The sequence below is a fragment of the Quercus robur genome, chromosome 3 (assembly GCF_932294415.1).
Source record: "Quercus robur chromosome 3, dhQueRobu3.1, whole genome shotgun sequence".
Classification (NCBI taxonomy): Eukaryota; Viridiplantae; Streptophyta; class Magnoliopsida; order Fagales; family Fagaceae; genus Quercus; species Quercus robur.
In genome coordinates, this window is record NC_065536.1 from 26,496,942 (window position 1) to 26,605,679 (window position 108,738).

Sequence of the window (108,738 nt, forward strand, 5' to 3'; positions counted from 1 at the left end):
AATTTCCAGAATACCCCTGAAACCTAAAAAATGATCAAAATACACTCAAACCTATAAAGTGATGAAATTGCCCCTAAACCTTTGAAATGATCCAAATAAACCCAAAACCTCAAAAATAGCCACAAACAACCTGAAACCTCTAAAATTACCAAAAATACCCTAAAACCCCTAAAACGACCAAAATACCTCTAAACCTATAAAACGACCAAAATACCCCTCAAAATATCTAAAATGACCAATATACCACTAATCCTATAAGATGAACAAAATACACCCAAAACCTCTAAAATTACCAAAATAGGGGTCTAGGGGGTATTTTGATAATTTGTTATGTTTAGGGAGTATTTTGGTCATCCCTTATTTTTAGGGGGGATTTTGGTAATTTTTTAGGTTTAGGGTGTATTTTTATCGACTTACAAGTTTAAGGGGCATTTTTGTCATTTCATAGTTTTGGGGGTATTTTGGTCGTTTTCTAGGTTTCGAGGATATTTTGGTCATTTTAAGGTTTCGGGGTTATTTTGGTCATTTTAAGGTTTAGGGGTTATTTTGGTCATATATAGGTTTCAGGGGTACTTTGGTCATTTTTTAAGTTTCAGGGGGTATTTCAGTTAATTTGTAGGCTTTTAGGGTACTTCAATCATTTTTTAGGCTTTGAGGGTATTTTGATCATTTTTAAGTTTCTAGGTTATTTTGGTCAATTTTCAGGCTTTGGGGTTATTTTGGCCATTTTTAAGATTTCAGGTGTATTTCGATCATTTTTAGATTTCTAGGTTATTTTGGTAAATTTTCAAGCTTCGGGGTTATTTTGGCCATTTTTAAGGTTTCAGAGGTATTTTGGTCATTTTTAGATTTTGGGGTTATTTTGGTTAATTTTTAGGTTTCGAGGTTATTTTGGCCAATTTTTTGGTTTCGGAGGTATTTTGGACATTTTTTAGGGTTTTGGGGGGTATTTCGGTCATTTTTTTGGTTTCAACGGTATTTTGATCATTTTTTGGGTTTCATGGGTATTTTCATCATTTTTTATGTTTCGGGGGTATTTTGGTAAATTTTTTTGGTTTTGGGGGTATTTTGGTCATTTTTTGGTTTTGGGTTTATTTTGGTCATTTTATGGGTTTTGGGGGTATTTTGGTAATTTTTAGGTTTCAGTGGTATTTTGGTCATTTTTTAGGTTTCAGGGGTATTTTGGTTATTTTGTAGGTTTCGTGGTTATTTTGGTAATTTTGAGGTTTTGGGGTATTTTGGTCATTTTTGAAGATTTTAGAGTATTTTGGTCATTTACACTTTAGGGGCATTTTGGTAATTTTGATAATTGGATAGTTGGGTGGGTTGGGGTTTACCCATAATAATTGGGTTGGGTTGGGTTGGGTTTGGGTTAAAAGCAATTAGTTAAATGTGTTTTGATGGGTAAATAAGTTTTATATACCCAACCTAATTAAAATATTAAATTATATTTTAATATTGTTGGTCCTCGAGTCTCATCTTACATTTTTTTTAGCTATTACATTATATTTTACTGATTTTTAGTGAGGAATTATATTTTATTAATTTGAAGTATTAAATTAAAATATATTAAATTAGTTTGAAGTATTAAATTAAATTAAATTTTGTTAAATTGAATTATTAAAAAATATTTTTATTAATTAATATATTTTATTTTATTAATTTGTACTGTTAAATTATATTTTATTAATTTGAAGTATTATATTCAATCTTATTAATCAAGAAAATATTAAATATTACTATTTATAATTTGAACTATTTATATTACTATTAATCAAGAAAATGGTAATGGAAAGACCTATCCCAACGCTTTTAAAAGAATTGGAATAGGGTCCACCTATTCCAATGCTTCAAAATGCGCTGGTATAGGCCTCTCTCCATAAGGGAATGGACTCGTCCCAGCTTTTTTGAAAGTGCTGGAATAGGGTCCACCTATTCCAGTGCTTCCAAAAGCGTCAGAATAGGATCACTCATTCCCTTATGGGGATAGACCTGTCAGAGCGCTTTTGAAAACACTAGAATAGGGTCCACGTATTCCAGCGCTTCCAAAAGCGCTGGGATAGGTCTCTCCAAAAGCGTTGGGATATGTCCCTCGTACCACTTAAAAATTTTCAAACTTCCTACTTATTTTTTTCACCTTCCCACCACTTTGGCCTCTCATTTTTGGTCTCCCACTTCTTTACTTCAGATGTTTTCCTCTCACCCACATTTTCTCTCCCTCTCCCTCTCCCTCTTCCTTAACCCACTTCCCCTCCTCCTCTCTTCTTCTTTACTCAAAACCTACCATTTATTTTCCAAAATTTCAAACACAAAAATACCAACCAAAACCACAAACCCTACCCAAAGCAAGGTAAGTCTCCCTAGCTCTCATTTCTATTTTGTAGCAATATTTGTATATATATTTGTTGTTAAATTTCTGGTTTTTTAGTTTTGATTTTTGTTGAAGTTTGGTTTAGGTTATGTGTATATTTTTGTGTAATTGTTGGTTGATTGTGTGGGTTTTAGTTTTGGTTTTGGTTACAGTTTAGTTGATTTTGTGGCTTTTTATTTTTGATTTTGGTTAAAGTTTGCTCTATTTTAGAGGAACTGTAAATGGCAGTAGTGCTAACAAAAATTTGCTCTATTTTGGAATTTAAATTTTAACCACTTGTGATAGTAGTGTCCATGGCTAATGGACCTGATTATCGAGCTAAAGTACTCTACTGTTCCATGAAAATGACAAACTTATTTAGCTTCCCTTAAAATTAAATTTCTTTCAGAATGGGATATTCTTGCAATGGACAAAAATGGTAGAGTTTCATCCAATGTAATTTTAAGTATATGTTGTTATAAACTGTATTGAAGATAGTCATACCTATAAAAAAAGGATTTTTAATTAGTGGATAGAATTTGGAGTGAATATGTTCATAGTACATACAATGGCATGAAAATATATCATAAACATGCTAGTAATGATGGAAACTCTTTAATGTTGATTTTTTTAATTATTATTTACTATCTGATTATGTGACCCATCAAGAATTTTATTAATTTTCCAACCTATATGACCTATATTTTAGATAAAGTAAGAACTTGTTACATTTTTTTATATGGCCCACAATATTATTTATTGTAGTATAGTTTTATTTGGAATAATTGTGCTTTGACTTTCGAGTAACATTATTTATTGTGTTCTATTTAGATTTTTGTAAATTAAGGATTGTTTGAAAATTATGAAAATGCATTTATCAATTAGTATTGAATAGTCATTGATGCATTTATCAACTTGCCATTTTTGTGTAGTGAATTTTCTACCAAAAATAATTAATAGCTAAAGTGTTAGTTTAGCTCTGTAATTTGGTGCTATATGCTATAGAAGTAGGTGCATCATTAACAACCCTATTCACATGGAAAAAGTTGAATATACCTAGAAATTTTCATTTATAAGGTCCAGTATATTGGTTGTAGTTAAGAGTCTTGTGTGGTATTTGATATAGAGCAGGTTCCAGATTAATGACTTTGCCAAGTTGTTTGTGTTGTTACTGAGCAAAAATTACTTGGAGGGATGAATTTCATTGCACGGTGGAGTACTACAAGTCCCCATTTCTTGTATTGCAGAGCCGCCCTCCTGCAAGAGCTCCACAAAAGGTGAGGACAACCTTGAAGTTGGATGAAATGGATTGGAACTCTGTGAAGTGGAGAGATGCAGATGTGTTGGTCTTAAACACTGGGAATTGGTGGAATTATGAGAAGACTATAAGAGGGTAATTAATTCTCCAAATTTTGTGTGTGTTTACTAGGGTCATTTTCATTTGGCATGAGTTCTTACCTTTATCTGTTTATTTTTTTCTAAATAAAAAATTTTTTATCAACAAAAAAATAAAATAAATAAACAACCATGACTAGGCTGGTTATGAAAATAATAATAAATTCATTGAAGGATCTATGGAAGTGGCAAAGAGGCAATTTCACTAGGTCCATTTCTATTGAATTTGCTTTCCATATAAGAGGTTGAAATGAAATCCATACCTAATCAAAAGTTGATAGTATACTATTTCAAGGCAACTAGTGACAAACTGTGCCATCAAATAGCCTCCTAATAGGATTATAGATATTTAGAACTGCTCCTGCTATACATGTCATAACAATGACCCCTGCTTGTAAGTTCAGAAATTTGGATAGTTGATGGCTTTTTGTGAAATGTCAAAGAATGTGAAAAAAAATTCTTGATTGTAAATTAATTTTAGGAAAATAGTAAGTTCAGAAAATATATGCTTAATGGCATAATTTCTAAGAGAAGCCTTTTTTTTTTGGGGTGGATCCGTGGGGGGGGTGGGTAGCTGTTTCTTGATTTCTTTTCATATTGTTTGCCCAACAGGTGGATGTTTATAATTGTGCACTTCATTTCTTCTTCCGGATTTTCTCTTCTTTTTTTTTTTTTTTTTTTTGATCTCTTAATTTAAGGTGCTATTGTTGAAAGAATTAAGATGCTTAGCTTATGGTAAACTAAAGTTTTGCTAGATAAGTAGGCCCTTTTAATTATGAGGTTTAGTTGAACATTGATGGTATGGGTGCTTGAACACCTATTAATGGTTGCTTGTATTGGATCTCCTTGACTTGTAATTCAATAAGAAATGGGGACCATACATCCTATCATCTTTAAATTAAAAGTGCAATGAGATTTGCCTTTATAAAAGAGTTCAAACAATTCCTACCGTTTTGATTAAAAAAAAAAAAAAAAGTTCAAACAATAAATTTTCTTATGTGACATTTGCACCAAATCCTTTCTATTTTTTTATTTTTATTTTTATTTTTTATGTTAGGTAGTTAGTATATGTATGTATTGATGCAAGACATATCCCTAAATCATGGGTTAGTTTTGAGTGTCATTAGAACCTATTAACCTCATGTTCATTATTCCTTTTTTCTTTTCTAGTTGGAGAAAAGATTAAAAGTCCATCTATTTGGTTCAGGGATTGTTACTTCCAAGAGGGTGCAGAGGTAAAGATGGATATGGTCAATCCAAGGTAAAACTACTAGTTTTAAAGACTTGAGGTAGGTCAAATTCTTTTAATTGGTCAGTATGTATTTCTGGCTGTGAACATCTTGTTTGGTTTTATTTTGATATTTATCCTAGCATTACTAAGTAACTCATGAACTACTACTTCCTCTCTATCATCATTCATTTTCAAATTTCTTATCTTTTACAATCTTTGTTTGTAGATTTTGTTCTCAAATATAAAAACTCGTTTGAGTATGGAAAAAAAAAATGTAGTTGTGATTTTATTTGCAATAAAACCAGTGATCATAGATTAGATTAAAACTAAAAACTAAGCTTTAATTGATATGCATAATTGACTACATATATGTATAAGTAAGTGAATGGCTAATTGTATTATGGTTATATACTAAGTACAAAGCAATATATGTGGCTATTAGGTGGTTAAGTTATTAGATATATAGTTGTTGGTGTTTTAATTAAGTACTTAAGATGTAATTAACCATTGGTGTTTTAAGTGTGGATTTAAATCTAAGCCAATCAAGGAGATCAAGGATTGATGTGGTTTAATAAAGGAAATTGTGAAATTGTAAGTCTATATATATATATATATATATATATATATCCTAGTAATCTACTTTCATTATTTCCCATTAATTTGATATTTATCCTAGCATTACTAAGTAGCTCATGAACTACTACTTCCTTTCTATCCTCATTCCTTTTCAACTTTCTCATCTTTTACAATATTTGTTTTTAGATTTTGTTCTCAAATATAAAAACTGGTTTGAGTATGGAAAAAAAAAATGTAGTTGTGATTTTATTTGCAATAAAACCAGGTTTCTAGTTTTTTTATTTATTTATATATTTTATTTGCATTATATATCCACGTTTAAGGAATGATAGAGGATTAGTCTTGCTACAATTTATGTTGTGTGAGTGCAACTCATTTTATGTGGAAGTCTATGTACTATGAACTTCCAAAGTCAATTTGCTCTTTATTTTGGAACTTAGCACAGGGATAAAATGAAATAATTTCTATGGTAGGTTTAAAGTGGGTTTATTCTATACGGTTTTTGTTTCAACCAAAGTTAAATTCTGGTTTCGGTGTTGTTTGTTTGCCCCTTGAAGCTTGGATGGTGGGAAAAATCTAAGTTGGGATTAATTCATTGAATAAAAAAGATTAAATCAATTATATGTTATATTGTTCATGGCTGATGTGGGCTCTATAATTTGGTCAACACTTCCTAGCCTAATATACTAAAAATAAAAACCACAAAAAAAAAAAAAAAAATATGATGATGATGATAATTATTATTCTCACTATAGACTTTTGTTGTTGAGGAAGTAAATTGATGCATCCTATTCATACCTTCTTTACTTTATCTTTATGCACTGGTTATCTTAGTAGTTTATAATTTAGACTTAGCTTTTGCAGGATTAGCAGCTTGTTGTAAGTTTGGGTTCCTCTTTTCATGAGGCGGGCAATGAGTTACTAAAGGATGAATAAAATCTGCTACATAAGCGGGTGGCTTGGATGGTGATATAAGGTGGTCTACTTTTTATTATTGGGAGTGTTGATTGTTATTTCTTTAAAATGTGTTCTTAGTTGGGTATAGATTGAATTTTTATTTTGTGCTTGTTTTATGACTTTCATGGAAAATATGATTTGTAAAAGTGGCCAAAAGGCCATTTGGCAATAATTGAGAAGCATGAGATACATACTTGTGTTTCCAAAAGCTATGCCCAAATGGTTGATCTCCTTGTAAGAATTAAAATTATATATTAGTAACATGCCAAAAAATAATCAAACTTAAATCATTTTGCATTTTAAAGTAGAAGTAAATGTGTTTCAACACCGTCGCTCTATTTTTCTAAATGTAATGACATTGTTGTTGGAAAAAAAATAATGGAAAACCAGTAGACATGACAAATAATAAATAATTTTTTTTTTCTTTTTTTTGTTGTTGTGTTGGACAAATAAGTAAATTATAAGATGCACCATATTTTAGGGTTAAATATATGGTGCTAGACCCCCAAGGACATTAGTTGTGGTTCAATTTGTCAAATCTAATAATTGCATGCTTATGCAAACAAGTTGTTGATCTTTGCATTCAGCAGTCCTATATTTGCTAATTTCCTCAGGCTTAGATCACCATTCTATCACCAAAATGGCATTAGGGTTTTCCAGGCAAACATGCACCATTTTTGGCATTAGAAAGTCTAAGAAATTGGATATGAAAGCTAAACGTTTTGACACTTCTGTGGTGGAATTTTCACATTTCTATTAACATAGAATTGTCAAAATTTGTTAGTAAAATGAGTCACAAACATGCACATCAAAAGCCTATAAATGTGATGTGTGATAAATTGATTAATACTAGGGAAGTTTGCTTTTATGTACTAGTTGAAGAGTGGTGTCACTTTTGCTAAGCAGTTTTTAGTTTGTTAATTATGAGTGACTTTATGAGTGAACTAAATAAGTTGGATAGGGCAACATGAGAGTGCCCAATTGAAGGAAATAAGTTTGAAAGATGTAGCTTATTTAATTGAACTTATTTAAGGGTTCGCTAATATAGAATATGATATCTAAAACATGTTTCTCATATAACTTTATGTATTGCTTGGGTCTTTTTAGGAGAGTTAGAGTTAAGGTTTGAACCTAATAGTTTTTAGACCCCTTAAAAACACAATTGGATTAACCTAGGTAATTAGCCAAGTTGTAACTTAGTCCAAATTCCAAATCTAGGTTATCACAATCAAATAATCATATCATGCAAAGCAGCGGAAAGATAAATAACACAATGATATGATCACCCAGGAAACCAAACCAGTAAAAACCTAGGGAGGATTTAACCTAGCTATCCTCAAGGTAAACCTGAATCCACTATGAAAGAATCGAAGTTGTTCAACAAGACTTAGACTGCTAACATCCTATTGCTACCCACCAGTAGAAACTTACTGACACGACCACGTGCAAGCTTCGAAACCACGGACTCCTTTTTTCTTGAATTCTTCAGCAAGTACAAGCACACCCGCTTGTGTTTCTTTAAGTTCTTATGGCAGCAACTGAACGATCATCAAGTTCTTGAACGAATCTCCTTCTTGATAATCCTAAGCTTGTGTAAAGGAAAGTTCCTCACAGATCTCACAAGAGATTTACACAAACAGCAATATGAGCAACACTAAAATGTGACTAGGGTTTGCCTTATATACCTAGGGCAAAAATACAAAACCCTAAACGTTTTAAATAAACTAAGGCTGAGTTGGAATTCTGCAGAAAATGCATTCTGCCCGAATTTCGATTGATCGAGCCTAAGCTTCGATCGATCGAACCAGGCCGAAATGCTATAATAAATATGCATCAACTTATATCCAACTTTATATAAATGAACCAACTTTGAGCAAGTCTAAACATGACTAAACATCTTGTTTTGATCATGTTTTGCCAACAATACACATTAGAGTTCTAAATAAATAAGATCCTAAGTTTTTAGAACCTAACAAACTCCCCCTTTGGCAATCCGTGACAAAACACAACTAAAAGCTCAAAGTTTACAAAGAAAAGCCCTTTACATAAAAATACTCATAAAAACAAATCCAATCCTAACTACTATCCATCAGTTGCAAGTGTAGACAGCAGCTCAGTTGAATCAACCTATATATTTCCTGAAACACTAAACAAAATGCATAACCGCATGTGTGACAAAAAAACAAAAACAATAAATCAACAAATATGCAAACTAACTCTCCCCCAGAGTTAGATACATCAAAATCAATGTTAACTCCCCCTAAACAGAACATTCTTGTATTTTCCACACATATTCCCACATTTCATCTAAATCTCCCCCTTTTTGTCACGAATTGACAAAGATAACTCAAACAAAGAGTAACAAAGGTCAAGAGAAAATAGACAATCAAAGAAACACAAAACAATTCAACTCTATAGAAAATAGAGACAACTCCCCCTATGAACAACAAATGTGAAAAACAAGCTTCTCCCCCTATAAACATAGGAAACACAAAACAAGTGTTAGGAAAAACAATTTTGGGGAAAATTTAGGAGGTGGGGAAAATAAAGACACATAAACCTAACTTAAAAAAAATAAGTTGATGATACAGATGAAGAAAAATATTCTTTCTGTCAATAGATGCAAGCTTGACACTATGTGACCCATAAACAGTTGCATGAGTAGAGAAAATATTTGCACATTGATTATCCATCATATCTCTTAAGAAAAATATTTTCTGTAGTTCACACATAAAAATAGCATATACAAAAAAGTACATAACTCAAAAATTAATCAATCAATTTTTAAATCAAGTTGAGTACCCAATTTAGCAAAGTGTATGCATGTTATGTGTGAAAATAATGAGAGATATGACTGCAAAATTGCAAGATGGATACAGAAAACAATGCAATGCATGTGAATCCTAAACATAAATGATACATGAAAAAAAATTTGGTCAAAAACTTAAAAACTAAAAAATTTTTAGTTTCAATCGATCGAGCATCGATCGAATGCCAATCGAGTCAAGCAGAAGCAAACCAAAATTTTTAATCGCAATTTCGATCGGTCGAGAAACAGCTTCGATCAATTGAAAATCTGGAAAAGTGAAATTTTGAAAAACAAAGCAAGTTAATGCAGAAACTCCTCAAAGTACATTGTTTTATGAATAAAATGCATGAGTATGAGATTAAAAGTTTTTCAAAAACACTAGAATTTAACCCAGATCTTCCAAAAACAAGATTTTCAACCAATTTGTCTCCAAAACTCAAATATTAAAGACATTTTGCATCAAAATCCAGGAACATGTAATCTTGGATGGCCACAACAAGAACACATATAATATAATATACCAAGTTTAGCAAAGTGTAACTTATGTAGTGTGTGCAACTAGCAAAAATTTGAAAAGCATGTGAGGTGATATGTAAATAAAAATCAATCACAATTTCTACGAAATTCATCACATAGAATTTGAAAGAGACTATCACCAAAAGATTTACACCATATAACTCTCACATCTCCTAGAAAATAAGTTTGCAATCATGTAAGTTTCTTGATTTGCCTCATATTGTACACACCAATTTCTATTTGATCAGAAACTTATTAAAATAGTCGGGATAATGTACACACCAATTTTATTTGTTTGATTTGACATTAAGTCCAATAATGTACACACCAATTTTAACATTTAAACCGAAGTTACACCTTATGTTCTTTTTGTGCATGTGCTACACTTTTTTTAGCACAAAATCTTATGATATGCATTAAGGTATTCATGATTGACTAGTAAACAGTGGTGAGATGGTTATTTATGTTTTTCTCAATTAGTTCAAGTCCGACAATCAAAAACATGTGACTTCAAGATCAAGACAAAGTGATCAAAAACTATAAACATCTCCCACACAACATGCACTACAAAGCTCAAACTACTAAAGTGCAATAAAAGAAGTTCATCCAAGCTAAACAAGGTACATAAACATGTTATGTAAAGATAATATGGTCAAACCTTGATTATAAATCGAAGATGTGAAATACAAAACACAAAAAATCGTTTTGGTTTTAAAAAATTTATGACCAAAAATAAAAAGCACACATTATGCTAAATGAACACTGCAAATGTAATGCATGACAGTGCTTAACTAAGCTATAGAGGGTACACAACCAAGAAATATTAATTTCTTAATTAACCCATGAGTACATGTACAAACTAGTACATACTCATACAAAATTATAAATAGCTTAGCACTTATATAATACATACTATTCAAGTTTCTTCACAATGTCAAGCATGTTCTAAATCAAGAGAGAGATATCATATCTCATGTAATCCTTAAGAAAAATAAATCTAGACACAAAATAAAATATTTTTGTCTTTTTGAAATTTTTCAATGTTTTTGGATTTTTTAAAAAAAAAAAAAAAAAAAAACTTAAAAAAAACAAAACAACCAAAAACAGAAACAAAACATGTTCACCAACAATTGAAAGAATTAAATCAGGGACAAGTCAGCAACACTCACCTTAGAGAATCTTTTCTCACCCATCTAGCACGAGTCTTCAACTTTGTAGGTGAAAATCCATGTGAAGCAGAGTGTATTTGAGGGATTACACCAATCTTCTGAGAAAGACTAAAATCTTGCAAATTCCTTTCGCAAGCCAACAAGCTCAAATTTTTCAAAAAAATATGAAACAATTTATATGGACTTATGGCAGGATAAATATCATCACAAATCCTAAACTGAAACACAGAATGCTTAAATTTCAGTTTATGATAATTAGAACGAATGTGACCGGAGACACCACAAAAGTGACAAACAGGAACAAATTTAGGAACATCAATATTCCTAAGAACAAATCTAGTCTCAGATTTTGGTTTTTGCCTCAACAAAGAGCAATTTGGTCTAATATGACCAACAACACCACAAAGGTAACAAGTAGCCACAAAAACAGATTTATTATGCTCTCTAACAGTAGGTTTAGACTTAAGTTTAGAAACTTCAACGTCTACATTAGAACTTTTACCTTTGTCTAACCTAGCAAAATATGTATTTTCTTTATTATTCCTCTTGAAAGTAGGGATATAAACTTTCTCAGTTTTAGGTTTAAGAGAAACAGAAACACTTCTGTTATCAACAGCAGGCTTGGTACTAGTTAAACTTTCAATTTTAGCTTTAGATTTAACTAACTATTGTTCCAAGCTTTTCATCTTCTCATCTTGAGAGGAAATTTGATTTCTCAAAAATTCATTCTTTTTATTAGATTCATCTAATCTAACAACCAATTCCTCTTTTTCAAGATTAGCCAATTTTAACTCTTCCTTGAATTTCTTAACAATTTTCATAGATTTCAATAATTCCTTATGAAGAGTTTCACAAGCATCAATAAAATCAACAGAAGTATGAGCAGAAACATGATTAGAAAGACACTTCAAATTATCCATGACAACAGGGGTCAAGGATCAGCTCTTAGATCGAAAGATCTAAAACAAAAGAGCAACCCGCTCTGATACCACTTGATAGTTTTTAGACCCCTTAAAAACACAATTGGATTAACCTAGGTAATTGGCCAAGTTGTTACTTAGTTCAAATTACAAATCTAGGTTATCACAATCAAACAATCATATCATACAAAGCAGCGGAAAGATGAATAACACAATGATATAATCACCTAGGAAACCAAACCGGTAAAAACCTGTGGAGGGTTTAACTTAACTATCCTCAAGGTAAACCTGAATCCACTATGAAAGAATCGAAGTTGTTCAACAGGACTTAGACCACTAACATCCTATTGCTACCCACCAGTAGAAACTTACTGACACGACCACGTGCAAACTCCGAAACCACGGACTCCTTCTTTCTTGGATTCTCCAGCAAGTACAAGCACACCTACTTGTGTTTCTTTAAGTTCTTATGGAAGCAACTGAACGATCATGAAGTTCTTGAACGAATCTCTTTCTTGATAATTCTAAACTTGTGTAAAGGAAAGCTCCTCACAGATCTCACAAGAGATTTACACAAACAGCAATATGAGCAACACTAAAACGTGAGTAGGGTTTGCCTTATATACCTAGGGCAAAAATACAAAACCCTAAATGTTTTAAATAAACTAGGGCTGAGTTGGAATTCTACTAAAAACATATTCTGCCCGAATTTCGATTGATCGAGCCTAAGTTTCAATCGATTAAACTAGGCCGAAATGCTATAATAAATCTGCATCAACTTAAATCCAACTTTACATAAATGAAATAACTTTGAGCAAGTCTAAACACGACTAAACATCTTGTTTTGATCATGGTTTGCTGAAGAGGATAAAATATGGCTTGACGGGCCTGACTTAATGGGCCTGACGGATCCGGGTCCTTGGGCCGACGAAGAGCTAGCCCAACTTGTGCCAAGGCCCATCGTGGATAGATACAGTAAAAACCCTGGATGAAGAGTACTTGTGGCCTACACCTGAATCATCCTAGAATCCCAAAGAAAATAGGAGTCCTAGCGCAAAAGGAATTCCGGAAGATACGTGCGCTGAAGGAAGATCTACTCTACAAGGAAAGATCTTGCTCACCATGTTTGGAACTATTCAAGTAGAGTCCTCTAAGGAAAAGATTTCAATGCCAAGGAAGAGGTGCCAGCCTTCTACTACTATAAAAGCCCCAATACTCTCACAAATCAAGGTACGCATAATTTAACCCCTTTAGCACTCTAGAGTTGTGAGAATAGTACTAACTTGACCATCGGAGGGTTTTTGCCCAGCACCACACCGATGCTCTCTGTTAGGTCTTCTCTTTTTGTTGTGCAAGTGCTATTTCGAGCGTGCGAGTATTGTGTGACCTATTGGTGATTTTTTCGGCATCATCAGTTGGCGTCGTCTGTGGGAAAGCGGTTCACGGATTGTAAGCCATATTATCGCTTCCCGGACAAAAGAGTTGCATGGTGCTCACTCACTCAATGGCAACCACTAACAACATTCAAGAAGAAGAACCACCCATGACCACACTCGAGAAACAGGTTAAAACTCTCGCTATTGCCGTGGAGCGCCTCACCAAACAAAATCGCAACCTGGAAGAGCAGCTAAACTAGAAAAACGCAGCGCCGAATAACCAAGGAGTGGATTAAGAAGAAACCAGCGCTGAAAGAAGGAATTAAGAGGGACCACAAGCCAGTAACGCCCCAAGCAAACCAGAGCGACAAAACGTGAGCCTTCCCTCCTCACAGATACGGCTATGCCACCTATTATCACGGAGATGCAGGCAATGAAGGAGCAGATGGAAGTTATGATAAACGCTCTCAAGGGACGAGTGTCCAGCGATCTTGATGACCTTGTTAGCCAAACTGACTCGCCATTCACCGCCTCCGTCAACTCCTTCCCCCTGCCGAGTAAGTTCCACATGCCACAGATAGATAGTTATGACAGGGTCAAGGACCCTCTAGATCACCTAGAGACCTTTAAGACCTTGATGCACCTTCAAGGAGTAGCAGATGCAATCATATATAGGGCCTTCCCTACAACGCTGAAGGGAGCGGCAAGAATTTGGTTCAGCAGGTTGGTGCCTAATTCCATCAGCACCTTTAAGGAGCTAAGCGCTCAATTTACTGCGCACTTCATCGGGAGACATAGGTACAAGAAGTCTACGGCTTACTTGATGAGCATCAAACAGCGAGAAGAGGAGACGCTGAGATCCTGCATATCCCGCTTCAATAAGGAGACACTCTCGATTAACGAAGCCCACGACAAGATACTTGTAGCAGCATTCACTAATGGGCTGAAGAAGGGTAAGTTTTTGTTCTCTTTGTACAAAAACGACCCGAAGACCATGTCAGAAGTGCTTTACAGGGCCACCAAGTATATGAACGCTGAAGACGCGCTACTGGCCCGAGAAGAAAGACCCAGGAAAAGAGAGAGGCAAGAAGACACACGGCAGGATCAAGGCCGGAAGAAGGTAAGGACGGGAGACCGAAGGGATGAAAGATGCCCTAAGCCCCTGGGAGGAAGATTCACAAGCTTCACTCCATTGACTGCCCCCATAGATCAAGTCCTAATGCAAATCAAGGACGAGGGGGCTCTGACGTTCCTTGGAAAGCTGAAAGGTGATCCCAACAAACGATCTAGAAATAAATATTGCCGCTTCCACCGTGACTATGGTCATGACACGGCCAACTACTATGACCTAAAGCAGCAGATTGAGTCCCTTATCAGATAAGGAAAACTGCAGAAGTTCGTCAGCAAGGAGAGAACGGATCCACCCCCACAAGACCAGCACCCTCGGCGGGAGAATGAGCGACCGAGACCCCCCGTAGGGGATATAAGGATGATAGTGGGAGGAATAGCTGTCGATGGGTCATCAAAAAAGGCTCGCAAAACCTACCTTAGGATGGTACAAAATGTTTAGCTGATGGGAACCGTACCAAAGATAGCGCAAAGAGAAGGCCCCATTATCGGATTCACAGAAGAAGATGCGCAACGTCTTCACCACCCACATGACGATGCGCTCGTCGTCAGCATACGGGTGTTGGTCGACAACGGCAGCTCAGCAGATATCCTATACTACCTAGCGTTCCAGCAGATGAGGATCGACAAAGAACAGTTGATTCCGACAAATGCCCCGCTCGTTGGTTTTGGAAGGAGCCGGGTATTCCCCCTGGGTGCGGTTACATTGTCTGTTGTAGTAGGCGATTACCCCCAGTAGATCATCAAGAACGTAACATTCCTAGTGGTCGATTACTCATCTACTTACAACGCTATCCTCGAACGACCCACGCTCAATTCATGGAAGGCTGTAACTTCAACCTACCACCTAATGATTAAGTTCCCTACCGACTATGGAGTGGGAGAGCTGCGCAGAAGTCAGGTGGCCGCACGTGAATACTATGTAGCCATGATGGAAATGGAGGATCAGGTCCAGGCCATGAATATAGAAGAGCACCGGATGGTGAAGGAGCCGGTAGAGAAACTTGAAGAGATACCCCTTGACAATTCTGATCCTGACCGAACGACCAAAATTGGAACCCTCGCTAATCCCGCAATCCTTCAAGAGCTCTTAACCTTTCTCAGAAGCAATCGAGACGTATTTGCCTGGAGCCATGAAGACATGCTAGGAATAGACCCTTCGGTCATGGTACACAGATTGAATGTGTCGCCCTCCTTTCCACACATCCGACGGAAGAAGCGAGTGTTCATCCCAGAGTGAGATCGGGCCATAGCGGAAGAAGTCCATAAGCTACAGGAGGCGAGCTTCATTAAGGAGGTTTATTACCCCGATTGGCTGGCAAACGTGGTGATGGCTAAGAAAGTTAGCGGGAAGTAGAGAATGTGTGTGGATTTCACTAACTTGAACAAAGCGTTCCCCAAGGACAGCTATCCTCTCCCGCGGGTCGACGTTCTTGTGGACTCTACGGCTCAGCATCAGCTATTAAGCTTCATGGACGCTTTCTCAGGTTACGACCAAATCCAAATGCACGAAGATGATCAGGAGAAAACTTCGTTCGTAACCAGCCAAGGCCTCTTCTGTTATAAGGTGATGCCGTTTGGCTTAAAAAATGCAGGCACAACGTATCAGAGGCTTATGAACAAGATGTTCGCGCAGCAAATCGAGAGAAATGTCGAAGTCTATGTTGATGACATGCTAGTAAAAAGCCGAAGGGAGGAAGATCACTTGGAAGACTTCAGAGAAACATTCAACACCCTTCGCTCCTACAATATGAAGCTCAATCCGAGAAAGTGTGCCTTCGAAGTGATGGTGGGAAAATTCCTAGGGTTTATAATGTCTCAAAGGGGGATTAAGGCCAACCGAGACAAGATCCGAGCCATAATGGAGATAGCGCCCCAAGAAATGTAAAGGAGGTACAAAGTCTCAATGGCAAAATAGCGGCATTAAATAGATTCATGTCAAGAGCAACAGACAAGTGCTTACTCTTCTTTCGCACATTAAAGAAATCTTTCGAGTGGACTGCCGAGTGTCAGCAAGCATTCGAGGAGTTAAAAGCTTATCTATCTTCCCCACCGTTGCTAAGTCCCTCGCAGCTAGGTGAAGAGGTTTTCCTCTACTTGGCCATCTCCCCCGTTGTCGTCAGTGCTGCCTTGATTAGAGAAAAGGATAGGGTGCAGAAGCCAGTATACTACGCCAGCCGGGCGCTTCACGAAGCTGAAGAAAGATACCCGCCCATGGAAAAACTCACTTTCGCATTAGTCACGGCAGCCCGTAAGCTTAAACCATACTTTCAAGCCCACACGATGATCGTCCTGACCGATAAACCCTTAAGATGGGCAATGAGTAGTCTTGAAGCCGCCGGTCGATTGGCACTATAGGCCATATAGCTGAGCGAGTTTGACATCCAATATCGACCATGAACCGCTATTAAGGGACAGATCATCGCAGACTTTATAGCAGAATTTTTGAGCGACGGGGGCGAGGGGGCAGATGAGGTTCCCCAGTGGAGCATACATACAGATGGATTATCCAACAAACAAGCTACAGGGGCCGGCATCGTACTACTATCGCCCGAGGGGGACATGGTTGAGTGTATGGTCCGTCCAGACTTCCCCACTACCAACAATGAGGCGGAATATGAAGCACTCGTGGCGAGGCTCGATCTTGCCAAAGTAGCAGGGGCTGAGAGCGTGATCATTTATTGCGACTCTCAGATCGCTACTCATCAAGTGAATGGAGACTATGAGTGCAAGAACGAGAGGATGCAGAGGTATCTTGATCAAGTAAGAAAAAGAGTAAGCGACTTGAAAGCAAAAGTCGTCCAGATCCCCAGAGGAGAAAATGAGCAAGCCGACCGCCTTGCCAAAGCCGCTTCAGGAGAACATATGATCACACCCGATAACGCACTCTCTTTTGTTCAATTCTATCCATTAATAGATCCCGACGATGTACAGGAGATCGACTTCGAGAGCAACTGGACCACACCACTGGTTTCATACTTAAAGAACGGTGTCCTACCTGACGAGAAGGAAGTCGCAAGAAAACTGAAGGTCTAGGCAACAAGATTCGTCTTGATAAAAGATGTTCTGTATAAAAGAGGTTTCTCCTATCCCTATCTGAGATGCTTAGGTGCGGAAGAAGCGGACTACGCCATGAGAGAAATCCACAAGGGTATCTACGGAAACCACTTAGGGGCACGACCGTTAGTACACAAGTTGATCCGAGTTGGATACTACTGGCCTACAATGCTAAAGGACACACAAGCTTATGTCAAGTCTTGCGACAAGTGTCAGAGGTTCAGCAACTTCATCAAGCAACCATCCAAAGAGTTAACCTCGATGACGACATCTTAGCCGTTCGCTCAATAGGAACTAGACATCATGGGCCTATTCCCAATAGCGGTCAGGCAGCTAAAGTTTCTGGTAGTTGGCATAGACTATTTCACTAAGTGGGTAGAAGCAGAGGCCTTAGCCACCATCACGGAGAAAAACATCTGAAATTTTTTCTAGAGAAATATCATATGCAGGTACGGGATACCTAGAGTACTGGTCTCTGACAACGGTAAGCAATTCGACAACAACGCGTTCAGAGATTTCTGTTCGGAGTTAGGGATCAAGAACCACTACTCGTCACCTGCGCACCCACAAGCTAATGGGCAGGTCGAAGTCACAAACCAGTCCTTGCTCAAAATAATCAAGACCCGGCTCGAGGGGGCAAAAGGTATCTGGCCAGACGAGTTACCAAGCATTCTGTGGGCATACCGGACTACAGCAAGAACACCCATTAGAGAAACGCCATTTCGTCTAGCATACAGAAGTGAAGTTGTCATTCCCGCAGAAATGGGGCTCGCAAGCTATCGGGTGGAGAACTATGACAAAGATGAGAATGAGAAGGCCATACGCCTTCAACTCGACCTGGTGGACAAAGTCAGAGCAGCAGCAGAGCAAAGGTTGGCGCGTTATCAGAATCTCATGGTGAAACACTACAACTCCAGCATCAGGCATAGAGACTTTCAAGTCGGTGATCTTGTACTGTGGAAGGTAATGGGCGCCACTAGAGATCCTTCGCAGGGGAAGCTCGGCCCCAATTGGGAAGGACCCTACAAGATTGCATCATGGCAGAGGAAGGGCACCTACAACCTGGAAATGTTGGATGGAAAAAAGCTACAGCACTCATGGAACGCGGAGCACCTACAAAAGTACTACCGATAGAAATAATATGAAGAACAGCAACGATCCCTAATTTCCCAGTTTATTTAATTTTTAAAGCTACAATTACTAGTTTTTCTTGAACAATTTTACTACAATCTTTATGTGCCTTTTTAAGCCCAAGGGGGCAGGTACTTTTTTCTACAAACGCATTTTCTTTTAAGAGGAATTTTCAGATACAACTATGGTTTTCTACGTGAATTTTTATTATGAAAGGATAGGTATAAACACAGGGTCCACAAAGTGGACGGATCATCCCAGGAGGATGAAAAATTTGAAGTTCGAAATGGACGGATATAAACCAATGTCCACAAAGTGGACGAATCATCTCAAGAGGATGAAAGATTTGAAGTCCGAAATGGACGGATGACGGATATAAACTAAAGGTCCACAAAGTGGATGGATCATCCCAGGAGGATGAAAAATTTGAAGTCCGAAATGGACAGATATAAATTAAAGGTCCACAAAGTGGACAGATCATCCTAGGAGGATGAAAGATTTGAAGTCCGAAATGAACGAATATAAACCAAAGTCCACAAAGTGGACGGATTATCCCAGGAGGATGAAAAGTTTGAAGTCCGAAATGGACGGATATAAACCAAAGTCCACAAAGTAGACGGATCATCCTAGGAGGATGAAAATTAGAAGTCCGAAATGGACGGATATAATCATGTCTACAAAGTGGACGGATCATCCCAGGAAGATGAAAATTTGAAGTCTAACCTGGACGGATATAGACCAAAGTCCACAAAGTAGACGGAGTATCTTTCTAAGATGAAAATTATAATCATGTTCAGAACAAGTGGACGGATAAAATCTAAACGCCCACAAACTTGACGGATCATAAAAGATTCTTCAGAACAAGTGAACAGATAAAATTTAAACGCCCACAAACCAGACAGATTGTAAAAGATTCTTCTAATCAAGTGGACGGATAAAACCTGAACGCCCTCAAACATGATGGATCGTAAAATATTCTTCAAAACAAAGAACGAACGAGTAGAAACAACGTCCTCAGGGTGGACGGGTCATCCAGAGGGTGAATTTTAAAAGAAAAACAATAAGTGGACGGATGCATTCAACAAGAAACAACAAAACTGAATAATATTAAGCCCTTAAAAGGAAATGTTTACATATTATCCACAACGGATGAAAATTTTTCTCCAAATATATTAAAAAATTATTGTCTAACTACAGCAACTGTTGGACTTAAGTATCAATCGTCTGCTCTACAACGTTGTTTGGGTGTGGGGCTGTATCGGCGACAGACTGATGGGCTTCCTCCAAAACGGGCTGTACTTGTGCATTCTAGGCTTGTGCTGACTCCCCATCGCCATGAACTTCGTCATCAGCAAAGAGGTCGTCAGTGTCCTCTGAGACGACGAGCATGACGGAAGTTTGAGCTTGGTCATCAACCTTGATGTTTGAAACGTCCAAGTTTGGGTAGGCTTTCTTAATTTGATGGATGGCATCATAGAAACCTTGAAGGAATAAGTCTCCTAGCTCTGAAATCAGGGTGTCGGAGTCACAGTACTCACGTATCGCAGCATCCTTAGCCTGACGGACCTCATCCTTCAGGTCTTGTATCTCCTTATCCTTACCTTTAAGGGCTTTCTTCGCCTCCTCCGTACTCTACTCAAGACCTTTTCTCGCCTTTTCTGAAAGTTCAAGCTTTTTCTCCATCTTGGGCTTCCAATTTCGCAGTTGGTTCAGCTCATCCTCCATCTGCTCTACCTTTGCCCGTACATGTTCCAAGATCGTCTCATGGCTGAGGGTGACGGGCTGGATTACCTGAGTAATTGCAAAAAGGCCCGTCTCCCCCATGGCCTCCGTAGAGTGATTCCCCAAGTCCTCGTAATCCTCAGACAAGATAATGGACAAAATCTACTCCAAGGCATGTTTAGAATCCTCCCGAAGGAGGACGGGTGGCTACTCTTGGTTGGTCGACGGACCCTTCATGAGGCCTTTGCAGACCCCGTGTTTCGTTGGGGTGGCCGTCTTCGCAGCCTAAGCCATAAGCCCTACGACGGGCTCCAAGGGGACTTTGGCCTTTTTTGCATGATGGTCCCCCTTAGGTAGCGGTTTCCTCTTTGCGGACGAGATGCTTGGGCCCGTTCTAGTGGGAGCCACGTTGCCTATTTCTTTTTTCTTTGTGGCCTTAGACCTGATCAATGCCCTCCTCTTATCATCGTCCAAATCTGAAAAGGAGGACGGGCAATGTTAGCTACCAAGATGAAAATAAAGACCGTTCGAATAAGAATAAATACAATAGACTTACGTCTTTGAATTTTTTCCTCGTACTTAACGACAGCTGGCGTTGGTTCTGGTCCGTCGCAATACTAGTGGATGGTATTAAGTGTAACAAATTTTGCCTAAGTCCTTTCTTCCGGCTGGGTCTTAGAAAAAAAAAATTCGAGGAAGCCAAACTCCTTAATATCAACTTGGGGGCGTCGTCTAACTGCGAAAAGAAAAAGAACGGTTAAAATTGTCAAGTAAGTTATTAGAAGAACGGTTAAAAAAAAAATTATATACTAGGACGGGTGCATACTGGACGGGCATGTGCTCCGTGTCCCCTGGGCGACACATCCAATCGTCACTTTCCAGGAAGAAGAAACGGCTCTTCCAATCCCTATTTGAGTCTAGTGTGTCGTAAATAACCTTCAACAACGGACTTCTGGGTATAAAACTATACATCCCCCTCGACCTGTCAATCTCATCTGGACGGTAGCAGTGAAGGAACTCTCTCACCGTCAGCCTTTTGGCATCGTCAGTCATGGCACCATACAGGACCTCCATTGCTATGAAGACCCTCCAGGCATTAGGGGAAACTTGGTTGACGGATAGTCCCAGGTATTTGAGGAGCTCACGGTGAAGGGAACTTAGCAGAAACCTAAGTCCCACCTTCAACATCTACTCATATACTCCGACACCCTCGACTCCATCGTAGTAGCATTTCTCGGACTTATAGGGCAAACGGATGGGGATGCTATCTGGGATTTGGTAGTTATCCCTAAATGTTTTGAAATGGTTTTCCTTGATGGTGGACACGAAGTTATTCACCGTCCATTCTAGTAGCATGATGAACTCCCTAAGTCCATCAGCACTTATGACGGATCCTACTATCTGTTTCTCACTGTCATCGGAAGCCTCTTCTTATTCAACCATCTCCATGTCCTCATTTGTTGAGGATAAGGAGGAGGTGGACGGACTCCTATCTTCACCTGGACTCTCTTGGTCTTTATGACCGGACGGATATACTTCCTCGTAATCCACCCCGTCATGGACAACTAATTGATTACTCGACGCACTAGACATTTCCTACACATGACGACAAAACCTAAGACTGACGGGTCTAGAAATTATAACGAGTGTATAAAATTTAGAAGAATCAATTAAAATAAAAGGGGGCAAAAGTATATTTGTAGGATTTATGGGAAGAAAACACTTACCGATCTTGTGAATGAACGGATGAAGTATGGCGATGACGGATGTAGCAACTAGACGGGGTTGTCTCTGACAGGTATGATGGGTACTCTTTGACAAGTGTGTTTTAGCTGAAAATGGAGAAATGAGAAAGGAAGACTCTGTTATTTATAAGGGAGGTTCACGGAAGACGAAGCGACGCTTCGATCCGAGATAAAATCCAATCAGAACGCGACGCGTGTCATGCTTCATAATGACTTCCTGACAGCTTGTCAGATGTTGGCGCAGTTCGCGGTCACACCGTCATCTCTTTAGCATTACTCCGTCGTCTCTTTAGCTTCACACCGTCATCCCTTTAAAGCCAAGCCGTTATCCCCCGAGCTCGGGATCGTCATCCCATGAGTCCTTCCACTCACCTACGACGGACCCATTGGGTGAAGGGGGCAACTGAAGAGGATAAAATATGGCTTGACGGGCCTGACTTAATGAGCCTGACGGATCCGGGTCCTTGGGCCGACGAAGAGCTAGCCCAACTTGCGCCAAGGCCCATCGTGGATAGATATAGTAAAAAACCTGGATGAAGAGTACTTGCGGCCTACACTTGAATCATCCTAGAATCCCAAAGAAAATAAAAGTCCTAGCGCAAAAGGAATTCCGGAAGATACGTGCGCCGAAGGAAGATCTACTCTACAAGGAAAGATCTTGCTCACCACGTTTGGAACTATTCAAGTAGAGTCCTATAAGGAAAATAATTCAACGCCAAGGAAGAGGTGCCAGCCTTCTACTACTATAAAAGCCCCAATACTTTCACAAATCAAGGTACGCATAATTTACCCCCTCTAGCACTCTAGAGTTGTGAGAATAGTACTAACTTGACCATCAGAGGGTTTTTGGCCGGCATCACATCGGTGCTCTCTGTTAGGTCTTCTCTTTTTGTTGTGCAAGTGCTATTTTAAGTGTGCGAGTACTGTGTGACCTATTGGTGATTTTTTCGGCATCATCATTTGCCAACAATACACATTAGAGTTCTAAATAAATAAGATCCTAAGTCTTTAGAACCTAATAGAACCTTTTCTCTACACTTTTTACCACACTAGTCTAAGTACCTTACTGCAATTCAAGGCTGTGTTTGGTGCCAGACCTGCTAATTATTTGGTCTGGACTATGTGGTGAAAGAACTTGATTTACTTAGTGGGGAGCTACTCTGACTTGCCTTTTATGGACCATTTGGAGGAAAATAAATTTGAGAGTTTTTGAAGGAATAGAATGTTTGAATGCTTAACTGAAATCTCAAATTTTGAGTGTGTTTTTATTGCTAATGTGGCACTTGGTAGTAATACTAGTGATATTGTGTCATTCAGCTACTAACTCTGTTGTTTAGTACACTAATCCATTGTGTGTTTCTTAATTCGTAGAATGGTGATGGTGATTCTACAGTGGATATCTAGTCTCCTGGTGCTCAACGCTTATCATTTGATGATACGCAGTGATACTTTGGGCACCTATTTTGGAGTAGTTACTATGACATTTTGATATTAATAATAAAGTTTCAAACTTTGATATATATATATATATATATATATACACATTATAGTTGGAAACTTTATTATAACATTCTAGACAATTAGAATGTATTCTTTTGTGTAGGAATTTGTACATAGTTGTTTAGAATGTATTATTTTGTTCATAACATTCTAGACACTTGAGATGTATTATTTTGTGTATAAAATTCTAGACATTTGGGATGTAATTATTGATATGGTGTAATTAAATATATTTAGTTTCTTGGTTTAATGTGGTATTGTATTTGCTATTGGACAATATGAATTGTGGTTCATTACAGTTGCTATAAAATAGGTATTGAAAAATATGTATTTTAGGTACATTACAGGTGCTAAAAAAATTAAAAAAAAAAAAAAAAAGGACCTATTCCAGCGCTTTTGAAGGCACTGGCATAGGCCTTTTAAATTATATTCATTCAAAACCTATACTAGCGTTTTTGAGAATGTTGGAATAGGTACAGCTTATGCCAATGCTTTCAAAAGTGCTGGTATAGGCCTTTTAAATTATATCCATTCAAGACTTATACCAGCGCTTTTGAGAACGCTAGAATAGGTGCTGCCTATGCCAACACTTTCAAAAGCACTGGTATAGGTCTTGAATAAATATAATTTAAAAGGCCTATACCAGCGCTTTCAAAAGCACTGGTATAGGGCGTATGACTTTCCCGGCGCTTTTGAAAAGCGCTGGTATAGGTCCGACGACCTATACCAACAATCCAAATGCGGCAGTTTAAAGCGCCAGGAAAAAAAAATGTCGGGATAAGAATTTTGACCCTATTCCAGCGCTTTTTGAGGCTATCCCAGCGGTTTTGAAAATGCTGGGATAGCCCCATTTTTTTGTAGTGTAAATTACTCACATTACAATAAATCTTCAAAGGTAACGGTAATATGTATTTTCATATATATAGAGTACTTAATAATATTTTCTCATAAATGTGTGCAATCTAGTCCTTATACAAAATAGATAGATAGATGGATGAATATATATATATATAGAGAGAGAGAGAGAGAGAGAGAGAGAGAGAGAGAGAGAGAGAGAGAGAGAGAGAGAGAGAGAGAGAGAGAGAGAGAGAGAGAGATGTTGGAAACTATTTACCAAATCCAAAATTGGAGCTAGTTCTTATACTCTATGTATAATGATATCTCAATTATTTTTGTGTAGTTTCGAGCCATTTGATCATACATTCAGCCATATGGACCTGACTGAAATTTTATAAGATTATATATATGCATATTATAAAAGAATGGATTGTGGCAACATGGTTGAAATTTCTTTGCAAATTACAATTGGACTAAATGCTAAAAGAAAGTTAGAGGCAATGGATACCTTCAAAGTATCTTGATATTTTTATTCTCATGTTTGACACTAAAGTATCTTGATATATATATATATATATAAAAGCTTCTGATACACATATACCAGTTACGCTCAAACTTGGTAGAAAATATGCATATATGAATGTGTATCATGTATATCATGTATATTTCCTTTTTGAAATTTGATGTCTAGTAGGAGATAATTTTGTTTATCATGTCTTCCCTTATGTTGTAAATGTCTATCAATTTTTATTGCATGGAAATATAAGTAGTGTGCCTTTTTATCGTTTTATAAAAAAAGTTTATTCTCAAAGTATATTTGAGATGACCGCTGTATATAAAACCAATTTTTTTGTATTTATTTTCAACCTTTATTTTGATCTAGAATGATTGATTTTCATTTGTTTTTAACTCATTGTAATATTGAAAAAAGTGAAGATATTTAACATTTGCTAACTATTTAGTGCATCGCATAAGTTAGCGACTAGTATGCATATAGGTTTATTGATATTTTTGTCTTGTTCAGATGATGTCAAGTATTCATAATACCTTTCCTGTTTTTGAAATCCCTCATTCAAAATAATTATAATAACATGAGAACATTCACATCAGTGGATGCAAAGTCTTGCATGATAAAAAAGTTACTCATTTGGCACATTTTGACCCAAAAAACACCCACATCAGTGGGTGTGAAATTGTGCATTTACAGTAACTGTGCATAATAAAAAAGTTACTCATTTGGCACATTTTGACCCAAAAAACACCCACATCAGTGGGTGTGAAATTGTGCATTTACAGTAACCGTGCATACTGTAGGTTCGTATAATAATAGTTTATTATTTTTTTTCTCTCTCATTGGTCAAATTCCTTCTCTTTCCCAATGCCACAACAACCCATTAGTAGAAGAAAAATGAAGAAAATTGAAGAAGAAAAAAGGAAGGGGAGAACCACCCCACCACCAACCAAGCACCACCCAGCCACCATTACAACCCAATCACCACCCCTCCAACCCATTTCAACAATTGATAATCCACCATAAAATCAACCCAAAATCAACAAAAAATCAAACCAATACATCAGAAAACCCAACTCAAAATCAAGAAAAACTAAAATCCACCAAATCCATAGGAAAGCCCAACTCAAAAACAACCCAAACCTGTCGAATTTGCCGTTGCTGTTGCTAGAGCTGCCGCCGGATCTTCTGTTGCTACTGTTGCCGCCGTTTGTGAGTGTTGGGTTTGAGATATGAGAGAGGAAGAGAGTTGAGGGAGGATTGGTGTGGATGTTAGATAAACTGAGAAACGGTGATGTTGATATACTAAGAAAGAGATGTACATTAAAGAAAGATGTAGATATTAATAAAATAATAATAATAAAAGAATAAAAAATATTATTTAAATAAATCAGAGTGTATAATAGATAAACTGATGTGGATGTTTTGGATAAGTGATATTGTAAAATAGAAAAAGTAGGTTTTTATGGTAAAATGGACGAAATATTTTAGAAGTACCAGTGTGGATGCTCTGATTATGATATTTACAAATCTTTTGTGCAGCATGATTTCTAGAAATATGTGTTAGACTATGCAAGAGTTCAAGTTAGTCCAAATTTTTTTAATATTAAAAAAAAAAAAAAAAAACGTAAGAATATATAGTGGAAGATAACTCCAAATTTTCATATTGTTCGACTTGATCAGATGATCATTTGTTAAACATGTTTTTTTGTTTCTTCTTTTTAAGTAACACAGTGCTTTGACCTATTAGCATTGAAATTAATCCCTAGGGTAGATGCAATCCCCTGCAAACCACTTAGAGCATTCTCATCAGGTGTGCCATATGCCAAATATTTGGCATTTGGCACACCAAACACCAAAAAATCCTTCTCATGAGGTGTTCTATATCCTATAAATTTTAGCACACGTGAACAGTACCGTTCTATTTTTAGAACAGTACGGACAGATGTTCTATAAAAAAATATTTTTTTATTCTATTTCTCTCTCTTCATTTATGACTCTTTCTTCTCTCTCTTTCTTTTTCTTCTTTCTTTCTCCGCCTAATTCATCTTCTCAGTTCACCTTTTTCCTTCTTTTTTTCTTCTTCTTTCTTTCTCCAGAACCTCCACCTCTCCCTTTTTCTTGCTTTTTTTTTTTCCCCTTTTTTCTTTTCTGTCACTTTCTCCGCACCTTCTCTATCTTTTTTTTTTCCCCCCTGTCACTCTCCTTCTCTGTCTTTTTTTTTCCTTTGCCTAGGCCATTGCCATTGAGATCGGCCGTCACTGTGGAGTTCAGCCTCGCCGTGGAGATCTCTGATTCTGATCTCCCTCTTTATTTTTTCCCTTCAGTTGTGGATTCCATGTGATTTTTGATTATGGGTGAGTTGGTTCTTTTTCAAGCTCTTTTTTTTGGGATAGTTTTGTGTTGATTTTGGAGAGTTTTTTAAAAGTAGTATTGGGTGGTGGTGGCGGCTGGTGGATTTTTGTTGGTGGTGGTGGGTTTTACCTGTGGGTGGTGGTGGTGGGCTGTGCTTGGGTATGGTGGTGGCGGGTTGTGCTGTGTATTAGTGTATGGTGGGGTTTTGTTGAGGTTTTTGGATTTGGAATTTGTTGGAGGATCGGTGATTGTGGTTGTAGCAGTGGTTGTTGTGGCGGTGGTTGTAGCGGTGGTTCTTGGTTCTTGGTTGGTGGTGACTGCCGGGACTGTGTTTTTGTATATTATTGGGTTTTGAGAAAATATATTATTTTAATGTGTAGTAAAAATTATTTTAATATATAGAATTGAAGTATAGAACATCTGATAAATGGTATGTTGTAAAATGATGTGCTAAAATGATAAAGTGGGTTTTTGGTGTGTTAAAATGACATTTTTTATGAGAGAGCTGATGGGAATGCTCTTATATGGCATCAAACCAGAACATTGAGGTCTAACTTTTCAGAAAAAAGTGATACTATGATATTACATAAATCTATATAATAATAATAATAATAATAATAATAGTAAGTGAAACTGAGAGAAAATCAAATTAGAATTTCAAATTAGAGTTTCAATTTTGTGCCATGTGTCCTAAATTATTTATTTTTAAAGAGTTTTATTTCTTAATTTTAGAATAAAATGTGAGACCACATTATAAATATATATTCAAATGAGTTATTAAGTACAAAAATCAAAGTGCCTAGAATAAATGAATCGTAAAAAAATAATAATAATAAAAAATACTTCACAATAATAAATAAATAAATAAATATGGACAATTTATATTTTATATCTAATAATATTCTTACAATTTTTTTTAAAGAGTTAAAAAAATATAAAAATGATTATCAATAATATTTAAATTATATATATATATATATGAATTATATTATACATCTTATTGTATATCTTTAAGTATATTCATACATATGCATAGGGTTACAAGCTAGTTTTATAACTTAATGTGACAATAAATATAATCAGTGAATTTCAACACCCCATCCTTTCTCTCCTAAAATTGCTCTCGACTCTCAACTGAAAATTCAACCAATTAACCTACTGTTTGGAGATGCTATTGTAGCTTGTAGGAAAAAGATCCTCTGTTTATATTTGGCTCCACAATGAAGTAAAACTCTTTCTATTTCCAGCCAAACGATAAGGGTCCTATTCCATATTAGATTTACATAAATATATGTTACTACAGCTTTGACCATCTATTTAAGTAATTCCTATCCCCACAAAAAATTTGATGTGCAAAACTTCAACATAATCGTTCTATAAGTGTCACTGTACCCATTCTTCTCAGCAATGTAGCTGCAATTCAACTTCATTGGAGGTGTACTATGAATAATAACTATACCAGAGCAAACCATTACAGCTGCACCGTCAATTCAGACAGTTTCATTGTTTTTGCATATCACACGGCAGAGATTAATGGGACATGACTATAGAGTCTATGCCTTCGCTAGCTAGGGAATTAAAGAGCCTACAAAGTAGGTTGAGAAATGAGAGTTGAATGAACTTCAATATCCATGGAAAAACTTGTTAGTTGAACCGTTTTCTACGGCAAAATTATTCTATATCAAGGATATTGGTGCAGAGTAGTTGGTATTATAAAACCTCATACAGCTCATTCATGCTTCATTTCAATCACAAATTACTTCATCTAGTGGTCCACAAGTTCTTAGGATAATTTTTATGGACCCCAATTCAAGCCTTGGTTTAATGTTCAAAATATATTCTGCCTTTATAATATCATAATTTTTACTGTCAAGCAGGTACCATCAAAAGTCTGACTGTCTTTATAATGCTACCAATTTGCTCGCAGAATCGGCAATTTACTAATGCTGTAAAGGTCGTTGGCCTAGCTAATAATCTTGCAACTTACAATTCAGTTTTAGAGCACATTAATTTTGATTTTAACCATGGATGGGATATTGGGATTTCTTATTTCTGCATGCATGTCCATTTATGTTGATCACATGGTAGTGCTAATGATCTATATTTATGTTTTTCTTTAATTGCCCTGTGAGATAAGTCCACATTAAAGGATAGATTTGGCTTAGATCCGATACACGAGTTTTAAAAAAACATGTGTTATTATTGCACCAGGTTCAGTGTATTAAAGGTATTGGAACCAAATTTTATTCTAAAAAAAAAGGGTTGAAGGTGTCATTTTCTTTCAATAATGCTTTTTTTTTCTTCGTTTTATAAATCTTATTATGTTGCTCTTCTTCTTTCTTTATCTTTCTTTTAGTTATTCATATATTTTATGTTCTAGATGACTTTATTTTTTTGATGAACCAACTTGTGAATGTGATATAGCAATATATTAAAAACCAAAATTTGATTGATCAATTAATTAGACTAGTGGACAAGTCATACAATCTTAGCGAGAGTTCAATGTACTGAAAGTACTGGACCCAAACTTTATTCTAGAAAAAGGGTTGATGGTGTCATTTTCTTTCAATAACGTTTTATTTTTTTTTCATTTTATAAATCTTATTATGCTGCCCTTCTTCTTTCTTTATCATTTTTTTTTTTTATTAAATCATATATTTCATGTTCTAGATGACTTTATCTTTTTGACAAACCAACTTGTAAATATGATATACTATATATTAAAAACCGAAATTTAATTCATCAATTAATTAGACTAGTGGACAAGTCATACAATCTTACTAAACGTAACCACACTGGTTTCTGATTCATGAATACTTCTACAATTATTGATTTATTGTATGACACAAATTTTTTTTTTTTGGAACGTATTTATTTTCGACATTGATTCTTTCCTGCAGACTTGTTTCTATCAGGAGTCGGGACTGCCCTTTTTCAGAAGCAACAAAGTAAATAAGGACTCCCTAAAATTTGCTTCACCAAATTTGTTATCACAAACATTTTTAGCATATTTATTTTCAACTTTTTAAAAAGGAGAGAATAATTTATACCAGCTGCTTTTTGGATAAGAAAAATATAATCAAATTACTAAATCGGCCAAATCTATGTTAATAGTTAATGTCTAAAGTTGTTCAACTTGATGAACTTGCCTCCACGTTTTCTTTTGGCTGTACACAGTTAGGTTTATTAAAATCTCATACCCATTGATATGCTTCTCACACTTGTGAAGATTAATTATGTTTATGCCTATAATCAGCTTCCAACGGTGTTAAATAAACAATAATTGCTACCAACTAAAATAGTGATTTTTTTTTTTTTGAGAGTACTAAAGTTGGTGACCGTCTGTCACAAAGAATTAAAGCCATGACGAAAATCTCTTCAAGACTCAGATTATATATCTATATGTAAATTTAATTTCTTCTACCCAAAAAAATGTAAATTTAATTGTAATCATCGAATTTTAAAAATAAATATAAAAAAGAGAGGACTGAAAATTTGGTGGGATATTATGGATGTTCTTTTATCACGTGAATTTTTTTTTTTTTTTTGGTTTGGTTTGGTGCGTTTACTACATGTCTTTTTTTTTTTTTTAAGAAAGAAAAATGGGGTGTTTATGGTTATATTAAACCTCCGGGCAAAACACACACGCTTAGGGATGTGATGCCCACCAACGGACTCCTGCTAGTAGCGGGAATCAAACTTGAGTGTGTTAGACAGAGCGAACGAACCATACCCAGCTGAGCCAACCCCTGTTGGCATTTACTACATGTCTTGTTCCTATATATATATATATATATATATATCATCCCGGTTATTATTTTTGCAGTAAAGTTAACAAATATATAATAAGTGGATGTTATATTAATGTTACAAAAAAGAGGAGGATGCCACATAATCTTTTTTTTTTTTTTGAAAGAGATGCTACATAATCTTGGGCCTTGTTACACAGTCGTATCAAATTTGTACCAAAACGTTTCTCAAAAAAAAAAAAAAAAATTTGTACCAAAACCTGCAACATGTGTCTATTTAATCAGCTGTCGTCCATGCAGCCCTCATCGGGTCCTGGTAGGTAGGACTAAATACAATGACTTTTAATCAGGGGCGGAGACAGAGGGGGGCACCTGTCCCCTTGACCCCACCCAAATATATAGTTGATTTAAAATAAAAATAAAAATAAAAACTATATTGTCCTATTAGAGTGGTTTTTTCTTTTTTGCCCTTCTGACGCGACAATAGTAAAACAAAGAAATATTTTTTCTGTATACAGACTGTACCATAACACGAAAAAATAAATAAAAAAACACATTTTCTATCTAAGAAAGTCTAGAAGCACAACAAAATTTCATAATATTATTATAATACTTGTGTTTTTAGTTGGGATGGATCTTAGAATAATTTATTTTGTTTTGTTTTGACTTACAATATACTAACACCTTAATTTATTGTAAAAATATAGCAAAAATGCAAAACTGACTTTTTAACTTTTACTATTTTTTATCTCAGTCCTTTAACTTTCAGTTTTGTCAATTCAGACCTCTAACTTTCAATTTTTGTCAATGCAAGATTCCGTTAAACTCTAGCTATGGGCTGTAGTCATTAAAACGACGTCATTTTTGCTTTTTTTTTTTAAAAAAAATCAGAATTAAAAGAAATAAAAAATAAAAAAAGAAAGCAAGAAAACATTTAAGGGGAACAACATATTGCAAGTGAATGGTATCACCACGCGATCCTAAAAGCTTTCAATCTCTCTGTTGCTGCATTCTGGTGGGATCTACAATTTGATGAACCACCTACCCAACAGCAAAAGTAATAAAGATGCTAAATAAATAAATAAAATTCAAAAACGTGTTCCCCTTAATTTTTTTTTTTACAAATTTTTTTTAATTCCGAAAAATTTAAAAAAAAAAAAAAAAAAGAAAGACAATGTCGATTTAGTGGCATTAACGGCGGCCCATAATTGGGGTTTAACGAAATTCTGTATTAACAAAAATTGAAAATTAAAAGACTAAATTGACAAAAATGAGAGTTAGAGAACTGAAAAAAAAAAAAAAAAAAATGAAAGTTAGAGAATAAATTTTACATTTTTACCTAAAAATATTGTGAAATTTTATGGTATTACTAAAACAATTACTCCAACTTTTATTAATTAGCCTGACATTGAAATAAATGCCCACCAACTCTCACCTTTATTTTTTAAGTTAAAGCTTCTGTGCACTTTGACCAATATTCAATGATTTTTTTTTTTTTTTTTTTTTTTTCACTTATCCAAATTCCTTTCTTCCACTTCAGGTACTGCCCGAGGAACTCAAATTTTACACAAAATAATAATAATAATAATAATAATATAATGTCTTATGTGGGACTAACACAAAATAATAATAATAATAATATAATGTCTTATGTGGTACTAAAACAGTAAAGCATCCTTTTTTTTTTCACCTGTCTTTTTTTTCTTCATATTTTCAAATTTTAAGTTTTTACCATAAATCTAAAATTTAAATAATTAGAAAAATATAGAATGAAAGTTGGAAATTTATTTTCTCAAATTATTACGTGCAATCAAATTAGATGTCTAAAATTTGTATATATAGATTAATCTCTTACTTTAATTATTAGTAACTATGAATTAGTTATTTTACAACTGTTTATTTATTTTACGGTTGTTTAAATTTTAATATATTTTTTATAACAATTATTATTATTTATAATTTTATTAGTAATATTGATTATTATTTTTATTTATTTTTTAATTATTGTTATTGTCTTTTGATCTTGCCCCCTAAAGTGAAATCCTGCCTCCGCCACTCTTTTAAGGTGTGACTAGGGATGAGTTATGAATACCTAGAAAGTTTTAAGGTGCACTGATTAAGAACATCTTAATCCGGTGTTAATTACTCTTGTATTGATCAATGTTTGGTTGAGTCACCATTTCCTGGACCTATCATGCATATTATTGGTATCCGAAATAAAAACACAATTTAGGTTTATTTCGTATTGGATACGTAACTTTGAGTTTTGACTGAATTTGACCTATTGAAAGTGCTTAACTTATAAACACAACCATGCTATCTCTAGCTATGAAGCAATGTCGTTACACACAATATACACTAGCAATGTTCAATGCTATTCTTACTCAGTTACGCAATGATTGATTTGAAAAGGCAGGTAAATTAAGCTTGGATTTAAAAAAAAAAAAAAAAAAAACCCACAAGAGATTTGACAACACTGTGATCAGTGATGACCTCACGGCATTGCCATGCACAACTACCTGTACTACCTTGCTTTTGTGATTATTGCCTTTACTGTGCCTTCATATACTCCAAACAACGAGAACCCCTACCTATATAAAGCTTATCCCTATTCTTGAATTCACATACCAACACCAGAGTTGATTGTGCACTGTGCAGTGCACACAAATAGAGCTACTTTTGTCTTTCTCATATATCATTTCCTTTGTTTTTCCTCTTCTACCTTCAATTCCATGGCTAGCTCATTGGTTTTTTGTTCATGGATCATTTTCATGGTCATGGCATTGGGAACTCTTAGTACTCAAACCGAGGCTGCTCGGGCTTTCTTCGTCTTTGGAGATTCACTGGTTGATAATGGCAACAACAACTACTTGGCAACCACTGCCCGAGCAGACTCTCCTCCTTATGGCATTGATTTCGCCCCCACCCATCGACCTACTGGCCGATTCTCTAATGGCTACAACATTCCAGATTTTATCAGTTGGGTTACATTCCTTTTTCTCATTATTTTTCATGCTAAAATTCCAACCTTCTATTCATTAATTTGTAATTGTTTATGAGTCTTGTACGATTGATTAACACACAAAAAAAAATGTACATTCAGGTCAGCAACTTGGCACGGACCTATTGTTACCATACTTGAGCCCACAGCTCACTGGACAAAAACTACTAGTTGGTGCAAACTTTGCTTCTGCTGGAATCGGAATTCTCAATGACACTGGAGTCCAGTTCGTAAGTCTAACATGTGTCTCAATTTATATTGCGAGACTCATTTCACGGTTAAGATTTTATTTCTTACAAATTGCCACATTTTAAATGCCACGACCTTGGATACATTTTTAGATTTGTTAAATTTAATCCGAATCATGCAAGGCTTAAATTAATATATGTTACCTCTTGCAGGTGAACATTATCAGAATGTTCAGACAATTTGAATACTTTGAAGAATATCAGCGACGACTAGCTGCTGAAATTGGAGCTGAGCAGGCAAAGCGACGTGTTAATGAAGCACTCGTCCTCATCACTGTTGGTGGCAATGACTTTGTTAACAACTACTACTTGGTGCCTTTCTCTGCCAGATCTCGCCAATACAATCTCCCGAATTATGTTACGTACCTCATTTCTGAGTACGAAAAACTTCTACAGGTAAATCCTATTTATTACCTTGGCTAGCTACCTTTCTGAATTTACATGCACAATTACACACAATGTGCTACGTGCAATACGTACCAATATATATGTATATTGTATAGTCTACATGTGTACTTAAAAAGGGTAACATGCCTAATCTTTTGTTTAGAGAAATAACCTATCATATCTTGATAAAGTTGCTAATTATTTGCTTCTAATCAATGTAATTAATTATTTAAAAGTGTCACAAAGACAAAAAAAAAAAAAAAAAAATACAAATACAAATACAAATAATTGAAACAATAAATTGTGATTAGCATAACATCATTTTCACTTAAACCACCATTAACATCACCACAGCAGATGCAAAATTTATTATGTCGTTAGACTTATCATTAATCATTAGATTTCTTATCAAGCTAAATGGCTTAAATTTTGAGTCAAAAAGCAGCCTGCCTTGTGGCCCAGAATTTATCAACTACATGTGCCATATGAGTTGTGTTACTTTTTTTTAAGCTAATATCACAAGTTAATGTGATTTCAGAAAATATATGATCTTGGAGCACGTAGGGTCCTTGTGACAGGAACTGGACCACTAGGTTGTGTTCCAGCAGAGCTTGCCATGCGAAGCACCAATGGTGGATGCTCAGCTGAACTGCAAAGAGCTGCCGCCTTGTACAACCCACAACTTGTTCAGATGGTTCGAGGTCTCAACAGCAAGATCGGTTCCAATGTTTTTATTGCTGCTAATACTGCATTGATGCACAATGATTTCATCAGTAATCCTCAAGCATATGGTATGTCTTTCCATTTAGGAAATGTTAACGAATGTCCTAAAAACATCAATTTAAGAAATATTTTTAGAAATTTTTTATAAAAAAAGAAAATCGCAACTGACTTTTTTTGACAACTTTTAATATTTTTATGAGAATAATACTAAAATTTTTCTAAAATGATCAATTAATAAATGTCTTAAGAATACTGGTCAAATTACTTTACATTGTTTTCAACCTTTATGATTATTTTTTTGGGAAGCAATTAATTTGAAAGGGAAAGAAAGTTAGGTGTAACATGCCTAATCTTAGTGAATTGACTGATTCACTAATGTGTTTTTTTTTGTGACATGCAAGTGTGGAATCTAATACACAACATGGTAGTTGGATTATTCACACAAAAACAAAAATTTTAATAAAAAGTGATCGATTTGCATTTATTAAAACTACCCTATTCAATTGGTATCTTAATGGAACAACCTACCCGATTATTTTTATGTTGGAACAACGTATACCCCTTTATGGGTATGTCTGTGACACCCCATTCAATAGTTTAGTTTGTGTTAGATTGGATGGTTTTAATTCGTCTTAGAAAGATATATGAATATATACAGCCTGGTCTGGTCCCTCACTTTTTCTTTATTCAACTTTTTTTTTTTTTTTTGGGTATAAATTTTAAACAATATTGATTCAAACTTCTGAAAAAGACTTGTCCTTAATTGTTGAAAATGAAATTGACCAGCATTGTTATTCCTGAACAGGATTTACCACATCCAAGATAGCATGTTGTGGGCAAGGACCCAATAATGGTCTGGGACTTTGCACAGTAGCATCAAACTTGTGCACAAACAGAGACCAATATGCATTTTGGGATCCATTCCATCCCTCTGAAAAGGCAAACAAGATAATAGTTCAACAAATCCTGAGTGGCTCTAACGAGATGATGTACCCCATGAATCTCAGCACCGCCTTGGCCTTGGACTCTATGACCATGACCTAATAAATTGTCTTGCTTGCATTGGAATACAGAATATGTTTTATAAGTTAGTAATTTACTATTATGTATTATTACAATTCAAGTTGTGTTGTACGTGATTCTCAAAAAAAAAAAAAGTTGTGTTGTACGTGTCATGGAATTTATTTCCAATGTAGCGTGATCTTCAAAAGTTAGTTTGAATAATTGGTTGATGAATAAGCATTAACCAGATTTTCAATCTGTTTAATAACAACATTGATTACAAAATCAATTTTCATTCAGACTCTCTCTCTCTTTCTCTGTCTCTCTCTCCTAGATTTGCTCAATTAATGTGATAGCTAATAATGGGTACAACAAGAGTAGGTGGTGGTATAACAATGGCTTGGCGGTAGGTTCCAATTGATGAAACTTGCCATGAACAATGATTAATGATATCATTGCTAAACCAAACAGATGTGCGATTTCTGCTTTCTTTTGAATTTTTGACCTCATATATACCAGTAAGGATTAAAGTTAGTTATAGAAAAAATCACCAATTTTACAACAATCAGCTCATTTTTAAAAGAGAAGTAGTGAGGTTAAATTATTCGGGAACAAAATTTAAACTAACATAATTGATACTTGTTGGTGCAAACACAATAATAACGGAAATAACACAAAGATAAACTGAATAATATTTCTAAATATTATTAATTTGAAAAGAAAGGAAAAAAAATATACAACACTATTTGGACTGAGACGCAGCATTCGCTCTCTTTAAGGAGATTCAAGAGGCTGATTTCTATTTTTAGCACTTCCTCCTTTCACCCCCTGTGTACATGTCTAACCCAATATTTGAATCAATTCATATTAGCCCAATAATCACCATAATTAAAAAGAATAAAATAATCTCTCTCATTTTCAATGTAGAAATAAACATTTTCATTTACTCATCATCTTCCATATTAATTCTCACATCTATACATTTATATGGTCATATAAATTCATTTTAATTAATTAATATTAAAATGCTCCAAACAATACTTAATTCAGGAACAAAACTAAAATTTTGAACAAAGTTTATTTAAAGACAAATATTTTAGTTTTTTTTTTTTTAAGAGATAATTACAATATGCTGCTAACCCCACAACTCGAACCCTTTCCCTCCTAAACCCCCCATGCACTAACAAAGATTTTAGTTTATAACTTAATTTATATATTCCTTTCTTTTATTGCTTATAAACGATTAAATGCCTACACGTTTTGTCACAAGAAGAAGAAAGTCAAAAAAAAAAAAAAAAAACAAAAATTTGGAGCTTTTTAATTGCTCTTTTTAATAAGTTTGTTTCAGAACCTACATTATCTGTCGGTAGTAAAAAATTGTCGCTTGTTCTAAAATCAGTTGTCATGATCATAATGAAGAGACACTACGTTGATAGGTATTAAAATTGGTAGGAAAGTAGTTTACTTAGTATTAATGATGACTTTGATGGGAAGACAGGAATCGGATGTACCAAACACTGAAGCCGATTGGAAAACAAAGATAAGAACTAGCATTTGGATCATTAATGCCGCTGCTATTATCGATCAAGGGTTGGTTAATGCTATGAAAACTTGTTTTAGAAATTCATAATTGTGATATGTTTAGTTTAGCACTAATCTTTTCTGTTCTAAAACATAAAAGCCAATCCCTTTCCACTTGAAAGAATGTGATGTATCGTATGTTAAGTAATTCTCAATTTGCTTTCGAAACAGGATTTAGTATTCAGTTGATACAAACAATACAAAACATAAAAGTCACTCCCTTGCCACTTCTAACAGAAGAGTGTGATGTATCGAATAATAAGAAAAGACTCCTCTCCATCTGCTTTTGAAACAGGAATTAATTTCCAATCGATACAAACAATATCTTGCGCTTCATTTTGACGTCTTGTTCATGGCAAGTTTCATCAAGTGGCACAAATAGGCCTTCTCTTGTTGTACCCATTATTAGCTAACCTAGGAGAGAGAGAGAGAGAGAGAGAGAGAGTACATACCAATTTTTAAAATTTGCATAAGTTACAAAATTAAAATGTTTTTATGTCTCTAGGAAAACCCCTTGCAAATTCTTCATGGTGAACAAGTCAGGTAAGAAATTGGGTATGGAGGTCTATAATGGATTACTATTCTTAAGAATCTTACTCATATAGGTCAGGCCAATCCCTTCTGATTCACATTAATTCTCACATAATAAAAAGAAAGAAACATGAACGTATTTTATAACATGTTTATAATCGTTCTTTCAATACAAATAACAAAGACACTTCAAGTAAAAAAACATATTTGGATAATACATTATTTTTAAGTTTAATGTCTAATAATTAAATTCAATAGTTCACTAGTTTAATAGTTCTACAAAAGAAGATAAGAAAAACAGAACGTCACAATTACAAATCTTAATTAACCCATTGACCAAATAATTAATTCATTTTAGGCCCATCTTTTGTGTAACATAGTGTGGTTCAGTAATTAAAACCAATGAAAAGTTTAATATTGGGTTCCAGTAATTATCAAAGTTGTGCTAACTGCTAATCTCATGCTAGATAAAAATGTTGGGTTTTATTTTTTGTACTTATATTTGGAGGAAAATTAGAATTCAAATTGATGAAGTTTATGAAATCCATGATATGATCAGATGTGCATTTCACAAAAAGCTTTTTTTTTTTTTTTTTTTTTTGCATATGCTTTAAAAAAAATGTATATATATATATAAATAAAATTATTTTTTTAAAATGCTAATTTTTATCTTTTCGTAACATATTTAGCATAAAAGCTATCAAAAACTGTGTTTTTTTTTGGTCACATATTTAGCAAATAAATTACCAAAAATACCATATTTCAAAGAAATTAGGATGTGCATGAGTATGTTACCTCACTGTATGATTAGAAGTGGTAAGAAGATGTATTCCCAACGAAATAAAGGTCGCAAGGGTTCAACTTCTGTAATGCACCTATTGGCTAGTTTGGATGGAGGGCTAATTTCCGGCCAAATCACTCTACTTCCATTCCATCCAAACTAGCCCTATGTGACATAACAAACACATAAAATTGACAAAATTCACTCATGTCACGTTAACAACATTACATTTGAGATAGTTGAAAACCCGTAGGTGATTATTTTGTCTTTTGTTTTTTTTTTTAGTCAAAGGTTTGTATTCATTACGTACTTTTAGAATTTGAAGAGACTATTAAAAATAGATAAATTTACCACCTCAAACTTTCAGAAAATAATGTGAACTTTTTTTCATAGCTATTGATATAACATATTGTAAACGATACATTAAAAACAAAAGAAAAAAAAAATGTTAATAATGAATACATGTAAAAATAATTTTATTTCAATTAAAACTTGTTACTTTTGGTAATGAAGTTGTGAAAAAATATTATTTCAACCTTGCTATTTGGAAAATTGTTATTTTGGGAGTAGGAAGATACATACTTGGCTGACACATGAGGGGAAAAAGAAGCAGCATTGGAGCCTACGGATTGGATAAGTGCTGGAATAAATTATTAATTCAACAATTTCTCGCATCTGGGTCTACATTTGTGATAATTAGTCATTTATCACCTTCACAAACAAAATTCTTGATGAACTCTGGTAATTTCCCATTTGTATGTGTTTAAACATTTGGACAGTGCATGTGGCAGTAGATTTAAATTATTTAATGGCATTTGATGTTCTTTAAAAAATCCGGTTGGAACTGTGCAAGCCATGAGCATTAGAACCTATACAAAATGAAAATGATGAATGGTTGCACTTTTAAGCCACACATTTTATTTGCAAGCCAGTTTTACTTAGCAAGTTTCATGTGAGCATTTACTTGCCCACCAGAAAGAACCCATACCCCTTGTACTTTCTGTGATATAAGTAATTATGATAGGGTTGCAAAATTCATTATTGTAAAGCCCAGTCGTAAATTGAAGAGCCTGAAAATTCAAATTTGCATAATATTGTTACATTTAAAAGAAACCCTACCAGTAAAGAGAGAAACAAGGAACCAGAAGATTGCTAGAAGGTACAATACTCACCTATTTAGTGGGGGTTTAATTTGCTTGTTGAACTGTTTCTCCTGCTACGTTAAGCTTTATATACGTATACAATCTGTTATCGACAACTATCTGAAGATTCTGAACATACCAACTTGTTAAATCAAGAACCAAGTTTTGTTTGTCCCTACTTTTGGAGAATAATTCCGTCATCTTATGTGTAACACTTCTATCTCACATCTCACATATATAGGAAAAATATTCTTACCCACTTATTAACATGCACTCTGTATACACAAATGTTCCCAATTTAACTAACAATATCCACATTTAACATATGAAATAGATGATGCGTACAGATTATATAAATTAACAAGAATGTGCAGTTAGTATAACCTTATAGATATCATTTGCTCATATGCATTTAATCTATGTGTAAAATACGCCTTTTATGTAAAATATGCCTTTATCATTTGCTCATATGCATAATATGTATGTAAAATGAAGACGTTGTATACTTCAAAAATAAATAAAAAAGAAAAGAGAACAATTGTACACTGAAATACACCCAAAAATTTAAGTGTAAGTAATATACTTAGATTTGGCAAATTAGACTTAGACTTACTTATCTGATCCAAACCAGAAGAAAAATACCCAACACACCCCAAGAATTTTTTACCTGGAATAAAAACAAACCAACCCAACCCGATTAATTTCTAGGTTAGGTCGGATCAACCCACGGGTCAACTGGGTTGACCCGTTTATTTAGGGAATTTTTTTTATATAAATAAAGTCAAACAAAATGGCCAAATGGGACAATTCACATCACAGTCACAAAGTGTGATTTCTTTGATACGCTAGCCTAATAGTTTAGTATGCCTAACCATTATTAAATTTGAAAAAAAAAAAAAACCTTAAAACTAAGGGGCTATTTGAATTTGCTATTTTCATAACTCATAACTCAAAAATGGTGAGACCCATGACTGAGAAGTCCGTTTGAATTTTGTTTCTAGTTTTTGTTTCCATTACTCAATTCTCTGATTTTTGAGTTATGAGTTATGGAAACTGAAAACACCTTTTGTTTCTAATTTTTGTTTCAATTACTCAATTCTCTGATTTTTAAGTTATAAGTTATGGAAACTGAAAACACATTTTAGGTGTTTTCAGTTTCCAATGGTATTTTCGTAATTAAACTCACAACTCTCTCACTAATCAACCGCAATGTTTGACTTTTGGGTTTTTTTTTTTTTTTTGAAACAAAGTTCAGCTGCATTTCTCTCACTGTTCAGCCGCATATCTTGACTTTTTAGTTTTTTTTTTTTTTGGAAACAAAAAGTAACGGCATAACTGAGTGATGAGTGCCATTTGGGTGGGTTTGGGGAAATCGGGGTATTTTAAGTGATGAGTGACGAAAATTGAGTGAGGAGTGATGAGTGATGACTAAAAAAAAATCCAAACAGCCCCTAAACCTCAACATTTGTAATGTCATTATCTTTGTTTCTGCTTCTCAATCTCACTCTTGGATCTCATCATATCAATTTTTACACGTTACTATCGCACACTTGACGTGGTCCATGACATTTAATATTTTTGTTCTTTTATAGTGATGATATTATTAGTAAACTTTAGATTTTGTAAAGTAAATTTAAAATTTTATGTATTATTTAAATTTTATTTTTGAGTATTTTGTTATTTGTTCTCTTATTTGTATTGACAAAAAAAAAAAAAAAAAAAAAAAAAAAAAAAAAAAAAAACCCAAATCCAATTCCAAATTAAAAATAGAAAAATAAAACCAAATCCAATGCCGAACTAAAAATAGAAACCTAATAAATACCAGTCTAATATATAGTAGATTTTCAGTTCTGAGAGTAGATAGTAGGAAATTAGCAAAGATATATGCTATCAGTTTTGGCAGTGCTTCAAGTCACACCGCAAACTTAGGTATATAGCATTCATTCCTTCTCACCGACTAATAGTACTGAGCATTTATTCTGCAAAAAAAAAAAAAAGCAAATTGGCTATACACTATAGAGTCAATGCATAATTTTTTATTTTTTATTTTGAGGGAAACAATGCATAATAATTATTATTTTTTAAGATAGTTTTCAACCTATAACGTCCACTCCTGATAATAACTTTTTATTATCAAACTAAGACACCAATCAGACCAAAACATTAATCAGTTTTTGACATAGGCAGGAATTGAATCCTAAATCTCTTATTCAACCATAAAAAAATTTACCAATTGAGTTAACTGGAACTCAATGCATAATAATTTAAGAGGTAAAATTTGCACATTTAACTTTAAAAATTATCCACATTAGTTCATACAAAATTTTACAAAATAGAATTTTATCTCTAGCCACAGTAATTATGTAAATAGACATAACTACTGTTTATGTGCATATATATCAATATTTTTTTCATTTATCTTTTTCTCTCTCACAAAGGAAAACCAATGGGGAAAAAAAGACATAAACAATAGTAAAAAATTAAATAAAAAATAAATATTCTATTGAATATAATGTAAAATAGATAATTTGATGTGATTGTGTAAAAAAAAAAAAAAAATTTATAATAAAATAGAAGAAATTTTTTGCAAGAACTAATGCGAATTCTTAAAATATATAAAATAAATAAATAAATAAATAAAGGACAATTTTTTTGGTAAAAGTGTTCAAAAGGGTCAATAATTCATTGTTCCAATTTGTCATGGGTTTGAGCGGTGAGAGTAAATTAGAGTGCAGCTCCATCCAACTAGCCCATCCCATTTATGCATATCACATGGCACAAGAGAAAAATGGCCTGGTAGCTTCTTCCTTTCATGACAATGTTTTAATTGAAAGCTAACCTAAAAGTTGACCTATGGGGTTTCTTTTTCTTCTTTTTTTTAATCAAAGGATTCAAAGCTTTCTATTAATTGTGGGGCTGACCCTACATCGTATCAATGAAATATTTAGTCACTAGCAGTAGAAAAAATTTCATTAAAATCTTTAATTAGTCCAAAATGGTTTAAACTAAATATTAATATTAAATCTAGATATCTGAATTTAGTGTTATATTATTTAATATTTAAAATGACTTGAGACTATAAACCCTATTTTCACAATGTTACACGAAAAAATAAATCGTTTTGAAATGAAATTCTCTTAACTTAGACCAAAAAAATGTTGCACAAAATTCCTAACTAATTTATACAATATAATTAATATCACTATCAACAAAAAGAGAAGAAGTAGTGATTCTTGCTTTTTGAAAGACACGGTAACCTTGAGTCGTACTGAGTTTTGGTTCAGGAATTTTCTTTTCCCTTTAAAGATCAGGGCTCACGTTTAGAATTTGATACGTTGATGTGAACCGGTCCTTATTGAACCTTCTCACATGCATGGATTATGGTTCATTCTGATCGATGTTGAAAGACTAGGATATTTCGGCGTTCTCCTTTTAGGATTAATTAACCATGCAATCTGGATTAAATGGATGGTGTACGTACTCTAAATTATATTTCCACTCAAAAATTAGTGATAGGAAATTTAGTCGCTATATATTTGATTGATTTTAACTCAATTTATGCCAACTTGATTAATTAATCAATTATACTGCTGAGTTCCAATTGGGTTAACTATGCATAGAACCATATTGCAAAGAGTAAGTGGCATAAAAATAAAAGACACATGCGATATGGTTACGAAATGAAACTTTGACAATAAAACCCTCTAGGGGTTTACCGATAACCACCCAACAAAAGAATTTACAATAATAAAATAAAAGTACATAATACAACAATATCCAGATCCTAGTATTGCTACTTACAGTAGGAATTACTAGACTCTGTGGCTTAAGATTTGATATGCACTATGGCATTAACAGCACCGTTAATGATGGTTCTTTGTTTGCTTCTAGAAAAACAGGTTGAATAGGTGGAGGCTAAAGGCTTTAGGCCCTCTTTTTTTTTTTTTTTTTTCCTCTAAATCCCTTAGAGTTTCTACCTCTACAACCTTATGAAAGGTTGTGCTTTTATTTAAGTTCTCTAATTAGGCTTACAAAACCCACTTTTACAACCACCATAATACAAATTGCATCATAGTAAAAAATAATCTGCAATTCTTTAATGATCAACTACTATGGAGCTTGCAGTTGATCTTGTCTCAATTAATCAAGGACGTGTTGAGCTTGATGTCTTTAATTGGTCGACTTGGACTTAAAAAAAAACACATTATAGACTTAACAAGACTCAAGGATTTGTTCATATTTTGCCAAAAATCAATCTATTGACCCTAACAATTGTTAATTCTTAAAAGTCCAAATGAAGTTGTTCATTTCGTGAGTTTTTGAGCGTTTCAAGAATTACAATTCTTATAAACATCTCAATTCTCAAAAGTTACGGGACTTTAATTTCCAATCAAAATAAAATTTTCACTTCTTTCCCTTAAAATAACTATACAAGTTAATTTTAGAAAATTAAATACTTATTTTTATCCAAATTTTTTTTTTCTTTTGAAATGCTAGATAGAAAAACAAAATATATTTATTAATTTTCAAGGTATTGGTTATTTAAAAATTTATCGATAATTATCAAAGTTATCAATTATTTAGTTACTAATGGCCAAGTTGTATAGGATTATCTTAAACACCAAAATTTATATTCTATAAATATAGTTTTGTTTAAAATGCAATACAAATTCAAATTGTAAGTTTAAAGTTTCAATAATATACAACTCTCATGATTCAATTCTTAGATTAGATTGTAAGTGAAATCATGCAAGAATTAAAGATTTTGAACCAAAAGCTGTCTTCAGCATATCTATATTTCATGACATTGATTAATTTCAAAGCTGGTAGAAACCGTTCCCCTAGCTAACACAATTATCACTGTCCTCCCTGCTTTATTTTTGGGGGTCCAATCCATACAATGTAACTAGAATCCACAAGCTATAAAACACCCTAGATCATCCCCAGTCTTACACCAACTACACGGAGTTCTTAGTACAAAGCAAAAAGCAGTTCTAAACAGTTACTCAAACCACAACAATGGAAGCCTCATCCACTTTCATTTCTTGGATGATTTTGGGTCTTGCATTAGCAATAGGAAACATTGTTCACACAACAGATGCCAGGGCTTTCTTCGTCTTTGGCGATTCACTTGTTGACAATGGCAACAACAATTACCTGGCTACAACTGCCCGTGCCGATTCACCTCCTTATGGCATTGATTATCCAACTCATCGTCCTACAGGGCGTTTCTCCAATGGCCTTAACATCCCTGACCTTATCAGTTGGGTTTCAATCTGCATTATTGCTTTAATAATTATCAAATCATTATTTGAAGTTACTCTCTAGTCTACTTTGTACGTGCATGACTATCAATATGTATATAAATATGTATTTAGTGAATTGCTTGCTTTTTTAGGTCAGCAGCTCGGCTCTGAGCCCACATTGCCATACTTGAGTCCTGAGCTCACAGGACAAAAGCTCCTTGTTGGTGCCAACTTTGCTTCAGCAGGCATTGGAATCCTCAATGACACTGGAATTCAGTTTGTAAGTGATCAATGGCCATCTTAAGTTTAACCAACAAGTTTAGGAACACACATTTTTTCTCCTTTTTATGATCATTGGCACAATCTGATATTATTAGTGTACGATAAAAGTAATGTCAACGATGCTAAACGTACCATGCGAATTTTCTCTAACACAATTAATTTTTCTAGTTTGCAACCACATAATTAATCTTTCTATAATTCGTTTGGATAATGCCTTTTATTTTAATGTCTCACTATTTTATAAAACTACTCCATATATGTCATGGTTCATGACAAATACTGAATTTCTAATACGTACATTAATTGTATCATATGCCTCTCCCGAACAATTAGTTTTTTTTTCTTTCAAAAACTTGAAAGCACTATCAAAATGCAAAGGCTAATCTAAGAAATGGCCTATATATAATTGTATTTTTTTTTTGCAGCTAAACATAATAAGAATGTATAGACAATTGGAATACTTTCAAGAATACCAGCAAAGAGTAAGTAATCTTATTGGAAGTGACCAAGCAAAGAGACTAGTGAAAGAAGCGCTTGTCCTCATCACTGTCGGTGGCAATGATTTTGTAAACAACTACTACTTGGTGCCCTTTTCTGCAAGGTCTCGCCAATACCGACTTCCGGATTATGTCAAGTATCTCATCTCAGAATACAAAAAACTTTTACAGGTAATTTACCATTAACTTTACTGTGCTTTTGTTTGGCTCTACATGCAATGCACCGCTAGCTAGTCTCGAAAAAGTAACCAATAAAATTAAAGATAGACAAAAAAAACATCTCCAAGTAGAGACATCTGGTTGCTCAGGCCAAAAGCAGTGTGCTTTTGTTTTCTGTTTTTCTTTCGTGCATGAACAATTAGACATTGGGGTGATACATTTTTTAGAGAAAATCAGTGTTGTCATACCTTAGCAGTTAGTGTATTAATAAAATAAAAATCATACGTCGAATAAAATTTTAATGATTTTAATTAAAATTGAATACTAAAATAGATAGTAAGTGTGAAATAACAAAAATTATTCTATATTATATATCTACCAAACGCCCAAAGATTGAGTTCTTTTCAAAAAAAAAAAAAAATATATATATATATATATATAATAAATTATTAAAATAATTTAAAATAAATAATGAAAATATCTTAAATTTTTTGACAATAAACTTTAATTGGGATAAAAAATTTGAGAGAAAATCTAAGTATGAAAAAAAAAAATGCACTAGTTACTAGTAAATACCAAATACATTTTCATTAGCCCCAAAAAAAGGCAAATTCACTTGCCAAATGATTAATGCTTCCTTCAATGTTTTTGATCTCATTGCAGAAGCTATATGATCTTGGAGCACGTAGGGTTCTTGTGACAGGTACCGGACCACTGGGTTGTGTTCCGGCAGAATTAGCCATGCGAAATACAAATGGTGGATGCTCAGCTGAACTCCAAAGAGCCGCTGCCTTGTATAACCCACAACTCAATCAAATGATACGAGATCTGAATAACAAAATTGGCAGAGATGTGTTCATTGCTGCTAATACACAACAAACGCACACTGACTTCATTTCTAACCCTCAAGCGTTTGGTATGTTGGGTTCAATGTCTAACTATTTATTTGCGTTGTCTTAATTATAACCACAAACAATAAAGTTAGGGACACAATAAAATTTCACAAATGACAGAATATTTTCCTATCTCAAAGAACATTTTCTATACAATGGATATTGTAGGATTATTTGTTGGTAAAAAAATAAGACATAACATGAGCATGTTGTGGTTGGGCAGGGTTTAGTTCATCAAGGATAGCTTGTTGTGGACAAGGACCTTACAACGGCATTGGACTATGCACATCACTCTCCAACTTGTGCCCCAACCGAGACTTGTATGCATTTTGGGATCCATTCCATCCATCTGAAAAGGCGAACAGAGTTATTGTTCAGCAGATCCTGACCGGCTCTACTGACTACATGAGCCCCATGAATCTCAGCACTATCATGGCCTTGGATAAAATATGACTCCATTAACTGAGAGTTATTGTTTTCCTATTGGAAATAATTTATTTCTTCACTATCATTAATCAATTGGCAAAAGTTTGTTTAGGTGTGTCATGGAACATGGGGTTTGATGTACTTAAATATGTTGTTTGATAAGTTATCAATGGAGAAATTCTTCTTGAATAATTGATATCTCTTGGTTGACATAAATTGTAAAGACTAGAATAAAACAATCTCAAAGGGCGATAGAAGATTCACGTGATTTGAGTGACCTTATACATATATGATATATCCAAAAGCAACAACAGAAAATAAGTGTCACTGTGGAAACTTTCACAAAACTAAAGCCTCAAATATACCCAATTGAGACCACATTAATGAATTTCCACCTTGGATTGAATTGGATCAATTGCTTGAATGAAACTCTTTTATCGCCTCTACCAAAACTCTAATTAAGGGCAATCACAACCGCTAACACTAATTGAGTGCAAAACAATGCTTTCTTAACACCACCTCCAAACGAAAAGAGTCCTAGTAATGCCTAAACTTGAGTACAAAAACAAAGTGATGCGTGTGATCAACATTGTATTTTTCTTGCACAAAAGGCCAGCTTTGAGCTTTTTTGACTAATTTTCCCTCAACTTTGAATAACTCGTTCACAGCTCTTCCTGCAGCCTCTATTTTGGGGGATTTTAGTGTCGTTGTAGAGCCCTTGAAATCTAATTTCTAATGAAATCATTTGGATTGATGATAAAAAGTTATGACCTGAAAAAGTTGGTACCTCATTAAAAAGTTTTCAGTTGATTTGGGCCTAATTTTCCTGATAGTGATAGGACATAAAAAGAGAGTGGGATTATGTGTTTCAATTCCTATTTTCTTATTTACAAAATTTTAATGTGGCAACCTATTATTGGAGAGTGTAAACAAGGGCTTTTAGAGCATCCACATCAGTTAATGTAAAATTTTTGTCAATTTTGTAAAAAAAAAACATATTTTTTCTATTTTACACATCTATTTTTACAAAACACCCACATTAGTTTGTCTATTCTATCATCTATTTTATTTAAATAATATTTTCCTCACTTTTTATTATTATTTATCAACTCTCCCTTTTTAACCCATCTGAAACTCTCTCTCTCTCTCTCTCTCTCTCTCTCTCTCTCTCTCTCTCTCTCTCTCCATTCACACCGCCGCCTCTATGATGAAGCTCACCTCTCCCTCTCCCCGTCTTGGTTGAAATCGCCTCCCCCTCTCTCCCTCACGATCACAAGCAACGATCCACATTGATCCACTAGCACCAATCCACGATCCACAAGCACCATTCCAATCAACCCAAGCACCAACCCACAACCACAAATGCTCTCCCTGTCTCTATTGGTGTGTCCGTTTGTGGGTGTGTTTAATTTTTGGTTGATTTTGTGGTGTGTCCATGTGTGGGTTTGTTTGATTTTGGTTGATATTATGGTGTGTCCATGTTGTGGTGGTGGTGTAGACGATGCTGGGTTGCGGAGGTGGTGGTGGTGGTTGGCGATGCTGGGTTGAGGTGATGTGGGTGGCAGTTCTAGGTCTATGTGGTTGGCGGTGCTAGGTTATTAGTTGCAGAGATTATGGGTTGAAGAGAGAGAGTCAGGGGAAGAGAGAGAATGAGAAGGCAAAGAAAAAAATATTAAAATAATATATAGAAAGCTACAATAACTGTGCATATATGCATGATTATTGTAGCACTTTTGGATATATACACACTTTTGCAAGCATTGATGCCGGTGTTTTTTTGGTTAAAATGTGTAAAATTAACCCTTTTTTCCATTTTGCAAGCTTTGATGCGATTGCTCTTACACCACATTCTTATTAAATTTAAACTCTTCAAACCCTAAAAGCTTAAACATAGAAATTCAATTTTCGTATTAATCTTTTCACCTTCATTTTGAGGCTTGGACTCCATCTTGGATTTGCTTGAATGAGGCTAGGTGTTGTTGAAAAGCTTGCAACATCAACTTTAAGGGTGAGCAATAACCACTCAATCTAACATAGGCCATCCAACCTGATCCAACCAAAAGTGTCCCGAGAAGTTTTGACCAAGTAGGCGGTGAAGCGTAAGATAAATTTGAACAATCTAACCCAAGCATAGTGTGCCTAAATGGTTATATGTCTTCTTCTTCTTTTATTTATTTATTTTTTTTTATTATTATTATTACTGATCTTTTTCACCATCATTGATCGATAAGCCCTAACAACCATCATCTCCTCTTCTATACTTTTCATTTTCTTCTTTCTTACCAAATCACACATCGTGAACAAGATCTTATCATGTATTTGACTATTCCTACCTTTTGTGCTTAACTATCTTTTGTCACTCATTTCGGTCAAATTCGTGATTATTTGTGTCCATCATCACTTGTTTTAACCAAAGTGACTGGTGCATTAAATTAGCTTTTTCAATGAAAATGACTACTGGTGTATCCATAGAAATGTAATATGACTATAGACACTCAATTTTGTACCCATTATTTAATATTGGGACATGACCAAAATGATCATTCTAAGTAACCAAAAAGTCATAATTGCATTTTCTTAAAAAAAAAAAAATCAGAATTGCATTTCATGCATTAAATTATTCATCTCATATCATAAAAATGATTTTGAGATTCTAATGATCCCGACGATATGCCCGGTTCTCAAATCAGACTGTTAGATTGAAAGATATCACAAGATCAAGTTTTCATGATCTGCATGCATTCAATTGGGTGATACTGATCACGTGTGATTAATTAAAATTAATTTTGATAAGTCAATAATTAAAATCAATTAAATAATTTATGTGATTGGTTGTTGATTTTGATTAAAAATAAGTTTGGTAGCATAGGAATAAAATGGATAATCTGATAATATCATAATTGTTTATCATTAGGCCTTTAGAGTAATTATCTTCTAAAGATTTAATTGTTTATCTTTCATATAATTATTTTCTAAAGATTTAATTATCAAGTTAAAATGGATTTTATTAGGAACACAAATTTTAAAAACGTCCAAATACAATTCCCAGCCTAGAAAATGCCAAAAAAAAAAAGAGTCCAAAATGAACTAGAAGACGAAATTGGGCCATGCAACGAGGAGTGCCAATCGGCACTTCCACAGTGCCAATTGGCATAGGTAGTGAATTAAGCCCAATGATTAACTCAGGTTTAGGCCTATCAAATTCAATTTTTTAGGGATAAAACCTGACCTAATTCATATCTGCTAATTTTCTAAGCAACTCTAGCTAACTTATTTTTTAAGCAAACACACCTCTATAAATAGAGGAGAAAACTCAGAATTCAGCACCCTCTTTTCCTTTACGTTAAAGAAATTCTGGAAGCTCTACTTTAGGAATTTCATTTTTGTAAGTGATACTATTTTAGATCTCAAAGAGGTTCATCTTCTTTGACCTCTAAAACACTCCCCTCTTGAAGAACATATTCATGCAGGTATTTTTTTACCTTGTTTCTTTCCTTCATAATTTCATTCTGTTCTTGTTTTCTTTTCATAAACATGCTCTTGTTTCTTTTGATTTTTTTATGAATGTGAGTTTTGTTTCTTTCATTATTCACCTAATCATGTTCTTAAATTGTTTTTTGCATACTCTCCCTCTATCATTTCTTTCAAATTCACATGCTTAGTTTAGGTTTAAACACATAAATTGATTGACATGCATAGATCTAGGGTTAAACTCCTTTTTAAAGTTTGTAGATCTGTAGGAAATTTATTATGAAAGCTTCATCCTTTTTTCCTTCTAATAAAAATCAGGTCTGTATTTTTCATTAAAATACATATCTGAATTTTTTCTTCAACAAAACCAGATCTGTATTTTTCATTAAAATACAGATCTGAATTAATTCTTTTAACAAAAACAGATCTGTATTTTTCATTGTTAACACAGATCTGAATTTTTTTCTTTTAAACAAAACCAGGTCTATATTTTTCATTAAAACACAGATCTGAATTTTTTTCATTTGAACAAAACTAGATCTGTATTTTTCATTAAAATACAAATTTGAATTTTTTATTTTTTTTAACAAAATCAAACCTATGTTTTTCATAAAAATTTACACTTTCATAAATAGATTTGTTTTCTCTCCATCTAAAATTATAAAAACTAGATCTGGAATTTTTTATAAAAAAATTCATTCTTTTCATCATAGAAACTCAGATCTAGATTTTTCACCAAGCAATCTCATCTTTGTTTCTCTTTTTATAAAACAAAGTTGCAGATCTAGGACTCTTAAATAGTAGATTAACCTTATATTTAGAATTTAACATGGCATTTGTTATATTTAAATAATATCATACAAAGGGTACTAAAATTATCATCTTAGAGTCTAGAAGACTGGACTTTTTCCAAGCCGAATGGGTGCCTAACACCTTCCCATATTGTAATCTAGCCCCCGAACTTTAGGTTTTTGGTTCGTAGAGTAGTGCTTTATTTTCTTTTGATAGATTGTAACTAGGAAATAAAGCCTTGTAACCCTTTTCTATCAAGTTGTATTCATTTAAATTAATGAGAATGTGTACTATTCAAGATATTTTGTACTCTTTTGTATGGTTTTCTTATTTTTCTTATAAAATAAGTGTCGACTCCATATAATCCCGAAAAGAAAGGCGCTGATGCCTAATCTCTTTTTGAGAGCCAAGTCTGGTCTCTCACAAAGACCGTTTTACCTTTACTTTGAGAATTTTAATGAAACAATTGATTCTTACACTATTTTTAAATGAGTCTGAAGTTGATAAGGATGTGATGTAAAACCCTTGGTTTATACCCTCCAAAAAAAAGCATGTTACATTAGATTTTCACAAACTCATGAATAGGGTCTACCACACACAATGCATTCTCCTTTATTTCAAAAATCAAACCCATCATCCCTACTACCGAAATTACAACCCGCTAAAGACACTCCAGCTTCAAGCTACTGGAGGCACTGTCGTAATCTGAAAAGAGATTCCCTCAACCATCGAAGAAGTTACTGTTTGCGTGGTGGTTAGCTTAATATAGAAAAAGATCAACCTTCATGGTCTTTACTTTGTAGCAGCTCTGTGACCCACGCACCTTTTATACACATCCTAAGTATTAGATCAAAGAAGAGAGGCAGAGAGTTATGGTTTGGTTTATATCAAAGAAAATAGGGATTGTTTTTAGGGAGAGAAATGAAGAAACGAGTTTGGGTCAAGAAATGAGGGTCTTGTGCATTTGTTGTAATCATTTTCAAATTCATCTTATTAAAAGATGGATGGAACCATTGAACTCATGCATATTCTTGTTGTCATTTCCTTTGTTCTTATGCTTTGAGTTTCTTTTAATTCACTCTAAAGTTTATTTGATAAAAGGAACTATATGAAGTTTAGGCGTAGGTGTGGTTAGTGATTCTGAAAGCAAAATTGGTTGTATAGGACGGTGAGCCATGATGGATGGTGGAGAGTTGGTGCAGCGACCCAACGTCAGCTTAAATGTAACGTGTAATTTTCTGTAAAAATTTGATGTGACAAAGTATTATTAGAGGGTATAAACATGGGATTTTACACAAAATTATTATTGAATTTAATCTCATCTTAAAAAGGCTTATTGATATTTTTTCAACTAAAAATAGACCCACCTTTTGATATAAGCAAACGTCATGGGTGTACAAAGTTTTGTTTCCTAGTTACAATCTAGAATTTGAAAATTACAAGAAAAAACATATTCTACTAAGCTTTGATCTAAGTTCGGAGTTTAGGTTATAAGATTGGAAATGTGTTAGGCACCCAACCCCTCTGGTGAAACTAGTTTTCTAGACTTTGGTGGCCAATGATCATATTATATCCTCCAAACAATTTATGTCATCTAATTAAAAATGTGTGATTGCAAAGAGATTGAAACAAGCATCGATAAGAATGATTAAATCCTATTCTAGGCATTCGCATAATTGAAATTGGAAAACATGGTAAATATATGTGCTATGTGTGATGAAATCTAATCTAAAAGCATATGAACATGTTATTTAAATTTTGTTTGTTTGTTTAGACCCTTGTACACTCAGGTTATTTAACCTAATTAATTAACCAAGTTGATACTTTGGTTTATTATTCAGATCTAGGTCAAACACAAACAATCATATCACTAAGTGTGGAAAAGTAAAGAAGACAAGTAATATAATGACCTAGGAAGACCAATGAAATAGTCCAAGTTCAAGATAAAAAAACCTGGAGAGGATTTAACCTAAACTATCCTCAAGACAACAAATTCACTATGATAGAATGGAAGTTTTACGATAGATTTTTCTCTAAATTTAAAGCTACCTCTTGTGGTACTTACTCACATAACCACACACAACTCCAAATCTACGGACTTTTCTATCTGAATTTGTCACACACAAATGCCCACGTTTGTAACTCTAAGATCCCACTCAAAGTTTTAAATCATCAGCTATGTATGATCTTGTAGCAACAACTTTAGATCTACTAATTCTAATAATATGTAGATGGAATTTTAGTAGTGACTTTGAAAGGAGAAGGCTACCTTTTAGATCTCAAAATAGCACATCCATAGTCTATTCAAAATGTGCTATAGGGTTTCCTTTAAATACTAGGAGAATTAGATTAGAAAGCCTAATCACTTAATGGGCTTAACGAGCTATTGGGCTTTAATTAATTTCTACAGATTCGTGTCTCGATTGGTCGAACCACAGTCTCGATTGGTCGAACTTGGCATGTTTCAAATTTCCTGAACTTACAGCTTCCTTATTCTTGTATTCTAACTTGCAGCACCTTAAGCATTGTCTAATATGCCCTATAGACTTAAAAATATATATCTAGACAAGTTTGTGTACACGGTTTGCTAATTATTTTAAATTTTTAGAACCTAACAAATTAAAACCCTAAACATGCAAAACTAAGAACAACCTAGATCTAACATGCTACCAACCAAGAACATGTGGAGAACTAGAAACTAAAGCATGCTTGAATCTAAAAAGCTAGGGCATAAATAAAAAGAGGAGGTTTAGAAACCTTTCATGCATGCATCAGTACTGCTAAGCACTCCAAGCAAGAAAGCTTATCAAAAGGGAGTTTCATGAATAGGAAGTTGGTAGCTCAAAACCAGGAGAACCAAACTATCCCTTCTAGTGAATGGAGACCAGGAAACCCAAGATACTCCCAAGATACTAAAGGCACATTCCTACTACTAACCATGAGAGAGAGAGAGAGATTTCAGGTTTTTCTATGAAATTTAAGGTGCTTTGAATTGTTGGTGGAGATGGGTATTTTAGGCAATGTGGGACTCAGGAAAATTAGGTTGAATGAAAAAGATAGGGGGAAAAGTTAAATTGAGTGGGGAGCAAGCTGAAGCAAAAGATGGAGATCTGGGGTTCTAGTTCAAGTCTCGATCAACGCTTGGTCTCATACCCTCATGGATCTTTTCCTTTTTTGTTTCAGTTTTGATCTAATTCCTTCCAAATTTCAACCTTTTTTTTCCTAGATTTTCTTAGCACTTAAGTTCAGAAAACTAATTCCAAAAAAGTTCAATAATTAATCAATTTTTACCAATTCTACAATGAATCAATAAATGTTTTGTCTTTGGATTAAATCGGGTGCATGCAACCTTTTGATAATCTATATCTTCAACCAATAATATTATGACACATCATTTAATTTAAATTATACAAAAAATAGGCCAATTAGAATTAAGAGATCATAATCACGTGTAATCAGGACTTAATTCATGCAAATGCACTTTACCGTTAAAATTTGTTTCTTTGATATTTTTCAATCTGGTTGTAAGACTATGGCTAATAAACTGTCAATTTGACCGTTATGACTTCAATATTTATATCATGAAATGTAATTGGATACTAAACAGTCAAAATTACAGTTCTTCCCTATGTTATGGAATGCAATGAGCTACATAGTGCAATACAAGTAAGGTTAAATGAGAGTTGCAAAATTGGGTATCTACAATTCTCATACAAGTGCAAACCCAAAGCACAAGAACAAAGGTGACAGCAGCAAGAATATGCATGAGTTCATTGGTTCCATCCATCTTTTGATAAAAAATTTGAATTTGAAAATGATTACAACAAATTCACAAGACCCTAATCTTTTGGCCCAAACCTATCTCTTCGTTTCTGTCCCATTACCTAAACCCTATTTACTTCAATATAAACCAAGCTCATAACCTCAAACCCTTTACCTCTCTTGGATCTAGCACTTAGGATGTGTATAGAAGGCATGTGGGTCATAGAACCACAAAGTGAAGGCAACAAAGGTTGATCTTTTTCCAGATCATGTTGACCACCATGCAAATAATAGCATCTATAGTCACTGGAGGCATCTTTTTCCAGATTACAACAATGCCCTTTCTTGCTTGGAGGTGGAGCATCTTTGGTAGGTTGCACACTTGGCAGTAGGGTTGATGGGTTTGATTTTCTAAAATAAAGGAGGCTGTATTGTATATGGTAGATCTTATTCATGAATTGTGAAAATCTGAAGTGACATGTTCTTTTTTGGAGGGTGTAAACCAAGGTTTTTACACCACATCCTTATTAAATTCAAGCTCTTTTAAGTTTAGTTATATACTTTATGCAAGTCTAGTTTTGCTTTTGGATAAGTCAAAAGTACATTAAAGGGATTAAAACTCGTTTAGTTGAAAATGACAAACATTTGGCGATTTTGCTAAAACGTTTTAAGGGGATCCTTAAAGTTGAAAACAACCATAAGGCTAAAGCTCTAAATTTGAACCTTTTAAGGGATGGAGAAAACTCTAGAGTATTCATGCTTTATAAATTGGATAAATGTTAGTTACAAAATTGGTTGTAACCTAATACTATAACCTTACTTAATAAAATAAACATTATTATATATTTTGAAAATCTAACAATTGAATTGCATGTTCTTAATGCTCTTAATACACATGTCAAATTTTGTGCCAATTAGATATTATTTACCATATAATCTATAAACTTATATTTTATGCATAATTTTAAACTACAAAAACTTGCAATTTAAAAAATTTATTGATGACATAGCTATTGACCATTAATTTTCTAGAAATTTTGCAAGTATGGAGGATATAAAAAGAAAATGTAATCCAATAGTGAATTTGTCAAAATTCACCTCCAATAAAAAGATATTGAGTAAGATTGTAATCTAAAACTACAACAAATTTTGTAACTAAATTTTTTCATCTAGATCGTTAAAGTGTTACTCATTGTAATTTGTCTAATATTCAATACGCTAAAGAGCTTTTAGAGCTCTACTATTAACACTCTACCATGGACACAACGGGGAGTCGCCATCTAGTTTTTACAATAGTCTAGCAACCATATATATAGCGTCCTCTTAAGAAATAACATTTTGATCTTACTACCAAAGATATGGGTTTGAAGTTAAAGTACGGTTTTGGGAAGGTGTTAGGCATCTAAAACCGCCCAACCCTAAGATTGGTTTCCCTTCATTGTGTCTTAAATCTTAACTCTATTAAAGGCATACTCAACATTGTATCTATACTCACACACACACTAACATACATCTAAACACACAACATGGCATCAATCATCCCTAACCATACACCTATCAAACAACCTAACATTCATCTAGCATGACACATCATCACATCACAAGCCCTAGCATACATCTAATCATGCATATCATCACATCACAAATCCTAGCGTACATATAATCATGGCATCTCTTAACATATTACATCATCCAAGGCAGCAACAAAACAAGGCGGAAAAGATAGGCATGACAAACAAACATAGACCATCACATGTATTCCAAACTTTTACACATGAAATTAAACATCAAACAAACATATTACATCATTAAAATGCATGTTCATACCAATGCATGACTTACCTCACTTACTTTATAGCAACTCAACACTTATGGCATTATGCATGGACATGTGAATGAATGACATGGTATTAAAAGCAAGAAACTTTAAGAGAAAGCCCTAATCTAGCATATCATAACAAACAAACATGTGAACAGAGAAGTATAAAGCTTAAAAGCATACAAAAAGGTTAAAGCAAAAGCATATGATGTGAAATCAAAGAAGGAACAAAAAGCAGAAAACTTGAATTAAGGTTTTTGGGTGCAAGTATGCGTGCACATACATAGACCTATGTACACAGGCTAGTTGTATGCGTACACATATTTTGAGCATACGTACGCATGTACGAAGCATATGCATGTAGGCACACCCTAAACCCTAACCCAGAAATAGAAACGCAGAAAAAACACTTGAAAACTTAAATTTAACAATCTAACATGCTTTTAAGACATACAAACACACAAACCTAGACTAAACAAACATACTAAAACATAAATCAAGTAAAGAAACAAAAAAAAAAAAAAAAAACACAGAATTAAAAGCAAAAATGAAAGAAAAAGTTTAAAAGAATACCTCAAAGCAAAAGCTCTTAGGCTTGATTTTTTATTGTTCCCTTCAGTCAAATCTATCACAAATCAATAAACATATGATTAGTAATCTTAAAATTCAAAGATCAAGGCCAAAAAAGGCCATAATCAAATAAAATTGACTTAATGATGTTTTGTGAAAAACTCCCTTTTTGATTCACTATTTCTCGTTAATCTTATTATTTTCCCGTAGGATTTCTGTGTGTTTTTTGAAAGGTACCATGTATGGCTATTTATATTGTGAAAATAGGGGTTTGGAATGGCTTCCAGACAATGTGAGATTCATTCAAAATCTCAGTCTTTAATGTAGAAAACTTGCATTTCTGGTGCTTCTGAAACCCTACCTGAGTGCGTAGACTCGTGCATACGCAGGTTCATGCTTGCGTACACAGGCTTAGGGTTTCTTTTGGCCTTTATTTTCCAAAAATAGATTTTTTTGTTCTCATTAAAAAGTTATATTTTCCATTTTTACATATCCCAAGTCAATTTGTAATTTGATTGAACCCTAAACCAACCTTTGGTTTTATAATTTTAGCATCATTGGGGAACGGGGGCTCGAATTGTAAGGGGTACAAAATGTGTTGTCTACATCTACAATTAAACTCGAATTCCAACAATATAATTAAACAGATACTAAGGTTGCATTTGGCATTAGCTTAAAAAGCCAATTTTTTTTTTTACTATTTAGCTTATTTTTGCTACTGTTCATAGGTTCTATTGCACTCTTTGGTACTATTCATGGGTTCCACTATACTATTTTATCTAACTTTTAGCTTTATCTACAGTACTTTCAGCAAAAAGTTTTCAGTTTCAGCTAAATAAACTATTCCCAAACAAACTCTAAAACTAAGAGCATTAAATATACTTTGTTATTTCAAAATTTAGTAGTTCAGTGTACGCCAACTATTTTATTTGATTTTTGATAAATGAAGTCAGTTGTCATTACTCGCCCTACCACATAAAATTCTACTTTGTGTTAATTTGCCCCACAATTATTACAATTTTTTTAATAAAACATGTTTTATTAATATAAATATACTTGAAATTACCACTAAATTTATACCATCAAGTCAAACTTATTTTTAACATGACTTTAATAATATTATCCAAGTGCTTAATAAGACAATATCACAAAAAAAAAAAACAAAAAAAAAAAATCTTAATATCCATTCATTTAAATAAGTTAGTATTGATTTGTTTGTTTAAATAGTAAGAATTTAGGATATGTTAAATTTACAATTATAACCCTTATTACTTTTAATATAATTAAATTTTATAACGGATGCCGAATCCACATTTTAGATTGCATATTAATAAAAATATAGAGATCATTATTTTTTCATCCTTTCTAATGATGGAATTAATAACATGTTGAATACATTTTTAAAAGTAGGATTCTTCAGATTTTCAAAAATCTCAACATATTACAAAACCCAGAAACAATCCAAATTACTAGATTTCATCTTTGAAATCTCTTCTTACTTTCCAGCTAAGTAACCAAACCTAAAGGCACGTGTCAAAGTGTTCATCTTCCTACAAGCTTCAAGACCTAGCATTCTTTCTAAAATTCAAATGAGATAAGTTATATTCATTGCTTATATAAGCAGCCTAAGCTGTAGGTGTAAGCATTACCATAGAATTTGAGGTCTTGGCTCGAATCAGTACGTAGTAAAGGTATTTAAATTGCAAAATCATTATATATCTTTTTAGTGTTTGCTACTTATATAAAAAAATAAAATTATTCTATAATATAAATACAAATTATTTAAGGTTGATATGCTAGTTTAAATTATTTATATTTCTACTTATATATTATACACTACACTTACATATATACTATACTGAGATGTAATGATGTGTTGTTTCATAAAACTATTGTGCTCTCTAGCTAGTCATCGGGAAATAGGAAATTAAGCATCGAAAATAATAATTTGTTTCCTAATTTCCTTAATATAAATATATATATATATATATATATATATATATGTATGTATGTATCACATTAAGCTATAATTGTAACTGCTTACTAAATTGTTAAGAGAAATTGAAGTTTGATTGCCCACAGAATATTGAAACGAGGAGAGATAATGTTCGGAAAAGGAGCATCAAGTTCAAAGAGTATGGAAATCATTGGCTCTGAAAAGAAGTTTTCTGTGCTCATTGTGGATGATGACCCCATCATTAGAAAAATCCATAGTGCACTCCTAAGCAAATTTACTAAGGAAATTCAAGAGGTCAAAAATGGAAAAGAAGCAGTTGATCTTTGCCGATCTGGGGCTTCATTTGATATTATTTTTATGGACAAGGAGATGCCAATCATGAATGGGCTTGAGGTATGTTTTTCAAAGTAGAACCTCACATTTTTCATAAGATTTTTTTTTTTTTTTTTAGGGAAATTTTTGTAAGAAAATATGATGTTAAAGTAAACTACTTACAATACAATAATCTTCAAAGGTAAGGACATGCATGTATTTTCATATATCCAGAGAACTTAACAAAAACAATATATTAGCATAAATGGTTGCATTTTCTTGTAAGTTCATAATCTTTGTAACTAGGTTCACAAGTGATGATAGTATAAGAATAATTTAATAATGTATCGTTATTATTCATAATGATAGTTGATGGGATTTTTCAACAACTCATAATTTTGATTTGTGGAACACAACTTTTTTCTTTTTTCCCCTATTTGGAGAATTGGGTAATGCCAATTAATTATGAGACTCTTGACAATTTAAGTCAACATAATTATTGCAACTTATTTTTATGCAATGAGCATATATATATATTAGCATAAATGGTTGCATTTTCTTATGTAAGTTCATAATCTTTGTAACGAGGTTCACAAGTGATGATAGTATAAGAATAATTTAATAATGTATCGTTATTATTCATAATGATAGTTGATGGGATTTTTCAATAACTCATAATTTTGATTTGTGGAACACAACTTTTTTCTTTTTTCCCCTATTTGGAGAATTGGGTTATGCCAATTAATTACGAGACTCTTGACAATTTAAGTCAACATAATTATTGCAACTTATTAAGCAATTATTCATAAACAAATATGTAAAATTGTTTCTTATGTCATATCATTATGCATTTTTTTATTGATTCAATAATTAAGTTTGGAAAATTTGAACCCTAAATATCTATATTGGAAACAACAAAAAATGTTAGTTAGGTTACAAGACAATTAACTATCAATAAATTCTTTCTCAAAAAAAAAATATATATATATCTCAATAAATTATTATTGCTATTATGTTTATATTATTATATATAATATATACTTAACGCTCATAAAGGCTCACATTTGTAACTTGTGCAACATCAAGTAATATACGTTATCTCAATTTTTTCTCCCACTTAATAACTTCATATAAGATCTTGTGCCCCTAATTATATTTTATTTATAGGCGACAAAGGAGCTGCGAGCTATGGGCGTCAATAGCACAATTGTGGGAGTCACTTCATGTGATTTAAGCTCTGAAAGAAATGATTTTATTGCAGCTGGTCAAAATCAGTGTTATGAAAAGCCATTAACCATTGAAAAGATCAAGTCTCTCCTGAGCGAGTTAAACAAGAATAACTAATATGCTAATGGAGATAGCGGATGAACCATGTGATCCTTTGTTTTTATGCAATGAGCATATAAAAACTATGTTCTTATGTTAGTTGCTTTATGTTAGTAGAAAAATGAAACTTATAGAATTCATAGTTGAGTTGGTGGAAATATGAAACTTATAGAATCCAAAACAACTATGGATTAAAAGAAAATATATGTTTTTATTTTATGTATAACTATGGAAGTATTTCCTTAGCTTATTTATTCAAAGTTTTATCAATACTAGCAACAACAAAATGAAAAAAAAAAAAAAAAAAAAAAATCGAACATTAGTTAAATACCTTTGTGTTTAGTAAACTTATCTACAAGCATGAAGATTTGTTTTTATTCTTCTTTGCTATGAAAAAGATAATTATATGAGAAATCATATATAATATATTAAAGTCAAATGATAATTAGAATCCAAATTTAATTGAAATTAACCTCAAATTGTATTATAATTTTGTGTCAAATATTCATTTTAATTTTCTTAATTTTGGTGCCAAGTGACCAATTCATGATACTTAGCGACAAGGATGAGATGAACACTTCACTACCTAGTTAAGATTATCTCATCGCCACTACTATTTGTATGTTTCAGTGCTTGAACATAGATGACAATCCAGTTTTATTTGACAATTTAATTTTGAAAAATGAAAGTCTATATTCTTGTGCACCCTTCTCAAGTAGTGAAAACAAAAAATCATTAGGAATGTAGGGGGGAAATCTTCAAAGAAGAACATAAAAGCATAAAACAATTCTTAATGATACTATCCAAGTATCTCCTGAATGTAAGTTTACATCTCACATAGCTCAGCTCAACTCAAGTAGCTAAAGGCAATTTATAAACTATGACCTTGTTGTACTTTATGTGTTTTCAATCACATTTTTTAATCTGCAGTCATAATTAAGTATATGAAAATTCCATGCTATGTATGACGATTACATCTAGCAAAATGAGTTGGTTGGTCTGCTCTAACAATATATTATGAAATAGAAGTTGCAGAAATGAAGATAAAATTTGTGTCAAAATTTCATTCCATAAAACTAAAGTAGAGGGAATGAAATTGAAAATCAAATATTATTGTACTAATAGAATCCTTACTGTTCTTTAATAGTAATATGAAAATAGAGTAGTAATAAGACAACTTACAATGTTTTCATAACAAACGCAAGCATATAAAAGTAACAAAATATGCAAATTTTTTAATAATTTTTTTTTTTCATTTCGATCATAAGCATCTCTTTGTAGTGGATCACTTAAAACTTGATAAGATTTCCTAATATTTGCAAACATAAAAAATAATGAAATAAATTGGACTTAAATATCAAGAGTAAAAGACATGATTTTAATGTTGGCAACCAAGTTCTAGGGGAAGAAGCATTAAGAAAAAAAACATAACATAACTTTGAGGGAAAATATTTTTATTTCTTCTTATTCATTTAAATCGAGGTTTGTGAAGGGGAAAATCAAGGGAGGGAGATTATTTTTCACTCCCTTAAATACATGCATATTAGGCATTCCTTACACAATCATATCAAATTATCCAAGCTTGTAAAAGATTAAGTTAGAACTTAGAAAAATCACTTAGCAAGCAAGGGAACCATAACTTGGTTGGGTGTAAGCATGGTAAATGACCTTATGACCAACATATTCCATAGTGGATTGAAATGTTGAAAGCATCCCAATCCAGGATGGCAATGGGGTGGGGTAGGGCTGGAGGATGAGATCTTCGTCCCTGCCCTGTCCTGCTTTGGGGTGCGGGGCAAACTACCTTGCCCCATCCTTGCCTTTGGGGCCCCGTAGGAACCCGCCTCGCCCTGCCCCTAATATAATTTTATATATATAAATAAATTTTTTGTTACAATAATATAAATTACAACAAAACAAAATGTTTTAAAATCCAAGCATTTTAATAAACCAAGTACTTAAATAGTCTAATACGTAACAACCTATTTCAAAATTTCTTATAACAAAATAAACATTGTCTTTGCATGAACAGAATCATCAAGGATAATTGACTAGTTCTTTAACAAAATTAACATAACAAAATAAACATTGTCTTATAACAAAATAAAAATTGACTAGTTCTTTAAGAATAATTTTCGCTTTCTCCCAATGTAGTGGCACCACTTTCTTTTTCATCATCAGAATCATCAAGGATGTTTAGAAATGTATTAGCTTCAATTCCATCTACAATAGATGAAAGGCCTAAAAAAAGTAAAACAAATTCAATCAAACAACTAAAAAATACAATGAAAAATGTAGCAACATAAATCATTGAATAGATTAAGGGTTTGTTTAAGATCCATTATTTTGCTAAAACTGAAAACTTTTTGCTAAAAATACTGTAGATAAATGTAAAAGTTAACTAAAATAGTATAGTGAGATCCATAAATAGTACTAAAAAGTATAGTGGGGATGTTTAGAAATGTATTAGCTTCAATTCCATCTACAATAGATGAAAGGCCTAAAAAAAGTAAAACAAATTCAATCAAACAACTGAAAAATACAATGAAGAATGCAACAACATAAATCATTGAATAGATTAAGGGTCTGTTTGAAATCCGCTTATTTTACTAAAACTGAAAACTTTTTACTAAAAGTACTGTAGATAAATGTAAAAGTTAACTAAAATAATATAGTAAGACCCATAAATAGTACTAAAAAGTATAGTAGGACCCATAAATAGTAGCAACAATTAGCTGAATAGTAAAATAAGTTAGCAAAAAATAAGCTATCCAAACAGACACTAACTAGTAAATTTGATTACCTTTGATTTTAGCCCATAACCAATTTTGAGCACACATCAGTGTCTCTACAGTCTTTGCATGAAGTTTACTACGATGTGGACTTAGCAGCCTACCACTTGTGCTAAATGCTGACTCCAAAGCAACAGTTGACACTGGAATGGCTAGGATATCCCTTACAATACGTTGCAAAGTAGGATACTTAGGCCCATTAGATTTCCACCAGGCCAAAATATCAAACTCCAAAGTTCTTGGCATTAGATCATCCTCAAGGTAATGCTCAAACTCCAATTTAATATTCCCACCTTTTTTTTTTTTTTTTTTTGACTAAGATATCTTTCAAAGTCCATAAGGGAGTCATCAACTTGGGGATCCTCACTTACACAAGTGCCACGAGTACTTTCCCTACCCATTCTCCTAGAAGTATAGTCACGAATCATTTCATACAAGTATCTCTAACCTTTTGAATTTCATTTTCAGCTTCGTCACCATAAATAAGAGGAAAATAATATTCCAACAATTCAATCTTATATCTTGGGTCTAAAATGGTTGCCGCAGCCATAACACAATGAATCACATTCCAATAACAGTCAAATTTTTCTAAAATTTTAAATGTCATACTCCTAATCATATCACTTGGGCTTGTGAACCAAGAATTCAAAGCTATTTTTATTTCACACACCTCAGGAAAAAAAAGATTAGCTGTAGGATATGAGGTACCTAAGAATAGCTATGTAACCTTGTAAAGCAATACCAATCTCTCACATATACTACTTGCCATCTCTCATTCTTCCTCTTTTGGAATGCACTTATAAGATGACTCCATTTGGCTCAATCAAAAAAAGACATCTCGATACTCTATAGCAATAGAAAGCATAAGATAGGTAGAGTTCCAGCGAGTCTTACAATTAAGGGCTAGTTCTTTGGTACATTCAACATGTAATTGTTGAGCCGTATTTATAAATCGTTGCCTTCTTTTTGTTGATCTAGTCCAAAATCCCACATTCTCACAAATCTTCTCAATGCATGATCCAATAACATTCAAACCATCCTGAACAATCAAATTAAGAACATGTGTTGCACAACACATATGCAACATTGATCCACGCATAACAAGCGTACTACGTTGAAGCTTGTCTAGTATAATATTTATAATTGCATCATTGGTACTGCAACTGTCCACTATCACAATAGATAACTTTTTATCAATGTTCCATTCCGACAAGTTTTATAAATGGACATTAGAAAACATTTCTTTTGTATATGGAGATGGCACATAAATAAACCTAAAATAAGAAATTTAAATTATTATAACTAACAGTGAAATAAGTTCATACAATATTTGAAAAGAATTTAAATAAAAAATGAATATATACGTACTTTAAAAAATGTACCTCATAATTCGGCTTTGTAATCTCCAAAAATCATCAATGAAGTGTGTTGTTACAACCATAAACCCTCGCCTTTTGTTTTGTGAAGTCCACATATTAGTGGTAATAGCAATTCTACTTCGATTCTTTTCTATTTCATGCATTGATTTCTCCCTTTCATGATCATAGATGCTCATAAATAGTTGAAGAGAAGTTGAATATCTTCTAAAGCCAATGTGATCAACTATAGAAAGGGGATACTCATGCAAGATGATCATATGAGCGAGTTCTTTTCTTGATTCATCTTGATTAAAATGATAAGCATTCAAACCTGCCGCTGAGTCCACGTTATGTTGATCCCTCACCAATTTTTTTTTTTCTTTCATATCCCTAATGTCCTTAAAAATTTTCCTAGGACATATTTTTAAGTGGTCATGCAAATGTTTAGTACCGTTTTTAGACCCCCCCCCCCCCCCCAAACAAGCAATCTCGTACAATAGTTGCACTCAACCTTGTCTTTCCCATCAACTTTCCTTCTCTTAAAATGATTCCACACAACTGATTTCAACCTCCCTCGTTCCTCAGTTATCTCATTGTTAGGTTGGGCTTGGGAATCTTCTAGCCTATCCAATGGAGTTGAACAAGGGGTCGTATTATCTTCATTTACCATCGTTGGAGATTGATGGCTGCTAATGGGTGTGATAGATGGATTGGAGCTACCATTTGTTTTCACTTGAGGTCATTCCTAAAAAAATTGTTTATGATAATTTATTAACTTAGCAATCATAAAAAAGTAATATACATACACCAAAACCTAAGCCAGAAGTCTCCAACACAAACAAAGTAGAACAATGTAAAAGAAAAACTTACATCGCTTATGAAAAAATTCAAGTAAATTAAACCATGTTGTATGCTTTCACACATTTCAAGGAAAAATAATGTGGATAGAAAGATATAGATATAAGTATTTAACCACATTAACAAAGATAAAGTCTTTAAGATTATCAATCAAATAATTTTTTAAAACTGTGACTCTATAACATAGTAAAGAAAAAAATAAGTTGGATATAAAAATACAAATATAACCCAATATACATAATGAAATCCTAGTGTTGGGCCAGATATATCAACAACTTTTAAGAGACAAATATATTATAGTCATTTGATTGAAAAACATGAAACAATGTGCAAAAAAAAAAAAAAAATTGAAACCTTTGGAATATTATAAGAAACAAACCTATTGGAAGCACTAAGAGACCATTACCTTTTTTCCTTACAACTGTGCTTCTTCAATAGCTATAAACAAAAATTCAAATTTTAATTAGATAGAAAAAAAGAACCAAAATTTAAATTGAAAAAAACTAATTTAAGAAACACTAAAACAAAAGGGAAGATAGTGAGTGAGATGAACCTAAAAAGCAACGTTGGAGTGGAGTCTTGCTTGAAACTTAAAACACATATAGAGAAGGGAGAAGGGTCAGAGAGTTATAGTAGCAGTAGGTATTAGAATAAAAAATATTTTATCCCATGCCTTGTGTTTCACTTTAAATATAGTGATTTAGGGTTTACGAAATTTACAATTATAGTCCTTATTAGTGTAGGGTGGGGATGAGACGGGGCGAGTTGGGGATAAAAAAACTAAACCCATCCCCATCCCGCCCCAGGGTGCGGGGACAAAATATTGCCTTATCCTGTTCCACCACTTTTGCGAGGCAGGAAAAACCCGTGCGGGACAAGGTGGGGCGGGGCAAAATTGCCATCCCTAAATTCCTGGAGGCAACATGGTACATTAGTTGATGCATATTAGTGCATTCAATGTTTCATTCCTTGCCCCAATATGGAAAGCAAGCATACTACATTACCAAACAATTTCTTGAGGGTGTGCCCAAGAGATACACCAAGCAAGGATTCTTAAGAAAAAAAAAAAGATACATCAAGCAAGCACTATAAAGTTTTCAATAATTTTTTATTTTTTATTTTTAATAATGGGTGGATCGCTTGTGCATATACAAATACTAGTACTACTTTTCCTAAAACTAGAGATTTTTTTCTTTCTTTGGGTTGAAACCTAAAACTCAAGTCTCGTTTTGGAAAAAATAATAAGCTAAAGATACATTAGTTATTTAAAATTTGAACCTTATTAAAAATTATTATATAATGATTAACATGTAATTGTTGATAGGATAAAATATTATTTTCTTCTCTATACTTTATTGAAAGTTATTTTTTCAACTCTAAATCACTGAAGATGTTTTTCTTTCTACTTTTAAACTTTAAAAGATAGGGCTACCCCTTTCAATAAAAACTTTAAAAGATATACTTTTTCATCCCTAAAAACTATTAAAAAAATTTCCACTTTTTTCTAGTCTCTAAATTATTGAAAAAAAACCACTTTATAAAATTAAGGACAATGACTGCAACAACCACTAAAAAAATAATATGTCTACATAACTGCTATATTGTATGCTTCTTATATTCTTAATATGTATGTTGAATTTCTTGTCAATTAGATGTTATTTACTATTCAATTCATAAATATATTTTTTATCCATAATTTCAGATTACAAAAATTTGAAATTTAAACATTGATTGATGATATAATTATTAATTTTTGATTTTTTGAAAATTTTGCAAACATAGAACTGATGGAAGATATAAGAAAAAAAAATGTTATATAATGATAGAATTTTAAAAATTCACATCTGATAAAAAAATACTTATTAAATAAAGTTGTAACAAAACTTTGTCCTATAATTAAATTAAGTATGAAAAAAAGAAAATTTTAATAAAATTTACAAACTAAAATAGTAATATTTTAGCCTAATTGATACACCGCACGTGCGGTTCATGCTGCCTTATCATCTTCCTCCCAAAATTCAAAAAAACTCCCATATCCCCCACTCTCAAAAACCCTGCTTTTCTCTCCAAAAATCCTGAAACTCTTGGAACCCTTTCTCAATGTCTTCCACTCATTTCTTCTCAACCCACACCTCTCTCCTCTCCAAACCCTCTCCCCTCCTTTCCCCTCTCCTTCCAAAGCCTCTCCTCCTCACCGTTCGCTCCTCCGCAGTCTCCTCCCCGGAGAAGCGGAAAAAAACCCGAAGGCGAAAGCCGCAGCATCAGCTCTCGAGGGGCGACGATTCTTCGTCGTCGTCGGCATTTGCTCTGGCGTCGGCCTCGGCGGCGGAGAAGAGCCTCCGCTTCATCTTCATGGAAGAGCTCATGGAGAGAGCGAGAGACCGCGACTCTCTCGCCGTCTCCCAGGTGATTTACGACATGATTGCCGCCGGCCTCACCCCCGGCCCCCGCTCCTTCCACGCCTTGATCGTGTCCTACACTCTCAATGCCGATCACGAAGCCGCTGTATGCGTTGCCACCATTTTTATTTCTTGTTGATAATACTTGTTTACGGAATTCACATTACTTAGTGTAAAATTTGTAGGATTGACTGATACTGTTAATAATGATTTATTGTGATTGCAATTTGGGTCACACATTATAGTGACAGATTTTGTAGTGCTGGTAACAACTATTGTTCTTGTTATTATTGTGATTAGGCTAAAATTCGATTTAGTCTCTTGACTTTTGCTTCGATTTTTTTCAATTTGTCTACTAAGTTGTGTTTTTTGTCAAATTAGTATCTCACTTTGTAAATTTGAGTCAATATGGTACTTCATTCCAAATATGTTGGTAAACGAGGCCTTTTAAACATTCTTTGTTTTTAATTTAAAATTTAATTGAAAAAATTTATAAAATCTGTCATTTAGTAGATATTGTTGCTTGATGAGTATTTATTATATATATAAAAAAAAAAGGTGCTAATGGCTTCATTTGTTAACAGATTTGGGAAGACTAGATTGACTTATTTTGATAAAGTGAAGAACTAAATTAATAAAATTAAACCTTAAGGATTAGTTTGACAATTGAAGTCAAAGTCAAGAGACTAAATTGATTTTTAACCTTATTATTATTATTATTTGCAACTAAGGTTTGTTGTTGTTGTTGTTTTATTTGAAAATTGAATTTTTGTTGTTCCATGAATGCAGATGCAATCGCTGAGGAGGGAGTTGAGTGCGGGTGTTCGTCCACTACACGAAACGTTTGTGGCGCTGATTCGGTTGTTCGGTTCTAAAGGTCATGCAACTAGAGGTTTAGAAATTCTTGCAGCGATGGAGAAGTTAAACTACGACATTCGCCAGGCGTGGCTGATTCTTGTTGGTATAAAATACAATGTTTTTTCTTTTTTGGTTATTCATATCTATTCAGTTGAATTTGAATTATTATCTAAGTTGGTGAAGTGCATCTTGTGAGCAGAGGAGCTTATTAGGAGCAGGCATTTGGAAGATGCAAATAAAGTGTTTTTGAGGGGAGCCAAAGGTGGCCTGAGGGCTACTGATGAAATTTATGACCTTATAATTGAGGAAGACTGTAAAGTTGGGGATCATTCTAATGCATTGGATATTGCCTATGAAATGGAGGCAGCTGGGCGGATGGCAACCACTTTTCATTTCAATTGTTTGCTCAGTGTGCAGGTGAACCTCTCTCAATGTTGGTTATGGCATTTTTTTTATGTTCTATTGTTTAGCTACTTTCTTTTTTTCCTTCTCCCCTCTTTAAGAAACAAACCAAAATTTATGACACCCGGGTTTTCATTCAGAACTTGGCAATGAGTGTGCTTGTTTGTAAGTTCTTCAGGATATTGCTTATTTGTATGTTTTGGTAGGTACTTTAGGATAAAAAAATTTGGTAAAATGTTAGGATAGGATAGTTCTTATTTGATTTTGATATTGACCTTCACATGATAATGCTACCCGCTAATATATCACTATTAAAAAAAAGGAAGAAGATTGAACTTGAGCTGTGAATTGGAGAAATCTCTAATGTCTTAATGCTACCCACATTCTTCGATGTTGATTTTTCTACTTCTTTATTCAATTTAGAAGGTAAATATTGAATACTCAAAAGTCAAAACTTAAGGCACTATAGAATTTACTATGATAGGTATGAAGATCTAAAAGTGGAAGTCAAAATCCTTCATGAGAAACATAATATACCGAATTTCAACTTTTAAAATTTGTGAAATGTTTAACTTATCCATCCCATGAATATCATTATTAAATTTAAAAAGAAAGTTTCAAACATTTAATTGTTCAATTCATTATGTGATATAGCTTTTGTAATACAAATTGAAACTGATAATAATCAGAAATAGTTGTGATGTGGACAAGAAAGAGCTCAAGGAAAAAGAAGACTAAATATACAAAGATTCAAAAATTGTGGTCTAGTTTTGATGTCTGACCTTCTTAGTACCTTTGATAGGTTATTTTAGTTATTATTGAGTCTTTTAGGTTGGGATTGGTTCTAATTTAGTTGACTAGAACAAGGGCAATTTGGTAATTTTCAGATTTTTCTAGAAATGGGCTGTCCTAGAGGCCCATGACTCTTATTTTATGTTTTGAGTCCTTTGGTTTAGCAGTTATTAAGTCGTTTTGTTTGATATTAGTATTCCTATTCATTCTAGGAATAGGTTATTTAGAGTCCAAGTCCTTCTAGGAAAGGGGTTAACAATAGCCTCTATGTAAAGGTTAACAATAGCCTCTATGTAAAGGCTCTATTGTAGTCAATGTTATTGGCATAGTGATTGATTAATTAAATTCCATCAGCTTATTTAAGGCCTTGAGGGTGTGATTGCCTTTCTCCTGTACATTTCAGTCGATCATTTTTTTTTTTTTTTTTTTCCATTTAAATCCTACATACAAGGAAAACTAACATATTTTCTTGAAAAATTTATTATTATTTATAAGTTTCTTGGAATTCCATCTCAACATTCTTGTTGAAACAACTATGATAATATATAGTTTCTGTTTCCTGTGCTGTGAAATATCTTTGGAGAAAAACTGGTTTGAATGCTTTCCTATGTTTCCCAAATTTGAAACAACCTTTTTTTAATTGAGATGCAGCTGATATTGGTGAAATATGTATTCCACATGCACTTGGCCATGGCTCTTTTGACATTGTTCCTGTATCTTTAGTCAAAACACCCAAACACCATGTTCTGCCATCAATTCTTTGTTTTATATCAGTAAAACTTATTACTTATCAAAAAAAAATTCTTTGTTTATAGTGTGCGCCCTTGACCTACTTCCAAGTCAAATGGCATCAAAACTTGACATATGATGTAGGTTTTTTAAGATTCAGCTCTAAATTAGGTTCTTAATGAGATCTTGAAGGTTTCTTGAATAAGGATTGGGGTTAAAGGGTTTAGGTAAAGAAAATATCAATTCTTGAATATGTTGATGGTTGTTTTGTGTCAAAAATAGAGAGTAGACTATGAAATAAGATAGATAAAACACTAGGCAATCATACCTAGGTTCCTAAGCAATCACACATAGGTAGGAGAAGGCAATCACACCCTCAAACAATAAAATAAGCTGCTGAGATTTTATTAGAAAATCTTACTATCAATAACCTATTCATAGAATGAACAGGTTTACTAATAACTTTCAAAAAGGACTTAAGAATTTCCAAACCAAATTGGAAAATGACTCAAAGCATAAAGTAAGAGTCATGGGCCTTGGATACAGCCAAGGACAGCCCATTGCAGCTTTTTGGAAGTTACCAAATTTCCCTAATTCTAGTGAAACTGAGTTAAATTGATCCAACATCTTTCTATCCTAAGAAACTCAATAACAACTAAAGTAACCTATGAAAGGTGTCAAAAGTCCCACATCTAGACTAGACCACAAATCTTGAATTTTTTCGTATTTAATGTTGTTTTTCCTTGAAATCTTTCTTGTCTGCATCAACATGTTCCAATGAAACAAAAATCAAACATTCCAAACACCTTTTATGTAACCAAGCACTTAACTACCCCATTTCATGCAGCCAAGGAGATCTTCTCCAACTTTTTTTTTTTTTTTTTTTTTTTTTTTCCATTTACAATCAATGCCCAGGGCATTTATTAAATTTGCCACAGAAATCTAAGTAAAAAATCTCAAAAAAACAAGATTGGGTGAACTATCATAAAAATGCTTTAACATTCAAATTAAAAAAAAAAAAAAAAATTAAAAATTGATTTTGCTCCAGTATGTGAAGAATCAGTAGAAGACGATCACAGCTATATTGTCGGTCCATCATCATCATTGGAAAAGCTATATTTTTTATTACAAGATTTCAAAGTTCAAATTAAAGCAAATTACAAACTTGGTCTATAGCTTGAAAATTGTTCAATCTATTCAGGGAAAAAAATAAAACACTAGTGGTGAATTAATCTTTCAAAGATTTCGTTCAGAAGGATGAAACAAGATAAAGAATTTCATAAAATTAAAGACAAAACTCAGCTGACCCGGGAACCAAACATTCCTACAACAACAACAACCAATTACATCATCAAGCATACAAAATCTTCAAAACCCCCAAATGAACACAACCTACCGCCGCTGAAGCCAAATCCCCAACTGTTGATTTGTCAAACCTCTGCATGTGGTCATTGATGAAAACCTTGCCACCACTGTCGCCTTAAGTCTCTGTTGCAACCCACAATAGTGGCCCCGCAACCCTACTGAGCCCACTCCCACAACCGTTGGCTCTCTTGAAGGTTTATTCATTCTATTCATTTTAATTTTTTTTGCTTTGTTTGGTTGTTGAGAAAGAAGAGAAGAAAAGTAAATACATGGTGGAGTGTTTAATTAAAAATGATGTTTTTGATATTTTTTTGATAGGTAGATAGTGGGGGAGGGGGAGATTGGCTTCGAACCACATATATGGGGCACCACAAAAAATGCCATTACCTTTGGGCTATTACTTGAACCACAAGATGATGTTTGGATTTTGAATTTGGTTTTACTGGGAATAGGCTTTAACCCTCTGTTTAAGTTCGAAGGAGTTTCAATCATTTTTAGAATTTGGGGGAACAGTAGTGTATTTAAAGTCTTTTTTCACTATACCTTAGGAATGTCAGTGTAATTTACTTTTGTTTTATTTTTAACTAATCTTCATGAACTACTAAATATGGTGGTTAGAATAACACTAGAAGTATCAGCTGATGTTTTAATTCTGTAGTAAAATATTCCAGCTTGGTCAAAATTGGCATAGTTGTTTGCTTACGAACTTTGGCTTAAATGACACTTCCTCCTCCCACAAGAGTGGCTGGAGACTGAGGTTGTGGGTTAAAAATTCATTTAATGCGTGTGTTACAATAACTTAACAATTAGATAACAAAATTGACCTAGTTTTTTTTTTTTTAGTTACAGATTTTGCATCAAACTGATTACATTTGTTTCTGTTATTTAGGCTACTTGTGGCATACCTGAAATTGCCTTTGCAACGTTTGAGAACATGAAATATGGAGAAGGTTTGCAACAACTTTTTCCTTTGTTTGTGCTTTTACATGAAGATATTATGCGCTATGAATTTGTTTTTTTATCTTTAATTTTTATAAGTACTAAGTTGTATTGGAAAAACAAGAATTCAACAATTACACACAATGTATTATAGATGTTCATCGCAACTAAGCTCTAAGAGTACAATGATCAATAAACTCTAATAGAGTATTCAAAGAAATGCAATTTCTAGATCTGTCCTCGGCTCCTCGCACACCCTTCAAAGTTTCTTACATTTCTTTCCCTATAGATGCACTGCATCAGGCAATGAGGAGTGGCTTTCCATATCTCACTGTTCCACCTTCCCTGTATATTTTTCCAAAGGCCAACTCCATACAGCCCATTCGCGGCATTGGTGGACCAACCTCCTCCCATAGAGCCATACTTCAGTTCATTTATTCAGAATTAGTTACAGGGCAATTGCTTTGTTTCATAAATGTTTAGGAAGCTTATGCCTTTTTCAGTAGTGCACTATCATTAATGGTATGATGATTGCCCAGTTGCTAACTGACTTTGATAAGATTTTTGCCATGGGAATTGGTGTGGCCATTTTAGCGTATGTGTTCCACTAAAGATGTACTTTGGTTATTTTACAATATATATGAATAAGTAGTTTTCTAGTCGTTTTTATTCTATTTTACCCTCTTTTTGAATGGATCCACTACAGAAAACCACATTTTTGATAAGGAACATGAGTTTTGATGTAAAGGAAAAAGAGAAGAGATAGAGGATAAATCCTTGGGGTTGTTCTCTTTTGTTACTTCTCCTGAGATGTTTGATTGCCTTACTTTTAGTGTTTCATATTGGTATACCTGTTGTATACATCCTGTGTACATGGGTGGCGCCTCTTTTACGTATTAACAAATGAAATATTTACTTATAGAAAAAAGGGTAGAGATAGAAGAAATTCCTCAACAAATACAATTGAAGAGGAAATAAAGTGGAAAGGGAAACAAAAACTATGTCAAGACAAATCAATGTCACTAGTTAAAATAGTTCTGGCCAATGCCTTCTTCTGCAAGGAGGTTTCTACTATGCATTGGCCTAGTGCGGGTTTAGTGAATGTGCTTGTTTTTTGAGAGTTGCAATGCTTTCTCGTATTAGTCCAATTTTTATCAAATTAATTGGATGTATTGTACATGTAAAAATTGGTCAAGGGGCATCCCTCGATTTAAACTGTTTGCTACATATTTGACACTTGTTAATTAAAAAATAAAACTAAATTGTACTCTTATTTTTTGGTTTGCCAAAGGGTTTTAAGCTCTCTTGGTTGACTTTTGCTTCTTTTCAAACTGTTTTTCTTTCCTTTGGTGCTTCATAGTATCCGATTCAATCTATGTTATTTCCCTTGGAAGTTGGAAATGTCTATGACTTTGAAACTTTACAATATCCATAATTTGAAACCAATTAGTTTAACAGAATAATATGTAATCCTCTATTTAACCTCCGCAATATTAACTTCATTGATTCAATTGTTGAAATAGACTCCATAATTACATTATTTAGGTTTAATTTAGTTAAATGAACTCTCCAACCTGTTTTCAACTGTTCAAGGTTTGTACTTAATTATCTTTTTTCCCCCTGGGTGTTAAATACTTGTAATTATTTTTGCATAACAGATTATATTATTTTTGTATAACAGATTATATGAAACCTGATACCGAGACTTATAATTGGCTGATCCAAGCGTATACAAGAGCTGAATCTTATGACAGGTACTTCAGTAGCATATCAGCAAGACCAGATTTGGTTTATTTATGAGCAACAATGTTTTGATTCTTCAAACTATTTAGGGTAAAATCCCTAGTCGAGTGCTTTGACAGCCCTAATTTTTTGATGAAACCAAGAAATGAAAACTCAATAATATGTTGCCCTTCAATTTTACTAGCTTTAGTCGAGTAAAAAGGGTCTTCTTTAGAAAGGTCCCAACGTTATCTTTGTCAAGAAGAAAATGAAATAAAATAAAATAATTGAACCCTATTTTTGGGGTTAAGTTCCCAAGAACATGGAACTCCTACCAATGTGCCAAATTTCATTTAATTACTTATTGTCATGATCAAGTTTTCGGTTTCCTTCTTTTTGTTGGATCAACAATTTCCTCCAGACTTACTGTTATATACTGATTGTTTTACCATGCCAATATACTCCATCTTGACCGTGCTCAGGGGCGGATCCATTTAGAAGAGAGCCCCCCAAACTTTTCTAATATTATAAAATTACACCTAAAATTTCGTAAATTCTTCAAAAAATATGTGGTTGGCACCCCCCCCTCCCTGAAAAACTTCTCAAATATTAGATTTTTACCCTTGAATTTTCCTAAAATTTTCAAAAGAAATATGGTTAGCCCCCCAAACTCTTCATCTTTCATGTATGACACCATTAAATTGGTTCAATTTTATATTGTTATTATTTTTGGCCCCCCATTCACAAAATTCTAGTTCCGCCCCTGACCGTGCTCATTCCTCAGGGTTCATGCTATTCATTTTATCAATTGCTTATTCCTCTCTAGGATTTTCCAATTTGAATATTCTTAGAAAAAGGTAAATCAGTTGAAGGTCATATAATTTACCACGTTAAGCATTTTTCTTCTCATTTTCCGGTTATCAATGGCACAAATATTCAGTGGTTTGCCTACTACCCTTCCCTTGTTGCAGAATCCTCTGACCTTCCATTTTCTCCCTAAATCCCTTCCAATTCAAAGGGTAGAAGTATCACAGTTTCACTTGGTTAGAAATGTTTTTTCTTTCTTACGTCATATATGAATTTAGAGGGGGAGAGTTACTGAATTTATTACATGTACGAATCTACTGGTAAGCAATAAGTGCTATTGGTTTTGAGCAACATGGGGCTATCTAACACTTAGTTCATGATTTTAAATTGGATTGGACAAAAGTTCATAGATAGGCACGGCATTTGGCACTGCACAATCCCTTACTGCATAATAGTTTACCCCACCAATTTTGCAGAAGGTCATAGACTCATAAACTGGCACAACAGTCATGTCTCCCAAGAAGAATGCTTGGTGTGCGTGAATGGATATGAATACAAGAAATTATAATTGTCAAAAAGTGAACACTAAGACGAATCAAATTATCAGGTGGGTCCCATCTCATTTTTATGTAAAGTCAAAACTCAGAACTAGTATTTGTTTTGTTTTACATATGTAATGGTAATTAAAAGTTGCCATCATAGCAAGTAATTAAGATAAGCCATCATACAAAATAATTATGTGACCACTATGAATGTTGTAAATTGTAATTGCCTTTAAGAATATCCTTCCATTAAGAAAAGTAACTCGATAATATCCACAATAAAAATGTTGATTGATGATCCTGTTGCAACAACGCTTGGTGCTAGCTGCTGCTAGTTGAAATTACAAGGCCTCTGGAGCACTACTCTTATTGCTAATACGAAATCAGAAACCGAGATTCAAGATTAACTGATGAAAACAATCGTTTTTATTGAAGAATGAAAATTCTGAAACAAAGATCTCCACAATCCTTTTACATGAAAGGAAAAAAAAAGAAAAGAAAAAAAGAGTGAGAAAACTACCTGCAAATTATATAATCTTTTTGTATTATCTAATTGACAATTAATGACGTCTATGCTTTAGTTTTGCATGAAAAAGCACAGTTCAAGAGTATGTTCTCTAGAAAGTTATACTTATCCAAAAAAAAAAGAAAAATTTCTCTAGAAAGTTATCTTTATTGGCGTGCTTTAGTTTCTATGTTTTGAACTTGAAAATTTCAAGTTAATGTATAACACACATTATCTTGGGGTTTTGTTATAACATACTTGTAGGGTGCAAGATGTTGCTGAGTTACTAGGAATGATGGTTGAAGACCACAAGCGTTTGCAGCCTAATGTGAAGACCCATGCGTAAGCAAGCCTCTTTCTATGAATCCTAATCTTAAGGAAACCTTTTTCAGTTGAAACTTAGGTAAAACATTTTCGTGAAATTTATATTATTTTGTATTTTACCTATCTTAGAGATCATGTTTAATTAATATATATTAAATGAGATCATGTTTAATAAACTTTTATTGGTGTTGTTGTTCTTATTATTTTTGAAATAGGTTAACTCTTGTTACCTGAGACATAAACATTGAGTAGGTTTTTTGTTGCCATCGATTATGTGTCTCTTTGAATAAACTGCAACTGAGTTGTTGCAATAATAGTTAGTCGATGAGCAAGAAAGGGATGCTCTTTGGCGTCAAGTGATAGAGGTGAAGTATGGTTGTGATTGGGGTGGTTGGTGTTCTAGCTCTTTCTCTGGTCCTTATGGAGTCAGTTTGTGGAAAAATATTAGAAGGGGGTGGCACTCTTTATCTTGGTTTATTATGTATGAAATTGGAGATGGATCAAAAGTGCAGTTTTGGCTAGATAGTTGGTGTGGGACTTCTTCGCTCGCAGTCCGCTATCCTGAATTATATAGGATTAGATGTAGTAAAGAGGCAAGTGTGGCGGATCTAATGAGGTACTCCAATGGAGTCCTCCATTGGGAGATTCAGTTTTGTAGGGAGGTGCATAATTGTGAATTGGAAGCTTTCAGGAGCTTCATCAATTCCATTTATAGCACTCCTGTAAGGGGAATCGAGGAGGATAAGAGATGTTGGCTGCCTTGTAAGAGTAAGGGGTTCACGGTTAGTGCATACTACCATCATCTTGTTGGACATAGTGAGCAGTTTTTCCCTTGGAAAAGCATTTGGAAGCAGAAGATCCCCTCTAGAGTGGCTTTTTTTGTTTGGACCGCAGCCTTGGGGAAATGCTTAACAATTGACAATTTAAGGAAAAGAAAGGTTTGCATTTTGGATTGGTGTTTTATGTGCAAGTGTAATAGTGAAAGTGTTGACCATCTTTTCCTTCATTGCCCGTTTGCTTCGGAGCTATGGGATATGGTTTTTGGTTTATTTGGAGTTAGTTGGGTCATGTCATTGTCTGTTGTTGGGCTCTTTGCTTGCTGGCAAGGTCGTTTTGGTCGCCATCGTAATGGAGATATTTGGAAGGTCGTTCCTCTTTTTTGATGTGGTGTATTTGGAAGGAGAGAAATAGTAGGTGTTTTGAACACATTGAGCGTTCCATGCCTGATCTCAAGCTTCTTTTTCTCTGATCCTTATTTGACTGGTTCTTTGTGTGGAGAAACCATCCTTTTTCTACTATTTTGGATTTACTTGACTTTTGTAATTTTCGTTTTTAAATTGTTCACCCCTGTATACTTCCTGTGTACTTGGGTGTCTCTCTTATTTTGATATCAATGAATCCTTATTACTTATCAAAAAAAAAAAAAAAAAGTTGTCAAGGTGTTACGCTGATTCTGTTGGTATAACAGTTTACTCTTTTCCTTCAATAATCAATGATTGACTCTTGGAGTATAGGATTCCTAAATTAATATCTGACTTTCTTTAAACACATCAAATACTTTCAGGAAGGGATCCTAGATTCCTTTCCTAGTTCCTTTTCTAGCAATACCTGTGGGGCATTTTTGAATTCAGATACAAGAATGGTCAAATTATTTGCCTGTGATTAGTGGTCTGTTATTAGAATTGCATGTAACCTGGTATAGCATGATTGTTCTTTGGTTAGGTGAGAGGTGGCAATGAAGCTTTCTCTGTCTACCTTGGACAAAGTAAAAAAAGTATAAGCAACAAGCACAATGCATAGTGTTGTTTATTCAAAATGATCTTGGAAAGCATGAGCTGTGACTCTAACCACTGTCGTAAAATTCTTGACAGGAGATGCATATGTAGTTTACCTTAATTTTAGGTGGTTTCTTCATCTTTCCTGGTGCTCTTGGGACCAAATATGCATTACACAACTGGTTTTTCTGAAATAATTTTTCTTTGCTCTCTGCCTTTTGCTACATGGAGCCAAAATTTTCTTTTTGTCTGCCTAGAAATACATGAATATAGAACTAAAAGCTGAATGCGTTTTAGATTTTTTGATATTATCTTAAATTCAACTCTTGTTCTTTTCTAATTCCAATAATCGGTAGATAACATTATGCATTCATGTTCAGGCTGTTGGTGGAGTGCTTTACCAAGTATTGTGTTGTAAGGGAAGCTATTCGGCATTTTCGTGCCCTTAAACGCTTTGAAGGCGGAACTAGAGTTTTACATAATGAAGGAAACTTTGGGGATCCGCTATCTTTGTATCTTCGGGCTTTATGTCGAGAAGGTGTGCATATACTATATTATGTTTTAACAATAATACATATTCCTAATCATTTGATTTCTTCCTTTCTTTGAATACATACTGGCTAGAGTTTTTGAACCATGCAATATAAAATCGTGCTTGAATAAATTGTAGCCTAAAATTTATGCAATAGTGGTGGCTAGAAGTTATGCCAATCTGCAGTTAATTTGTATAAGCCAGGTAGCATGGGAACCAAACTATCATGCAAGATACTTCTTCAAGACTTATGCCATTTTGCAATAGTGAGAGTGTCAATGCCTAAAATTGTTTGTAGATGTTAAAATAGTGTCCAGCTGTCTGTCAAGTCTTTTCTATCATCTCTTACGTAATAGTTGTTAGATCATACATGAAATAAATCAATTCCAAAAGTGTTTCATTGTCCTAAGTGGTTGATGGAGGATATAAGCTTTAATGGGCTCTGATACCAATTTTGATGTTGGATCTTAGAAATTCGACTCTATGTTAGGATTCCTATATGACCTTGAAGGATTCTTGATAGAGGTTTATAGTTGAAGGGTTCAAATATGGTTAGGTGAATAAAGATTGGATCTTGAGGGAATTTGATGGTTGTTTGGCGTTGAAACAGTTAATTGAACTAGAAACAAATAATGTGAAGGCAATTACACCCTTAAAGCTCTATCTCAATTTTATGGACTAAATTGCCAAATTGTTTCCTAGAAGATTAGGACTTCTAAAGAATATTTTCCTAGGAAGAATCAGACTCCTAATAAGAAATAAAATTAATTAAGAACTTCTAAACCAAATAGAAAAAGAACTCAAAACATAAAATATGACTCATGGGTCTCTTGTGCAGCTCATTCTAGAAAATATGGACTTACCTAACAACCCCTGTTTTGGTAAAACTTCATGAAAATTGAACCAGCAACTTTCTTACGTGCAGCCTGCAATGGAGATCAGGCTTATTAGGATTAAGTTTAGTCTAGGGTTTCTAGTTGTTTCTCTTAGCCTTGTATGTGCTTGCTTGTGTTTAAACTAAGGATTTATAAGATAGATTCTTTTTTTTGATAAATAATGGAATTATATTTTTTTTTTTGATAGGTAACAAAAAATTTTATTAAGAAAAATAGCCAACCCAAGTAAAACAGGAAGGGAAAAACAAGAAAAATGCGGCAATGCCGCACTCCAAACAAGGAGAGTATGTAAGAAAAAGGACTTAATCTCTAGCAAAGACCGTTCGCATCCCTCAAAGCATCTAGCATTTCGTTTGCTCCAAATACACCACATCAAGCAATGCAGCACAATTCTCCAAAATTCTATATTGCAATGTCGCCTGAATTTACCTTGCCAAGACTTAAACACCTCAATTACCTTCTGAGGCATAACTCAATGAAGACCAAACAAACAAAACACCAAAGACCACAACTCAAAAATTGTGGGGAAATGAAACAAAAGATGATCCACCAACTCCCCACACCTCTTACTCATGTAACACCTGTAAAGAACAATAATACGCCTTTTGCGAAGGTTATCAGTTGTAAGAATCTTACCTAAAAAAGCTAACCATGAAAAGAAAGCCACCCTTGGAGTAACCTTCGATTGCCACACCAACCTCCAAGGGAAAGAAAGAGTGGGAGGGTAGAAAGAAAGATAAAAACCTCTAACCTTAATACTCCTTACTGGCATCCAAATAACCTTATCAAGGCCAACTCCGCGCACTTTCGAAGAGTAAACAGTGTCCATAAATCTGTCAAAGAACGACGAAAATGAAAATTCCAATGAATCCTCCCACCAAACCAACACATAACCTTCGCCACTGAAGAGTCCCTTGCCTTACTAAGACAGTAAAGTTCTGGAAAAGCCTCTTTGAGAGTACAATCCCCACACTACACATGCTTCCAAAACTTCACTCTAATTCCATTACCCATATCATACCGTAGGAGTTTAGAAAAAATCAACCAGCCACTTGTAATAAATTTCCAGAGGCTAACGCCATGTGCACTTGTCACCTTTTTCGTGCACTAACCACCCTAAATATTCCCATATTTCGTCTCTATAATCCTCCTTCATAATGCATCTCTCTAAATCATACCTTCATAACCATTTGCCCAACAAGGTAGAGTCAAAACTTCTCAATCATCTTATACCTAATCCCCCCACCTGCATTGGCTTACAAACCCTAGCCCATTTCACTAGGTGTAATTTAGCATCCCCACTACTACCGCTTCAAAGAAAATCTCTCTGTAACTTCTCCATGCAATTTGTAACCTTCCCAAGTACAGGAAGAATGGAAATGAAATAAGTAGGTAAGGAGGAGAAGGTACTTTTAATAAGAGTTACCTTACCCCCCTTAGATAAATAAAGCCTCTTCCATCTTCCTAGTCTTCTCTTCATCTTCTCTAATATAGGATTTCAGATTGATAGCTCCTTGACTTTAGTGCCCAAGGGAAGTCCCAAATATTTCAAAGGGAAGAATGCCTACAACCCAACAGCCCCACCAATACATCCAGATTATGTACCTCTCCAACTGGTACCAATTTTAATTTCCCCAAGTTAATTTTTAAACCTGAAGCTTCCTCAAATCTAGTTAGAATCTCCCTCAGAGTAACTAACTGATTAGGGTCAGTATCACAAAAAATAAGTGTCATCTGCAAATAAAAGATGAGACACCCTCATCGAAGTACTAGGGGTAGAACCTACATAAAAACCCGAAAACTGTCCAGTAGTTGTTGCCACATCCAACATATGTCTCAAAGCCTCCATGACAACATCGAAGAGCAATGGAGATAGAGGATTCCCTTGCCTAATTCCCCTAGTGCTTCCAAAAAAATCCGAAGGAATCCCATTAATCAAGATGGAAAATTTAACAGTAGAAATGCAACATATAATCCATTTTCTCCACATAGCCAAAAACCCACAACGCTGCAACAAATACATTAAAAACTCCAATTCACATGATCATTCGCCTTCTCCACATCCAACTCACACAACACCCTAGGAATCTGTGTCTTCAATCTACTATCAATACATTCAGAAACAATTAACACGGAATCCAAAATTTGTCTACCTTTCATGAATGCATTCTGAGAATTTGAAATAAGCCCATGAGCCACCCTTTGGAACCGATACACCTTCGAAATAACTTATAAATCCCACCAATTAAACTGATAGGCTGAAAATCCTTGATCTCCACAGCATTTGCCTTTTTAGGGCAAGAAAAGAAGTATTAAGACTCTTCTCAAAAACAACTTGAGTATGGAAGTTCTGAAAGACTTGCATAATCTCTTTCTTCAAAACACTCCAACAAGACTGGAAGAATGCCATGGAAAACCCATTCGGGCCAGGAGCCTTATCACCATTAAAGCCATTAAGCACCCCATACACCTTTTCCTCGTCAAAAAGCCTATCTAACCAAATAGCATCTTCTTCGGAAATTCTAGTTTATTCCACATCATTAAGGACAGGTCTATTTAACCACATTCTCTTAATAAAGCTGCCTGTAGGAATGAGAAATGCACTCTACTATGTCCTTCGGATCTGAGGACAGTTCTCCATCCACCATAAGCCTATCTATGGAATTTAACCTCCTGTGAGAATTGGCTATACGATGGAAAAATTTAGTATTCTTGTCTCCTTCTAATACAAAGCACTCTAGATTTCTGTCTCCAACAAATTTCTTCAAAAAGAGAAGTTTTTTCTAGCTCACCTTGGATTCTTTCCAAGTCCAGCTTTCCTCGTCCGTTAGTCCACAACTCTCCTCGATAGTCTCCAGTCCACTAAGATCCCTCCACAACTGTTTCCCCCATTCTTCTACATTTCCAAACACCTCCACATTCTATTTTTTCAAATCATTTTTCAAAAGCTTTAGTTTGTTTGCCAAAACAAAACTCGGAGCACATTGAAAATGATAAGATTCCCACCAAGAACGCACCCTATCCAAAAAACCGTCATCCCTAAGCCACATGTTCTCAAATCTAAAAAGCCTCTTGGCCCGATGAAAAGAACCACCCTCTAGGACAGTTGGAAAGTGATCCGATAATAATCTAGACACTCTTCGCTGGCAAACCGTAGGAAACTTATCCTCCCAATCTGCTGAGAACAAAAATGTATCCAGCCTAGCCTTCGAAGCGACTTCTCGAGAATTAGACCAAGTAAAAGTTCCTCCTTCCAAGGGGAGATCAATAGACCAAATAACAGAATTATATTAATAGAAAATCCAGGTCCACCGGGGGTGTACATAAGATAGAAATTAAGTATGTTTAAGTTTCTATATTGGTTTAACTTACGTGTAGGAGAGATTTTACTTGCCAAGCAAATCTATTCAAGTCTATAAACATAGGTAGCGTTAATTTTGGTGAATCTGATCTACTCTTTTGGTCCATTTTGTAATAATTTCTTCTTTTTGGGATTAATGGTTAATAGTATGGTTTTATAGCTGAGGGTTTTTTTATCCAAAATTTGTCTTTTCCCATTTAAGTTCAAAAACCCATGTGTTCAGGAGTGTCAGAATTATTATTGATGATTAAATCTGTCACTTCACATGCTTATTTTGTTGGACAAGTGACCTCTCAAGCCAAAGTTTGACACCATATTAGGACCCATCTATTCCAAATTTTTATGCTTTGAGGTAGTGAACTGACAATGTTTATAAAGCACCCCCTACACTAACCTGATTAATTGTAATAACAAAAATTAAATGTTAATGATGGAGTTGCATGTTTGTTTTGAGGCATAATTTCTAGTCTCTCTCCAGTCTTCTTTTTCTTTCTCAGTGTGCATTGGAATTGCTCTCTATTTTGCTGTTTCAACATGTGCTACAAACTTACAAAATAATTTAATCCTTTGTATGTTGAATTGTTGATAACAATATTATTTTGACTAATAATTTTTATGTAATGAGGGCTTGACTATTTGAGTTAAGCCATGTATGAGGCTGGCCATTGTTGTTTAGGTTTTTACTTTAGGATCTAGCATAGTAGCTTGGAAGGTTTCTGTTTAGAAAATAATTAATTCTTAGTCTACAATGGAATCACAAGTTATGTCACCAGATGTTGTATTTGGACCTTCTAGTAGTCATTATCTTTGTTCAAATTCTATCATTAATTAAAGCTCAGTATACATTTTTTCAGGTTAGTTTGTAGCGCTTCTACCCATAGTTTATTGTTCTAGCTTTTAGGTTTATTACAGGTGTGGGATTACTACCTCTTTAATAATCTGGTAGGTTCAAACAATATATATTTTTTCACTCTGTTTTTTACTTACGTTTTGGATTTTTCTTCATTCGACCTCACTAAGAAATGTTTCTGAGCTAGTAGTCATGTTTAAATCCAGGCAGGATTGTTGAGTTGCTAGAAGCTTTAGAAGCTATGGCAAAAGATAACCAACCAATTCCACCACGAGCCATGATCTTGAGCAGGAAGTACCGGTCTTTAGTGAGCTCATGGATTGAACCTCTACAAGAAGAAGCTGAACTTGGATATGAGATTGATTACATTGCTAGGTTTGCTTTATAATCAATACATTACTACAGTGCTGCGAGTCTATACATTGATATTTATTATTTTAGTTATTTCATTGAGTGTAAATTGCAAGCTAAAAAGAGTGTGTTCCTGCGTACTAGAGCTAAGCAACAGTTTCATTGATGAAAATACCAAGTACACAGGGAGTATACATGGAACAACATATCAAACTCTCTAAGTAAAAGATCAAGCATATTCAGGAATGAACACAATGAAAAAAGAGACCTTCATGTCTTTTTAATACAATTTTGTATTATGTTATAAGTTTTAGCCCTCCATTCTATGATGTCTTATTTTTAGATTTGCCGAATGCTCTGTTCCCCTATTGTACACAGCAGCATTGTTTCTAATCTATATCTGTATTATATTAAGAAATTTTGTCTCTCCGCCACTTAGATGTAGACAAATGTAAGAATATTGTATAGATAAATATCTTCTCAATATTTCATCGTTAGGCTTCTAAATAGCAAAATAGCTTTCATGGTAGACCATCTTGGCATGAAACTAAATTGATTCTTCAATATTGTTATTTTGTGTGTTAATCTATGTACTATCACTTTTTCCCAGTGTGTCATCATGTGACTGAAACTTAATTCCATGGCAATTTGTATAGTTTAAAATATCTCCTTTGTTCAAGCTCCACCACCTGATTCTTGGGTTCTCTGTCTACTGTATCTTCTTTCCATCTTCTAATACAAATATCTAGTACTAGCAGCTTATGTTGTGGTTACATTCTTTCTTTGTATCACCTTTGCAATTTATACAACATTTACCATCAAATTTTGGAGTAAGGATGAAATCTGTTTGGCTAATGATTATCCAACTTTTGATGGTAATTTGTGTGTGAATCTCTTCTTGAATCAAAGTGTTCATCAATATCAATTCACTTACGGTTGTGAGGTCTAAAGTGGCATTTCTTGATTCTTCCTTACTGCATTCATATCCCCCTCTCTTTTCCAACATTATCCTTCAGGTCTTCTCCAATTAAAATATCCAAGTTGGTAACACGTGCATCAATTCATCTATTTAAAATTTATTTCTTAATGTTTTCTTCCAACTCTATTTGAGGAACATACACTGTAACTATGTTAATTGTCTCTTCTCTTAAATCAAGTTTTATTAATAAAATTTTATCCTCTATCATCATAACCTCAACAATTCTTCAAGAATTTTATCTACTATTATCCTTTCCCCATTATTATTTTTATCTTTTTATGGATAATGTAATTTATATCTTGTATGTTCAACTTCCCTAGATTTCTCACCTAGCCACTTAAGGGTGTATTTGTTTATTCTCCTTCTGGTCATTGTATCTATTATTTTTCCCATTTTCCCAATTAAAGACCCTTTATTCTGTGCCTATATGAGTCCTATTCTCATGGACTAGCATCTTTACCTGTTGCTTGTGGAATCATAACTCAAGTATTGAATAGAAATTGATGGGACTTTTGACGTTTTATTTTGCTTCAAATATTTTATTTGATCATTTATTTCTTCATTTTTTTTCCAGGCTTGTTTTACCATTGGTCTAATGCATGCCCTGACCATAACTTTACTGTAAGGTATTGAGTGTCTATGCACATGAATCAGGTATATTGAAGAGGGTGGGCTTACTGGTGACCGCAAGCGATGGGTACCTAGAAGGGGGAAAACTCCTCTAGATCCAGATGTTGCTGGATTTATATACTCTAATCCCATTGAAACCTCCTTTAAACAAAGATGTATTGAGGATTTGAGGGAACACCACCGAAAGCTTTTGAAAACCTTACAGAATGAAGGACCTTCAGCTCTAGGGGATGCATCAGAATCTGATTATATCAGAGTGGAGGAATGGTTAAAGAAAATCATAAAAGGTCCTGATCAGAACGTTTTAAAACCCAAGGCTGCTAGTAAGATGATAGTATCTGAACTGAAGGAAGAACTAGAAGCACAAGATCTGCCAACTGATGGAACTAGAAATGTTCTTTACCAGCGTGTGCAAAAAGCAAGGAGAATAAACCGCTCTCGTGGTCGGCCTCTATGGGTTCCTCCCATTGAGGAGGAAGAAGAAGAGGTTAATCTCATCTTATTAATTTACTCTTAAATCATATACATATTTCCTGAATACTCATATATCAATCTGTATTTTTTTCATCTGGCAGGTTGATGAAGAGCTTGATGAACTAATATCTCGGATCAAGCTTGAAGAAGGAAATACAGAGTTCTGGAAACGTCGCTTCCTTGGAGAAGGATTTAGTGATGATCATGAGAAGCCTCTGGACATGAGCAAATTAGAACCTCCAGATGTGTTGGATGATGCTGATGTAGAAGATGCTGCAAAAGAGGTGGAGGATGATGAGACTGATGAGGAGGAGGATGTAGACCAGACTGAGAGCCAAGATGGAGACAGGGTAAAGGATAAGGGGGTCGAAGCCAAAAAGCCACTTCAAATGATTGGAGTTCAATTGTTGAAAGATTCTGATCAAACAACTACTTCATCCAAAAAGTCGAGGAGAAGATCCTCTCGAATATCAGTGGAGGTATTAAAGTCTGTAATGGTTTCATTTCTTACTATTCCTTTCTTTTTTCAGGGGTTGGGGGGGGGGGGGGGTGGCTGTTTTAGTTTCTGATATCAACTCAATAGGTTAATTTTTTAACCTGATGCCACTGTTTCGGTTCCACGAGAAGATATGAAAGTCTGGAAGAGTTGCATGTTTTTTTTTTTTGGATAAGTAATGTAAGAATTTTTATTAAGAAAAAAAGGCAACCAAGTACACTGTAAATGTACTACAGCGGCACAATTCAAGAACTCAGATTCCAACGATCAATAGGAGTTGCATGTTTTTTTTTTGATAAGTAATGTAAGAATTTTTATTAAGAAAAACAAGCCTAAAATGTGAGAATACAATATCTTCATGCATGTGGAGTATGGGTAGAGAGGGATGCTAGGACTTTTGAAGGAACTGTTTTATAATGTTAGACTAAAATTACTGTTATTTATATCACATTTCAATTAGATGATGAGTTGAGAGTTTTCTTCCAGGGCCTTTTTCATAGTTGTAAATATCTGTAATTTGGATGGTCTTTTTTTCCTTTTTTATTTACTTTTGTGTATTTCTTGTATATGTCTCGTGTACTAGGTTTGATGCCCTTCCAATTCAATTTTTATGAAATTATATTTTTGTTGAAGGAAAAAGAATATAGACCTGAATTTTTTTTTTTCCTGAGAATCGATATAGGCCTGAAATTTGTGTAGCAGAATTAATGGTCACTGTCCAAAATTACAGCTTGACTTACAAATTTTTAGTGATTTGTCACATATAATATGAATCTTTTTGAACTTATCAATAAAATAAATGCTAGTTTTTTTTTTTTTTCAATAAGTAGAAATGCTAGTCTTTTTGTCTTTATAATTTCTATGAATATGAATATCCGCTGAAGATTGGATGTATTAGTGGAATATTTGATTATTTAAAGTTGTAAGTCATATTAGACTTAGTGTCTTTCTTTCTTCTTTTATAAACCCAAATTAGTTCGTTCTATTCCTTTTGAAGCCAAAACGCTAAAATTTTCCACCCTTCCAGATAGCAAATCATTCCTCTTAACATCATTAAAAGCAAAACCTTTTATTTTTTGCCAGAAAATTCTAGCAAGTAGTTTTTCATGTTTCAAATTTCTTTCATCCATCAAAATTCAATTTTTTCAAATCATAATTCAAACCACAAATCCTAATACTTCCTTTTGGATAATCCTGTATACTCAGATTCTCCCAAGCCTTACTGCAAGTACACTTAGATAGGCTTCCTCAATCTAAGCAATGTCAATAATATGTTTAAATTATTACAATAATAGTCTTTTTCATATCTGGTTTCTTGGTCGGATGTGCTTCGATTCTTTAATTGAAAATTTTAAGAGTATATGCTACGTGTGGAATTCTGTATATTGGTTTTTTGCTTTTGTTATTAGGGTTCCACTAGCTGTGGAATAGGACCACAATCTGTCTTTGGACCTATAATCTTACCTTAGAATATGTTCTGTATATGGATGCAGGACGATGATGATGAGGACTGGTTTCCTGAGGATATATTTGAGGCATTTAAGGAGCTGAGAAAAAGGAAGGTGTTTGATGTGTCAGACATGTATACATTAGCTGACGCATGGGGTTGGACATGGGAGAGAGAACTAAAAAATGTAACTCCTCGAAGATGGTCGCAAGAATGGGAAGTTGAGTTGGCAGTTAAAGTTATGCTGAAGGCAAGTCCAATACCTTTTTCTCGCTTTTTTCTTTGCACGTGACATTAGTAATCCTTATTTTTGATGAGCACAATATTTCTTCCACAACCTAATCCTTTGTTCACTCCCTCCCCTCCCTTTCGCCCCCTCTTTTTTTTTTTTTTTTCTTTTGATATGTAAGAAAAAAGTATATTCAAAAAACTACTTTATGCAAAGAAGGACAAAGCATATCAAAGATTACAATAAAGAGAGAAAAGCAGGAACAAAGAAAAGAAACTAATTACAAAGAAATAGAGAGCTAAGAATCAAAGGGAGAGATTCACTAGATGTGAGTCCCCATGCTTTAGACCAATCAAAACGTGAACTAGTAAAAAAAGCAAGCAACTGGTCATTGGATCTATCTAAATCCTCAAAAGTACACTGATTACGTTCCCTTCAAATACACCACATCAAACACAACGGAACTAAATTCCAAATGTTAGATGAATGCTTCCCCAACAATTCCACCAACCAAAAATGAAATTTGCGACTGATCTTGAGAGGACCCATGAAATCCCATAAGTTCTAAAGACAAAACTCCACAAATGATGAGCCTTGTCACAATGTAGCAACAAATGATCCACTGTCTCCCCATAGCAATGACACATGATGCATCAATCAATGAAATCAAAACCCCTACTCCGCAAATAATGGCATGTCTCTTTCTTTGTGTGCCTGACTGCCTGTCATGTGGTTCCTTGAATTCACTTTTCTTTTGCCCTATCGTTGAGTAGTTGTTAAAAATTGGAGCTGCAACCATTGCTGCCAAGGAGCCAAGCGGCATTAAGCCCTGAGCTACTTGAAGTTATTCTTGATGAAGAAACTATATCTCTTGCCTTCAATCTTGAATTAAGCTTTGATTACCAAACTTTAGCTTGGCTTGTGAAAAAGCTATCGGCTTGAGCTTGGCTCAGTTTGGTTCATTAAATTTGTCAAGTAGACCCATGCTTGAATAGAGATTGAGCCTCACTTCAATTGAAGTCCTGAATGCGTGATGGATTTCTCAACCAGTTAACCTTATAATGGCTTAAAATTGCAATCCTGATTGCGATACAGTAGTTCTTAAGGCAACAAATATGTTTGAATTCAATTGATTCCAATTGAATTCTCAATTCAGCATATAGTCTGATATTTTTTTGAGTATTTGAATTTTTAATCAACATGAAAGCCTAAAGTTTGCCTTCTTGTTGCTGACCACATGGAAAACGTAGAAAAAAGTACTTATAAAAAAACAAAAGAAAATGTAGAAAAAAGGTGTCTTAGGTCTAAGGGTTTCCTTATATAAGTGAAAGATTGGAGATCAGATACCCATCTCTTTCTCTCTCTGCCTATCACAACTCACTTTATTGCTTTAAAACTCCCTAAAAATTGCTCAACTTTACGTCAAAATGCTGTCACAATCACTCTTCCGTCTTCAAGATAAAAGAGAGTAGCTTTCTTTGTTTGGACTATTGCCTTAGGGAAATGCTTGACGATTGATAATTTACGAAAAAGGAAGGTGTGGATTTTGGATTGGTGCTACATGTGCAAGAGCAATGGTGAATCGGTTGACCATCTCTTCCTTCGTTGTCCCATTGCTATGGATCTATGGTCTATGGTTTTGGGTTTATTTGGAGTAACTTGGGTTATGCCGCATACTGTTTTGGGGCTGTTAGGGTGTTGGTAAGGCAACTTTGGTCGTCATCGAAATGGTTATATTTGGTCCATCATTCCTCATTGCTTAATGGGGTGTCTTTGGAGGGAGAGAAATAGTAGATGTTTTGAAGATATTGAGAGATCTATTCTGGACCTCAAGCTATTCTTTTTTAGAACTTTAGTGGATTGGTTGTTTGCTTTGCAAAAACAATCATTCCCTTTTATTGATTTCCTAGATTCTTGCAATTATTGTATTTGATTTCTTGACCCCTTGTACACTCCCTGTGTACTAGGGTGTTCCTTTTTGATATCAAAAAAACTTATTACTTATAAAAAAAAAAAAAAAAGAGGAGCGAGAGAGAGAGAGAGAGTGAGAGAGCGAGAGAGGGGGGGTCCATGGTGGTTTGGCTGTTTGGATTCTTTAGGTTTTGGGAGTTGAGGAATCTTGGCTGTTTGGATTCTTTAGGTTTTGGGAGTTGAGGAATCATGCACCAATCGTAACATTGCAAATTCGAAGGCACCTGCTAGTAGCTTTATCAGTTTGCAGCCTTAGCTACTGTATGCATTTATAAATGGATACTTTTTGTATGCAATTAGTTGAAGTGTTGATCAAATTGGATAATGTTTTTAGTGTGCCAGTTTATACGGAGAAGATCTTTCCTCTTTTCTGAAATGGTGAGGCCAAAATTTACTGGCTAAAAGGAGGGAAAGAAGCCTATTGAAAAGTAGGAATAAGGATTTGCACCCCCCCCCCCCCCCCCCCTGCACGGGCGCTCATGGTCGAAATAAGGAAAGTGGCCCTGCGGGGTTCACACAGCAATCCAAACAATCACTGATTTGATATCTGCTTCATGTTATGCTTTACACTAATGAGGCGAATAGTGATCAACCAACCTAATGCCTTCCCTAACCAAAGCGGACTCGAGGGCTCTTGGTATTGACGGGAATGAACCCTATCAAAATGAAAAGCAGCAAGCAGAGATTGAAGAAGCGAGCCCATATCAGAGAAAGCCATTGCACGCTAGCTCGTTTCTATTAGTAAGGTTGTCAAAAGGCTAAACTTGAGTTCCTTAATGAAAAAACTAAGAAAACAGGGGTAAGTGGGCGCAACAAGCAAGAAAAGGCCCCTTACATACATGGCCGTCATGTACTCCTTAAGAATCATGTCATTTTCCTGTCATGTGTTACCACTAGAGTCATGAAAACTCGAAGTAAGCTCATGACTTGCCCCAATCTCTAAAGGGGCTTATATGAGCAGAGTGCTTAAGCCCCTTTAGAGACTGGGGTGAGGGCAGCTTTTTCAGTTTTTTTTCCTTGTATTGGTCTTAGTGATCTTTCAAAAGTACCCTTCTTGTTTGTTCTGGATTTTTTTATTTTGATAAATAATTAGTTAAGCCTTCTTAGTCAAAACAGCAGTGATATTCTTCCTTGACTCTATATCAAAAATGTAGTCTACCCTTTTGTCAATGACAAACCTCAAATGTAGCTTGTTAATTTCACAAATATCAAATGTCTGAAAAATATTTTAGATTTATAATTAGTTACAGGAACACTTGCAATTTTGTCTTTTGTCGTTTTTGGCTGCATTGGATTTTATGTTGGACAAGCTTCATCACTGTAGGGGATCACTAGGTCACACTTCTTGTATCCGTATCAGATAGAAAAACATATTGAAATCTAGAATTTGTTGATTCAATCGAACCTTTAAATTGTGAATGCATGATGGTGATGGCGTTTTGGGGAGGAAGAGACTCATTTGTGGAGATGGGTCATTGCATTAAAGCATGGGGTGGATGGGGGGTGGTTGGAGAATGAAAGCCACTGTAGAAATCATAGATGATTTGATGTAGCTTATGGAAAGAGTTTCATTGTAGGGTAGGATGAATTTATGCATTTTGAGGTGGGGAATAGAGAATGTGTACGATTTTGGCATAATAACTGATAAGTGGTGTGGAGATCTACCCTTTTACTGTTTGGTAGTTGACCAGGACACTTTAGTGGCTTCATACTTGGAATGCAATACTGAGGGAGAGAGAAACACTAGGTTGTTTGCTTTATAAACAGTTTTAATGACTGGGAGTTGGATTTGGTCGTTTCCCAGATTGGATCATTGCTTTCAAATATACGAAGGAGGATAGGTCCTAATAGAATGAGATGGAGTTTGCGAGGTACGGGGGTGTATGATGTGCGATCATACTATGGTGTGCTGCAAGCCAAGCCCCAAGAGAGATCTCTTTCCCATTGAGAGGAATTTGTTGTGCCAAAGACCCAAAGTGGGTAGCTTCTTCTTTGTAGTGTGGGGGAAGATTTTGGCTAATGATAACCTTAGATAGGAATCGCATTATAATACTGGTGCTGTTTATGTAATATGATAGGAACCAAATTTGTTTATCAGTGGAACATTTGTTACTTTATTGTGATTTTGCCTATGCGATATGGGGCCATGTGCTTAGTATTTTTTGCAGTTAATTGGGTGCAGCCACGTATAGTATTTTTTGCAGTTAATTGGCTTTTGTGGTGGGAGTGGAATCCCTGTACCTTTTTGAACATGTGGAAGGCTCGGAAGTGTAGTTGAGGCTTTCATCTCTTTTTATTTATTTATTTTTTTTATGATAGGTAGTTGAGGCTTTCATCTCTTACTTGTTGAAGGATTGACTGTTCTGGATCTCAGTGACAGTGGTACTGCCACCGAGTTTGCCAATTCAATCTGTTAATTGTAATTCTTTAGACATTCTTGTGCTTTGTATTGTTCATGAGGTAGGTTGTTTTTATTTTTTTTATAAAGAATATGATAAATTTACTTATATATAAAAAAGAAGTGTCATGTTCCTAAACCGCAGGTGGTAACTGCCACTTCTCAAATTCTCTCGTGTGACAATGTTATTTTTCTAGATGCGCATAATCTTTTTATTACTGATTTTGAACTCACTATGTCACCATCTACACATTCTTGTGAGAAGAGGAAATGCTATTTGAGTTTGATCTCATTAGCAACATATTTATTTACTTAATACTCCCTCTATTTCAATTTATTGACTTTTAAATTGAATATTAATATACCCCTGAAACTTGTGGTTTTTTATTTTTTGAATTTTCCTGCATTGTTTTGCAATTTGCGGACTAAAATAATACATTCTAAAGTCTAAACATCTATAATGGCTATTTAGTGGATTTTTCAGATTTTATATATTTGTTTAACATTTTTGGTTTGACTACATATTCAAGTGGACGATAGTAGTTGGGCACAAGAATTTTTGAGGACCATCAAAATGGGATGAAGAGTGTGTTTTACTAACATAGCTTAATTTTTTTATATTTTTTTAATGCTATACGAACTTTTTGTATATATTATAGTGCATATTTGTATCTGTGCTTACTAGTGACTAGAGCAGGAATGAACCTAATTAGTAAATATCTATTTTTGTTGAGATACATCCATGGAAGTGTCAAAGGTGAGCCAGGCACTTGCCTTGGCACCCGGGCGAGGCATGGTGCTAAGGCTAGAGCCTAATTCCCCTCCCTCCCTCGTTTACTTTTTAAATTTATAATTGCTTTTATTCTAATCTTGTTGTAAAACCTAAACTATATTGAGAATTTGGCTCCTCTCTCTAGTCAGTCCAGTGCCTTTTTGTCACCTCATGTCTCGGGCAGTACAAGGCCTTTGTGCCTTAAGGTTGCCTTTGACTATGTTGAAAACATTGTTCAACCCAAGAGATGGAAGAATTGACTTGTTTTTCTAAATACTTTTACTGTCCGGAAAACCCATTGGCTGCATTGGAACTTACCTGAGAGTTTGCCTATGAGCTCTAGCTCAAATGGTACCTCATTCCCTTAAAAGTTCTTGGTGGAGGGTGAAGTTGTGGTTCAAGATCCATTGGGTTCATGTGTAACTTACCAATAAAAAAAGCAAAAAAAATCAATCTTTGATCAAAGAGTTACTACCTAGAGGCTAGCATTGATCTAGAGTTACAGCATCAAGTCCTATTTGAACATAATTGATGCATTAAAAATTTTCAAAAGTAATTAATATGTACAAGCTGATGTTCTCAGTAATACCCCTAAGTATCACATTTATTTTTAGTAAGCAAAACTAAGGTAGGAAGGGGGTCGTTGAGGTTGGGAAGGTCTTGGTTTAAATTCTGCTGCTGAACAGAAAATGAAATATTGATGTTTTGTTGTTAACACTTTCCTAGTGATTCAAAAGGGCTTTATGAGTCCTCCCTTATCAGGACAGTGGTTGAGCAAAAGTGTAGTAAAAATCTTTAGTAAGTTAATGTTTTGATTAACGCTAAATTTATCAAAACATGTGTGTTTTGACACTTGTTTTGCCAAGAGCCTTGTAACTTAATTGGCATCTCCTAGTGTTTTCAATGGAGACATCCATGGGCCAAATCCACCCCCTCCCTTCCCTCCCCAATTCTAACTATCAAATCAAAAAAAGTTTGTTATATATAAATATATGAATTTTCTTAACTTGATGTGTATATCATGTATTAATAGTATATTAAAACCTAGGCTTGAAGGATTCACTAGTGATTTCATTGATGTGGAAACTTTACCATTGCCTTACAAGCATCTTCTGTAATTATGTTTTTTTTTTTATTATTATTATTTTTTTAATGATATAATTCAGGTAATAGAATTGGGTGGAAATCCCACTATTGGCGATTGTGCCATGATATTACGCGCAGCAATAAAGGCTCCGTTGCCATCAGCTTTCTTGAAGATCCTGCAGATAACGCACAGTCTTGGCTATGTATTTGGGAGGTAAGATCCTGGTCTTTACAGATAAAGAAAGATCATATTTTTTTGATTTGCTAGTAAAGAAAGATTATGAGAGATGCGATTTTCTAGATTCAGTTTGACCACTTTCCTTGTGCTGGGCATCACATCTGTGTTGTTTGCTATATCAATTTTGGAAGTTTGCTTATATGCCCATTAAGAAAAGGTTGAAAATCTTGCATGGATAAACTTGATCTCTTTATAGAGCAATATCCACAAAAGAATGCAATTTAAGAGGTGCATGATTAGTGGGACACCATGGATGGACTTTCTCTAATGGTCCGTTTGGATTGAGGGGGAGTAAAATAGAGTAGAGTAGAAATGACCCAAAATTAGCCTATTTTCAACTGGCTCTACTCTACTCTCTACTCCACTCCTCCCTCAATCCAAACGGGCCCTAAATTGTCCATGCATTAGATTGATGCAACGTGATTCTTTTTTTTAGCATTTTAGTAGTTTTCTTGCATTTGGATACAATGCATATATATATATATGTGTGTGTGTGTGTATATATATATGTATGTATGTATGTATGTATGAGAATGGAAACTTAGAAACTTCATCGTGGTTGTGTAATTCATCAGAAAAAAGTCCAATCCAAAAAAGCCTTAAAATTGCATATCTTTTTGGCTATTTGAAATCATTACCATAAAACTTATCTTATTGTGTTTCCTCTATTGCAGTCAGCTTTACGATGAAATCATCTTGTTATGTCTCGATCTTGGGGAACTAGATGCAGCCATTGCAATTGTTGCAGACTTGGAGACATCTGGGATCACGGTTCCAGACCAAACATTGGACAAAGTGATTTCTGCTAGGCAAATGATTGATATTGCAGTGAATGATGCAACATCATAGCCGTGGTTTAGGCTTTTATCTCCCTTTATGCATAGTCTGAGTCATAGCGAATAGTATTTGTCAAGTTGCCATGCAATTAAGTAGGTAGCAGATTCTAGTGCCACAAATTCATAACAGAATTTGGTAACTGTAGTTTAGGTTTCAATAAACACAAATATGGTATAATTAATAAGAATATATCTTGTGCATATGACATCCAGATGAAACCTGATCGTTTCCCAAACAATCGCGTAACTCTTGAATTAAAACTTTTCAATTTCTAATTGAGATCCTCAAATTAACCAAATCACTGACGCTAATCAAATTCATGTGCATTCATGTGTCTACACTAACATTTTGAAAGTGCTATTCATTAATGTACCTCTAGGCATAGTTGTCAGTATTGTATGATATACGATACTTGATACGTATTGTGTAAAGTTTCATATTGTAAGGTGTATGGGAAGTGCTCATGAATTGTACGATATATTGTGCGTATCATATAAATTGTATCGTTTCATAAAATTGTACGTTTTGTATGATACATAGACATAAGTTAAGTTGTTATACTTGTTTTGGACATAAAATTACTAGGTACTTAATTTAGTCTAATAAAATAACAAGTCCATAAGTCTTTGTTTTTTTCCCCCTTTCTTTTACAAAATTTGGACTATATACTTAAATTTCACTTTCACTTTCTTATTTAAATTTTTTTTTTTTCTATACTATGATTCTATGAATATTATATTAACTAATAATATAATTATTTTTAATTTTTATTATTATTCTAATAAGTCTAAGAAACTAGAATGCCAAGAAGAAATATATATGCGTGTGTGTGTATATATATATATATTAAATTATTAAAATAAATGAACAAGAGATACTAAATGTTGATGATGATTAAGAAAATTTCAATGAAGAAATAAGTTTGTAAAATGATGAACATCATGATAGCTTTGACTTAGATGAAGTTGATTAGGCAAGATGATGAATATGATGAAAAAAATTTAATATTTTGAGTTATTTGTAATGTATTATCACTTTTGAGTTTAATCAATTTGAATGTGTATTTTATAAACACATGGTAGTCTAATTTATTTAGTTAGTTTGTCAAATATTATTATATAAGTGATGGTAAATTAGGCATTAGTGGAATATATTCAAAATTTAAAATGATTTTACCTTTTATATATATATATATATATATTTATAATTTTTTATAAATTTTATTAAGTGTTTGTGTATCTTATTATACATGATACAATATGATACATGACACGATACGATACACAATAAATAAAAATAAGAAATCGATTCACAATACGATTTACGTTTTGACAACTATGTTTGTAGGCATTATTGTGTGAGAAAAGATACATTTGAACATAGCTTTGATAGCAATAATAAATTGAAAAAAATAAAAGATTTAGAGAGAAAGAAAGAGAGAGGTTTGTGTGGTTTGGTATGAAGGCCTACATCCATAGAAAAGTCTTTAATGACTACATCTTTACTATTGAGCACTATGTATTACAATGTGCCATTTTCTTTGATTGTTGTTCCAGAGTTGGGGTCAGATTTGATATTGGTAGCAAATATCTATTGCATATTTAGAGAAGAATGACAGCAATAATTTGTGCAATTGTATTTGTTACAGTGTAGTGACATGCCTAGTTAACTATCAAGATAAGATTTGTGGATGAGAAGGAGAATCTATTCTCTTTGTAAGTGTTTCTCTGATAAATGAGATGCGAAATTGCATATTGATTCTTTGGCAGTAACTTTTATATAATTCAATTTTAGGGTCTCTTAAGGTGAGAAATTGATTATCTACATATCATACCCCTGTTTAGAAACATTCTACGGATGGAATTGCCACTTTAATTTTTAAATAAAATTTAAAAGGAATATGTAATTATAGTATTGGAAAAGAAAAATTACGAGTAAACTCTAATTGAAATAGAAACTGTAAGAGCACGATTTTTAACGACCCATGAACGGCGTTGGGCTCGCATATAAAAGGCCCCAACAATATGATTTATAGAGAGTGGGCTTGAAAGGTATGACCTTGGGCACATGTGAGCGGTTTAGTCGTAGTTCCTACTGGAAATACTGCATGGGCGGGCTTGGCTGGACTAACTAAACCGTCCATTAGCAAGAGTTCTAAGACTTAAGCTTCCCGCCCACCCCCCGGCCTCCTCTTTTGGCTTTGTTTCCTTTTCCTTTTATATCAGTGTTCCATTCCCCTTTTTGTGTCAACGTGTTAATATTACTTTTTTGGGGTACAGGCCTGTCCAGTCATCCCATACCTAGAGTGGTTGGGGGTTGCTGAAAAAGCACAAGGGCATGGTTTTGGGTATGGGCTTGTCAGATGCAGAATTCCGTATTACTATGTTGGCGGCTTTTACTCTTGCCCTTTCCCTGTACCGAGTTTGCCTCTTTTCTCGAGTGTTTTGGGAGGTGCCGAGCGTAAGACTGTCCTCGGCCAGGTCCTCGTGCCCTTCTTGGGCTTTCATTAGGCGTCCTTGGAAGACTGCTCTCCTCGGCCTGGGCCTTGGGCCCAAACAAGGAGTGAGCTTGGGTCGCAAATTATCAGGCCTCACAATAGCTCCTCAAAATCCTGCTGCCCGACTCTAGTTGGGGAGGAGGGTTTTGGTTATGTTGGGCTCACATCATGATTCGCTCAAGTTCTGTACCTCATTGATGTCTGTGCCTTTCCATTTGCATAGAAGATGCACCGAATTATAAGAGGTGCCCCTTTAAATTTTAGTCACACGGCATTCTCTAATGCCACAGTGCTCGAGACGCGCCTTCACGAGGATCTTTTAATTTTATGGTTGCAGATGGCGTTGGAGACCGAGCCAAGTCCTTCTTGTCCGTAGTGTTCCTTGGAACTCTGCGTAAATTAAATATCTCCTCCTTTCCCTTTAAATAAGCAGGACAAGAGGTTACTCCTCTTACATACAAACCCCTCAATTTTCTTCACAACCGTAATCCTTCAGCCATAATCACAGTCTCCATACTTAGCGTTTCCCACCCTTAGTGCAATATGCCTAAGGCACGTGTAGGGGTGAAGGAACTACACCCGCCGCAGAGGCGCCGGGTCCCTCCGAGGCTCAAGGTGATGTGGTCTGGACAAGGTAGACACAGACTCAAGATGATCTTCCATTTTAGTAAGATGGGGATGATATCTCTCCTTCTTTTAGCCAAAATCTGAAGCAGGTACTGGTCGCGTCAGATTCTTGACGCGTCAGAAGTAAGGTTTTCCCCCATCAGCGCCGTCTGCACTATCGCAGGCGTGGTTATACGGAGGCTCCTCCACTTCCGGCTCTCTGCACCCTTTCTTCTAGCGGTGCTAGCCTGGGGCCAGGTTCCCTGCACCTTTTCTTCAACGGTGCAGGCCCCAAGTTGGGTTCTTTGGCTGCCTGAGTTATGGGCATGTAAAAGTGTTGAGGAATGGTTTCCTTAGACAACATCTTGGAACAGCAGCCAACCTCTCCTCTGCACTTCTTCTTCGGCTTTCTCTTCATTCTCTTGTATTTCTTCTTTTCGCTTACGTAATTAGCTTTAGTATAAGCTTATTCCAGCTTTTCATTGTACACTATACTATTTCTTTGTCTTAATAAAAGATGAGTTTATTCCTTTCTAAATACTTTTCCTTTCGGCAGCAATTACTTTGTGAATGGGTGTGCTATGTATGTATTTTCCTTTAGTGATATTTAGAGCAGGAAATTTTGAAACAGAACCTTACCAATCTGAATTTATCGGCGTTATCAAATATTATCAAGTATAATAACGATAATTTCCAGTAAGTTAAACTCAGAAGACTAACCGAGATAACGGCTTAATGCCCCATAACACAGGCGCAGCGATCGTCCGAGAACGATAAATACTAAATATGCCCTCCGAGGGGGCTGCCGAGCAGTGAGGGGCTTTGGCCGTGTTTTAATAACACCTGGCCCTATAACAGTTGCACCAATTCCCTTGGTATCGAGGATCCGAGGGCAGGCCGCGGATTTCAGTCAGGCTGGGAATTAACCCAGCTATCAATGGATAGCTCTCATCTGGGGTAGACTCTTAGGGCCATATATCGTCCAGGCTGTGTCTAGACCCTGCAATTTTCCTCTTAAGCAGTTGGTTTCCCCAGAGGCTTGAGTCCGAGGACCATACAAGGCCTTGGTTCTGTCCAAAACTTGTAGTTTTTCTTCTAAGTAGTTGGTTTCCCCAGAGGCTTGAGTCCGAGGACCATACAAGGCTTTGAATCTGTCCAAAACTTGTAGTTTTTCGTCTAAGTAGTTGGTTTCCCCAGAGGCTTGAGTCCGAGGACCATACAAGGCCTTGGTTCTGTCCAAAACTTGTAGTTTTTCTTCTAAGTAGTTGGTTTCCCCAGAGGCTTGAGTTCGAGGACCATACAAGGCCTTGGTTCTGTCCAAAACTTGTAGTTTTTCTTCTAAGTAGTTGGTTTCCCCAGAGACTTGAGTCTTGGTTCTGTCCAAAACTTGTAGTTTTTCTTCTAAGTAGTTGGTTTCCCCAGAGGCTTGAGTCCGAGGACCATACAAGGCCTTGGTTCTGTCCAAAACTTATAGTTTTTCTTCTAAGTAGTTGGTTTCCCCAGAGACTTGAGTCCGAGGACCATACAAGGCCTTGGTTCTGTCCAAAACTTGTAGTTTTTCGTCTAAGTAGTTGGTTTCCCCAGAGGCTTGAGTCCGAGGACCATACAAGGCCTTGATTCTGTCCAAAACTTGTAGTTTTTCTTCTAAGTAGTTGGTTTCCCCAGAGGCTTGAGTCCGAGGACCATACAAGGCCTTGGTTCTGTCCAAAACTTGTAGTTTTACGTCTAAGTAGTTGGTTTCCCCAGAGGCTTGAGTCTGAGGACCATACAAGGCCTTGGTTCTGTCCAAAACTTGTAGTTTGTTTTTCTCAACTATGGGGCCTTGGCTTTAGGGGAATTAGATCCTCGGCCGAGCCCCTTGAACCATCTGCGTGGCCGACGCTATAAAGTGTAGCCCCTAGTCAAGAATCATAGCCCCTAACGAAGCTTTACGCTAGAACACTGTAATTGGCTGGTAGAAATGACAAGGGTACTGTCTCAAACCATCGCCTATGCCAAGACACAAACCTTCCCACAGACGGCGCCAATTGTAAGAGCACGATTTTTAACGACCCATGAACGACGTTGGGCTCGCATATAAAAGGCCCCAACAATATGATTTATAGAGAGTGGGCTTGAAAGGTATGATCTTGGGCACAGGTGAGCGGTTTAGTCGTAGTTCCTACAGGAAATACTGCATGGGCGGGCTTGGCTGGACTAACTAAACCGTCCATTAGCAAGAGTTCTAAGACTTAAGCTTCCTGCCCACCCCCCGGCCTCCTCTTTTGGCTTTGTTTCCTTTTCCTTTTATATCAGTGTTCCATTCCCCTTTTTGTGTCCACATGTTAATATTACTTTTTTGGGGTACAGGCCTGTCCAGTCATCCCATACCTAGAGTGGTTGGGGGTTGCTGAAAAAGCACAAGGGCATGGTTTTAGGTATGGGCTTGTCAGATGTAGAATTCCGTATTACTGTGTTGGCGGCTTTTACTCTTGCCCTTTCCCTGTACCGAGTTTGCCTCTTTTCCCGGGTGTTTTGGGAGGTGCCGAGCGTAAGACTGTCCTCGGCCAGGTCCTCGTGCCCTTCTTGGGCTTTCATTAGGCGTCCTTGGAAGACTGCTCTCCTCGGCCTGGGCCTTGGGCCCAAACGAGGAGTGAGCTTGGGCCGCAAATTATCAGGCCCCACAGAAACATATAGTCGACATTTCAAGATTCGGGTTTGGAGCTGAGGTAGTAAGGTGTTATGCACCAACATTGTCAAATTATAAACCGTTTTTCTAGTATCCAATGGTCAAAAACATCTTTTGTGCATTACTCATGGGATGTTACTTTTACTAAAGGCTCTTAGAGTTTGTGGATCGATCCTAGGTGTGCAAGAACTAGATTTGTTCTTGTGATTGCTTATTCCAAAGAGGTTTATGGTATAACGTTGAACTATATTTATCATAGTGACAGTTTAGATGTCACTTGCAGTTATACCATTGTAAAGTGTGTATTTTGTGAGATACATGACTTGAGTTGCAAGCTTTGTTAATATCTATAGACTATTGAGCTCTCACTTATAGTGATGAGTGATATTAGGAGGCTAATATTTTATGAACTAGCCAATATGCTATTACTTCATTTTGAAAATTGTAATAGGAAATTATCTTTATGGTACAGGGATTAATTTAAACTATATTACACTTCATTGATTGTATTTGGGAAATTGATTTTGATTTATATTATGATATTAAATTGAGTAAAAATATTTAAATTGTTGGTCAGATATTACATTGTCTATTTAAATTATACATGTAAACTAAAAAGATAACTAATATTAGTTGCTATTTTATTTGTAATATGTGTAAAATATTATATCATATAGGAAATAATATCCGATTAACACAAAATTTAGTATTTGTATTAACAAAAATGAAAATGTGTAATTCAATGATGCGATATTGAATATAGTAAACCAATAAAAAATAGAGTGATGTAATTAAAATGACAAAAAGTTACACTTGTACTATATATATATATATATATAGAGAGAGAGAGAGAGAGAGAGAGAGAGAACCATATAAATTACTTGGACAAGTTAATTAGTGAATAGAAATAAATGCATGCATCTACCTATTAACACATCATAATGAATCAATACTTAACATAAATTCAATTGTTTGATGATATGGAAACCTAAATGAAGAGAATTTCCTAAGAATGCCCTATATGAAAATAAAATTTACAAGTTTTTCTTAATGGATAGTTTTCTCATGCAGTTGGCCCTAGTAGGTTTGGGGTGTGAGCGTTACATGCAATGGATGTCCAAAGTACATTGGCATTGGCAACTTTGATGGAAGTTTGGGAAAAGGGGCTTCAAAATTAAGAGCGTGCATCACTTGCCTTATAGAGGGTCGGATTGACGGATCAGGATGGCAACAAGCCAACTACCATTAAACACTCCATTTTCCGCTTAGAAATTTCAAACTTAATTTGTTATAATCGGCTTGAAATAGTTGGCCTTTTCCCTAGAGATCCCACACCCACCCTACAGGCCTTACCTTGTTTGGTTCTGCCTGTGGCTCAATTGGCTTTCTTCCACATGCAATCTCAAGGAAAACAACACCAAAACTATAAATATCAGACTCTTTAGAAGTGTTGCTAGTGGTGAAACACTTCGAAGCTAGGTGGCCCGTGGTACCTGCCAAAACAGTTGTTTGTGAGCCCAACTCATGGTCTACAAGTCGTGCAAGGCCGAAATCGCCAAGCTTGGCATTGAAATTTGAATCTAATATGATATTACTAGACTTTATATTCCACTCTTCATGAAGGTACAACAGTGCAGCAGCTAATCCCTATGCTATTTTATACCTCATTGGCCAAGTTAGTGTAATTTTTGCTCCAAATAAATGAGAATCAAGGCTTCCATTAGGCATGTATTCATACACAAGAAGAAACTCATTCCGTTTATGACACCAACCAATAAGCTGAACCAAGTTCCTGTGTCTTAGATGAGTAATGATGTTCACTTTTGATATGTACTCATTTTTTCCTTGTTTTGATTCTTTTGAGACCTTAACAGCAACTTCTGTGTTAGATTCGCATAACAAACCCTTGTAGACACCTCCAAAGCCTCCCTCTCCAAGCTTCCCTTCTTCAACAAAGTTGTTTGTTGCACGGCTAAGTTCAAGGTAAGTGAACCTCCTTGGCACAGTTCCTGCACAAATTTCATCACCCATACACATATCATCAATAAACTCTTCCATTCTCCCCCTTTCCTTTTTTCTCCAACAGATGAACCAAGGTAGAACTAATCCACAACTCATGACTGCAACCAAGCTCACTGCAAAACCAATCCCCAATACCAATACGTTTTTTTTGTTTGGCAGGGTATTCCCATGAATCCCTTCTTCCCTCAAGCTAGAATTGAATGACCAAGAAAGTATTGTATGAGACTGGTTGAACTCACCTGTAGCAGCGGAGAATCCAACATTAACCCATTCTGGCAAAACAGTCCTCAAATCAACTATAAATGAAAGGATATAATTCCAGTTGAGGTCAAGATTCTCGGCAGAAGGAGTAAGGAACACACTCAGATTTTTGGTTGTTGAGTTATAACGTACCAATGCGCTTGCTGCTGGCCTGAAGTTAACTTGACTGAATGTGACGCTTGAATTGATGGAATTGACATCGATTCCTACATGATTATCACTTGGATCCCACCAGTTTTTTTAAGTGTCAAACTCAACTGCAACAAAATTATTTTTGCTAGACTCGTTAAAAGAAGATAGAGTACCAGAACTAATCAATCCAAGATACCCACCATCTGAATTCTTAGGGATGTCCGAACCAAATGGTGCAATAAAGAAGGAGAGTCCATCACCAGAAACCTCATGAATAGATTTGATGTTAAAGGAGAATTGAGTTTCGAAGTCCGCAAGCCTCCCTGTGCTGTTCCCAAAGGTGCACTTGTTCATGATATAAGGCACGACCAACACTATAGGTGTTGTTCTCGTAGCTGGAATCCCTTGTGAGTTGCAGACCTTCTGGTAGCGAGTGTGCATCACCCTGAAAGGTTATGTTGACAACATTTGAATTGAAACTAAAGAAGTTGAAGGAAATTGAGTTTGCAGAGGGAAGTGGAAATAAAAAGAAGATGAAGATGAAGAGTTGACTGAGAAAACAATGGACTTTCTAATATTGAAGAAGGCTAGAATGTATGTTGGAGATGTCCATATATGGTTACGTTGAATGCGTAGAGAACGATAAGTTGGATAGCAATCCTTTGGGACAACTTTAATTAAGCATTTGATCATATTATGTATCGTACGTGTATATCATTTTCATGTTGAGGATCTAGATTGAAGCCACCGCTTGGTCCCATGTGCAAACAAAACTTTGTTTACAGTGGGCTCTGCACTTCTCGCTCTCCCCTTTAAATTTTGTTTTTATTTGTTACCTATCGCAGCCCAACCGGCCGGCCGGATCCATCTAAATGATTTTTGGGTAAGATTTTAGGGAAAAATGCTAGGTTGATTACAAATGTTATTATATACTATAATTTATTAATTGATTTGACATTTTTACTATAAAAAAAAAAAATCAGACGTTCAATTTTAGGTGTTTGAAACTCACAAATCGCATTCAGTACAATCAGTTTAAAAATATTATATATTAAAATATGTAGTAGCTTTAGTATTTTTCAAAATTTTATCACAGAAGAAACTATTCAAGTTTGACTATTTGAGCATATCATCTTAATAAGTATGTTCATGTATGAATGTGTCCATAATTGTTTTTTTTTTTTTTTTTTTTTTTTTTTTTTTTAAATCTTAATTTTAGCCATGCATACACGAATTGATTCTGAGTGTGAGTGGCAAAGTGATGCAGCGGATCATTCTAATTATATATATGTTTTTCTTGAATGAATGATATAATGCAGGTAATAGAATTGGGTGTAAAACCCATTATTGGCGATTGTTCCATGATCTTGCACGTAGCATTAAGGGCTCCATTGCCATCAGCTTTCTCGAAGATCCTGCAGACACCACACGTTGTGTTTATTAGAACTATAGTAATGGTTAGCTAGTAAGCTACTCAATTAACCAGTCAAATGCTAAGAGCCTATGTTGAAAATTGTAATAAGTTTTATTTATTTATTTATTGCAATTCTATAGTAAAACCTAAAGCTATTTAATTCAAGGGTGTCCTCTTGAAGAATTGAGTTTTCCCATTAGCATTCTCTAATTAAGCAACCCAGCCCCATGGCCCCCATCCCTCATAACTAAAGTTTCGATCCTTAGCCACATCATTAAGAGTTTGTTTAGGAAAAATTTATTTAGTTGAAATCGAAAACTTTTTACTGAAAGTACTGTAAATAAAACTAAAAGCTAGCTAAAATAGTACAAAAAGACTTATTAATAGTACCAACAAGTGTAATAAGACTTATGAACGGTAGTAAAAATAAACTAAATAGTAAAAAAAGCTGCATTTTTCAGCCAATATTGTTAGGACATATGTGGATCATGTTAATAACATATGTAATTTAGAATTGGCTAATTCTTTTGACAAAACTCACTTTACTTGTAATTGGGTAAATCTAGGATGTGTTTAATACTTCAAGGAACAAAAGTTCAAGTCTAAGATAGAGGAGGATGAGTCGTTCAATGAGTTCTATGACAAGCTTAAGGACATAGCTAGTGAACTTTGCATTTAATCTTAGGGAAACCATTCCAGAACCCGAGATTGTTAGAAAAGTACTCAAATCTCTACCTGAGAGATTTCATGCCAAGATCACCGCCATTGAGGAATCAAAGGACATTGACAAAATTCCTTTGACAGAGTTGGTTGGCAACTTGCAGACCTATGAATTGGGTTTAACTAAGATTGGGAAATCAAGCAAGGGTAAGAGCATGGCACTAAAGGCCAAAAGCAGTGACACAGATGAGTCTTCGGACGATGAAGATTCTAAATGAAATCCTACATCATAAGGCAGTTCAAAAAATTTATGTAGAATGTCAATGCTAAAGGATTTGACAAGGACCAAAAGCAATCTAGTTCTTCACAATTCAAAACTCAAGATAAAGAGCAGAAGGATGCTAGGAATGATGGTCAGTACACTGTTCTCTCCGGACTGAAGTGCTTCGGATGCCAAAGCTTTGTCAAATTGCTCCCTCCTTATTTTGGTCACCATCATACTTATCTAGTTCACATACAATACACGTCATTACTTCTTTATAAAAAAAAACCTTAGGTTTAATTATTAATTTAATATCCTTTAATTTTAATTCTTAGATACAATTTTTTAGACTATCTTGTACTATGTATTATTCATGAGGTAGTTTTCTTTTGAAATATAATAATTCAATTTTCTTATATGAAAAAAGTGTCATTTTCCTAAATCACCGGTGGTAACTACCACTTTTCTAAATCTCTTGTGGATAAAAATGTTAATTTTTCTTGAAGCATATAATCATTTGAAGTTTGAACATAGACTTTGAACTCATGTGATGTCACTTT

General features: G+C 34.5%; 5 protein-coding genes and 1 pseudogene across 5 annotated transcripts; 5 read left to right on the forward strand and 1 right to left on the reverse strand.

Annotated features, from left to right (window-relative positions):
• The first annotated feature begins 13,702 nt into the window (after positions 1-13,702).
• On the forward strand, positions 13,703-14,680 carry LOC126719457 (uncharacterized). The gene is made up of 2 exons (XM_050422006.1): positions 13,703-13,894; positions 14,054-14,680. Exons 1-2 carry the CDS (start codon positions 13,703-13,705, stop codon positions 14,678-14,680), a joined length of 819 nt encoding a protein of 272 aa, XP_050277963.1.
• An 18,965-nt stretch (positions 14,681-33,645) lies between these two features.
• LOC126717628 (GDSL esterase/lipase At5g33370-like) lies at positions 33,646-36,694 on the forward strand. Its single transcript, XM_050419459.1, has 5 exons — positions 33,646-34,013; positions 34,138-34,265; positions 34,437-34,679; positions 35,209-35,461; positions 36,199-36,694. The coding sequence occupies exons 1-5, from the start codon at positions 33,767-33,769 to the stop codon at positions 36,435-36,437; spliced, it is 1,110 nt and encodes a 369-aa protein (XP_050275416.1). The 5' UTR covers positions 33,646-33,766; the 3' UTR covers positions 36,438-36,694.
• An 8,675-nt stretch (positions 36,695-45,369) lies between these two features.
• On the forward strand, positions 45,370-48,125 carry LOC126717629 (GDSL esterase/lipase At5g33370-like). The gene is made up of 5 exons (XM_050419460.1): positions 45,370-45,693; positions 45,829-45,956; positions 46,384-46,626; positions 47,278-47,530; positions 47,731-48,125. Exons 1-5 carry the CDS (start codon positions 45,450-45,452, stop codon positions 47,958-47,960), a joined length of 1,098 nt encoding a protein of 365 aa, XP_050275417.1. The 5' UTR covers positions 45,370-45,449; the 3' UTR covers positions 47,961-48,125.
• Positions 48,126-60,451: 12,326 nt separating this feature from the next.
• Positions 60,452-61,960, forward strand: LOC126717630 (two-component response regulator ARR22-like). Its single transcript, XM_050419461.1, has 2 exons — positions 60,452-60,697; positions 61,784-61,960. The coding sequence occupies exons 1-2, from the start codon at positions 60,452-60,454 to the stop codon at positions 61,958-61,960; spliced, it is 423 nt and encodes a 140-aa protein (XP_050275418.1).
• A 7,010-nt stretch (positions 61,961-68,970) lies between these two features.
• LOC126717631 (uncharacterized) lies at positions 68,971-97,856 on the forward strand. The gene is made up of 13 exons (XM_050419462.1): positions 68,971-69,455; positions 70,139-70,310; positions 70,407-70,624; positions 74,385-74,445; positions 76,116-76,188; positions 78,275-78,352; positions 80,490-80,647; positions 85,955-86,123; positions 87,733-88,195; positions 88,284-88,661; positions 90,172-90,375; positions 96,662-96,795; positions 97,494-97,856. Exons 1-13 carry the CDS (start codon positions 69,051-69,053, stop codon positions 97,666-97,668), a joined length of 2,688 nt encoding a protein of 895 aa, XP_050275419.1. The 5' UTR covers positions 68,971-69,050; the 3' UTR covers positions 97,669-97,856.
• A 6,592-nt stretch (positions 97,857-104,448) lies between these two features.
• LOC126719458 (L-type lectin-domain containing receptor kinase IX.1-like) lies at positions 104,449-106,710 on the reverse strand (annotated as a pseudogene).
• Positions 106,711-108,738: the final 2,028 nt, after the last annotated feature.

Bases quoted from the DNA above. Each gene is read 5' to 3' on its own strand.
- LOC126717631 (XM_050419462.1), top strand. From the start codon at position 69,051: ATGTCTTCCACTCATTTCTTCTCAACCCACACCTCTCTCCTCTCCAAA. The intron at 78,353-80,489 runs GTAAGCAAGCCT...ATTCATGTTCAG, and splicing joins CCTAATGTGAAGACCCATGC to GCTGTTGGTGGAGTGCTTTA. The intron at 88,662-90,171 runs GTATTAAAGTCT...ATATGGATGCAG, and splicing joins CCTCTCGAATATCAGTGGAG to GACGATGATGATGAGGACTG.
- LOC126719457 (XM_050422006.1), top strand. From the start codon at position 13,703: ATGCCACCTATTATCACGGAGATGCAGGCAATGAAGGAGCAGATGGAA. The intron at 13,895-14,053 runs GTCAAGGACCCT...AGCACCTTTAAG, and splicing joins AGATAGATAGTTATGACAGG to GAGCTAAGCGCTCAATTTAC.
- LOC126717628 (XM_050419459.1), top strand. From the start codon at position 33,767: ATGGCTAGCTCATTGGTTTTTTGTTCATGGATCATTTTCATGGTCATG. The intron at 34,014-34,137 runs GTTGGGTTACAT...ATGTACATTCAG, and splicing joins CAACATTCCAGATTTTATCA to GTCAGCAACTTGGCACGGAC. The intron at 34,266-34,436 runs GTAAGTCTAACA...TACCTCTTGCAG, and splicing joins ATGACACTGGAGTCCAGTTC to GTGAACATTATCAGAATGTT.
- LOC126717630 (XM_050419461.1), top strand. From the start codon at position 60,452: ATGTTCGGAAAAGGAGCATCAAGTTCAAAGAGTATGGAAATCATTGGC. The intron at 60,698-61,783 runs GTATGTTTTTCA...TTTTATTTATAG, and splicing joins CAATCATGAATGGGCTTGAG to GCGACAAAGGAGCTGCGAGC.
- LOC126717629 (XM_050419460.1), top strand. From the start codon at position 45,450: ATGGAAGCCTCATCCACTTTCATTTCTTGGATGATTTTGGGTCTTGCA. The intron at 45,694-45,828 runs GTTGGGTTTCAA...TTGCTTTTTTAG, and splicing joins TAACATCCCTGACCTTATCA to GTCAGCAGCTCGGCTCTGAG. The intron at 46,627-47,277 runs GTAATTTACCAT...ATCTCATTGCAG, and splicing joins AATACAAAAAACTTTTACAG to AAGCTATATGATCTTGGAGC.